The 125,638-nt window shown below is 37.1% G+C and overlaps 8 protein-coding genes and 2 pseudogenes across 11 annotated transcripts; 5 read left to right on the top strand and 5 right to left on the bottom strand.

The window, feature by feature from the left end:
* The first annotated feature begins 5,888 nt into the window (after positions 1-5,888).
* LOC125222035 (putative cysteine protease RD19C) lies at positions 5,889-8,055 on the top strand. The gene is made up of 4 exons (XM_048124429.2): positions 5,889-6,385; positions 6,719-6,838; positions 7,268-7,511; positions 7,590-8,055. The coding sequence occupies exons 1-4, from the start codon at positions 5,924-5,926 to the stop codon at positions 7,865-7,867; spliced, it is 1,104 nt and encodes a 367-aa protein (XP_047980386.1). The 5' UTR covers positions 5,889-5,923; the 3' UTR covers positions 7,868-8,055.
* Positions 8,056-9,691: 1,636 nt separating this feature from the next.
* On the bottom strand, positions 9,692-15,621 carry LOC125218824 (coatomer subunit alpha-1-like). The gene is made up of 3 exons (XM_048120603.2): positions 15,257-15,621; positions 13,598-14,092; positions 9,692-13,087 (listed from the first exon to the last, which is right to left on the bottom strand). Exons 1-3 carry the CDS (start codon positions 15,462-15,464, stop codon positions 10,134-10,136), a joined length of 3,657 nt encoding a protein of 1,218 aa, XP_047976560.1. The 5' UTR covers positions 15,465-15,621; the 3' UTR covers positions 9,692-10,133.
* A 2,600-nt stretch (positions 15,622-18,221) lies between these two features.
* On the top strand, positions 18,222-18,839 carry LOC125220510 (uncharacterized). The gene has a single exon (XM_048122673.2). The coding sequence runs from the start codon at positions 18,222-18,224 to the stop codon at positions 18,837-18,839; it is 618 nt and encodes a 205-aa protein (XP_047978630.2).
* Positions 18,840-20,112: 1,273 nt separating this feature from the next.
* On the bottom strand, positions 20,113-25,780 carry LOC125218823 (coatomer subunit alpha-1-like). 2 transcript variants are annotated; one of them, XR_007176032.2, is made up of 4 exons: positions 25,392-25,780; positions 23,977-24,471; positions 20,398-23,490; positions 20,113-20,231 (listed from the first exon to the last, which is right to left on the bottom strand). XR_007176032.2 is itself a non-coding variant. In XM_048120602.2 (3 exons), exons 1-3 carry the CDS (start codon positions 25,597-25,599, stop codon positions 20,537-20,539), a joined length of 3,657 nt encoding a protein of 1,218 aa, XP_047976559.1. In that variant the 5' UTR covers positions 25,600-25,780; the 3' UTR covers positions 20,113-20,536. The 2 variants fall into 2 exon arrangements, 1 of the variants encoding a protein (XP_047976559.1); XM_048120602.2 differs by having other exon boundaries at positions 20,113-23,490.
* An 11,826-nt stretch (positions 25,781-37,606) lies between these two features.
* Positions 37,607-39,643, top strand: LOC125219587 (floral homeotic protein DEFICIENS-like). Its single transcript, XM_048121606.1, has 7 exons — positions 37,607-37,876; positions 37,978-38,044; positions 38,125-38,186; positions 38,279-38,378; positions 38,888-38,929; positions 39,030-39,074; positions 39,170-39,643. The coding sequence occupies exons 1-7, from the start codon at positions 37,689-37,691 to the stop codon at positions 39,395-39,397; spliced, it is 732 nt and encodes a 243-aa protein (XP_047977563.1). The 5' UTR covers positions 37,607-37,688; the 3' UTR covers positions 39,398-39,643.
* Positions 39,644-47,429: 7,786 nt separating this feature from the next.
* On the top strand, positions 47,430-48,908 carry LOC125218932 (B-box zinc finger protein 20-like). Of its 2 annotated transcripts, XM_048120741.2 has the most exons (3): positions 47,438-47,869; positions 47,951-48,262; positions 48,341-48,908. In XM_048120741.2, the coding sequence occupies exons 1-3, from the start codon at positions 47,684-47,686 to the stop codon at positions 48,695-48,697; spliced, it is 855 nt and encodes a 284-aa protein (XP_047976698.2). In that variant the 5' UTR covers positions 47,438-47,683; the 3' UTR covers positions 48,698-48,908. The 2 variants fall into 2 exon arrangements, with proteins under 2 accessions (XP_088925619.1, XP_047976698.2); XM_089069493.1 differs by having other exon boundaries at positions 47,430-48,262.
* A 5,268-nt stretch (positions 48,909-54,176) lies between these two features.
* LOC125219153 (SH3 domain-containing protein 2-like) lies at positions 54,177-57,322 on the bottom strand. Of its 2 annotated transcripts, XM_089067577.1 has the most exons (11): positions 57,181-57,322; positions 56,315-56,434; positions 56,113-56,182; positions 55,880-56,031; positions 55,525-55,626; positions 55,208-55,408; positions 55,070-55,132; positions 54,829-54,981; positions 54,679-54,753; positions 54,448-54,599; positions 54,177-54,406 (listed from the first exon to the last, which is right to left on the bottom strand). In XM_089067577.1, exons 1-10 carry the CDS (start codon positions 57,238-57,240, stop codon positions 54,483-54,485), a joined length of 1,113 nt encoding a protein of 370 aa, XP_088923703.1. In that variant the 5' UTR covers positions 57,241-57,322; the 3' UTR covers positions 54,177-54,406; positions 54,448-54,482. The 2 variants fall into 2 exon arrangements, with proteins under 2 accessions (XP_088923703.1, XP_047976999.1); XM_048121042.2 differs by having other exon boundaries at positions 54,177-54,599.
* Positions 57,323-59,330: 2,008 nt separating this feature from the next.
* LOC125224479 (uncharacterized) lies at positions 59,331-60,220 on the bottom strand. Its single transcript, XM_048127883.2, has one exon. The coding sequence runs from the start codon at positions 60,177-60,179 to the stop codon at positions 59,652-59,654; it is 528 nt and encodes a 175-aa protein (XP_047983840.2). The 5' UTR covers positions 60,180-60,220; the 3' UTR covers positions 59,331-59,651.
* Positions 60,221-63,653: 3,433 nt separating this feature from the next.
* Positions 63,654-90,941, bottom strand: LOC125199624 (isoleucine N-monooxygenase 1-like; annotated as a pseudogene).
* A 10,349-nt stretch (positions 90,942-101,290) lies between these two features.
* LOC125199623 (uncharacterized) lies at positions 101,291-105,463 on the top strand (annotated as a pseudogene).
* The last annotated feature ends 20,175 nt before the right edge of the window (positions 105,464-125,638 follow it).

Genomic DNA, 125,638 nt, shown 5'->3' with positions numbered 1-125,638 from the left:
ACTCAAGAAAATGACAAGATTCACGCCAAATTTGTTTTATACTACTTTACATACTGGTTTCATATAAAAATTAGAGGGAACTTCAAAATCTGGACTATGGGTTTATCTCGAAAATGATCCCTGAATTTTAAAAATATCACCAGTAGTTCATGGACTAAGGGTTAATATCAAAAACGGTCATTTTGCATTGTTTCAAGACGAAAATGCCCTTTTGAGGGGTTTTGGGGGATTTGGGCAATTTGATCTTTTTACACTTTTAACATTTTAAATATGATATTATTTCAGTTATGTACTAAATCTAATATTATTTCAAAATTATCATTATTCTTCCATTTTGTCATCCTTCACTTTGTTTCTTTATTTCAATATTAGATTTAATTTATAAAATTAAATTTTAAATTTTGATTTTTAAATATCAATAAATTTTTTAATTAAAACTATTACTTCATGGACACCATAAATATTGATTAAAACTATTAATTTTTTTATTATTTAATATAATATTCAGCTGAATTGAAGAAGTACAGAAAATTAATATTAATTATGATGGAAAAATAAGAGCTATTCTATTTAGCCTTCGTTCGATTGTTATAATTGCTTGTGATTGAATATTATGAAGTTGACTAAAAATTTTATATAGGAGTATTTTTGTTGAAATTTTCTAGTCATTTTGATTGTTTTCAAATTAATAAACGAAAAATTATATTAGTTTTACATTAGATGCATATTTATTTCAGAATAAATTGTGTTATATGATCTATTTATGATTAAAGCTATTAAATATTAATTAAAACTAAGGCGTTGTCATATATTATTGATTAAATATTAGACACTATCAAATATTGATTATGACTATTAATTTTTGTTATTTATTAATTTTTATAATTAAAAAAAGTTATCGATATTTAAAAATTGAAATTTAAAATTTAATTTTGTAAAATTAAATCTAATATTGAAATAAAGAAACAAAGTGAAGGATGACAAAAGGGAATAAGAATGATAATTTTGAAATAATATCAGATTTAGTACATAACTGAAATAATATCAAATTTAAAATGTTAAAAGTGTAAAAAGACCAAATTGCCCAAACCCCCCAAAAACCCTCAAAAGGGCATTTTCGTCTCGAAACAGTGTAAAAAGACCGTTTTTTATATTAACCCTTAGTCCATGGACTACTGTTATATTTTTAAAGTCCATGGACTATTTTCAAGATAAACCCATAGTCCAGAGAACATTTTTTAAGTTCACTCTAAAAATTAAAATGATTCAAACTTATCATCTACTATTAAGTAGAACAAAATTATTTGACAAAGTAAATTATATTTCTATATCAAAATTCGAACAAAATTATTTGACAAAGTAAATTATATTTCTATATCAAAATTCAGACCATCTAAAGATCTCAAATGTTATAGAGTAGTGATTTAGAGTAGTGATTTAGAGACATAATGTCTCCATGACATAATACCCCTATGTCACTTTGACATAGATATACTTTATATCATGACTAATTTACCCTAATGCTATATTAAGTAAATTTAAACCATTAGATTATGATTGTTTAACATAATATAAAATTCTTAATACACATTAATACACTTCTTTGGATATATACATACAAAAAGATTGGAATATTAAAAAAATATTTAGCTAATATTAATAATTTTAACTTGTGTATAAAATAAATGCGTTATCAATTTTTGAAAGCAAAACGTTTTCTTTCAATAAAAAGTTTTTTGTCAAAAAATTTCATATTAAATTTAAATTTTATTTATCAATACCAAATTTATAACATAATTTTCGATAAACAAATATGAAATAGTTTTAATACTCCATAGAGTTTCTTTTTATAATTTTCTTATTAATCATTATCGATAATATATTATTACATCTTTTCTTCCTATTAAATTCAAATAAACTTAATAATTCTATCTTTTTGTCATTTTCAAATTTTTTATATTCCTTTTAATTCAACGATGATAAAACTTGTAAATTTTTTACAATTCTTTATATTTTAGTTATTATTATAAAAAATTGAAATTATGAATGTGCAAAAATACATTATGCATTGGAGTTATAGTGTGATTTATATAGGGTTTTGTGATTTATTCTAAAATGATTGTAGTTTTTCTTTTAAATTTGAGTTTAAGATATTGGAGTTAGATTTAAGAATGTAAAAAACCACGGTATGCATTGTAAATTGATTGTAACTTTAAAATTAAAAATTATTAAAAATTTTAAAAGTGAAATTAATCTTATGATATTCTTAAAATAAAATAGTAAACTCAATTAGTATTAATACGTCATATATCAAATTTAGCATGTTCAATCAAATAGTGGATCAAGCCTAAGAAATATTTTAGAACAAAAGAGAAAATATTAATTATATGACTTTAAAATGCTAAATACATTAGTTAAGAATATGTAACTTTTTGTCGGAGGTTTGATGCAATGTTCCAATACCAAAGGATTTAGTTATATTACAATTTTGAAAAGTAATGAATTAAAATCAAAATCATAAACTTAATTAGTATGAACAAGTAAAATATCAAATTTTTAATTTTGCAAAGTTGATCTAATATGATAAAAAGAAAATCAGAAAATATTAAATAATATTTAAAATATTAAATAACTGAGTTAAAAACACGTGATAAATTTTAAATAACTGATTTAAAATATTTAAATAACTGTTATTGGAGTATTTTTTATTGAGATTCAACATAACATACCAAATATTAATGAAAAAAATAGTGAGATAAAGAGAGAATAAGTTATGAATAAATTTCCGAAAGAATACGTTAATTTAGTTGACGGATATGTTGAACATAGTTTTAAATTTAATACTACTATTTTATAAAATTGCATAACCATTCAAAAATTAAATAAATTTTAAATTATCAGTTTTATTAGTTTTTCATTATTAATTAACGAAAAAAAGATGGTCAAAGTGATAAATTTTTCCTTATCCTTCTTTTCTTTCATTTTTCATATTTTCAAGCATACAAGTGAATTTTTAAAAAAAGGGTTAAGACTCAAGAGTGGTAATATTGAAAGTGGATCCCAACTACTTGCATTTATATCTTGTGTAATTAAGCATTGAGATCTTAATTAATACTCATATATAGATAATCATAAATGCAAGGGCAATGAAGTATATAGACACACAATAATTTTAATTAAAAATAAATTATAATGCATAATTACTACTTTAACCTCATTATGTCTTAGACATTATGTCTCCAAAACATTTTTTACTAAGGAACTATCCTTCTGATCGCATAGTTGGACTATATAGCACGCCAAAGATAGGACCCGCAATTTTCCATAAAGTCAAATAAAAGAATTGGCCTAATATATTTTATTATTGGTATGGAAACCTCCAACAAGATAGTTAATCAAACAATATATTTAATTGATATTTTAATTAATTTTGTCTTCAATTTGATTTATTCTACTACTGGATAAGATAATTTTGTTTATGGACTTTGAGTTCTATTTCTTTTTTATAATTTTCAAAATATTATCATGTACTATTGAATTTAATTTTGATAAAAATGCATTTATTAATTATGATTTTATTTTATTCATTTTATCATGTCTACTTAATTCTAAAAAATATGTTTTTAGTTATAAACAATTACACTATGTTGCAATTTTAAAACTTATGAACTATTGGATTGTTATTGTTATTCTTATTTTTTGTTTGCATTTATGAATACTTATGTTTTGTTAATCGAAACAGGTGAACTACTTATTCGTTCAAATAGTTTGCTTTTTTATTTTCTTTTTTAAATAGTAGTATTACATTTTTCTTTATTTGTATGTATTACTATTAAACTCATATCGAATATTAAAATAGTACTCCTTCCGTTTCATAGTAGTGAAGTCATTTTGCCATTTTGATACGTTCCATAGTAATAGAGTTATTTCCTTTTATAGTAAAGTCAACATATTCTTTTCTCTTACTTTATTCTCCATCCATCTCTCTACCTTTTTCATTTCTTATTTTACCCATTTAACACAATTTTTCTTAGATTGCGTGCCGAAAATAAGCACATTCATTACTATGGAACGAACAGAGTATACAATCATCTGCTAAAATATGAAATGTTTCATTGAGAGTGGGTTGAGAAATGTACAAATATCTTTATGTTGTTGTTAATAATATTTTTAATTGTTTATAATATTACAAATACTTAGTTTAATTAGTTCTTATCTCTAAATATATTTTTATACCTATATACTCTATATTCTTTATTTTAAGTTAATATATCTTCACTATTTAAAAATCTTTTGTCCTGTACATAGCACATCTATTAACACTAGTTTTAATAACAATTCACAATAAGTTCTTCTATCCTCATATCCAAGAATCAGGGTTTTTTTCATGAGTTGGTTACTCCATCCGTCTCACAATAATTGTCACTCTTTTCAATTTCAGTCCATCCCACAACAATTGTCACACTTAATTTTTACCATAAATGATAAGTAGGTCTCTAATTCCACTAACTCACTTTACTCACATTTTATTATAAAATCAATATAAAAAAATGGGTCCTACATTCCACTAACTTTTCCAACCTACTTTTCTTTACATTTCTTAAAACACGTACCCACAATAAAAGTGACAATTATTGTAGGATGGATGGAGTATTTCTACATCCATATCTACGTGTTTGATATTAGAAAGTGACATGTTAATCGGTTAAAGCAAGTAGATCGAGTGATGTTCTGCATTTTTTGTTAACTACGAGATTGGAAGTATTTCAAAACTTGTAATAACAAATCATTGCTTGTTAGATTCCTACGACAGAATATCGTTTTTTATTTAGTCTTTTGCTTGTGATTATATCCATGTTAAGCACACTCAAAGATAGTCGGGCCATGAAAAGTCTATCTAATTTTTATTGTTTTAGAACATCGGATATGCCAAACTATTTGACCGAATTGATCTGATAGTACATTGTTTTCCTCGAGATGTTTAGTTTCACCCTTCTGAATTCATATCTCTCTTCAAAGCTCCTCAAGATTGTCTCTACCAATGTTTTCAAATCGGATCGATATGAAAATCGACATAGCTACTAGTTCATGATTCAATCAATCAAATCAATAACTCAAAACTTCGTTACATTCATTAAGTTTTCATCTAGAAAGTCTAGCAAGTGATTCACATTTATTTTATTCGCATACCAATGATCATGTTAGGATTTGGCCGTGTAACTTCTAACAACAAAGGTGTCTTGCGCTTTTAGTCTCAAACATTTTTTTATTATTGTTGATAATCTAAATGTTAATACATCAATGCTTTGCTGCAAGTTTTGATATAAAACTTGGGTTCATTTTAACCTACGGAAGGTAAAGAGGAGAAGGGGAGGAGGGAAATGATTTGAGAGTGAAGGGAAAACTTAATGATTTTCAATTTTAATACATGTATGCGCTATATGATTTTCATTTTTTTAATAAAATTCATTCTAAAAATATTCTGAAAACTTGAAATTTGTCATTCAAATTTTAAAAATTACTAAAAGATTGGTCACATACGGAGTAGTTTCAGCCAAAACTTTCAATCCAATTCACATTTTATCCTAATTCGAAGCTACCAGTAGTATGTTTATTTCTTATAAGTTTTATTGAATATCAACTACAGTTTTTATCCTAAAAAAGGTACATAATAAAATCAAAGAGCTTTTTGTAATGTCCATTGTGAAAAAAAAACAAACACCAGCATCGTGTAGTTGCAAAAATGAGCCCACAAGAAGACGAGATTTTTACGAAAACCATCCAAATTAGGCACACCACGATGACACGTGTCCTTATCTAACTTGCCTATACGTGCACCAATCACAAACGTCCTTACTACTATAAATCAGCTCACCCTAAAATATCTCATCACTCTGATTCCTTCTTCTCCACTCCATTAACAATGGCTCCTTTGACTTTCTCTCTTCTCCTCACTTTGTCCATCCTATCCTCCGCGCTGGCGTCCTTCCCCGCCGCCGACGATCCTCTCATCCGCCAGGTCGTATCCGAGGGCGAGGAGGCCGTGGACCAGCTCCTCCACGCCGACCACCACTTCACCCTCTTCAAGTCCAAGTACAGCAAGGCCTACCCCACCCAGGAGGAGCACGACTACCGATTCTCCGTCTTCAAGGCTAACCTGCGCCGCGCCAAGCGCAACCAGCTCCTCGATCCCTCCGCCGTCCACGGCGTCACCAAATTCTCCGACCTCACCCCCGAGGAGTTCGAGAGGAACTACCTAGGCCTCCACAAGCAGCGCCTCAAGCTGCCGGCCGACGCGCAGCAGGCGCCCAAGCTCCCGACCACCGATCTTCCTGCTGACTTCGATTGGAGAGAGCACGGAGCTGTTGGTGCTGTTAAGGATCAGGTTTTGTTTTATCAGCTTTTCTTCGAGTATATCTTCAATTAATTGGATTTGGCGTTACCAATTGCGTTTCCCCCCCTCTATCTAGCGTTGACCTAGGGTTTGTCCTGAATTTTTTCCTGCGATACCCTGTTTTATCGATGAATCGCACTTATAAGATGTTTTTGTTTCCTTTTTCTTTAAAGCACTTGCACATATCATTACTTTTTCGGGAAAGCTGCTGTGGGCAAATAGTTGGATTGTTTAATTGCTATCAAAATTCGTATGCTACTATGATTTATGCCGCATATAATCAATTGATTGGAGTGATTCTAATGGGTGAGGGTTGTAAAACAGGGTTCTTGCGGATCGTGTTGGTCGTTTAGTACAATTGGTGCGCTGGAAGGAGCACACTATCTAGCTACAGGGGAGCTCGTGAGCCTCAGTGAGCAGCAGCTTGTGGATTGTGATCATGAGGTCCGTCTTGTTTAGTTTTCTGCATAAGTAATGAAATATGCGCATTGAGTTAGGAAGCTGGATTATCTGCTTTGATCTGTTCCTGAGCTTTTTCACTATTCACTAATTCTGTTAGTTACCGTTGTTAAGGACTGTCATCAATAAGTTTGTTGTAGTTAGTTAGACCCTACTACTTGAATTTATATGATATGATGCACATGTTAGTACTGAACTCTACCGTCCTGAGAGAGTTTTCGTCTAATAGATGACAAGCTTTGTGCCACTTGTTATCATCTTATTTTGGGATTTTGTTGAATAGGAAACTTGTAAATTGGTAGTTAATCCTTAAAGATTTGTCTTTTACATACTGCAAGATATATCATTTTAAGCACATATCCTAAACTTGCTGGTATTTGTCGAGACACCAAACCTTCTTTTCCTTCCCTGCAGTGTGATCCAGCTGAGCGTAATTCCTGCGATTCTGGCTGCAATGGCGGGCTAATGAACAATGCATTTGAATACATCCTCAAGGCTGGTGGAGTCCAAACAGAGAAGGATTATCCTTACACCGGAGTTGATGGTCAATGCAAATTTAACCAGAATGGAATTGTTGCCGGTGTATCCAACTTCAGCGTTGTCTCTCTTGACGACGATCAAATTGCAGCAAATCTGGTTAAGCATGGCCCTCTTGCAGGTACCAGTCGCAGTTATGTTCAATTTTCACCACTCTAAAATAAATAAAAGCTTATGCTGATTGTGTACCTTGTTGTAGTGGGGATCAATGCACTCTGGATGCAGACATACATAAAAGGGGTTTCGTGCCCTTACATCTGCGGAAAATCTTTGGATCACGGTGTGCTTCTAGTGGGATACGGTGCAGCTGGGTATGCACCCATCCGCCTCAAGGATAAGCCATACTGGATCATCAAGAATTCATGGGGGCAAAGCTGGGGTGAGGACGGCTACTATAAGATCTGCAGGGGCCATAATCTTTGTGGAGTGGAGTCCATGGTATCAACTGTGACTGCAGTCAGTCTCAACTCTCAGTAACTATTCCAGTATTTCCAAATATTTACATGTATATGCACATACTGTGTATTTAAGAAGTGTGCATTGCTCATGTTGTAATCTTAGGATTTAGCTGCCTGCATATGTAATGTTGTGTAGATGCTGTTAATGTTGTCCGAAACTCCAAAGAATCTTATACTATTATTATTTCAGCTGTTGAACTTGCAGAATCTCTTGCTCAATGTGATGATGCTCTATGGGCCATTATTATACTAGTATGTATCCTCCCAAATTGTTGAGAGTGCTTTCATAATCTTTGTGCTGAAAAAGGAATCAATTTTTTCTTGATGTAGGAATGAATTTGTTATTCTTGTAGAATTTCATTTGTTTAATCTTAGTAGTTATACTGCTCATTGTTGGTTTTTTATTATATAGATAAATTTTTGACTTATTTACGATAGAGTTTTTCAGGTATTATTTCATTTTTCCTTTTCTGCTTAATTTTTAAAAATTTTAAATTCGGACCTCGTGATTTCTGCTTGGTGTGAAAATTAGAAACATTTCATATCATTATTGGTATTCGGATTCATTCATTGTCCAATACTATCGATTATAGGAAAGTTAATTGGATCTACATTTAATATTTAATCGTGTAAATCTGCAAATAAGAATGCAGAGGGTAAATTACCACCAGCCGATAAGATCATTAAAAATTTGATAAATGGGTGAGGATTAAGCTCAGAAAATATTGCTTCAAGGATTTGCCTATCATATTTTATATTTTTCAGTAATGATTAAGAAATAAAATAGCAAACATTTTCATTTACTTAAATACGTGCAATGATAAAACGTGAAATAGGGCATTTCGAATGTGAAAAAGTTGGCTCGACGAATCAAAATCATACCCACCTACACTTCCTTTAACAATAAACCAACAAGAAAAATAAATTAGTAGGTGTACTAATATGGAGAAGCATCGGACGGCTCAGTCACATGGATTTCAATTTTTTTAATCAAATTAGAGTAGAACATTATTGAACATTATTTCTAAGGTAAATTGATTGTAAAATCATGAACTTTTAAAATAGTTTAGTTTGTTCCATGAATTTTTACGGTTGCATGGAAAGTGATGAACTTTACTGGACTGTATAAATTTTTCATCCAATCCGATAGATTTCCATCACAAATTTATCTTACATTGCGTGTTGGAGGCGTGACTTGACAAATTTATAGATTATTCTGCATATTTTCACAATAATGATACTAGAAATAATCATCAATTGATTCAAACCCATCTGCCATTCCCATCATACTATCATCAAATTCGCCATTTACTTAAACCAAAATAAAACGATTACTTAATCAAAATTTCCTAATGGGAATCCCTCTTCTATACACTTTCTACCAACCTTCACAAACTGATACTCTTCTAGTAAATAAATAGGGATGACACTGATCTATTAATCTCTCAAGCATGAAAATATAAGGAAGAATATATATGTTGACGAATCACCCTGAGATCAACGAGAAGGAGGCCCTACTCACTAAAAACAATAAACCACAAGATCAGATCGAACTTTGATAAATTCTGAACTGGAATATTATACCCCGACAGATACACAGACTGACAAGATCTAGAAGGAAGGTTTTTCGAAAGCTTAGCCCCCGCTGAGAAAATCGGTATCAATCAGGTTAATTTCGTTTTGAGAACAAACATAGATCCCTTTAGGAAGAATAGTCAGTGATGTCAGCTCGAAGGGGAAGAAAGCCTCCCAGGGTATCTGATCCTTGCACAAATTCATCTGTCATCTAAAACACACTAACTTTCTATGTTCAAAACAATTGAAACAAAAAAAGAATAGCCTCTAAGAGCAACCAGAATTAGTGAACAAGCAATTTGAATCCAAGAAATATATGTCTATTACATCTGCAAAAATAGCACTAACATTTAGGGTCCCCCTCGGTACTAGGTAAATGCAAGTCGAGTAACACACACTACATATCCACACTGCATAAAAATGGGCAAAGTAGAAAATACTACACAAGTTTATTACAAGGGAAATGTAAAACTGCTACCATAAAAAAAGGCAGACGATTGCAGAAGGAAACAAAATATTGAGCAGATATGTAAATCCGAGAGAAGCATCTCAATCAATCTGAAGCTCCTACCTCTTAAGTCCCTCCAGGTGCTCAGAATCTGAAGCTCCTACCTTAATCACTCCATGCGCCCCTCACGGTCATCACAGGCATAGCCACTTTCTGAAAGTGTGAAGAGGTCAGACCAGAAACAAGCAGTTGTACAATCAAATCATCTTATTTGCGAAGGAGAACAAAACAAGCCAGATGCATCAGCTCCTACTGCCGCAAGATCACAAACAGTGCATAGCTGTCCTTGCTGAGATGGAACAAAATGTGTAGTGCAGTAGGGGCAGGTTACATCTCTTTGCCCCCTATATATTGGAACATAAGTCGCTCCACACACAACAAAAGGATTTCTAAAATCATAGTTGATCTGTGTTGCATCCGTCATATTCCTTTCAGCAGCCTGGAGAACCTGGCGAGCCTGTCTCGCTTGATTCTCATTATTTGGATTACTCTCCAGAAGCCGCCTTGCAAAGTTGGCTGCAGTACTCAGATTTCTTGCCTTGAAGCAAACAGTCATTGCACTGGTCAGCGCAAGTCTCAAGTGCGGGGGCTGGAGCTTGCAATGGGTGAAATATGCTGCAAGTTCCTGCTGACGAACTGGATCGTCCTTCAGTTCCCTCCTCTTAAGCTCCATTTGCAAGCCGAGGATATATTCCTTTACTACAATAACCAATTCCTTCACTTCATCCACCTCTCTTCTTGTTTCAACCACAACCAGAGGGATTGTGTGAAGAATTGACAGGAAATGTCGAAGAGCTTCAGAAAACTTTCCAGTGGTCGTTGCTTTGTAACCAGCCTTCAGCTTCTCGTCTAGTTGAGAGAAATTGAAGATAAGAGCAGGGGGGCCTCGCACATTGGGGCTCGCTGATTCACTCCAGCCTCTCTCTACTGCAATAGATATTACAGGTGCTGACGTACAGGCACGCAAGTAACTGTGACTGCCCAACTGAAGATCAATAAATTGTGACTTTAGAGGGGCGAAATTGCATATCCCTAACTGACGGCTCAATAAACGCAGTGCCGTATCAAAGTTTCCAGCAGCTGCATGTTCAGCAGCAAGAGATGACTTCTGGACCCAAATTTGGCTTACGGGCATACCAGGTGTGGGGCAAACAAAAACAGAAGAACGGGCATTAGTAGCCGCCTTTGGTGTATCGGCATCAGGAGGCAGATCTAGATCCTCAAGATCCCATCCTCCCTCCTCATCATTCTCATTGTGCACATCTTCCACATCCAGCCCCATATTAATGTCTCCATTCTGCAGATTATCCACATCACCAATATCCAACGACTCACCCCAATCAGCATCTGCAGCCTCTTCATACTCTTCTTCTGCACCTTTACCTGCATCGTCAAGAGAACCCTCAAATATGCCTTTACTCACCATTAATAAAGGCCAATCTCCAGCGCATAGCACTGGACTTGGGGGGATCAACAGAGAAGCTTTTCTCCCTTCAGGAAGAGAAGGAACATTATCTTCCAGGTTTGCAGACAGACGCTCCACTACGTCATGGAGCCCATGAATAGAAGCTGTTATGCAAGCAAGGGGCAAGTGACCCGCATTCTCCAGAATTTTCACACGCTCTCGCACATCACCAAGATATAACGCATCATGAAATTGGCCCATAACATCATTTTTCACCTCAGCAATTTTCATCATTTTCGACAACTTGTCCAGATTGCCAGTTATGAGATAATGAAAAGAAAGCCTCTCAAAGTTCTTTGTCTTCTGGTATGCATATTCAACAATTCCTGCATTTCCCTGCCGAAGAGCCTCTACTCCTAGCCTGTACCAGTAATCCTTCTCGTCAATTTTTTTAGCAGATTCTAGGGCTTTCTCAATGTTACCGCTTTCAAGGGCTAAGTTGAAGCGAGTTCTCTCATCCTTTACAAAATAGAGAGCAACTTGTGGGAAGCCCTTCTGTTGCAAATATGCAATCATGGCTTGTCCACATAGTTCCGAATTCTTTATCATGCTCATTACATGATCATATCTCTTCTTCAGCAGGGACAGCTTAAAAATATATTCTGTGGAATCAATAATGATAGGACGGTTTTTCCCATCTCGGTCCAGGCAAAAGATTGTATTCCCATATATCTTTGTTACATACACTGGAACATCCAAGGTCTTTATAATTCCACTATCCCCATTAGGCAGGCAGTACTTAATGTGTGTCAGTGTGGTGTAGATAAAAACACCATTATCATCCCATGATCCGCTCTTGACACGAATGGTCTCATGAAGAGTGCAGCGGTGCACAAGCTTTTTATCAGCAATGACAATTGAATGCTTGCTCAGTAACGCAACACTCTCCATATCCTGAGACCAAACCACATACCTAACAAAAGAGGCTTGAAGATCTCCAAGAACAATTCTTTGTTGGAGATCAAAAATGACAACCTTGTCCTCGGCCCGGCAGAGCAGGTTCCCAGTACCAGCATAATATATAGCATCAGTAGCGATAGGCAGAACACTCTTTTTCACTACTTCATTTTTTAGGTTCTTGACCAGGACTTGGTTGCTGCTCTTCTCAAGCACAGCAAACCTATTCCGAGCCACAAAAACAGCTGAACCACCCGCACCTCTTTTTGCCTCTTGAGCTGTGTCACCTCTGCCGTAGCTATCTTTGGGTATAACATAGAGCTCATATGAACCACCATCCACATCTGAGCAAACCAAAATCGCATTCTCAGTAGGACTGTAAGAGAGAGTTCGTGGCGCTTGATTCAAACCATTAGAGCCAGGACGACGGATTGGAATCAGTTGTGTATCTTTCTGAGTGGAATACTCAAAAGAGCGCAGAAACCGGTCCTTGACATAAAACACAGAGTCCCCACTGACAGAAAAGGCAGGGCGTTCTCTCTCAAGCTTAAAAACAATCATGCCACTATCATGACCAGCAGCAAGTAGATTCATCTCGGGGTGGGCAGAGAGGATCCAGAACCTGTCATGCTCCCTGCGAAATGTCTGCAAGCCAGTTCTTTTAGTAGCATCCCAAACTCTGATGCTCTTATCTTCTGAATTTGATACAATAATGTCCTGCCTTGAATGGAACAGGACACAGGAAACATTATTCATGTGTCCTCTCAATGTGTCCACCTCCCAAGCTTTTGTATCTGAAAAATATATCATGTAGTGATATTATTGAATAACTATACATGTATACATGACTAGAGCAAAGTAGGACTTTACATAAAATGTCTGAATAACTCAATTCCTACATTCTCAATTTAGCTAATTGGAAGTGTCGCAATTAGCAGCAAACAACACCATCTTGTAATCCTAAACTAACGGCATAGAAAACCTAAAAAAAACTCACCAACTCAAAATTGAAAACATATATCTGTCATGTGATGAACTGACACAAATCATAGCTACTCTGTAAACCGAAAGAAAAAAATTCTAAAAGTTAAACATCAAGAGTGGTTTACAGCAAATCCGGACGACCAAGTCAACATAAACATTGAAGATGAGATGTATAGGTCTCCCTTTACCCAAAAGGGTAGTACCTTTCTTGATATAAAAAAAATCTCCCAGACAATAAATACACATACTTTATATTACTGTTATAAAGTAACAGTATATCTCAAGTAGTACTTCAAACATTAGTGATCAAGCTAACATACCATTCATGCGCCAGATCTTTACTTGGCGGTCATCAGCTCCAGAAACAATCAGAGGGAGAGTTGGATGAAAAGAAGCCCAGTTGACCCCTCGATCATGACCTTCCAGTACATACTTCACAACAGCATCAACACCACCAAAGAAGTCTGCATTCATTTGAGATAATCGTAGAATGTCATCAGCAGGAGATACTGTTTTCTTCCTCAAGGCACCAATATCCCAAACACGGACAGTCTGATCCAAAGAGGCTGAAACAACCAAGTCTTCTTTGGGGTGAAATGAAGCACACATGACATAGTGGTTGTGCCCCGTTAACACAGAAATGCAAGTCCGTGACTGCCAGTTCCATATTCTGATTGTCTGATCATCACTTGCACTTACTATCCAAGGATACTCATGATGGAATTGGACAGTCCGGATATAGTCAAGATGGCCAAGAAGAGTAAATAGGCACCTATGCAATTTATAATTCCACACCTTAATTTTGTAATCATCACCTGAAAAAAGAAAATATTGGTGCATGAATAAAAAATGCTCTAGTATCAATCCACCAATCATACTCCGCAAACTATTCTAATGGGACCTTGAGTTTCATCAAATTAATTCATGTACTTTTATGTAGGAGTCAGCTCGACTAAGAGTTACATATCAATCTATTGTCATGACCAACAAAGGACAATCATCAAAAGTGTTATGTAAACCTGAGGCACAAAGACCTCCTATTGATAAGAGTTGGTAGGCACAATGAAATTAGTTGCTATTTGTGGACTTTAAAATGTGTATCTGTTCTATTCACAAAGGAACATACCACAAAAATAACAAGCAAGTGGGAAAGACATAGAGCCGGAATACCTTTGACTACTATGAGAAAAAGAGTGAACGGCATGACATTCACAAAGATAGCTAATTAACTAGATTGCTAGATGCATCAGATTGAAACTCGCTAGTGTCTGTCTATACTACGCAAAAGATCATACTATAAAGGATCTTGTAAGGTGAAATTAACAAGATGAGAAAAATCTTACAGAATCAAATCCACAGCTCCAAAGGCACAATATTCCTCTAGCATTAATCAAAATAAATGAAAACCGGAGAGAAACCGCATAGGACATGAAGACCTATAGATAGGTTCACTGACTTAACAGCCCTATGTTAGAATGATAAAAAACCCACACCTTTTGGAATTACATAACGACACACTAAACATGGTACCCCCATTGATGAGATGGCCTAAATTATGGGACGTGGAAGTCAAGATCAGCACTGAACTACACACACTGTCTTCTAATTACTGGACCAGATACATGAACTAGGATGTTATTTTACTAACAGTGAACATAAAATTAAACCGGTAATCAGTCACTTAAACAGAAAACAAACGGTTTAGCATAAAAAAGCATACTGGATCTAATAATCCAGTAAATTCACTACAGTGATCACAGAACTGGAAAAACAATGATACAGTCACAAATCAACAACATGAATCAAAATTAAAAAATCAACCAACAACCATCGAAATCAACAGATCCGCAAAAAAACACTCAAGTAACTCCGAAAAGCGCAAATACACAACAGAGCAAGCATGGATCGCATTGCAATAACACAATCCCAAAAAACGTCCAGAAGGAAATAAAAAAATGAGAAGGCGACAAAATTCGGACCTCCGGAGACGAAAAGCGGCTGGGATTTGTGGAAATGGACGCCCCGAACGGGGCCGTCGTGCTCATCGAATCGGTCGATGAGGGTGCCCATGCGGTAATCCCAGAGCTGGATCACGCCGCTGTGAAGACTTGCGAGGATCCATGGGCGCTTGCTGTGAAAGCTCAAGCCTTTCACTCGATTGCTCTTAGTCTCGAATTTCGTCAGCATTTTCAGCCAATCGTCTCTCCACCGACGATCGGGGACGGTGAAGGAATGGAGAGATCTGAGGTTGGTGCCAGAATTCGGAAACCCTGATCAAGATTTAGAGTATTTCCCACCATTTACAATAAATTCAACATGCTAACTGCTCAGTACTGTGGAGTACAACTATTTACCCCACACTTAAATTCTCTTTAATCACAAATTTTGAAAAAGATTTTAGTTTTGTATTAATATAAACTTATAATACTCCTTTCGTCCCATCAACGAGGATCACCTACAACTTTTCCTACAACATCTCCTACTCCAATCCTCACACTAAAATTAAGATAAAATTGGTAAAATAAAAGAGAGGAAGAAAATGATAGTTAAAAATTTAAAATAGTGTCAGGGGGTGAAAATTTAAAATAGTGTCAGGGGGTGTTCGGTTTATAAAATTGTATCCCAAAATTAAATTAGTAATGTGTTTAGTTAATAAGATTTAGTCCCCCAACTCAATCCTAAATGGGTACTTATGGGATAATTAGTCATAGCCCTCCGATACTCTAGTCAGCCCTCTATGACTAAAATAATCTCACAACTCAATCTTAAATTAACTTAGTATTTTTTATCTAGGAAACCGAACACTACCTTAATGTATAATGAGACTTACATTATTAATTTAATATAACTTTCTAAAATGAAATGCATATATTTTTATGGGACAAAGTGAAAACTAAAAATATAATTAATTTTAAAGTACATTTAAGCTGATTGTCTAGTTTATATAATCGGAGATAGTCTTTATACTCCCTCCGTCCCCTAAATATTGTTCCATTTTGTTTTAAGAAATATAATGAAAAGTTAGTGAAATATGTGTCTTACTTTTATATATTAGTTTTATAATAAAATGTGAGTAGGAATGAGTCATTGGACTATGGATCCACTACAAAAGATGATAAAAAGTGAAATGGAACAAATTTTATGGAACGGAGGAAAATAGAAAAATGGGACAAACTTTTAGGAACGGATGGAGGACGGAGCATCCGTGAAAAAATGGGGAATGTTAACTAAATGGTTGTGGAATAAGAGAGGGGGTGTAGGCCGTAGGGTAGAGAAATTGAGTTATTGCTTTGCGTTTTGAGGTTGGATCCCTATCATCCACTGAATTTTAGAGTTATATTATTTGTTTATATTTGCAAAGGGACGAAGGAGATTTGCATAACATCCTTGCGTTGCATTTTGCCACAGGAGTTTAGATCCAAATCTCGAATATCTTAAAACGGTATTACCAATGCTTACATGCTTACCGCTTATGGTTACTACTTAGTACTCCCTATACAACATATTAATCTACTGTATTTAATCACTAAGCACCTAAATAATTTCATAAGCAATAAAAAATTAATGTCAAAATACCGGTTCTACACATGCTTCAACAAAGTTTTGGGCTAAATCACAGAAATCTATTGAACCAAAATAAGTTGACTAAATAAATTACGCTTAAAAGTTAAAACTAGTTCAAGTTTTGATTTCGGGATAAAATTGGCCAATTGAGGGTTGAACATAGTAGGCTAAGCTAGCATTGACCATTCCTCAATTCCTAAGGGCGTAGCATTTATTTTGCATAAGAGAAAGATATATAGTGTCCATAAATCTAAACTACGTTGTCCTCTATGACAATTGACATGTGCAACAATACATCATGGACTCATGGTAAAGTAAGATTTATTTTTACTTACAAAAAAGAACTATATACATGTCTCAACATGTAAAAATCAATAAGTATATTTTGACTTAGATGGAGCTTCAAGACAAACATAGGTTTGTCTTTCATCATACTGTCTTTAGATTGTCCGCCCGATGCATCGTGCGTGCTATCGTTCGCCATTGTAGCTTTGCGGATGATGCCCGATGCATCATCCGCCCCATTGCGGGTCACGCGGACGATGCAACGCGTTTTTTTTTTTATTTATTTCTTATCTGTATATACCTCACATTTCTCATTCCATTTTCCACACTTTTCTCTCTCATCTCTCATCAATTCTCTTTTCCCCCACACCAATCTTTCTCTCACTAAAAAAATGAGACATGGCAACGACTGGAGTACCTGGAGTAGCTCGGAGGGCATTACTCGGAACTTGACTTGGGCCTTATTCGATTGCGTTCACGAGGCTGAGTGTTTGGCCAAAATGGAGTGCGAGCGTGAAGCGGTGGAGTAGGTCCAAGCGGAGCAGATCCAGAGGCCGATTCGACGTCGGACATTTGTCCGCCGCGAGCACGACTTTGCTCACCAATGTCTATTCGTAGACTATTTTGCCGAGGAACCACAATGGGGCTCGACAGTTTTTCACCACCGGTTTAGAATGTGTAGGGATCTTTTTCTCCGCATTGTCCACACATTGGAGGCACGTGATCAATACTTCCAGTATTGGGAAGATGGTATCGGCAGACCCGGACTTATGCCGTTGCAGAAGTGCACAGTTGCAATCTGACAGTTGGCCTACGGCACCACGACAAACATGTTCGACGAGTACCTTCATGTCGGGGAGACAACTAGCGCGAGTGCCTGAAGAAATTTTGCAGGGGAGTTGTGGAGGCTTTCCACAACACATATTTGCAAAAGCAGACTACTGAAGATTGTCAGGCCCTGATGAACATGCACGAGATGGTGCACGGCTTTCCTAGAATGCTAGGAGCATAGATTGTATGCACTGGGAGTGGAAGAATTGTCCGACGGTGTGGAGAGGCCAATTTACTAGTGGATACAAGGGCAGCCACTCGACAATGATCCTCGAAGCCATCGCTGACCATCGACTTTGGATCTGGCATGCTTACTTCGATATGGCGGGGTCGAACAACGATATCAACGTCCTGAACTCATCGTATCTCTTCACCGAGCAATGCAACGGCAATGGCCCGACCATCGAGTTCACTGCAAACGGCCGCAAGCATCATATGGGGTACTACTTGGCCGATGACATATACCCGAGGTGGTCTGTATTTTTTAATACAATCAGCTGCCCAACGGATCGTCATCGAGCTTTATTTGCGCAACGGCAGGAGGCTGCACGGAAGGGTGTGGAACGGGTATTTGGTGTGCTCCAAGCGTGGTGGGCAACAGTGAATGGTCCGACGCGTTTCTGGTACAAGGAAGTCATCGCCGATGTCATGTATGCGTACATCATCTTGTATAACATGATAGTCGAGCACGAAGGTGGAAGTGTCACTGATTGGGGCGATGATGAAGCTGGATCTAGCACGGCGACTCCGCCCCACGTTCGAGGAAGACTGATGGGCTACAATGACGTTCTAGCGGCACAGGCCTCAATGCGCAACCAACAAGACCATGCTCGGCTCATGTCCGACATAGTTGAAGAAATTTGGGAACGTAACCGCCGCTGAATTGTAGTTTTTTATAAGTATTTTGTATTGTTCTCTTTCAACTCTCAATAAAATGACGTTTTTTTAAAAATTTTGTTGTATTACAATTTCATTATATATTCAAATACTAAATAAAAAGTAAAATAAATATAAAAGATAAATAAAATGCTATAAGCCGGAGTATAGGGCAGGCTATAGGGCATTCCACTGTAGGTGAATGGGTAGGAGGTCAAAATGCTGATGTGGTGGAGGATAGGGCACCCTATAGGGCGAAGTAATAAGGCGACCACTGTGGATCTTCCTGTATGGGGCAGCATCGGATGGCTCAGTCACATGGATTTCAACTTCACTCTTATTGATCAAATAAAAGTAAAATTGAAGACTATTTTATTAATCGAGCATTAGGGTTCTAAAGAATTGTTAGGTAATCATCTTCTTACATTGAGAAAAGCATTATTAAATCTAGAAAAAAGTACCAACTCGGAATAGTCTTGAACTCAATTATCAAAATGTGTTGAGATTTATAGATAGTTGAAATTGGTGTTTGAGAGGAAATTATTTTTCTTTATAAACTTCGAATTGGGTGTTGAAATTTCCATCATACTATCATCAAATTCACCATTTACGTAAACCAAAATCGTACGATTACTAATCATACTTTTCAAATGGGAAGGGAAGCCAAACCGTCCTATACACTTTCCACCAACCTCGACAGTCTGGTACTATTTTAGTAAGTTCAAAGGGCTGACATTAAGCTATTAAGGCCCCCAAGCATGAAAATGTAAGGAATAATATCCGTCCATTAAAAATAGACAATGTTGTAATAGTACAAGCTTTAATGTGCAATTGATAAAGTTCAGGAGAGGGAAAATGTGGTGGAAGTAATGTTAGTAGATAGTGGTATGGAAACAATGTTAGTGGATTGTCACAAACCACCGTAAAAATTCTGACCTTTCAATAGAGCAGACGCGAACTGAGATCAACGAGAAGAAGACCCTACTCACTAGAAACAATTGCATCACAAAATCAGATAACCAAACCCCACAACAGATATACTAACTAAGATCAATAGTAGAAGGAAGGTTTTTCGAAGAGTAGAATCGGTATCAATCAGGTTAATTTCATTTTGAGAACAAACATGATCCCTTAAAGAAGAATAGGCAGTGATGCCAGTTCGAAGGGGAAGAAAGCCTACCGGGTTATCTGATCCTTATACAAATTCACCTATCATCCAAACACATTAAATTTATATAAATAATTGAAACAAAAAAATAGCCTCGAAGAGCAACCAGAATAAGTGAACAAGCAATTTGAATCCAAGAAATATATGTCTATTACATCTGCAAAAATAACATTTAGGGTCCATCGGTACTAGGTATATGCACGTCGAGTAACGCACACTAAATATCCACACTGCATAAAATTGGTCAAAGTCAAAAATCTTACACAAGTTTATTACTACAAGGGAAATGTAAACTGTTACTATAAAAAAAAAGGCAGACGGATTGCAGAAGGAAACAAAATATTGAGCAGATATGTAAATCCGAGAGAAGCGTCTCAATCAATCTGAAGCTCCTACCTCTTAAGTTTCTCCACGCGCTCTCAATCTGAAGCTCCTACCTTAGTCTCTCCAGGCGCCCGTCACGGTCATCACAGGCATAGCCACTTTCTGAAAGTGTGAAAAGGTCAGAACAGAAACAAGCAGTTGTACAATCAAATCATCTTATTTGCGAAGGAGAACAAAACAAGCCAGATGCATCAGCTCCTACTGCCGCAAGATCACAAACAGTGCATAGCTGTCCTTGCTGAGATGGAACAAAATGTGTAGTGCAGTAGGGGCAGGTTACATCTCTTTGCCCCCTATATATTGGAACATAAGTCGCTCCACACACAACAAAAGGATTTCTAAAATCATAGTTGATCTGTGTTGCATCCGTCATATTCCTTTCAGCAGCCTGGAGAACCTGGCGAGCCTGTCTCGCTTGATTCTCATTATTTGGATTACTCTCCAGAAGCCGCCTTGCAAAGTTGGCTGCAGTACTCAGATTTCTTGCCTTGAAGCAAACAGTCATTGCACTGGTCAGCGCAAGTCTCAAGTGCGGGGGCTGGAGCTTGCAATGGGTGAAATATGCTGCAAGTTCCTGCTGACGAACTGGATCGTCCTTCAGTTCCCTCCTCTTAAGCTCCATTTGCAAGCCGAGGATATATTCCTTTACTACAATAACCAATTCCTTCACTTCATCCACCTCTCTTCTTGTTTCAACCACAACCAGAGGGATTGTGTGAAGAATTGACAGGAAATGTCGAAGAGCTTCAGAAAACTTTCCAGTGGTCGTTGCTTTGTAACCAGCCTTCAGCTTCTCGTCTAGTTGAGAGAAATTGAAGATAAGAGCAGGGGGGCCTCGCACATTGGGGCTCGCTGATTCACTCCAGCCTCTCTCTACTGCAATAGATATTACAGGTGCTGACGTACAGGCACGCAAGTAACTGTGACTGCCCAACTGGAGATCAATAAATTGTGACTTTAGAGGGGCGAAATTGCATATCCCTAACTGACGGCTCAATAAACGCAGTGCCGTATCAAAGTTTCCAGCAGCTGCATGTTCAGCAGCAAGAGATGACTTCTGGACCCAAATTTGGCTTACGGGCATACCAGGTGTGGGGCAAACAAAAACAGAAGAACGGGCATTAGAAGCCGCCTTTGGTGTATCGGCATCAGGAGGCAGATCTAGATCCTCAAGATCCCATCCTCCCTCCTCATCATTCTCATTGTGCACATCTTCCACATCCAGCCCCATATTAATGTCTCCATTCTGCAGATTATCCACATCACCAATATCCAACGACTCACCCCAATCAGCATCTGCAGCCTCTTCATACTCTTCTTCTGCACCTTTACCAGCATCGTCAAGAGAACCCTCAAATATGCCTTTACTCACCATTAATAAAGGCCAATCTCCAGCGCATAGCACTGGACTTGGGGGTATCAACAGAGAAGCTTTTTTCCCTTCAGGAAGAGAAGGAACATTATCTTCCAGGTTTGCAGACAGACGCTCCACTACGTCATGGAGCCCATGAATAGAAGCTGTTATGCAAGCAAGGGGCAAGTGACCCGCATTCTCCAGAATTTTCACACGCTCTCGCACATCACCAAGATATAACGCATCATGAAATTGGCCCATAACATCATTTTTCACCTCAGCAATTTTCATCATTTTCGACAACTTGTCCAGATTTCCAGTTATGAGATAATGAAAGGAAAGCCTCTCAAAGTTCTTTGTCTTCTGGTATGCATATTCAACAATTCCTGCATTTCCCTGCCGAAGAGCCTCTACTCCTAGCCTGTACCAGTAATCCTTCTCGTCAATTTTTTTAGCAGATTCTAGGGCTTTCTCAATGTTACCGCTTTCAAGGGCTAAGTTGAAGCGAGTTCTCTCATCCTTTACAAAATAGAGAGCAACTTGTGGAAAGCCCTTCTGTTGCAAATATGCAATCATGGCTTGTCCACATAGTTCCGAATTCTTTATCATGCTCATTACATGATCATATCTCTTCTTCAGCAGGGACAGCTTAAAAATATATTCTGTGGAATCAATAATGATAGGACGGTTTTTCCCATCTCGGTCCAGGCAAAAGATTGTATTCCCATATATTTTTGTTACATACACTGGAACATCCAAGGTCTTTATAATTCCACTATCCCCATTAGGCAGGCAGTACTTAATGTGTGTCAGTGTGGTGTAGATAAAAACACCATTATCATCCCATGATCCGCTCTTGACACGAATGGTCTCATGAAGAGTGCAGCGGTGCACAAGCTTTTTATCAGCAATGACAATTGAATGCTTGCTCAGTAACGCAACACTCTCCATATCCTGAGACCAAACCACATACCTAACAAAAGAGGCTTGAAGATCTCCAAGAACAATTCTTTGTTGGAGATCAAAAATGACAACCTTGTCCTCGGCCCGGCAGAGCAGGTTCCCAGTACCAGCATAATATATAGCATCAGTAGCGATAGGCAGAACACTCTTTTTCACTACTTCATTTTTTAGGTTCTTGACCAGGACTTGGTTGCTGCTCTTCTCAAGCACAGCAAACCTATTCCGAGCCACAAAAACAGCTGAACCACCCGCACCTCTTTTTGCCTCTTGAGCTGTGTCACCTCTGCCGTAGCTATCTTTGGGTATAACATAGAGCTCATATGAACCACCATCCACATCTGAGCAAACCAAAATCGCATTCTCAGTAGGACTGTAAGAGAGAGTTCGTGGTGCTTGATTCAAACCATTAGAGCCAGGACGGCGGATTGGAATCAGTTGTGTATCTTTCTGAGTGGAATACTCAAAAGAGCGCAGAAACCGGTCCTTGACATAAAACACAGAGTCCCCACTGACAGAAAAGGCAGGGCGCTCTCTCTCAAGCTTAAAAACAATCATGCCGCTATCATGACCAGCAGCGAGTAGATTCATATCGGGGTGGGCAGAGAGGATCCAGAACCTGTCATGCTCCCTGCGAAATGTTTGGAGGCCAGTTCTTTTAGTAGCATCCCAAACTCTGATGCTCTTATCTTCTGAATTTGATACAATAATGTCCTGCCTTGCATGGAACAGGACACATGAAACATTATTCATATGACCTCTCAATGTGTCCACCTCCCAAGCTTTTGTATCTGAAAATATATATCATATATTGATATTATTGAAGAAATATATATGTACACATGACTAGAGCAAAGTAGGGCTTAACTTAAAATGTGTGAATAGCAAAGCAAGATCTACCCTAAACTAATGCCATAGCAAACACCCCCCCCCCCCCCTCCAAAAAAAAAACTCACCAACTCAAAATTGAAAGCTTAAATCTGATTTTACCTTTAAATATTAACAACTACTCCACTTTGCAAACTAAAGCAAACAATTTCTAAAAGTTATATTTAAGAAACATCAAGTGTGGTTTACAGCAAATCCGGAAAAACATGTCAACATAAACATTGAAGATTGAGATGTTTAGGTCTCCCTTTTACTGATAGGGCAATACCTTTTCTCAATATCAAAGTCAAAACTGTTCAGACAATAAATACATATCCATTTTATTACTCTTATAAAATAACAGAATATCACAAATAGCATTTCAAACACCAAAGATCAAGCAGACATACCATTCATGCGCCAGATCTTTACTTGGCGGTCATCAGCTCCAGAAACAATCAGAGGGAGAGTTGGATGAAAAGAAGCCCAGTTGACCCCTCGATCATGACCTTCCAGTACATACTTCACAACAGCATCAACACCACCAAAGAAGTCTGCATTCATTTGAGATAATCGCAGAATGTCATCAGCAGGAGATACTGTTTTCTTCCTCAAGGCACCAATATCCCAAACACGGACAGTCTGATCCAAAGAGGCTGAAACAACCAAGTCTTCTTTGGGGTGAAATGAAGCACACATGACATAGTGGTTGTGCCCCGTTAACACAGAAATGCAAGTCCGTGACTGCCAGTTCCATATTCTGATTGTTTGATCATCACTTGCACTTACTATCCAAGGATACTCATGATGGAATTGGACAGTCCGGATATAGTCAAGATGGCCAAGAAGAGTAAATAGGCATCTATGCAATTTATAATTCCACACCTTAATTTTGTAATCATCACCTGCAGAAAGAAAATATTGGTGGATGAATTAAAAAATGCTCTAGTATCTATCCAAATATCATACTCTGCAAAATAATCTAATGGGACCCCGAGTTTCATCAAATTAATTCACAAACTTTCCTATAGGAGTCAGCTGGACTAGCATGCACAAACATGACTACTTAACTAGATTACTGGATGTACCAGATTGAACTCACTGGTTTTTTTGTCTGTTCTACACAAAAGATCATAGGACTATAAAGGATCCGGTAAGGTGAAAGGAACATGATGAGAAAAATCTTACAGAATAAATTCAGCTCCAAAGACACAATATTCCACTAACAATCAACCAAGATAAATGAAAACCAGAAAGAAACCGCATAGGACATTAAGACCTATATATAGGTTCACTGACTTAACAGTCCTATGTTAGAATGATACTAAAACCATACCTTTTGGAATTACATAACGACACACTAAACATGGCACCCCCATTGATGAGATGGCCTAAATTATGGGATGTGGAAATCAAGATCAGCACTGATCTACACACACTATCTTCTAATCACTGGACCAAATAGGTGAACGCAAATGTTATTTTACTAACAGTGAACATAAAATTAAACCAGTTATCAGTCACTTAAACGGAAAATAAATCGTTAAGTATCAAAAAGCATACTGGATCTAATCAACCATTAAATTCACTACAGTGATCACAGAACTGGCAAAACAATGATACACTCACAAATCAACAACATGAATCAAAATTCAAAAATCAACCAACAACCACCAAATTCAGCAGATCCGCAAAAATCACTCAAGTAACTCCGAAAAGCGCAAATAAACACCAGAGCAAGCATGGATCGCATTGCAATAACACAATCCAAATCATCGTCCAGGCAAAGGAAATAAAAAAAATGAACAGGCGACAAAATTCGGACCTCCGGAGACGAAAAGCGGCTGCGATTTGTGGAAATGGACGCCGCGAACGGGGCCGTCGTGCTCATCGAATCGGTCGATGAGGGTGCCCATGCGATAATCCCAGAGCTGGATCACGCCGCTGTGAAGACTTGCGAGGATCCATGGACGCTTGCTGTGAAAGCTCAAGCCTTTCACTCGATTGCTCTTGGTCTCGAATTTCGTCAGCATTTTTAGCCAATCGCCTCTCCACCGATGATCGGAGACGGTGAAGGAATGGAGAGATCTGAGATTGGTGCCAGAATTCGGAAACCCTGATCGAGATTTAGATCTGTGAAAAAATGGGGAATGTTAACGACATTGGTGTGGGATAAGAAAAGGGGTGTAGGTTAGAGAAATTGAGTAATTGCTTTGCGTTTACTACAACCGGTAATCGGGTTTGGATCCAAATCTCGGATCTTAAAACGGTTTTACCAATGCTCAGCTTATATTAATCTACTGCATTTAATGATTATGCACGTAAATAAAGTCATTAAGCAATAAAAGTTTAATGTCAAAATACTGACTCTACAAAAAGTTTTGGGCTAAATCTGATTTCAGGAATCTATTGAAATAGTTCTGCTTATGGGATTATTGACATTTGATTATAGAAAAATATTCTAGTACTATATAAATTAGTGAAAAATGATCGAATCAAATTGGGGGTTGAACATAGTAGGGCAGTTCCTAAAGCCGTAGCATGCATCTTTTTAGGGAATTGGTAACAGAGAATGAGGGGAACCGGACTGCGAGAATGTGTGGTGTGATTCGGTCCGGTGCATTAGACCATGTTTATCGGTGGGGGTGGTCGGCCTCCACCTCATTTTGCAATTAAAAAAAGGAAAATGTTTTAGAGACATAATGTCTCCAAGCGATAATGCTATAATGAGGTTAAAATAGTCATTTTAGATTATTTTAAATTTTTATTTAAATTTATGTTTTGTACATGTACCATACTACCCTTATGCATATGAAACATTTATTTGTATTTAAAAATTACTTGCTTAGGAAAGTTATGTGTATACTTATGGATGGCTTGATTTAAGCAAATATATATTCAAATCTTCTTATCAATCTCTCATAAATTTCCAAACAACTTGTTAGGTAATATTAGTTTATTTAAATTCATTACATAAATATGCTTTTGAAGTATTCTTTCTAACTTCACCTAATACGTATTAGTTTATTTAAAATTTAATTTAATATAATGAATTAACCTGTATTTAAATAATACTTTATACAATATTTTTTAAATTCTAAACTTATAGGTATTTAATAGATTTAATAAAATAATTATTTAATATTATTAAAATACTTTATACAAGAATGACTATTACTATTTTAATAATTATTTAGTACTAATAAAATAATTAGATGTGAATGACTATTACTATTTCGTTGGACAATAACACTAAGAAATTAAGAGCACTCCCAATGGAGGTGGCGAATTCTCGGCGATAAATCGCCGATTATCGCCGAATTATCGCCGGCCATTGTGGCGAAGTCGGCGATAATTCGGCGATAATGTTACCGTTGCTTCGCCGAGTGGCGATTTATCGCCGGATTATCGCCGAGCGATCGCCGGCCACTGTGGGCGACGCTCGGCGATAATCGGCGATTTTTAAAATTTTTTTTTTTTTTTTTGGCCGAACGGCTATTTTATCCCACCCCTATAAATATTTCATCCTCTTCCTCCATTCATCACCCACAAACTTCATTCACACAAATTTTCAATCTTTTTTCTCTCCATCTTTATTAAATGAGTTCTGATTCATCGTCTCGTGCTCAGTCCGACCATCATTCTTGAAGCCGTTGCCGACCAACGGCTTTGGATTTGGCATGCTTATTTTGGTATAGCCGGGTCGAACAACGACCTAAATGTTCTCAATTCCTCGCCCCTTTTCAACGAGCGGATCAACGGATTAGGCCCCTCCATCGAATTCACGGCCAATGGCAATGTGCATAACATGGGGTACTACCTGGCTGACGGCATCTATCCGCAATGGCCCGTGTTTCTGAAGACGATCAGATGCCCACTCGGAGATAGAAGAAGGTATTTTGCCCGAGCGCAAGAGTCTGCGCGCAAGGATGTGGAGAGGGCATTTGGGGTGCTCCAATCGCGATTTGCACTGGTAAAGGGTCCGACGCGCTTTTTCTACCAGGGGGATATTGCCGATATCATGTATGCGTGCATCATCATGCATAACATGATCATCGAAGATGAACACGAAGGCGTCCTCGACGTCACCAACGACCCAAGTGTTGCATCATCGAGTCACGGTGTCTCAACCGAGTCCGCCCGCCAGGGTGTACCGCACAACGAACATGAACGGTTCCAGGCGTTCATGGACATACACCAGAAGGAGGCCCATCAAGCACTACAACACGATATCATCGAAGAATTGTGGGCAAATAGAAACCGCGCCCACCGCCCTTGAATTTTTTTTTCTTTGAATTTTTTTTTTGATTTTTTATTTCCATTCGTGTACTTTTTTTTTTTTTAATTTTCTTCGTTGTAATGTGTACCCGTGTTTAATACAACGAACTTTATTACTATTTATTTGATTTATCTTTATAAATTAAATAAGCTAGCTTTATTATATATAAAAATAAAACAATTAAATTAGTGATGATGTAAAAATGAAATGTTGAGTTAGGGAGAAATAAGGGAGAAATAAGGGAGAAACCATTGTAGGGGTTGGCTAAAAACTGGGGATAAAATGTGATGCTGATGTGGCGCTGATGTGGCAGGAGTTAGGGAGAAATAAGGGAGAAATAAGGGAACTCCATTGGGAGTGCTCTAAGTATGTATATGCATGTAGTCATTTTTATGACTAAGAATTTTAATAGTTATTTTATAGTACAACTAATAAAACAATTTGATGTGAATGACTATTATTTCGTTAGATAATAACAATTAAAAATGAAGTGTATGCACATAGTAGTCGTTTTTATAACTTAGAATTTTAATAATGATTTAATACTCTCTTTAAAAAATAATTATTTAATAGAGTACTAATAAAATAATTTGATGCGATGACTATAACTATTCCGTTGGACGATAACACGAAGAAATTATGTATGTGCATGTCGTCATTTTTAAGACATAGAATATTAATAATTATTTAATACTAATAATATAATTTGATGCGGATGACTATTACCATATAAGTTGGATAACAAGACTAAGAAATTAAGTATGTATGTTTATGTAGTCATTTTTACGACTTAGAATTTTAATAATTATTTAATACCACTAAGAAAATAATTTGATGCGAATAATTATTACTATTTCGTTGGATGATAACAATTAAAAATTAAGTGTATATACATGTAGTCATTTTTATGACTTAGAATTTTAGTAATTATTTAATACTAATAAAATAATTTAATTCGAATGAGTATAACTATTTTGTTGGATGATAATACTAAGAAATTAAGTATGTATATGCATGTAGTCATTTTTATGATTTATGGAGTGAGAAATTAATATATTTGAGATTTCATTAGTTTTGATTGAGTATATTTAGATGATTGAGTATATTTTGATAAAAGAGTGTAATTTGATGAGTTGACTTTTGATATGAATTTGATTGATTACTTAGATAAATGATATAATAAATGAATTGTCTTTCCTTTTATAATTTAAAATAAGGATATGTTAGTCCATATAATAATTTAATTTATGGCAAAGTGACATAGGGGTATTATGGCTTGGAGACATTATGTCTCTAAATCATCACTCTTAAAAAAAAAAGAAGAATTGAAATGGTGGTTTGTCTCTCTCCTCGGCCAAGTCTGTTGGTTGCCAACCATCGACCAGGCGGTCTCCCAAATATGTTATGAATCATCCAATGAAATGGTGCCACATGGCACAATTTCATTGGTTGATATTATTATTTTTTTAAATTGATTTATCTTTTATATGTTGTATTAAAAAATTATAAAAATTATACCAAAATTTATAATTTTTCGTCCTTTACAAATAGAGACCACATTTGCTATAGTTTTACATAAAAAAAATCTTATCTTTTCTCTTCATATAATCCTTCTTCTTTTGTATAATTTATTATTTATTAGTTCTATTTGTTGTTCATCTTGGATGATGATGAGAATAACATATTCTCATACTCTCAAAATTTTTATTCGACCCAAAATTTCATTCCTTCCCAAATTTTCAATCGTTCCCAAGATTATTTCCCGAACTTCAATGTTTTTATAATTTTTAGTTTATCATTTATTATGTTCTTTTATAATTTTTATTATTCGATAATAAACGTTTCATATAATAATACTATTGTTAAAAAATAATATATAATGGAATGGTTGGGTGGTCATTGATAAACCATGAATATATATTTGGTTGGGTTAGATGAATATTAATGATGTGGAAGATGATGTGGAGGAGATAGAAATGAATTAAATATTGAAAAAGTGGATGGTTGGGTTGGGTTGAATGGTTGCTGATAAACATGGTCTTATGGGGCATGGAGCAAGGGTTGGGCGATGTTTGGGATCAATCTGATAGTGAGAGACTGCGATCGTTTTGCAGTCCGGGCTAGACATTGGCTTTGTTGTTGGCGTGCGGATCTTAATTCAATTTTTTTATATTTTATACTCTCTCTGTGTCATGGTAAGTGAGACGACACTTCTTTTAAACATTCTTTTTAGAAAAATGATACTTCTAAATAGTTAAAGTGAAAAGAGAGTAGAGTTAAAGAGATAATAAAGTAGAGAATAGTACACTTCTGATGTGCTTAAGCTAGTACTCCCTCCGTCTCATTTTAGGAGTCTCAATCACTTTTCTGCACCGGTTCAATACATAATAAATAGTTAAAGTAGAGAAATGGTAAAGTAAGAGAGAGAATAATGTTGATAAGAGTCTTCAACATTATTATTTCTCTTGCTTTACCATTTCTCCACTTTAACTATTTATCACTCCCGCATTCTCCAAAGAATATGCAATTTGGGTTCGGCACGAGTTTTAATGTAAAATCTGTAAAGTAAGAGAGAGGTAGAAAAAAGTAGTAATTAAAGTATTGTTATTGGAGAATGAGTCACACCTCATTAGAAAGAAAAGACTATTCAAAATTAGAAAGTGCATATTCTTGTGGGACGAATGAAGTATCATTTTTATAAAACGAGTGCCGAAAAGTGACCGTGACTCCTAAAGTTGGACGGAGGGGGTATTATTCAGTTGATATTGATATTCAACCGCGTGGTGGAAAGGTGTATGCATTAGAGGATTGTTCCAAGGCCTCAATAACCTAAGTCGTACGTGTCACGAGGTTGTGAACAAGTTGTTTCACATCTCGTCGATGAATATTTTTCCGACGAGCCCCAATGAGTTCCATCTGTGTTAGACGTCTGCTCCGCTTGTCTAGATTGGTGCTCCCGTGCATCGTTGACACTTTGGTTTGGTGCGATGATTATTTTCAACAATACAAACACACTTTGTCAATTAAAAATGAGATGTAAAAGCAACTTATCCACCCACTAAAATATATGTATATATATATATATATTTATTTATTTATTATTCATGATTACACCGTAATATCGGACTTAATCGGTTATTTATGTCAAACTAGACTCAAAAGAATCATTGACAGTGATACCCAACCTCAAGAAATGACAAGATAAAAAAAAAAAACTTATTTGCTTGCGATTAGATGATTACCAAACATACCCTTATAGTTATACATCCTCCGTCCGCGAATAGAAGTCCCATTTTCTATTTTAGTCTGTCCATGAATAGGAGTCCCAGTTCATTTTTCATATAAATGGTAATAGGGTCCAACATTCCATTAAGAGTGTCCACTATAGAGTGGACATGGCTGGTGGCACAGCCACAAAAAGTTGTCCACAACCACAAAAAAGTTGTCCAGTCCAATGCCCATGTCCACCACCACAAATCATAATATTTTATCAATTGTTGGTATATTTTTGTTAAATTCGAATAAAAATTATCGGACGATGATAATTAGAAAAAACACATAATTTAACATAAAAAAAATTAAAACCAAATCTTCTTTGTATTATAGATAGGGGAAAATCTCCACCTTGCATATTTGAGACAATCAAAATATAGAGAGTCGAAAAAGGGTGTAGATGTGTGTGAATGAGAGTGAAATATGGAGTATTTATAAACAAGAAATGGAAAAAAATAGAAATAAATAAATAAAAAAAATGGTGTCCACGCGATGCGGCTCACCGGGCCGTGCTATAGGCAGCAGCGGTCAGAGCCGCGGCGCCGAACCCACCGCCCCGTAAAGCTTGTGCTAAGCGGCCATTATCGTTTTTGTGAAACATATGTTCAGATTATTCAAAAAGCAAGCCTTCCTGATTCAGAAACTATGTTGGTTTAAGATGATGATTGATAGGGTTTCTCAGATGCTTTTGGCTTCCTTTGTTTTTCTCTTTCTCCTTCTCCTTCCATATGGCGCCCTTTCTGAATTTTCGTCTCAAAATGTTATCCCAGTCTTCCACGTTCTCTTCATCCCTGAGAGGATTTGCTTCCCCACGAAAAAACCTAAATCTAAATGAGAGCCAAGCCAATTGATCACGAAGCCAAGCCAGAAGATTTGGAAAACTTGTACAAATCACTCCTATCAACAACAACAAAAATAGATGATCACCGAAGACTGTTGACCTACTCATATCGGAACGTCTTCCGAGGCTTCACCGCCTGGCTATCACCTGAGGAAGTGAAAGCGATGGAGACGAAGCCACGGTTCATCTCCGTGCGCTTACAAAGAAAAATATCACTCCACACAACCCACTCCCTCAACTTCCTCGGGCTTAACCGAACCACCGGATTCTGGCAAAGCTCCGGCTACGGCAGTGCATCATTATCAGAGTCCTGGACTACGGGATCCTCCCATAGCACCCTTCGTTTAGCGACCAAGTAGGTGTACTGGGAACTCATGTAAAGGCTCAGGCAGCAGCTGGGGTTGTCGGGGAGGGCGCTGGCGGCGACCTCGGGGAGTGGCGGCGGCAGCGATGGAGATGGAGAAGGAGCGGCGGATTCTGATGATGTCACTGAGTAGGCAGTGGCGGTGTTTTTTTTGTGTTTTTATAAAATGTTCATTGTATAATATTTTTGTATCTATAATACAACAAATATTTGGTTTTAATTTAATTTTTAATTAATTTTTGTCTCTTTTTCTAATTATTTTTAGTCCTGTAATTTTTATTCAGCTTGAAATAAAATATGTCAATAATTGATAAAAATGTGATTTGTGGTTGTTGACGTGTTCACTATTGGACTGGACAACTATTATTGTGGTTGGTGGAAGAGATTTTTTTTGGCTGTCTTGGGCATGACCACCTATTGTGGACACTATAAGTGTGTCCGTTATAGAGTGGACATGGCTGGTGGCACAGCAAAAAAAGTTGTCCACAGCCACAAAAAGTTGTCTAGCCCAATAGTGGACATGTCCACAACCACAAATCACAATATTTTATCAATTGTTGACATATTTTTGTTAATTTCGAATAAAAATTATCCAGCGATAATAATTAGAAAAAACACATAATTTAACATTAAAAAAAATTAAAACCAAATCTTCGTTGTATTATAGATAGAGGAAAATCTCCACCTTGCATATTGAGACAAACAAAATATAGAAAGTGGAAAAAGGGTGTAGATGTGTTTGAATGAGAGTGAAATGGGAGTGAAATACGGAGTATTTATAAATAAAAAAATGGAAAAAATCGAAAAAAAACTGGTGTCCACGCGCTGCGGCTCACCGGGCCGTGCTATAAGCAGCTGCGGTCAGAGCCGCGGCGTTGAATCCACCGCCCCATCCCCGCCCCCTACCTGGCGCGCCCATGTCCTCTCCACCCCGCCTTGGCTGCCCATGTCCGCCACTATAGGGAGCCGCGGCGCCGCCGCCTCCTCGGTGACCGCCGGGGCTCCCTATAGTGGACACCTTAACTCATTGAACTCACATTAATTTAAAACTAATAAATATAAGTGGGACTTATATTTTACTAATTTTTTTCCCATCTATTTTTTTAATACTACTCCTACTCCCTCCGTCTGCTATTAGGAGTCTCATTTAATAATAATGCTATTAATTTGTATGTGGTATATACAATAATTTAATGTAAGTAACTCCTAATTTTCTGAATTCAAACCAATCAATCGAATTTGAAATATCTAACATTTGAAATTCTATTTAGATCAGAATGGAAAACAATTGGTACATTTTCACATGGAAGAATTTAGACCTAAAATTCATAAGTTTATGTTAATTCATTTCGAGATCTAATTGAGATATTATTCAAAGTAATTTCATATTGGATGCGGCACGAATTTTAGGAAATGTTAAGAAAAGTGGATGGAAAAAAGTTAGTGGAATAAGAGTCTCACTTGTATATATTAGTTTTAAATGAAATGTGAGTAGAATGAGTTAGTGGAAGGTGAGACCTTATTACCATTTATGGTAAAAGTGTACCGGGACTCCTATTCGCGGACAGAAGAAGGGAGTGATTCTTAAAGAAGTTATATTCACGTTAATGGAAAAGTACTGAATTATGATATACAGATAGTTTATATATAGGGGTCGGTAGAGAGGTCAAATGGGGCGGGTCGACCCGACCCGGCCCAGCCCACCAATGAAATGGAGTGGGCTTGGGCTGGGCTCAATAGATTAATCGGGCTTCAATTGGGCCTTTTTTACAAACCCAGGCCCGGCCCGAGCCCAGACCCACTCAAAGCCCGGCCCAAGCCTGGCCTAGGCCCGACAAAAGATTGAATGAAGATTGAATATGCTTTAGTTCTTGAGTGAAGATTGAATATTACACTATTAGTTCTTTTACGTATTAAGTTTTTGACTGAAGATTGAATATTATTCATACTTAATAAAATATCCAATAACTATATCTCCTAGTTAATTTATTATTAAATGCATGGTTATGGAGTATTATATTTGTATATTTGTTTTCTATAATTACAGAGATTAGTTATTTACTTTTCTATAACAATTTTGATTTGCACAATTATAGATATTAATTGTCAATGATTTATCTCTATCAAATATAGTTCCATAAATATAGTGATTGATTAGTTATTTGTATAATCATAGATTTTATTAATGAAATTATGCAAAAATAATCAATATATTCAATTACTCACCCTAAATCAAAACTTATAACAAATTTATTTCCATAATTACATTTGATTAGCATAATAGATATTAATTGTTAATTGATTTGTATAATTATAGGTACCAAATTTTTATAGATTTATATCCATTATAAATATTTCCATAGTTATAGTATTATGATTCATGAATTTGTGGGATTACTTATAAAATGTATGCTTGTGTAAGATGTATTTATAACTATAATATACAAAATTTGTGGGAATATTATAAAACTTCATGTTTGCAAAATCCTGATTCTTTATTTTGTGGGAATATGTATTTATACATCATTAGTACTATACTATATAAATCTTAGGCCATGTTTGGTTGGCGGAAAAATTATTCCTGGGAAAATGATTCCCGGGAATATGATTCCTAGTAACTTAACTTTCCTGTGTTTGGAAAATATCAAGATTTTAAATTTATATTTAATTTAAACACCAAACTAAATATATACTTATTATTTTTTTATTTATAAAAAAGAATAATATTGTAAAATTTTAAAAAATTATTAATTACAAATAATAATAGTTATATTATTATATTTATTATTACTATGGATAGTTTAAATATGAATTATCCATCATAATATGTAATAATATAATTATACTTATAGTTACATGGAGTATTATACTCATTTATTATAATAATAAATATAATAATTATTATATTATAATTATAATATTTTTGGATATTATAATTGAATAAAATTTACAAATTAAAGTTGCACTAGGACTTTATTGAATAATTATTCTTTTATAAAATATAATCATTATTATTTATTATATGATTTATATTATATAATTATATTTTAATTATTTAATAAATTATTAATTACTATCATGAATTATTATAAAACATAGTTATAGTTATGATAATTTTAATTATAGTTATTTATAATAGTGGAATAAAGTATGATTTATAATTTATATTATTTTTAAAATATTATTATTATAATAATTATTATTAATAGTAATAATAAAACTATATTATATAGTCTATATTGCTTAAATATGTAAGAATCCTAAAACTGGGAAAAAGAATACTTAAGAAAAGTTATGATTCAGAATCTTGGAAAGTTGTACTAACTTTTCTTGTTCTCGGATTCTGATTACTTTCCCAGTTAGATTAAAAAACCGAAATAAACACAGGAATTTAAAATTTAAGGAATCAGATTACTTTCCCGGATAGAATCCTGACAACCAAACATGGCCTTAGAATATTCAATCGAATTCTATCATTTTACTTGTTAAGAACAATGTCTAATAAGTCGTGAATAAGGGTGAACTAATTTCTCTAGAATTGCCAATGCATAGTATTTAAATATGTCTCGACCAATCTTTAATTTAACACCCTAAAAATATATAAAAATAAATTCATTTAAGTAAGCAAGAAATATTTAGTAATCAGATTCAACACCCATTTTTTTGGATTAATTAATGTTTAATTAGCACAATAATTTTTTTTAACTTGGCCCAGCCCAGCTCGCCCCGGTCTAGCCCAGCCCACATACCAACTGGGCCTGGGCTTGGGCTGGGCTCATTCTATAAACCAAAACCCAGGCCTGGCCCGGTCCGGCACAGATATGGGCCTGGCCGGGCTGGGCTTAAATCTCGCCGGGCATCACCGGGCCCGGTTCCGGGCTGGGCCGACCCGGCCCACTTGACATCTTAAGGGGTCGGTCGTTACCAAAAGGATCACACCTAGTTTATATGCGTTATGAGAAAGTCTCATATGTATCTCTTCACTCAAATCCAGTAATGGGATATGGTGAAGTTAATTTTTTTTTAGAGACCACAAATATCAATTTTTTTTATTTAAAGGTGAAGTTGAAGTTTATAATTTGATTTATTTTATTTAGTGTTAGATTAGTATTTATCGATTAATCCACCAGGCCCTCTATTTTAGAGTTCTTTTAACCCAGTTTGAGCCCAAAATAATTCAATGGTCCATTTCTTAGGCCCAACTTCTGGGTTATAGTTATATGGTCACGAATGGTGACTATTTTATTTATGTTTTTTATAAGTATTTAAACCGACTAATATATTTTTCGATGCCCTCAAATTTAATGATGTGCTTACTTCTGAGTTTTTTTAGGTAAGTGAATACAAATTTATAAGGTCATATGATTTGGCCTCAAGCTTGAGCATTAACCATTGATTTCTTTTTTTAAGATAAATAAATATGAATTTAAAGGTTGTGTCACGATTAACTTGAATCAGAATATTTGGCCTCAGACATTACCACTTCTCCCTGAGCCAAACAATGGGATTGGAAAATAACCACCGACTTCTTTGTTTCATAACTATCTCTATTTGTTGGTTATTATGAATTCTGTTCTCTCAAAACCACAAATTAAAAGAAAAAAGAAATTGATAATTGACAGCAATAATTTAAGACGCAGATTTGAAAGTTTGAAACCAAAAATTCAAAAGTAAATAGAAACCGGTATTAAATTCCATTCCACCTTTTGTCCATGTCTACATCCCAGTGCTTGCAACCAAGAACGATTCTTATACAACCAAAATCTTTTCCTTAAAGTTAAACCAAAACTTCACAAATCACCAACTTAGATTCTTTTAAAATTCTATCTGTGGCTCCAGGGAATCAATGCCTAATTTAAAGCCTAAAACCCTAACCTCAAAACCTAATCTTTAGCCTCAGAAAATTCATGTCACATTCACATAATTTTGTACAAAACCTAATCAATTTTCATCAACAGAGAGGGTCAAAACCGGACCCAACCCCATCCATCAATCAAGACTGAAATTTGAAGTACTACAAAACTGCGCAACACAAATCATATCATCAATGGTAGTTGGCACCCTTTTAATGGTGGAGAAATAAAAAAGTAACAAAATGAAAGTAAAATGAAATAAATTTCTCTGTAGAGTGGTGGTGACTGATAACAAGAAATGACTCATTCTTAAATTACTTTATCAACCTCTGAAACCCTTTTTCACCCATTTGGTAAATCTTTCCATTTTTGGTTAGCTCATGGTCCCTCAAGCCTCTTTAATGATACAACCCCCCTCTCTCCCTCTCTCTCTTTATCATTCATCTCTTCAGAATCTTATCTCCATTTTTCTACAAGATCTGCAGAGTTGAGAGAGAGAGAGAGAGGGAAACATGGCTCGTGGGAAGATCCAGATCAAGAAAATAGAGAACCAAACAAACAGGCAGGTGACCTACTCCAAGAGGAGAAATGGGCTTTTCAAGAAAGCTCATGAGCTCACTGTGCTTTGTGATGCCAAGATTTCCATTATCATGATTTCCAGCACTCAGAAGCTTCATGAATACATCAGCCCCACTATCACGTAATCAAATCTCTCCCCCTCTCTCTCTCTCTCTGATTTGTCAGATTTGTTAGTAATTTGGTGCTAATCTTGGAGTATGTGTGTGTGTGTTTGTGTTTTAGGACAAAGCAGATTGTTGATGAATACCAGAAGACTGTTAGGACAGATATTTGGAGCTCCCACTACGAGGTTCTTCCACTTTACTTTATTTATTTCTTCATTTTTTTTATTTTTAAGTATTAAAAATACAACCTTTTTTTATTTTGAAGAAAATGCAAGAGCACTTGAAGAAGCTGAAGGAGATCAATAGGAATCTGATGATGGAGATTCGGTATGAACTAGTATTTGATTTTAGTTTAGCCCCTCTTTTTTTTTGGTTTTTCCTTTGATTTAATTGTTATCTATTTCGATTAAATTTGTTAGACAAAGGAGGGGAGAGAGCTTGAACGATCTGGGGTATGAGCAGATGGTGAATCTCATCGAAGATATGGACAACTCTATGAAGGTGATTCGAGAGAAAAAGGTGTGAATTTTCTCTCTCTAGCTCTCCCAATAAATTTCTAGGGTTTCCTTTTTCAATTTCGATTAAAATTAAGGTGCTGTCATTTATTTGATGGAGAAAGCCTATCATAATCTTCAGTATTATAGATCTATTAATATGGATATCCAAATTGGAGGAATAAATTGAAGAAATAAAGTTCAGTTCTTGATAGACTGATGGATGAAATTGGGATTCTTGTCAACAATTTTTGCAGGAAAGCCTGCAACGAATCATGTCAAGATAAAGTTGATTGGGAAAATATAAATAAAAATCATTAATTTCTTATAGGGATACTATATATTAGTGACAATAATATTGATCAGTAATTATAGAAATTTGGGGTTGTTAATTTGGGAAGTATTATGTGTTTACTCAATGAATATTCGGATCTTTGTTATAATCCTTAGTAGAATGAGTTTCATCTTGTTTGTTTAAACTTTACCTAAGCAATTAAGCTTTGCTAATTATTGCAATAATCATAACCATGACAGTACAAAGTCATCAGCAGCCGGATTGATACCAGCAGGAAAAAGGTAAAATAAATCACTAAAATCTTTTAATTTCATTTGTTCATCTTTCAACATATTTGTTCATAGATTACTTCATTTTCCCTATATATTTTTTCATTTGCAGCTAAGGAATGTTGAAGAGATTCACAGAGGCCTTGTGCTTCAGTTTGTAAGTTTTTTTTTTTTTTTTTTGTTTTCAATTAATTCATTTACATTGCAAATAAACTTCTACAGTCTTATTCATGTGGGAGTTTTTTATGGTAGGATGCACGGCAGGAGGATCCACACTACGGTCTAGTTGAAAACGAAGGCGATTACAATTCTATGTTGGGGTTTCCACACGGCGGGCCAAGGATCATCGCGGTTCGCCTTCCGCCAAACAACCACCACCCCCACCCGCACCATCACCACCATCACCACCACCACCACCATCCTAGCCTTCACAGTGGGACCGGAGCCTCGGACCTCACTACATTTGCTTTACTTGAGTGAATGTTTTTATCACATATATCTATCTATATATATAATGTGTTTGTTTGATTGTGTATGAACGTCGTAGGTCTTGAGAAGAAAAAAGATGGGAAGATCTACATTTGTTTGTTATGTTGTCTTTATATTGTGTATGACTATTGACTATTGTGGATCTATGTTTACTAGGGTTATGTGTGTGGAAGTACTATATTGTATCCGATTTTATTATAGCTATTTCGTATTTATGGATTGATGTTTTTTGTTCAACCCTAACTAATTATAACAAAGGACATCAGATGTATACATAGAGGCTATTTATCACTTTATGCTTTCAAACTTGGTGAAATAGGTATTCTTATGTGTGTACAGTGTGGACACACCACATACTATAGAGGGTTCAATTTGGACTCAATAGTGTGTTTTTTCAAGTTTTATATTCATTCTATTCCAATTTAATTGAGTTGTACTTCTTTCGTCCCAAGGCCCAACTATACCGATGAGTTTCTTTTGAACATATGATTAAGAAATTATGTTCAATAGGTTAAGATAAAATAAAATAAAATATAATATAAGAAAAAAAATAAAGCAATTGATAAAAAAAAGTAAAGTAGGAGATAGAGTAAAGTAAAAGTAATTAAATGTTTTATTTTCTGCTAAAAAATAATAACACAACTTAGTTGGGACATCCGAAAAAAAAAGACTCAATTTAATCTCTCTCTTTATTTTCTATTCAATTATCTATTTATTTTTTTTCACTTACCTACTTTATTATTTCTTATCTTATTATATATCTAATTAAATCTTATATACAATTTTTTAGAATTATATGCGTATCTAAAATAAATGTTTCAATTAACCTGAGACCCATAGAGTTTTTCTCCATGTTTGAGTATAAAATAGAAACAATTTTTATAGTATTCTTTTAGACAATTGAGAATAAGGAAATAAATGATCTACTAATAAACCTTATTATTACATATATATAATTAATAACTAGAAAAATCAAGTTTGAGCTGTAGTTTTCTCTGTTATTTGAACATGACAAAAAAATTGTGTACAATCGCCTTTACTTACCGTGCGTCCGCGGTCCAGATCCTAACCGCACCCAATATTTGAATCTTGGCCGCCACATATATATGTGATGCGTTTCTACTAAAAATAATCGGTTTTCTTAATAAAACGATGGTGTTAATAAATAAAAATGAATTGTTTTATTAACATAAGTTAAATCGTTAGATTCGGATTATAGTGGGAAAAGATCCATGCATATTAATATATCCAATGTTTAATTTTATGATAGCCTAAAATTTTACAATTTTTTATTGGGCTTTATTTCTGTTATACTTCTATTTTTCTAGAATAGTCCAACAAGCTTATAGGCCCAGTTTACATTCGACAAGCATAAACGGTTCTAATCTTATGCCTGATATTATTACCGTCCTCCCTAAAAAGATAGACTAATAAAAATAGATGTATGATATTTAAAATCAATTTTGAACTAAACTAAGGCAAAAAAGTTGAGAGTTTCAGGGCATCCGCAACGCGGCTCGATGCTGTCTCGGTCTCGTCTCGACGAGACGAGACAGCATCGAGACAGCGTTGCGACGCTCGTCTCGTCTCGACGAGATGAAACATCTCGTCGCGCGACGCGTCCGGAAGAGGCCGGCCTCGAGCTGGCGAGACGACGCGCGCGGCCACGTGGCGTGCGCTAAGCGATGGCGTGACGCCCACTCGCCGGCCCGCGAGTGGGCGTCGGAATTATGACGTCATAAATTTATTATTTTTCAAAAAAATCGAAAATTCGAAAAAAAAAATTTAATTTTAATTTTTAATTATGTATTTTTTAATTTTTTAGGCCTTTAAATTGTAATTTTTATTTTATTTAATTATATTATTTTTTAATTATGTATTTTTTAATTACGTATTTTTAATTAATTGAATTTGCAAGAAATAAAAATAAAAAACGAAATTGAATGAATAGTTAAGAGATGGATAAGAGATGGTTTAGAGATGAAGGGATGCACGTGTTGTCTCTTAGTTAAGAGATGAGCTGAAAAGTACAGTGGGGCCCATAAATAGTTAAGAGATGAGACAATTAAGAGACGGATAAAAGATAGCGTTGCGGATGGCCTCATGACCATAATTTTCGAGCTATTTTTTTGTCACTCTCGAGTCTCAATTGCCAAAATCCATTTACTCCATATGGTAGAAAATTACTATAGAGAACTTTTCAGTGATACTTTTGATTTTTATAATTTGGACTCGTGGGTTTGATCTGATGCCAATTTCCAAAATTTAAAGTTCTTTTTTTTCTTTATCACACAGAAAATCAATATTTAGCTATACTTTTGTATACTTGCATATAATTAGTTCTTTAAATTTATATCTCAATTAATCTCCCACTAGTAGAACTAAAATTCAGGCCAAACCAACTCCAACAAAAGTCCAAATTGGGGAAGTAATGGAGGATAAATTAAAGAATACTATTAACTCGTATTCATTAATAAGGCCTTGGAATTTGCATAGTTTATAAATTAATATGGGTTTGGGGGATCAAATCTGATCATAATCTGACTGAAATATGAAGATGGCCAAAAACTCAAAACACTTTATTGTTTCCTCCGTAACGTGCAAAAGATTTGGATTTCTCTAGTCAAAATTTTGATTTAAATAATTAAACTAACTTTGTTAACAGTATAATTATGTTAATGAAATTCACATATCAAGCATTTGCTTTCTGAAAAAAACTAAAGTAAACAAGATATTAAAATATTATATATCCTTATCACTTCTCGCAAATGGCCCAATCATACACGATTATTGATTTTGTGATATTATATCTATTCAATTATTATAGGGAAAACCATAAACATTTATTGCAAGTCATGTGAATTGCGTCAAGCAAACGTATTGACATTTTGTTTCACCTATAAATGCCATACTTATAAACTAATATAATAAAACACAGCTAACACAATTGTGCAAAATAATTATTATTTAATTATGGTAGTTGTTAACTTAAAGGCATAAAACACAGCTAACACAATTGGGCAAAATAATTATATTTTTAACTAATGGAGTACAATAATTTCATACCCAATAACAGCTACATCTGAAAAAAAATTAATTTCAATAATTTATAATGTCTAATAGTGCAATGTACATTTTAATTTTAAATTCCTTCACCAGTAAAACAGCAGAAATGAAAGTGCATCTGCTCCCCGATCTGCATGAATATGACCCTAATTAATTGTTTTCGTTTTCCCAGTTTCTTTAACATGCTAAGAAATTGATATGTATCAATCTGTTTGAACTTTGAAGACAATTTTTTATAATAGATCCATAAGAGATACGAATCTATTTTTCTATGATAAAAAAAATTAAAACGAGCATTAGATTTCCATAAATAGGCAATACTTACGGAGGCATACATTCGTCCATAAATAATTACTTAAAATATAGAGAGATTTCTGATCCAACAAACAAAAAATTTATGGCATAATAAAAGGTTGTTATTTTGGTGGGTAAAGATTATTGTCTTTTACTAGCAAGCATGTGTCGTTTAACTATTCACAATGAAATTTGAATGTTGATTCCTATAAAGTCTTTAAAATGTTATTATCTACTTTATCTATCGAGATAAATTAATATAGATGCCTCCAGTTAAACAAGAATGTGTATGATCAAAGTCTTAAAATTCATTCAAAATGTTTATTGTGTATTATATTATATTATCATTTAGTCGGTTTTGATGGTATTGTTATCATCAAGAGATTGTGTGCTTGAATTTGACACCATTAACCACCGCTCGCTAACAATAACAGCAGTATTTCAGGAAAATCTTAAATAGTTCGTCACTTCCCAAATTTACATATTGATTCTGATAAGGTTCAATTCTGTCTTCATTATTTTTCACAAAAATATATAGTCGTATGAGATTAGGGTGCAAGGTAGAAAAAAATATTGATAGGAGCTTGAATAAATCTAATTTCTTATAATGAATACTAATTCTCTCTTCGTTCCATGCTACTCGTAGTTTTTATTTAGGTCGTAATTTTAGGATTGAGTAATTCATATAATTAAATTAATATTTTAAGCATAATAAGATAACACTTAATCAACTCAATATTTCACTAAAATATCCTATCTAGATTGAGATGAGATGAAATAGAAAAGGGAAAGTAGCTTTCGATGGAGGCAGTATAAGCTTGATCCCAATTTATGACCTGCCCTAACAACGTTTTATATTATAAACATAGATACCTTAAATTTCTTAACCAGATTAATCATAATAATTAATACTAGGTTGTCCTTTTGCAAGATAATGTCATGGGTGACGTAGTACAACAAATTTTATACTAGTCCGGTCCATTAACGATGCGATTAGTACAATAATCACTAATAATGTTTTAGTAGTACGATATGATTCACATGGCATCATAACTGATAACAACGTTTGACTCACTAATCCTACTCTCCATAGCCCATACATACAAAACTCAGGGTGTTATTTATTTATGTTAATAAAAAACAATTTAACACTTTTTAGGATAAAATTGTGCTGCTAATATTAATTAGTGCTGTTAATGGTTATATTCGGTTTATTAGACAAAATAATCATGTGACATTGTCTAGAATTGAGTTATGTGATTATTTTAATTGAAAGATGATAGTTATGACTAATTATCACATAATTATTCATCACAAAAATATTGAGTTCTATACTGATAGCATAATTTTAAAAATAAAAACTTTTAATTTAATAATTAATTTTCATATTTATAGAATTGACTGTATTTTATTAGTACTATTTAAATGAATATGCACAAAAATGAAATTGAGAATGAGGTGAGAACTGAGAATTGAGAAGAGTACCTTCGTATCGGCATGTGACAAGTGATTTTAGTAAGTCAATTTATTTTTCTGAGGATAAGTACGTCAAATTGTGGTCCAATTATGGAGAAGATGAAAATGAGATGTAATGTAATCCAATAAAAATTTAGCAGAGTGACATGGTTACCCATAAGAAAACATTTAGACCCATATCCTTACCCCACTCCACAAATTGCATGTTCCTTCCCCATTTTATTTCATTTTTATTTTTCCTTATTTAACTACTCTAGTATATATCGAGTATAAGTTTTAGTAAACTAGCTAGTGCCTCAATCAGTTTGTTGAGAGAGGGGAAGAGACAAGATAGAGAACATGCATTGTGACAATTATTTTTCTGACTCATGAATACAATCTCATAAATTATTTTGATTTGTTCATCGAGTTCACCAATGTCAGTAAATCAGATTTGGTTTCTGAAATATAAGTTTAAATAAAAATCAGGTCACAAGAAATTGTTTTGTTCCTTATAGTACCACGGACTTTTTAAAAAAATTTGAGCTTCTTGCACCTTATTTAGGAAATGTTGAAACTAAGGTGACAATTGGGCAACTTTGAGCACAATATAATTACTATAATCTGTCATTTATTGAATAAAAAGTTAAAATTGGAATTATAAGTTATATTTTGTGACAATACCAAAACAGTTTTAGTTATTTGTCTAAAAATGTTTGAAAGGGACTAAAGTAGATTTGTAGTATTTCAGTAAATATATACTCCTCATATTCGTTGTATGTGTGTTTAATAATCTATAAATACAGTATATAATTATTTTTGGTCAGAAGAGAAGGGAGAAGACATAGTGGGATTGAGCCCAAAGCACATCTTTCTGTATAAAAGAATCTAAAATTTTGAATGTTCACGAAAAGACAAATTATATGAAATATTAATAAATTTGTATTCTATAATCCTAATAGTCAGATACCTGAGGGGGACGTGAAGATATATTAAGTATAGCAAAGGCCAACCAAATCCCATGATGTGATATTATTTTATTGGCCCTTTCCTTTTTGGACAGATTTGAATAATTATAAATTTTTAATACTATAAACTAAAGAAAGTGGGGAAACAGCTTAAATATTTTAAGCTCGATTTAGCAGGGATATGAGGTGTTTTTTCTAGTCACTTCTATAAACTTTACAACTAACCAAGAATGTAGTATTTAATTATATAGGTCTTGGAACAGATAATATTTAATAAAACAAATCAACCTGAATGTTCCTCATATTGCCCTAAGAAAATGAATCATTTTTGCCTAGAAGTGCAAATAAACAGTAAAAAGTAAAATAAGTATTCCAGTTAAATCATTAATGTATGAACGTGTCGATGCTACTAATTAAGTTAAAAGGAGCAGATAAATGTGAATCCTTTTCCCTTGCTTTGCATGTATATTATATTTAGTTGTTTTACTTTTTCTTTCACATTCGTTTAACTTTTTCTTTAAAAAATGATTTGATTATAAACGGCAATAAATATCTCATGATATATAATAGGCTTGGGTGAACTTAACTAATAGCCGAACTAGAATCGGTCAATTATCGGTTAATTCATAATTGAGATTCACGGTGTTCGAATTGGTATCATCTTATGTTTTCAGTGTAGTTTTAATTTTAATTTTAAATTTCAATTAACGTTTATAATATTTTCAAGTATGGCAACAATGTCTAGTGCTCACAATAGGATGTCCACCTCTTAGATGACCTTTTTTGTCTTGGAAATTATGTTTTGTTCGGTGATAATCAAGCACTTGATTATTTGTTCTTTTAAAACTTTTAAGCACTTGATTATGCTCATCTCTTAGTATGAACATCATGAATTGGTTTTGCATATTACGTTTGAATTTCAATTATTAGATGAAAACTTGGTGAATTGTTTTGGTCTTAATAAGCGATTATTACTGTTTTAATTGTTGGACTTTGATTGATTTTGTTTTGATATTTAACTAGACGATTCCTCTTATTTTGTTTAATTTATAATTCTCTTCTCTAAAATATTCCCCCTCTTACTTTTCTTTTTCTCTACTTTACCTATTTTCATTATTTTTTCTAAAATGAGTGCAGAAAATGAAACGACTCTATTAAGGCGGAACAGAGGGAATACTATGATATTCGTGCGAAGGAAGGAAAAAAAGGTCAGACACTACGACATCTATGTCATAGTTTAGAATCGCCTGAAGTTTTTAGGTGATTTTGATTTGAGTGGCCCCAAGAGAATGAAAATGATGCCTCAGGGAACTACAACAACGATAGTGGCGAGACAATCAACATGAACTCTTCTACGGATGAGAGTTTTGGCACACTGCCACCCGCTATCCAAAATTCGTTCCACGGGTCATATAGTAGCAAAGAGGAAGGACAAGGGGACGGCAATAACATCGAATGCACATCTGCCCGCACAAAATGACCTTGAGTCATCAAATTTTTAGGTGAAGTGATCATGTTTAAGATGTCTGATGCCGAGCACATCCCCCATGAAAATATGATCCAGAGGTCCCACTTTGACCCGACACGGGTTTTAAAAAATGTAATGAAAAGTGAGTTGAAAAAGTTAGTGGAATGTGGATCCTACTTTTATATATTAGTTTTATAATAAAATGTGAGTAGGAATGAGTTAGTGGAATATGAGTTCCACTACAAAAAATGGTAAAAAGTGAAACAAGACAAATTTTGTGGGACGAACAAAAATGGAAAAATGAGACAAACTTTCAGGAACGGAGGGAGTATGACTTGAAATTTGATTGATGCTACTAGAGTATTACGGTTAAAATGAAAAATGTTAGTATGGAAACTGAAAAATGGAATTGTAATAAAATGATACCCCTTCCGTTTCATAAAAATAGATCACAGTTGTCAATTTGTGATATCCCTTAGAAATAGAACAATTATATTTAAGAAAACATTTTTCTCTCTAATAAGGTGAATCTCATTCCATACTATTAGAACAATCCAATCAATTTTTTCTTAAGATATTTTTCTTACTTTACAATTTTTGCATTAAAACTCGTTTGGTTTCAATTTAATGCCCTGATATTCAAGTCGCTCCCACTGAAGCACTATAAATATTCCATCATTTTCTTCCTAATCTACAAGGATTAAACTCATTCGATGTTAGAAATGGAGTCATAAATACTCTTCCAGTTCCAGACCAATAAATTGTAAACAGACTCTCCCACTAGGCACTAACCATAGCTTTTGGTATAGAAGTTATTGGCGATTATAAATTCGAACACTATATAGTGCATAAGCGTGTGCAAACCACAAATGATGTGGGATTTGCAGTAATAGCAATAGTAATAGTAGGAATGGGAGAATATATAAAATAAACCACCCTCCCCATCACTTCCCCTCTTTTAGTTATATTTTTATCTCCACACCACACCACACCCCCACTTTCCTTCCTTGTCTCTCTCTTGTCAAGATGAAGATCCTCTGCGACGTCTGCGGCAAGGGCGAGGCATCCTTGTACTGCACCGCCGACCAGGCCTCCCTCTGCGCCTCCTGCGACCACCGCGTCCACCACGCCAACAAGCTCGCCGGCAAACACCAGCGCTTCTCCCTCCTCCAGCCCTCCCCCAAACACTCCCCCCTCTGCGATATCTGCCAGGTTTCATTCCTCCTTAATTTCCCCTTTTCCATTCATGTTTTGACACTTGACTTAATTAGAAGCGCGCTTTTGTTTTTGCAGGAGAGAAGCGCGTTTCTGTTTTGCCAAGAAGATAGAGCGATTCTTTGCAGAGAGTGCGACGTCCCCATCCACAAAGCCAACCAACACACGCAGAAGCACACCAGATTCCTCCTCACCGGCGTCACCCTCTCCGCCTCTCCCGCCCTATACACGCCCCCTCCCCCAGCCAAGGGTACAAGTACAACACCGGCAGCGCAAGAGCCCTTCTCAGCAACGAGTAGCATTTCCGAGTACTTGATCGAGACGCTGCCAGGCTGGCACGTCGAGGATCTTCTAGATTCTTCAACCCCTTCCCCCTCCCCTTTCTGCAAGGTCTGCTGCAACTTCTATTCAAACACCTTCTATTTAATTTCAAGATTCGATTTTTAATTTTTCTTTTTGTTAATTCAGGGAAATGATTTGGTGCTGCCATTTTGGGACGATGATCTCCACTGCGGCAGTATTTGTACGAGTGGATTTCCAACAGAAAACATGGGAATTTGGGTCCCTCAAGTTCAAGTGCACCAAAATCAAAATCAAAATCAAAATCAAAATCAATCATTTCTAGTCAACAGTAGTAATCATAATAATGTGGGCTTTGGATTAGGGATTAATGCAAATGGGTGCAGAGATTCATTCATTGAATTTACCACAAATGGCATCAAATCCAACAGAAAAAGAAGCGACGTCGACAACTCTTTCGCTGTTCCACAGATCAGCCCTTCCGCAGCTGCTGCCTTCAACAAGAAATCCAAAACATTTTGGTGAAATTACCATAAAAATCCAATCTTTTTTATAACCCATTACCGGAAAATCATAGATCTGAATTCAGATTTTGTATTCTATAGTTTTCCTCGTTGCAATTTGTCAGATTTTTGGGCTCTAGTGTTTTGTTTTATCTTTCCCTTTGTAAATATCTTCTTGTGTTTCTTGCATTTACTAATACTATATTACATGTTACAACTCACAATTCACTTTATGTTGGCCTTCTGTTTCAATGTTACAGTTAAAAAAGTTAGTCGTTTTACTCTCTTAATAATTTCACATGAGAAAGAAAAATATGAAACTTGAATGTTCAGAATGAAAATTTCCAATTTTGGTAAATGACTTTTAAGGAGATATAATGATGAAATTAACCATTCTGGAATGGAATTATGAATGTGTGATTACTGAATCAATTACATGTTGCTAAAGATAGATTGACTTTCTACGATTCTTTCAAGTTTATTTACTTGAATTTTTTCTTTTCCACTTCGAATAATGATCCAAATTTCAGCAAAAACTGCCACATAGGAACTTGGTAAGTTGTATGTATTCTAATTGAATATTTATTTCTAACAAAATAAATAAAATTCGTCCCTATATAAGTTTATCACATATGACTCCTCGATAATGGACCATTATTTTATACTTATTGGAAAATTCATCAACTTTAAAGTAGAAAAACTGCAAGGAATATGAGGGAAATTTAAAATATGAATATCTTCTAAAATTTGTTTATAATCAATGTACAAATTACTCTTATTCAAATACACTAGTCATCAACCTCGAAGAACCAAAAATCAAAGTAGGCAGTTAGAAACTTAGAATAGGTGATTTAATATTATATTTATTTTAGTACTAATTGATAAGATTGACTTTAAAATTAAAGTGGGGAAGCTACTAGGCCAAGGATGATGCCAAGGGTATCAAGTTTATGCCCATCTCGTTGTATATTATATAGTATCGCAAGACTCACATATATATTGATAATGATTTACTACCCAAAAAGCATCAATATAATAAAAGATTCGAGTAGTGAAGAACCAACCTTGCAAGGGGGTGTTGTCTCGCACTTTATGCTCTTTCTTTACAGCAGCAAATAGTGTGCAAATACAGTGAATGTTGAGCAATTATTGGAGTGAGCAATACACACAGTGGACCTTAGCATAATCACACACAGTTAAATTAGATTAAAGATGAAGAATCCATCTAATTAAGTGAAATAGGGGATAAATCAAAAATTGAGGGACCATTTGACACCAACTTGAAATTATGGGGTGCTGTAGTAATAAGTCTCCCATTCATTAATTTCGTTTAGTCTTTGTCAATTGGATCGAATGTTGCACCAACTATATCCCTAGATTTATGTGCCGAAATTTAACATGCGAATCCATAAATTTCAATTTTCAACCTTAAAAATAACTTAAGTTAAAGCTAGTTCGATACATCTAAGATGAAATATCCCGCATATAATATTATGTAGAAAATTCAAGATTTTTAAAAAAATCATTGTATATAGTTAAAATGCGTGGAATGAATCCATGAAATTACCCTTGGTTAAACAAGCATAATGTCGTGGGTTATCTAATCAAGAAAATGGTCAAATGTTAGTATTTGTAATAAATCAAAGCGGTCAGTTTTTATGTTGATATTTAATTTGTAAATGTATTTATTTTTAATAAAAATGGTCATAAATATCATGTTACGATATTTGCCTAAGAAAAGAAGAGAATCCTTTCAATTGCTTCAAAAGCCCAAATATGAATCATGTTTAATTTAGCAAATTTAACGAGAATGTTGATGTCAAATCCCGTCTTCGAGCATCTCAGCTATATAGAAAATGTATATTATGTATTACTTTCTTAAAAGATGAAATATACTTCCTCCGTCCCAAGATAAATGACCTACTTCTTTTGGGCACGAGATTTAAAGAATGGTATTTAAATAAGTTAAAGTGGAGAGAGTAAAGTATGAGAGAGAGAAAAGTAGAGGAGAGAAGAGAGAATAAAGTAGATGGAGAATAAAGTAACAGAGATGACTTTTTGCTAAAAATAGAAATAGGTCACTTATAGTGGGACATCCCAAAAAGGAATACAAGTCACTTATCTTGGGACGGAGGGAGTACTTTTTTAAAAAGTACGTAACACATCCCAAAGAGAAAGGGTATATAAAAAGGTAAATTAGTTTTTAAAAATAAAATAATAGTACAAAATGCATTAAAAAATACTATAAAGTGTAATACATTCTCATATACCTTTCCCCTTGAAGAAGTTTTTTTCATGAAAAGAAGGCAAATATGGTAGTTATAAGATTTTACCTCTCCATTTGATGGGGAGGTAAAGATACCTCTTCAAAATAGGAAAATGTATAATACCTTTTCATATCCTCTCCCATTAGAGAATGATTTTTCATGAAAAAAATGTAAATATAGTAGTTATATTAGTTTATCTCTCCATTTACCTCTCCCCTTAGAAATGCTCTGAGCAAGTCCTAGAAACTCTATGTGGGTCCAATATTTTGGTCACAGAGTGAATTTAATTATCTTTGAAAAGGATGAATTTTGTAGTAATTGTTATCTTTTCTAATTTTGTAATAGTTAATCAATACATTATCCTTTCACGACATTTTATTAATAATTTATGCTATTGTACTACACAATATTGATGTAAAATTCACTCCCCATTAATACTACTTACAATCTTTTTATTATTTTACAAATTATACAATGATTCGTACTAAATCAAATATTTATATTTTTCAGGGACGAAGGGAATACACGAACAAAAAAGTACGATCAAGATTGTCAAATTGAACTAGTATTTGGTTACATATTGAAATTTTTTTAGTATTCGAAGTATTTATGTAATTAATGTGCGAGTCCCCTTTTTATTGGAAGCCAGCAAATCCATTTTTTATTATTTCTTTCGATGGCAAAATCATTAAATTTATTATATATTTTAAACTAATAAAATCAAATTTACATGGGTACGGTTTATACATATGTGGTGTTTTTTTTTTTTTTTAAATTTAACAAGTTATACAACAAGTGCAAAGTTTATGTATATGACGAGTGGAGTAATGAGAAAAGCCTAATACATTCACAACAAGGAGAGAATTTTTATTTGTATTTGGAGAGATCAAATAAAAGCATTTCTTGTTATAAAATCTTAGAACTATATCAATAGTTAGATATATATTTGCCATGAGTTTGATACGAATTTAAAAAAAATATGAAGAAAAATGGATAGAAAAAATAATAAAAAATAAAAATATGAATAAAATGGGTTAGTTGATTATCTGATATACTTGCCATTTATAATAAAAGTGAATTGAGACTCCTAATCGACGAACTTGGGAGCAATGGATGCATCTCTCTTGTTGGATGAAGACGTACCCGAGTTCAGCTTCTAGAGGGGGACGAAGTTTTTATATTCCTAGTGCAATTATTTTATATTCAATGCGATTTATTTATATTCAGTGCGATTTATTTCATATTCAATACACGGGTGTATTTGCTGTTTATGTTCATTGTTTAATAATAGTATCAGTGTTAAAGCATTCTCACAATAACACTTTTTTTTATCACACAAATACAATGTGATATGCATGTTTTGAAATTGTGAACCTCCTCAACAAAACGCCAATAACACACTTTTATCTTCGTCAATTGCGTGTAATTCGTCAATCAAGTGTAATTTTTCAACTACCCTTAACCGACCAACATTTTTTACTACTCCTATATAAAGAATCGAAATAATACATCAAATTCTTTTAAAAAAGTGCCCAAATAAATAGCATCGCAGACCTTCACGAATATTATAGACGAACGCATGCATTTAATTGGTAGATTGACATACCGAATCAAAAATAAAATAAAAAGATAGATTGATAAAAGAGTCAAATAGATGGTGACACGAATCTAAGTCGATTATATATTAACTGTAAATAAATTGAGATTGTACAATAATTAATTGTGTAGATTGTAATTATTTAATCCAATTCTTTAGTCAATGTTCAATTTGTCGCGTAATTCGCCTAGTTTGTTTGAAAAAGAAAACAAAATGACAAAACTACACTTTGATGATATCACCAATTTTCCAGCCTTTTACATTGGATTATAGATAGAGGCACGGAGAAAAAAAAATCATTATTAACAATTGACCAACTTAATTTCAACTATACAACAAGTAGGCGGTTCAAATGAAATCCATATTTGTTTAGAAAAATGTGCTCACCCATAAATGTAGCTAAACGATTTAATTCCTAGAGGAGAGTACATATGTTTTAATCACAGTATTTCATAGTTTGTAGTACGAATTCAAATTTGACAATTATACATTCTAAATTAACCATTGGGCCAAAGTGACCGATGATGAAATGGCGAGTATTTAAATAAACCTTAGTTTTTGACAACAAAAATATTCTTAATAAATTAAACTATCTAGAAAATAAAAACACCTGCTATTTATAAGCGGCTAGAGAACCCAAGAACCCAAAAGGAAATCATATATAAAATAAAAGAGGAGTGTTATATTGCTAACTCATAACTTAATTGCTAACTACAACTAAATAATAGTCATTAGATATTCAAATTAAGGGCTTAGATTATTAGTCCCTAAATGTCAATATGATCAACGAAAAACGTCAATAAGACCATAAGATTAATTTCAAAAAATATCAATAGGGTATTAATGTCAATTAACTACATGTTTAGTTATAACTAACTTTTAAAAGAAATCCCAAAACTTTTAAATTCATATAACATATATCAAATTAAAGATAATTTCATAAGGATTCCAACGATATCATACATGCATATGTTCCGACGTCAAAATTTGAAAAAAATTTCAAATTGTTTTTTTTCCCGTACAAGCAGAAATGTCAACATACTATATAAAATATGTCAATATAATACATGTAGAATGTCAATATAAGCAATGGGCTAACATTCTTAAAGCATTGTGTTGACATTCTCAAAGCATTGAGTTGATATTTTCGGAACATTATATTGACATTTTCATCCAAAACCCTAATTTGGAGTTTTTATTTTTTATCTTTTTCGATTTAATTAATAAAAACGAAAATTACGCGTGGCAAATTGTAGACCACACGTTTTCTAAAATCCTATGGCCTTAAATTAGTTGTAGTTAACAATTAAATGATGAGTTAACAATTGATCACTCCCCTAAAACGAAAATTAGAAAATTAAAAACAAACCTATAAAATACGTAAATTATGTTTTTCGCCCCTTAAATGATGTCAAATTCCTTAGCTCGATTTGCAAGTACTATGTGAAATCATTCCAACACAAAATGTTTTCAGCATCTAACTGTTGGAACTGGTATCATTGACCGTAAAGAAATAATTTTCTTTATTTATGTAACTAGTCTTTAACCTTTCCGTGAGACTGCATAAAGAAGTAAATCAGCTTATATATGGGCTGATACTTTCCACACCAAAAGTTCAAATCAGCAGATACAAACAATAAAAGAAAGCTCAGTATGGGTCCACACTAATTTGATTATAAAGCAAACATTTATAACATAAATTGCATACATCATACAAATAGTACATATTTTATGTTGGCAAACTAAGATCCTAACTTCAGTCAATTCTATCTTAAATTAGAGTGTCACCTGCCCTAGAAATAGAATAACACAAATCAGCTAAATATCCATCAATTTTTCCTTCTGAGTTAAGTGGTTTCATGTTAATAATGAAAGAACCATGAAGCCATGGAAGGGATTCATGTTAATGAAAGAACCATGAAGCCATGGAAGGGATTCAAAACTTAAAACACTTCAGCTACTTTGCTTGCAAGGACACGGTCCCGTCTCTCAACGAACTCGAATGGGAACCATCCGGCCTCACCTTTGCATTCACCTTCGGCCCAGCCATTATTGGTCACCTGCAAAGAAACACAAGATACTAAATTTTTCCTCCTAGGTTCGGAAAATAGGAGTAGAGTTGAATACGGTAAAACAGACCTTTCGAACGACAACATAGTCACCGAGGGCTAATGTCAACTCTACACCAGACTCAGCTTGGTAGGGTTGGATGACCTTCAATATGAAGGGTGAGTTCAACAACAACAAACATTTAAGGTTATGATGTAGCTACATAGTGGTAGATCATACCTCGCCTAAGAAATAATCCGTGCCATCAAATGACCCATCATATGGCTTAGAGGCAGATAGATTTTCACCCTCATTATATGCAGGGGCCGGATTGCTTCTTGTATCTCGAGCTGGATTTGGAGAAACTTCAGTTTGCTGACGGGCAGACAGCATCTGCACATGTCACGATCTATAAATACTGAGTCACGTATTGTTTTATGTGATTGTGTGTGAAAGAGACATTCTCTCAGTGGGACATCACCTCCTGTTCAAGCTGATCGAGTATCTGTAGTACATGCTGATGATAACTTCGCTCGGCTTCAACCTTGGTATACAAGCATTAGGTGAGAAGTAAAAAATGCTTGTTTCTAGAAGCTAGGTTTGACAGAGTTGGCATTACCATGGCTATAAGCCGCTGGAGAGTTAACCTCTGCTGTTGGTGTTCCACAGCAGCCATTGCAGATGTTGCTTCTTTACCCAAGGTAACCATATTCGACTTCAGCTCATTAAGCTTCATTTCAGCAGCTTCTAGCTTTAACGTAATATCCGAACTATTATTTGTTTCCCTCGCCCTAGCATGGCACCTGGCAACCTCAATGGCCTGGCTAGGCCAAAAGAAATAAAACGTTGAGATAGTCCCAATATTTTGCTTTGATGCATAGCTGGATCCCGGTATTCAAAACTGGGGCTATTGTATAGAACCTATAGTGATGTTACCTGAGCTTCAACCTCCTGTCTCACTCTATCATATCGCTGTGCAAGATGTCGGGCATCTTCTAGGGCAGATCCCACAACCATAGCCCTTAACGGCTCTGTAACCTGCAGCAAGGTTAATCAAATCAAAATATACAGATGGAAACAACGGAAATTACAAGAAATAGATATTGGAATAAACAAGGCAAAACATCCTTTCATCTTATGTTCTCTTCTGTGACAACTGATGTTTCATGACAAAATAACAGGATTGATATGCCGACAGGTGCTACAACAGTTTATTCAACATATTCCATCTACAAAACATTCAACGACAAACAACAACACAAAAAACGACAGGGCATTAAGAAAAAAAAACCTGTGTTCCAAGTATTCTAAGATAACAGTCATGTTCTTTTTCCATTTGAGCGCGAGCACTACTAAAACTTAGTGCCACTTTAGAGAGAGTACTCCCACTAGTACATGTGTTCTCACTAGTATATTTTTTGCTATCTTCTGACAGCTTGGTACCTGCAAGGATTAAACTCCTTAAGGAAGATTTTGCATTGCACTTAATGGAGAAACATCACTAAAGAATTCGGAGAAACCTACCAATTTCAACCTGCTTGGATCCAGTTACTATATAACCCTCTACGCCTCGAACTATGTCTCTTTGTAAATGCTGGCAAGCACCAAACAATTAGGGAGAACAAAAAACATCAATATTATTCAAATAGATGAACTACTACTAATAATTAACAGAGGCAGAGGCCATCAAATGTGACTGTGCACAGGTGACATGAAGGTTAATCACCTTGGCAGCTCGAGTGGATATGTACAGCTTCTCTAACTTGTGATGCTGCTGGAGTTCAGCTTCATCAGATGCAATGTTGTCTGAACCATTTAGTTTACCAGAGAATTGTCTGAGAACAGCCTAGTAGAAAATACACACGCCCAACCCCCAAACAACAAGAAACATCAGAAAACAGAGCAATTATTCAGAAAAAAGAGGTTTTTTAAAAATTAAACTGTATAAAGTAGTAGAACAACAACAATTGCTAGTTTTTTCCAATGCACATATCGGAAAACTTTCAAAATTCATCTCTATATGTATAACCCTATATCATTTACCAAATTAAGACAGAGTTCTTCAAGTGGCTATTGCTGGTAGTCCAAAGTAATTTAGGAAAGGGAGGTTAAAAGGCTAATGACTTATCCAGACAAGAAAAGAAACTCTATGGACAAGACTAGAATAGTACTCCTAGTAGTAAAACTTAGACCAGTCACATTACTCTAAAAATCATATACTAATTCAGAAAATTTTCGAATATATTCGAAAAAAGAGCCTGGTTGAATTATATACAGGTACAATTACAAACACATCATTCAAATTCATAGTGAAATAAAACAAGGCATTCTCCATCCAGCAAACGAAGTAATTCTCATTTGTCACCGAAATTTCTGATTCGCTCCCAAAAAAGGGAAAAGAATAAGAAAAAGATTTGAACATTTTTATACAAAATAATGTTGATAGAGATTTAAGATATTTGAAATACGTTGTTGGAGTCGAATCACACACACAATCTCAGGGTTTAAGGAGTAATAGCTAGTATATTTGTATAACAGATTTAACACACTAATGAGAATGTAAATTTTCCAGAGTAAGAGAGGAATGTGTGCCTGTTGCTGCTTGGCAACTTGTTCTCTGAGCTTCGTCGCCTGTTTTCTGATGGCTTCCATTTCATTATTCGAGTAGAGAGAGAGAGAGAGTTTATGGCTGCAGTGTTGGAGGGGTTTTGAAATTAGTATTTGAAAGTGTGTCTACTCTGTCGACTTTAAAGTACTGAGTTGCAAATTTCAAGCTCTGTTATTTGATTCAAATTGTCAGTTTCAAATTGGAGCTTATTTTGTACTCCTGGTCCAAAGAGGAGTTTCTTGGCAAGTACTTTAAAAAAGTTAAATTTGTTACTTAAGTGGTCAGAAAATAAGAAAATAAAGTAGAAGAGAATAAAATAAGAAAAAGAAATGATTCACTTACCTTAAAACGTCTTAAAAGGAATATGACTCACCTAACAAGAGACGAATGTGATAATTAATATTAAATATTGAGTTTGAATAGATTAGTTTGAAACCAGATTTTCAAGTCGGGTATTTGGGGTACCCTAAAGCTTATCGAGTTCAGCTATCGAATAGTATAACTTCTCAATTTCGGGTTTGGATACCCAAAAATTTCGAATCTAATAACACGTATACCCAAATTGACAGGCTTACTAAAAATATGCTAATACAGAGTACCAATTATGTAATAGGAGTAATTCTTATTCTTATCCTTTTTATAGTACTATTAGTATTTTAGATTATGATGGTGGCAACAACCACAAAGACGACGAAAATAGTGATGAAGGTGGTCGTGATGAGGAAAAGTAGTATTCTTCATCGTCATCATTATCATCATTACCATCATCGTCACTATCATCGTCATCACCAACATTATCATTAGAACATCTAGATCATTATCTTCTTTAATAAGATGATGATCAAGTTCATAGGATTAATCATCTTGATCAAGTTCATTTATAGGAAATAGGATTAATAAATTTTTCTCTCTTTTTATATCTTAAATTTACTTTTTATTATCGAATATCTCTAGCTAATAGAATGTTGTTTGTCTTTGTTGTCCACCTATATATAACTTTGATTTATTCTAGTACTTTTGGCTATATATATATAAAGTTTATTTAAATTAATGGTCAAAATATTTGTTCTAAAACTATAAGCCTAGATTATTCTATTCATTGGATTACTATGAGAAACTATCTAGACTGTTCTATAAAATTCTAAAACGAGAAGATATTTTATTTAGAAGTCGGGACCTCAAGTCCTAATTCAAACAGTTTCTTACAAACCAATTCAAAATAGACATGCATGCCCATTGTATGGTCAGGATCCGCTTTTAAATTTCAAAACCATTACCAGCTTTTGAAAATGATAAAAATTGAATACTAGTTGAGAAAAATTGGAAAAATCATTGAAATAAAATATACTCCATAAACTTTGGCAAAACCCCCCAAATCATCAATGGGTTTCAACCGGAAATGGATTCCATTTCTTTTGTCGAGTCGATTATGATCCCATTTTTTAAACCGCATTTCTTGAACCGGAGTCATCCATACCCCCAATTTCAAGGTGTTGCTTTCTTACTTGCCATATTCAATTAGTCAATTCCACCATTTCTGAAATTACAATAATTCTAGGCTAAGATTTTTCAGGAGCTTTTTTTCTGAAATTATAAAAAATAAATCCTAAAGAAAAGAACTCTTTTTTTCTTTGACGCCTTTTTTTCATTTCATTTCCAAAAACCTTGTAGTTTTGGGCATGCACCTAAAATATGTAAAACTTTATATTAGCCATCATGGGCAAAAGAGGTTGAGGAAAAAAAAAACATAATAATTGGGATTTTGCATATGGATCCTCCCTTCTTGCCCCATTCATCATTACTCATAATGGAAGTATGCCTTGGCCACATGAGAGCTTAATCCAACAACATAATTTCTCACCCAATCATACACTTGGTCGCCATCATAATATTAACTACCACTACCATTCTATTGTTTTAATATTATTATCTTGGCTTCTATTTTTTCCCCCTAAACTATACTACATCACAACTAATTGAATTGTTGAGAACACTCACTTCACATGCCATTGTATGCAATGATGTCATAGATGTCTTGACAAATCATGCTTAGTAATTGCTAATTAACAATGTATAATAAGACTGAAAAAAAAAGAAAAGAAAAGAAAAGTAGAGAAAAGGAAGAATGTACAACTAGGAGAATAAAGTACTACTATCATATATTGCGGCCGAATCATTGAGGAAAAGAAAGTAAAGACTTCATGGTTCTTCCCTTCTACAAATCACATTACAAAGAAGAAAACATCAAAAATTAAAGTTGGTAACTGCCCAAGTCCCAACTGTCTCTTAACAAATTGATTACAATAAAATTGGTTTCACAATCCTTTTGATCACAAAAGACATGCATCCACTAATAACGACACATTACATGCAAATACATGAAAACAAACAAACATCTACCCAAGTTAAAGTAACACAACCAATATCTTGTAAATAGTTGAAATAATGCAGTGGGCTATTTTTGGCAATGAGCCTTGCACATATTCCTACAATCATAAACACAAGGCCCTCCGCAATGCAATGGACAATCCAACCTCATTCCCCTACACCTTCCCTTCACCATGCATTGTGCAAACTCCCCCATTGCATAGTCCCCCTTCGGGAACACTCTCGTCTTGCCAGAACGATGATGCTTCCCACCGTTGCAGCCCCACCGCCAAAAAACACCACCACCTCCTCCATTTCCCCATCCCCAGCCTCCATTACGGTTCCCACCACCTCCACCACCACCCCAGCCCCATCCAACTCCGCCGCCACCTCCTCCTCCTCCTCCATTGTTCTTCTTCTTGTCTTTCACCACTACATCATTGTAGGTCTTGTCACTTTTACCTCCATTATGTTCGTTGTTCCTTTGTGGAAGATCAGAACCTTTTAACGACGAGGTGGTGGTGGTGGTGGTGGCGGAGGCGCCTCCTCCTTCTTCGGCTCTCAATCCAACTATCACCATAGATAAAAACAGAGCCAGACACAAAAGTCTCCCCATTGTTTCTTGGTGATCACTGCATGGTATTTCCACTACAGTTGGTCAATTTATACCACTCTTTCCACCAATGGCAGTTGCGGAAATAGTAATTAAATATTGCATGCATACGGTTAGATTATTCAGTAATATGGAAGCTAACAAACTAACAAGAAATACTAGAAAAATATAAGAGTGGAATGAGGGACACAGATTTCTTGGATGTCACTTTTGTCCCCACTCAAAAATCTCAACAGTTCATGCTTGTAATAAAAGATGGATTTCTAAGTACTGAGATAGGCACCAAATCTACCACTTGCAAATAAAATATATTGTGATGATCTATTTCTTCATTTTTCAACATCAAGTTTCATTCCTAAGTAGTCAAATAATGCTTAGTCTTTAGTTATTTGTTCTGTTATTGTTGTGAAAAAATAGTAAATAATCATAGGCAAAGATGGATACCTTTATTCATGTTATTGGTAGATTGTTATGTTGAAAAGCTATAAACAATCAAATCTTTATTTAATTGACATTAAACAATGCACAGAAAACATACTACATAAAAACAATCTTGCATCAACCAGCAATAAGGGATTAAATAATACTAATGAATGTAAATCATAAGCACCAAAAGGAGTATTGAAGAAGAGTGATTGGTTGAATTCACAACAAACAAGTATGGATATATTAAGAAAAGAGTTTTTCAGTTTAGCAGGACCGTTGTAGCTAGCTAGATTCAGCCTTCAAGCAACAAACAGTGCTCTCTCTACACACCACTAATACCAAACTAATAAAAGTAGGTATAACTGAATTATATTTAATCAAATAAACAAAATTTCACTGTCACTCAACAAACTCATATGTATATCTCTCTACAAGTATTTTGACTATGAGCAAAATTCTTTATCTTGAAACCAAGCATGATGGACAGAACATGATTCAAAACCCTTCCGTCTCTGGAGATGGCCGAAGCCATCGTGTTACATTGTTGTTTTGGTACATTTTTGGTAAAGTGCATGCATAACTCAATTACTTATTAATGAAATCACAGTTACCATAATCCTTTCTTTCGATGCTACCCATGACATCTTCTTGGCTCGACGTTGATTTCGGGGATAATATGAACTCAATTCTGGTGTTGACACTACTACTCTACTCAATTGTCTCGTTTCTCTCTTTTAACACATCTAACATCTTTACCATACAATATACATACAAATACAATACCTAGTCACCTTGAAATTTAAATTTTCGTGTATTTATATATTTGAATATTTAATTATAAGACCATATATGAAACAATATCTGTTCCTTTACAAATACTCCGTAACATAATTTTCATTAATAGACTTTCAACTTTTAAGTCAAATTTATTTTATTTTACATCAGATAGTAAATCACAATGATATCCCAATAAAACGTCAAGTTACACACTGAAAGTTTTAGTACTAACAAACAAAAAATGGATGTAACACAAAAACAGAGAGATAATTCTTTATTAGTACAAGCATTTGGAGCTATGGAATACTCCACATCCAACTTTTCCTCAATCAATGGCGTGCATGGCAATGTGATTTATTCCACTTGAGTCAAAGTCACAATTGTATAAAGCACGCTGAAGAAGTCACCATAAGCCATCCTTGTGCAGAAGTGGCATCGCAACTTAGTTAACCATAAGCCTTCCCATTTAAAACCCGGCTTCCTTAGATAGAAATTACGTGCACGATGTTTTATCACAACTTAACGTCTCCAATCATAAATGACTAGAATTTGAATTGTTGAATCCACCAGATAGATTGAGCCAGTAAAATATTTGTCAATGTATGTGACGAAATTATTACTACAATACTCAAATTTCTCACTGTATAACTCTCTAATTTATTATCACTCTATATTTCCTCACACCTCTAGTCCTCTATGTGGATGTGACGCAGAATACAAACCACTTACTAACTCTATACTCAAAGAGTTAATTATATCTATGCTCTTCTCTTGGTTTTGCTTATTTTTAGGGTGCTAGCTCTCTCTTGGTTATCTGGTAATGAACAAATGATGCCTCTTTATAGGAAAAAGTTTCTTCCCCTTCCACCTACAAATTGTCAGCCGTAAATGGTAATAAAGGTTGCTGCAAAAGTCTTTATACAACCACCCTAAAGTAGCCATCTCTACAATTGCTATGGTTGATGGTGGCTGGACCTATCAATATTTGCATACATACGGTCATACGGTTAGATTATTCAGTAATTTAGAAGCCAACAAACTGACAAGAAATACTAGAAAAATATAAGAGTGGAATGAGGACAGAGGTTTCAACTGATCAAATATACCAGAACATCATGAAAATTATAAAATCTTGATCTGAGCTAACAAATAATGCTTGGTTTTTTGTTAATTTGTTCCATTATTGTGGTGATGAAGTAGTAAATAATCATTTGACTTGATTCAAGAAACAAGAAAAGGGTTGGCTTTCTGAAATGATATACTCCCTCCGTCCCAAGGAAGATAACCCCTTTCTTGGGCGGCACGAGATTTTATGCAAATTTATTTTGTGTGTTGAGAGGAGAGAGTAAAGTAAGAGAAAAAGAATAAAGTAGAGATAAAGATGTTTCCATTTTAAGTAATTGGCCATCTTAATTGGGCAAACTAAAAAGGAGAGTGGGTTATCTTCAAAGGGACGGAGGGAATAATATTCATAACTATTTAATTTCAAACATGAATTAATACCCTTTCTTATCATGGTTATTGATTTGAAAGGCTATAAAACAATTAAGTCTCTATCGAATTGACATCACATGGAACTTACTAATTAATGGAGTAGTACTGTATTACAATTACAATGATGCTTCTGTTTATACTATAACTTTTCTTTATGATATTGCGTATTTTCTTTAACGGTAATATTAATACTCCCTCTGTCTATGAAAGATTGTCTCATTTTTCTATTTTCGTCCGTCCCATAAAATTTGTTTCATTTCACTTTTTATCATTTTTGGTAATGGACCACATATTCCACTAACTCATTCCTACTTACATTTTATTATAAAACTAATACTCCCTCATCCCATTAAATATACAAAGTTTGTTTTTGCACACTTGTTTTGGAAAAATTATAGTAATAAATAATTAGTGGTGAAAAAATAACGTAGAAGAGAGAATAACTTAGAGGAGTCCCCTTTACATATTATTCTCTTATTTACTTTATTTTTTCTTTATTTATTATTTTTTCAAAATATGTGTGAAAAAACAAACGTTTCATATTTAACGGGACAGATGGAGTATATAAAAGTAGGACTCACATTTCACTAACTTTTTCAATTCACTTTTCATTACATTTCTTAAAATCTGTGTGTCGGGTCAAAGTGGGACAATATTTGGGAGACAGAGGGAGTAGTACAGACAGGTACCTATTTCTTGCACTATAAATTATTTACTTATAATTATATTCCTAAAATATGTACTAGGTTAAGCCTCACAGATTCTCTTTGGGAGTTTACATTAGTTTGACATGAGTTGCTTATAAATTTGTGATTCCAATCGTAGCGTTGCATGAGCAAGCAAAGGTTTTGCCATTCCCAAATCATGCCACAAACTCAGCCAAATCAATGAAAACAGCATCAAGGGGTGGCTTCCACCTGAAAGCCTGAATAAGTCTAGCCAAAAGCATAGTGGTTATGGTCGGACCAAGTAGATAGCTAGGACATCCTCTATTGTTTGTATTGAACTGAGATTGCATATTTGATTGTGATGAAAAAAGATACGTTTTACACTCCTGTTTATAGGACTATAACATTAAATATGCCTAGGAAAATATGAACTTGGAACTATATCATAATAATGATATATTCCCTTGAGACTCCAAAAGCATCCTTTCCCATAATCTTGATCCTCCCATATTCCCTTTCCAACACTTCCCCTCAAGTTAAGTAACGGGATTTCCGATACTTAACTTGCCAAGCACATTCACAAAGTTCTTCGTGCCCACTGCCTTGGTTAAGATATCTGCCAGCTGATCTCCAGATCGAACGAATGGAAATGCAACTATCCCAGACCACTTCCATGTGTTTAGTCCTGTCATGTTGGACCGGGTTATCAGAGATACTAATTGCAGCTTTGTTATCACAAAAGAGTTGGCAAGTTTTGGAAGATAACATGCCTAATTCGTTCATAACCCTTCTTAACCACAGAATCTCAGTCAGACCACTTCTAATTCCCCTGAATTCAGCTTCTGCACTTGATAATGCCATGACTTTTTGTTTCTTGCTCCTCCACGATACTAGGTTTCCTCCAACAAATGTAAAGTATCCAGCGGTAGATCTTCTGTCAACCGGATTTCCTGCACAGTCTGCATCTGTGTAGCCATGAATTTCCAAGTGATCATTCTTCTTGAATGTAATTCCATGATCAAAGGTACCCTTTAGATACCTCACAATTCTTACTGCTGCTTCCATGTGATCGGTCTGGGGATGATGCATAAACTGGCTGACTACGCTTACATCATAGGCTATATCGGGTCTCGTATGTGACAAATATATCAATTTCCCCACTAATCGTTGATATTTTCCACGATCTGCCAATGTTGATCCTTCAACTATTTTCAAGCCGTGGTTCAGAGCTATGCGAGTTTCCGCAGGTTTGCAGTCCACCATCCCTGTTTCTGCCAAAAGATCTAAATGTACTTCTTTTGATTTATGAATATGCCGTGTGGTGACCTCATCACTTCAACTCCCAAAAAATACTTTAGATGCCCCAAGTCCTTCATTTCAAATTCAAAAGCCAAGTTCCCTTTTAAAGCCTCTATTTCCTCCAAGTCATTCCCAGTAATAATCATATCATCAACATAAATTATCAAGCATGTGATCTTTTCTCCCTTCTTTTTTGTGAATAGCGTATGATCAGCATTGCTCTGACAGTAGTCATATTTTTTCATTGCTTCAGTGAATCTCCCAAACCATGCCTTCGGAGATTGCTTTAACCCATATAGAGTTTTCTTTGACTTGCATACTTCTCCATTTCCAAATTCATCAGAGAATCCCGAGGGAACTTCCATATATACTTCCTTCGTCAGTTCCCCATGGAGGAAGGCGTTGGTCACGTCAAGTTGATGTAGAGGCCAATCCTTGTTTGCTGCAATCGAAAAAGTACTCGAACAATGTTCATCTTGGCTACTGGTGAGAATGTCTCTGAGTAGTCTACTCCGTAGGTCTGAGTGTGTCCCTTAGCCACTAGGCGAGCTTTATGCCGTTCGATTGTGCCACCAGGTCTTCTTTTAATTGTAAACACCCATCTACTGATGGGGTTTGGTGCCCCTTGCACAGCGGAAGACTTGTACAAAACAAATAAATCAGATACGGATCTATTTGACTGATTATGCGATTAATCAATTCACATGTTAAACAGATAATTGCATGCTAGAACGCAAATAATTCATGCTCTAAGAAAGTAAATCCTAAAACATGAATTCTACGGTTTAGGGTTACCGATTTGATTCTCCAAAGAATCGTCGATTGCTCGCGCCTTCTCCACGTGATGATCTTCAATACTAGACCACGGATCTTCTCTCTGGTTCCCGAACTGTATCTCGATATCAGGGTGGGCTGATCTTATCAAAACACTAGGACTCGAATAAAGAAGACAGAAGAAATCCTTTTGGGAAAAGGAGTGGAATTCGAAAATTCCTACAGCTGATGGGGCTGATATTTTCGAAAATTTCAGTAATGAAAATTGTGATTATTCTGTCTCCTTTATTCTCCTATTTATATTAAGTTCCTTTTGGGCCCAGACAGGGATCTATGGAAGGTTTTGGATATGGGCTCGCCCAATTAGCTTTTTACTAATTAAATTGAACCCACAATTTAATACAAGCTTATATTGGAATATTACGAGCAGCCACTACAGAAGTAATATTGAACTCTCCCCATCCAAATCCGAAATTACAAGTAATCCGGGTTTCCACTTTTATTATTTATTTCCCGCGCTTAAGATATAAATGTCCATTAATTAATTAATGTCTGCTATGGACTTAATTAATTAATATCTTATTAATTCCAAGAGTGGACTTAGCAAGAATCATTTATTTATTATTCATAGAGTAATAAAACTCCAACTGGCCAGTTTTCCGAATAATAAAACCTTGTTCGAGCTCCTCTTGAGGACATTATCAAACGAGACTCACCTCGTGCACGTTTCAACATAATAGCAATCCTAGCACCGCTAGATATTAATCACCACTACCCAATATATCAGGATTATTGGGTTGCGAAAAACCCGCACCATTTGATAAGTCAAAGTAGTGCATAATCAATACCGTATGCTCAATGCTAACATATGTAGATTAAGAAATAATATTTTATCAAGACCTAGTCTTTCAGTAGATAGCATAAAGACACGTCTTGCTGTTAGATCCGTTCAGTGCTATACCACACCAATGTCAAATTATTTCAGTAAGGCTTAGAAATATGCGGACTGACATTGCAACCTTTCACGATAGGTAGCCAAAGCCTATCTAGGTTGTGAAATTCTTCTTTTTCTTTTGCAAAGCATTGCATAGATCTGACCGTGTTACCTTAAAGTGGACGACGCCCACAACCGGTCTACTAAGCAAAAGACTTAGACTTTGTTTACTTCTTATGCATTTAAATGTTTGTAAAACATCTTATAAATGCACAAGCAAACACAATGTAATAATAATAGTGATTCTATTCGTGCGAGACTGCTCGAATAATACTGAATCAGGTTAAAAGTGGATTATAGAGTTTTACGTATACAAGCAAGATTCTATTCGAGCGAAACTTGCTCGAAACATGCTTTTCAGTATACCAAACCTAACAATCTCCCACTTATACTCAAAACATGCTTTCGAGTATACCCACTGCCAAAAACTCTCCCACTTATACACAAAGCAGGTATTGATTTTAGATATATCGAACTACCATTCATTTCACCAAGTGAAAGAAAAATCTGCTTGGTTGTTCTCTGATAATATCTTTTTCACCATAATGTCTTTGCTGCGTACTTGATCTTTAATTAATTTCATCCCCATATGTGATTGTTTAGCTTAATAAACTCGTGTGTCCCTTGAGTTAGCCTTCACTAGAGTAATCAAAAAATAATACTCATAGGCATACTCAAACTTACGATTAAAGCTATTAGGAAGATATTCCTAAGGTAAACACATATTCAGAGGATGACTTACTCGATCACTGATTAGTCATAAAACTAAGACAGTGTAACCCCAAGGACATTACATGAATGACTGGTAAACTAGAATATAGTTACTAGTCTTTCTCAAGCACTAGGGTATATTCATTACCTCAATCAAAATCCTTTGCCATGGTTAATATGATATATACTTGCTATGTATAAGAACAACTAATATCAAACTTAGTACACATTATAGCATATATGAGACAACTATCTCCGAACTAGTCTCATAATTCTTGATCTCACTAAGTGTCAAACGACACTTGACTAGAAACAAGACAATTCCATCTTGAGAGGTATAAACCTTTTCATGGAATTTCTAATGCTTAAATGTTCCAAGCAATGTGTAGATATAGGATTCCTAAGAGAATCTCAACATTCTTTCTAGCGATCTTAAAAGGACTTAGATGCTAAGAATGTAATTAGTTTCTCTTAAATCATTTATCTTAAACTGGGTAGACAACCAGTTTCCTACGCCAGATGCCAGTCTTAGTTGTTTGCAACTTTTGTAGATTTCATCATCGTAGAGTACCAATAATACCATACATAATGCACTTTCAACTTCCTTGTGCTTACAACACTGTTAAGGACATAAGTCAAATTCCAAATATTTGATAATTTTGATAAAACACATATACTCTGATTTAGATGCTTGCCTAAGACCACGAAGGTCTATATAAGCTTCCAATCATGCGTTTCTTGCCCTTAATTACATATCCCATTAGAATGTTCTAGTAGATGATTTCCTCAAGACTTCTATTTATAGAAGGCTGTCTTGACAATCATAATACATACATTCTAATTTATGTAAGTTCTAATAGACAATAGGATCAAATAAATCCTGGCACAACGATAGCGAGAAGATAATTCTCTTTGGGCATAACCCATTGTCATTGTCTAGCCATTTGAGATCCACATTTACACTTGCAAAGATACTTGCTCCCACTGATTGACACAGCCTGTAGGTAATATTGCAAGTCTTGTAAAACATGTTGTCTATCTTAGATTGTAATATGGAATCTATCACCTGTTCAAAGATGATTATCCAAATTAACCAATACTACATTGTAGTTAAAGGGATTATGTTCAAGTTAATCTAAGACCGAGTCTTACGACACTCTTAGACCCAAGAACTTGTTGTGTTCCAGTGGAACGCTCCCACTACGATATGGTTCTTACAATCTTAGGTACTGAAGTTGATTTTATTAGTGCAAAAGTTTCTAATGGTATGACTTCTTGGTAATGTGGAATATCTGATATCTCTCTCTTTATTTTGAGAGTTATCACGTTGTTAGGCTTTTGTAGTTCATATCTTGATCTTCATACAAGAATTATATCTTTGAAGATTACAGAACTTATAACAATACATCATTTGGGACAAACCTTAAAACATGCCTCAGTACTCAACTCCAATTTCTTGGACACTTTTCCAACACGTGTTGGAACAACATTACACCTTGAGATGTGCTAGACTAGAGTCGCTCTAGTCCACAACTCGTGTTTTGTAGAAGGTACTGATGTTGGTAGTTTCTTTAATGTTTATCCCATCAATGATAAGATTTTAATGAGTACAACTCATCACTTAATCAAACTTGTCTTAGAAAGACTTTGATTCCTTCTTACATAACTATCCCATTCATTAGGTGAATGCTTGGATTCGTTAATGGAGATTAGACTCCCACTACTGATCATAACCCTTTGCTCGTCTTCTTATGGTGTAAACCATTAAGACTCGCTAGTCTTTCTATATTGCACTTCTATAAGTATTCTGAATCAAACGATTCTAACTCATAGTGCATCAAACAGACTTTCTCAACTGTCAAGCTATTTAACGAAATGTTAAAATCTTGATAGTCTAGATCAGTTCAAACAATTTCTAAGTATTTTCTTGGCCTTAAGGCTAAGAGCCATAAATACTTTATCATTCAATGATTAAGAAGTTGATGTGTTGTTGAATACTCAACCTTGTCGCACTTATATTATTTTAATACTATGATGCCCTAAGCATCAACCATAAAATAATAGTTGAGCATTAATAGCTCCCACTGCAACAAAAACCTAACTGGATCAAGATCTCTTATTTAGAAGTTGCATTGTCATGTAAGTCATTGTCCTTCTATAAAATAGGTCAATCCAACTCACAAAACATCTTTACTCGCTTTAAACAAACTTCGATGACAATCCAGGCTCTCCCATTTCCATATCTAGTCTTTTGTTCAAATGAACTAGGACTTAAGAAAAATGCAGCCTTTATGAATTCGTCATCTATCATGTTACTTTCCTCTAACAGTAATATAACGACTATTATTCTGAAGATTTTCTACTTTTTAGCTAAACCTTCTTATAGTCATTCTTTATTACTTTAGGCGATGACTTGTGTCAGAAACTATTTGAGGATCTGTTGATCACTCAAAACATTCTGTCACTCTAGGATATTCCAATCGAATCATCTTGACAGATTCTATTGATATCCATCTTTCATCGTCATTAACCAAGACTTGTCGAGCTACTTAAAGGAAAATAGCTTGACCTTATTCCTCAAAGAGCTTGTCAAGTACATGTATAATGCATTCTTGAACATTCTTCGTGGAATTATGTCGAGGAAATGGAGGACATGAATCATTGAGTATAAACTCCAAGCTTTCAGCGATGAGAATCTTATCCATTTTCGTTTCCGGTCTACATAATTTAGGCATTCAAGTTTTCTTTCTTTAAGGATCGCAGACAAATATTAAATGATATAATGAAGATTTGGCAAATAAACTTATTATCACATACTCATGCTCAATACATAATCACAAATAACCACAAAACAATTATGTATCTTACAACTGCAAAATTAATAAATTGTATCCTCCTCTGGAGGTTAATACACATTAAAATTTTGACAATTTTACTGGTCACAACACCGACGCATCAATAGCTTCCTCCTCTGGAGGTTGACACGCCTAATGCTGCCTAAGCACGACCATCAGATTTAGCATTACAGAATTTTATTTCTACAACACACTCCCATAACAATGTTCATGTGTTGATAACAAAATCAAGCTATCTCATAAATTCTGATTGAACCCTGAAACTCGCAGTTCCTTAGGATTATTGTCCCCACTCTGCAGGTGGCAATAATATTGGGAACCACTTTCTAGTTCATTCTATTTATTATGTGAGAAGTCCGCCCTTATGAACTTACTGTTTTCGTAGGATTATTGTCCCTACTCTGTAGGTGGCGATAATATTAGAAAATCAGCTTCACAAAATTTGGCAGTCCAACCGATGGAGACCATATACAACGCACTTGTTGTAATTGAAGAGTTGATTTTCTTGCTTGCTGTATCCTATCAATTTCTAATTACACACTTCCTAGATCCAGTAAATCAACTAGATCACAAGGTCTAGAGACTCACAAGACTGGAAGTCTGGTCGTTGGTACGCAAGCAAACCTTCAAAACCCTCAACCACAGATACTAAACTAGCACAGGGAAGTAGGGATCGATCCCACAGAGATGGACTCGTAAAATACATGCGTAGAGAATTGGAAACTATTTTTTGGTTGGCTGCTGCCACGCATATTTTTGGGTTGAGGAGTTTAACTAAGTGAAATTGGAAAATAAAGTACGCTATGCTAACTGCTAGATCTAGGCGAAAATGAATTTTGCATAAGAACTAAGTCAGTACAACTACTAGATCTGGGACTTCTACGAACATATCTAGACCAAGGAGATTAAATCAAGTGGGGACCAGACTCTGAAAACGGCAGTACGGACAGAATCAAATCTGCAGCCTAACTAACTAAAGCATCAACTGAATTGACTTCATCTTCTTCAACGAACACAAATAAATGCAGAGATCAAGAAAAACAAACTCAGATGTAGATCGGAGGCATAATCTTAACAGAAAACTAAACAACGACGGAAATTAAACTGCTAGACGAAGCAAACCAGGCAGAACAAAATTTCCCATAATTTCATGCAGAAATTCACCTCCCCTGTTCAGATCCATACTTCGGATGCTAAATCCACTCCGGATCCAAGCATCAGAACAACAAACCAACCAAACACAACTCCATAGCCATGATTCTCAAATCTATTAAGATATTCAGCAACAAATTCAAGATAGCATCTCAAATAAACACTCCGAAATAGCAAGCATCATAATAATCAACACGAAATCTAACTTCATCAAAGCAAATCAAATGTAAACAGAACGGATAAACTGATTCAGCAACAAAACAACAAGCTCGACTTCCAAACGTGAAGTTCGAGACTGAACTGAGTACCAAACAGAAATTTTAAAAGAACAATTGTTTCTTCGCCCTCAAGGGACGGTGATGCACTGATACGAGACTCCTGAAAACGAAAACCACCCCAAATTTCCCATATCCCTAGTGTGTGTGCTAAGAGCGTGACTGTGTGTGGAGTGTAACCGATCTGCCATTCTTGTTGCGCACTCCTTTATTTATAAGCTTCGAGGTGGGGCCCAGCGAGGTATTGATTGACTTGATTGCCCTCAGCTTTTGGCTTCCTTCCTCTAGCTTTTCCTCGTGATTCCGTTCCTGCTCCTCGCTAGATATCCTCCTCCAGCATCTCCTGGATCTAGCGCTACACACACACCTGGCTTAACAAAACTTGTTAGATCCAGCAGAAATGTGATGTTTTTCACTACATAACCAATGCATGAAATTAGCCTTATCAAACTGCTCACACTTAAACCATACTTGTCCTCAAGTATAAAGACAAGAAGAAAAGAAGAATAAGGCGAATTTCAAGCATGGTTATCCCCTTGACCGACTCTACAGACTCTAGACAAAACTCCTACACCTAGACACAACTGAGGCAAAGCTAGACACTAAAACAAAGAGTACATAATCACATAGGATGAAAACATATAAACACATATGCATGAACTGGTTTCAACTTTTAGGCAACCGTCCCCACAAGATTAAGATCAATCCAACAGGCTGCACTCCTCCAAATAGGCCTTTTTCTCCCCTCTACCTAGCCAACCTGTCAGCTCGTCAAGATAGCCTGTTACTTCCCCAATTGTTAGATTCACTCGATCGCTCATTCCTTACCAGGGATGTTAGGACCGATTCTCTCTTAAGTTATTGCCAAACCACTGAAGCCTCGGGTTATGAGAATTTCCTCCTTCTATCCTCCCCTTTTTTTTTTTTTTTCTTTTTCTGGACTTCGTCCAGCTTATACCTCCTTGATTTCCTGGACTTCGTCCAGCTTATACCTCCTTGATTTTTTCCCTTTTTTTTTTTTTTTTTTTTTTTTTTTTTTTTTTTTTTTTTATTTCCTCCTCTGGACTTCGTCCAGCTTATACCTCCAAATTTTTGCGATTATATATTTTCTCCTTTCCCTTTTTTTTATTATTTTTTTCTTTTCTCTTTTCCTTCAGCATTCAGTGGCAGACTTTTGACATGTGTTAGCTCTAAGTGTTATCACAGGCTTATAACTCACCTCTAGAGTAGGGCTTCACAACTAGGCAAGTAAAGGCATTTACTATCGTTCTTGCTTCATTCAGATTGGTTCGGCTTACTAAAGAATCAGGCTTCTAAGTTGGAATACCTCCTATTTTCAATTACTCTCCCTAAGGGAATCTGCCGTATTATATCCACTAGTTCATGCGATACAATCCTAGACCTACAACTCCTCAAAGCATAATAACACTGCATTGATTCCTCTCCCCCTCCCACTTCACTCAAGCTTGTCCTCAAGCCATCGTCGTGAAGGGGGGAAAACAGAGAATTCAATGCAGAATTAAACAACAATTTCACTTCTCACACTTAGACCGAGCAACGGGCTAAGTGGGAGAAGAATAAACCAACAGAAAACATAGAACTTCTCACACTTAGACCAAGCATTGGGCTAAGTGGGAGAAGATAGCATAAAACACAGCAACGCATGGAAATAAAACACAGAAAAAGAAACACAAAAACTAAAATTTACTTGGTCTGGGGAAATTGCTCATTTCTGGGGCTGGCTCCCGCGAGAGCCAGACGGTGGTGGAACACTGGGGCGGTTTGTTTTCACTTTCTTCTTCGCTGGTTGCTCCAGCTCTTCCTTTCCTTCTGCAGCTTGATTTAGTGTCTTGGACGCATAGAAAATTACGTAGTTTTTCCCATCTATCTTCTGCCCTAGGACGGCTCCCACAGCGAAATCGCTCGCGTCGCACATTATCTCAAAAGGGTGATTCCAGTCCGGTGCCCTGATAATTGGTGCGGACACTAGTCTCTCCTTGAGCAATTGAAATGCCCTCTTGCATCCCTCATCAAACTCGAACTCCACATCGTTGTGCAGCAAATGAGTGAGTGGTTGCGCAATTTTTGCAAAGTCCTTGATAAACCTTCGATAAAACCCTGCGTGACCGAGGAATCCTCTAACTTCCTTTTGATTTGTAGGGTAAGGTAGCTTTGCAATCACTTCCACCTTTGCCTTGTCCACTTGTATTCCTCTTTCAGAGACCACATGACCTAAAACAATCCCCTCAGTTACCATGAAGTGACATTTTTCAAAATTCAGAACTAGATGTTTCTCTTGACATCTTTGCAGCACTAGGTCAAGGCTGGCTAAACAAGTGTCAAATGAGCCTCCATATACAGTGAAATCATCCATGAATATCTCGATGCACACCTCTAGTAGATCCGAAAAAATACTCATCATACAACGTTGGAATGTCCCTGGTGCATTACATAGACCAAATGGCATCCTTCGGTAGGCATAAGTTCCAAAAGGGCATGTAAATGTGGTCTTTTCCTGGTCCTCTGGGTTCACGAAAATCTGGAAATAACCGCTATATCCGTCGAGGAAACAGAAATACTGTTTGCCAGCCAGCCTCTCTAGCATCTGGTCAATGAATGGTAAAGGAAAATGATCCTTTTTGGTGGCTTCATTTAGTTTCCTATAGTCGATGCACATCCTCCATCCAGTGACCAGTCGAGTAGGCACCAACTCGTTCTTGTCATTCTTCACCACTTGTATTCCAGATTTCTTCGGTACCATGTGAACCGGACTGACCCACTCGCTATCTGGAATAGAGTATATGATTCCAAGGGACAGTAGTTTCAGAACTTCCTTGAGCACTTCCTCCCTCATGTTTGGATTCAGTTTCCTTTGTGGATCACGCCGAGCCTTTGCCCCTTCCTCTAGTCTGATGTGGTGCATGCAAAGATCAGGGCTAATTCCAACTAGGTCAGAAAGTGTCCACCCTATGGCCTTCTTGTTCCTCCTTATTACTTCCAGCAGCGCACTCTCTTGGTCTTCAGTCAAGCGGCTGTTAATTATCACTGGACAAGTTTCTCCTTCCTCCAGGTATGCATACTTTAAATTTTCAGGCAAAGTTTTCAACTCCTTCTTCGGTGTGATGGCTTCCTGAGGTAAAGGGTTCTCCGCCTTACTTCTTGGCGCCATTTCCTCTAGATTCGCTCCCTCGTCTGGGCTCTTCTCCTGAACAGATCTGGCTGATTGGAATGATAGTGGCTGGTGGCAGAATGCCATGATCGCTTCATTGATCTGATCATCTGTCAAGTCCTGTGTGAAAAAAGTTTCACACCATCCTGTCACCTCCTTTTCTACAGTCTGGCTCAGCTCCGAATTGTCAAACTGTTCCTGCATTAGTTCAGTCTCAAGATATTCTTGGACTAGGGGGTTAATTACATCTACAACATGCAAGTTTTCAACATCAAGCGGTTTTTTCATAGCTTCTTCAATGTTGAAGGTGTATTTCTCCCCATGATAGTCCAGGCATATGGTTCCATCAAACACATCAATAACAGTCTTCGCGGTGCGAAGGAAGGGTCTCCCCAGTAACACCCCACTAGACTCAGCAGATTCATTACCCCTCATTTTTATCACATGAAAATCAGCTGGGTATAGGAAATCATGCACTCTGACTATGACATTTTCCAATACTCCCTCAGGCGATATGCATGTTCTATCGGCCAACTGAATCACTACTTTAGTATCGACCAAACTGACTCCCACCAATTTTTTATATATTGACAGCGGTAGGACATTTATCGAAGCACCTAGATCACACATGGCATGCTCAATTTTAATATCACCTATAGAAATAGGAAGAGTGAACATACCTGGATCTGTACACTTTGACGGCATCCTCCTCTTTTGTATCACGACGGATACATTTTCTCCTATAACAATCTTCCCATCAGGTTTGGTTTTTCCTGCTATGAATTCCTTGATGAACTTGCTGAAGGTGGGTATTTTCAGAGCCTGCAAAAAGGGTAGGTTAATCTCCAGCTTACTAAATATTTCCACAAGGTCCTCAGTATCATCTTTCTTTTTCTTGGCTTCTCCTCGATATGGGAATGGTTTGGGTCGCTTTACTGCATTCGTGGAACTCCCTGCTGGGGCTGCACCTGTCTCCCTGCTTCCCTCTTTAAGTTCCAACTCAGGTTCTGGATCAAGGAAAAATGGGTCACTTAGTCGAGGCATAGATCCCCTTAAATCTCCCTCCTGGAGGTCATCCTGTATAGGAATTTCTCTGAGTCCAGGATCATCTCCTCGAGACTTCTGATTCCCCTTTTCTCCGTTCATCTGTGAGGGTGTCTCCTCGTTTATCACTTGCTTCGGTCCTTCATAGCCTTTCCCCGATCTCAAGGTAATTTGACTAATATTTGCTCGGTCTGGTGGTTTGACAGTGGCAGGCAATTTCCCTTCATTTCCCCGCATTTCGTTCAGCGACGTGGCCAACTGGGACATCTGCTTTGCCAACATGTCCATGGCAGACTTCTGCTCCTGCTGGGCATCTTGAATTTTGTGCACCACGTCATTGTTAGCCTGCATGTTATTCTGCATGTGTTGTTGGAAATTTACCAGGTCATGCACCATGTCATCAAGATTCCGCTGTGGTCGGAAACCTTGAATTGAACTGGGATTAAATCCTTGATTTTGATTGGTTCCAACCACCTGGTTCTGGCGAAAATTTCCCTGACCTCCTTGATTATTGTTGTACTGGGTTGCTGGACCTGGGTGACTCTGTTGGAAATTTTGATTGTTTCCTGAATTGTTCCTCTGATGCGGTGGCACATAAGAATTCCCTTGGTTGCTCTGGTTCCTGTTGTTCCAGTTATGCTGATCCCCTTGGTTACGGAAATTCCAGTTGTTCAGCCCCTCTTGCTGCTTCCCTGCCCAGTTAGAATTATGCTGTGGTCCTTCCTGATTCCGGCTGGGCCATGTCTGCTGGTTCTCCGCTGGACCTGGGTGTTGTGACTGTGGTTGTTGGTTCCCTTCAGCCCATCTGAAACAAGGATTGTCCCTCCATGGTGCCTCCTTAATCTTCCACTGGTTCCAGTTGGTATTTTGATTACTTTGATTCCAATTCCCCATTGCATTCACTTGAGCTTGGAAATCTCCATCGAGTGAGGGATTATTGTAAAATTGAAGCTGATGTTCCTCTTGACCTGGGTTTTTTTCCTTATCAGTCGACCCAGGGGTATTTTTCTTTTCAATGGCATTTAGCAGTGCCTTCTCCAGTCGATCTATTCTGTCTCTAACCTCTTCTCCTTCTCGTTCCTTAACTGTGTTCGCGGAGCTTCTCCTCATGATAGCACGCGGGCAGTCATACGCCTTCTTCGCGTCGATTAATCTTCCCAGAATCTCGCGTGCCTCGCTTGCCTTATTCTTGGTGAAATTCCCCCCGCTCGAGGAATTCATTAAGTCCTTGGACTCAGGATTTGCCCCTTCGTAGAATAGATAAAATGTTTCAGCCTCCGTCATCCTGTGATTTGGGCAAGCGTCAAGCAGGCCTTTAAACCGAGACCAATATTGGCTTAAAGATTCATCGTAGTCCTGCTTACACTCTTGAATTTCTTTTTTCAAAGCGTTTGTCTTATTGGACGGAAAGAAATAGTCCAGGAACTCCAATTTGAAATCCCTCCATGTGGTGATCGAGTCAGGTGGAAGCCTCAGCAACCAAGTGTTTGCCTCTCCTTTCAATGCAAATGGAATCGCTCGCAGGCGATAGTCCTCCTCGGTAGTTTCGTTAGGCCTTTTCTGGATGCTACATAGCTTACTAAACTCGTTCAAAAACTCATAAGGACACTCATTCCTCCGTCCAGAGAATGTAGGTAAAACGCCCAGCACATTCGTCTTGATCTCAATAGACCGCTGACGTTGATTTGACACTATGGCATGAGCTGGCTCTCCGTCGAGATGTGCAGTTAGCGAACCAATCTCTGGGTCTAGGTCCACTAAGTTTGCCATTACAGACTCCTCTTCCTCCCTTTCCGAATGCTCAGTTTCTGACGACGACCGTGAATCCTCTTTCCCCGATGAATTCCACTCTTCTTCACTCCCTGATTCAAACGGAAATGGATCTACAGTTGACAACCCCGATCTGGTAGTTATGGCGGATGTTGATTCCTTAACTTGCCACTTCAACTGCACGTTCCTTGACCAAGATGGGTTGCTCCAGATTCCTGACCTTGAGCCCTTGCTCATAAACTGCCAAAAGCGAAATTCAAAAGATTAAAACTATTTACACCAAATCTCTAAACACATAAACAAACTACGCCATCCATCCCCGGCAACGGCGCCATTTGAAGAGTTGATTTTCTTGCTTGCTGTATCCTATCAATTTCTAATTACACACTTCCTAGATCCAGTAAATCAACTAGATCACAAGGTCTAGAGACTCACAAGACTGGAAGTCTGGTCGTTGGTACGCAAGCAAACCTTCAAAACCCTCAACCACAGATACTAAACTAGCACAGGGAAGTAGGGATCGATCCCACAGAGATGGACTCGTAAAATACATGCGTAGAGAATTGGAAACTATTTTTTGGTTGGCTGCTGCCACGCATATTTTTGGGTTGAGGAGTTTAACTAAGTGAAATTGGAAAATAAAGTACGCTATGCTAACTGCTAGATCTAGGCGAAAATGAATTTTGCATAAGAACTAAGTCAGTACAACTACTAGATCTGGGACTTCTACGAACATATCTAGACCAAGGAGATTAAATCAAGTGGGGACCAGACTCTGAAAACGGCAGTACGGACAGAATCAAATCTGCAGCCTAACTAACTAAAGCATCAACTGAATTGACTTCATCTTCTTCAACGAACACAAATAAATGCAGAGATCAAGAAAAACAAACTCAGATGTAGATCGGAGGCATAATCTTAACAGAAAACTAAACAACGACGGAAATTAAACTGCTAGACGAAGCAAACCAGGCAGAACAAAATTTCCCATAATTTCATGCAGAAATTCACCTCCCCTGTTCAGATCCATACTTCGGATGCTAAATCCACTCCGGATCCAAGCATCAGAACAACAAACCAACCAAACACAACTCCATAGCCATGATTCTCAAATCTATTAAGATATTCAGCAACAAATTCAAGATAGCATCTCAAATAAACACTCCGAAATAGCAAGCATCATAATAATCAACACGAAATCTAACTTCATCAAAGCAAATCAAATGTAAACAGAACGGATAAACTGATTCAGCAACAAAACAACAAGCTCGACTTCCAAACGTGAAGTTCGAGACTGAACTGAGTACCAAACAGAAATTTTAAAAGAACAATTGTTTCTTCGCCCTCAAGGGACGGTGATGCACTGATACGAGACTCCTGAAAACGAAAACCACCCCAAATTTCCCATATCCCTAGTGTGTGTGCTAAGAGCGTGACTGTGTGTGGAGTGTAACCGATCTGCCATTCTTGTTGCGCACTCCTTTATTTATAAGCTTCGAGGTGGGGCCCAGCGAGGTATTGATTGACTTGATTGCCCTCAGCTTTTGGCTTCCTTCCTCTAGCTTTTCCTCGTGATTCCGTTCCTGCTCCTCGCTAGATATCCTCCTCCAGCATCTCCTGGATCTAGCGCTACACACACACCTGGCTTAACAAAACTTGTTAGATCCAGCAGAAATGTGATGTTTTTCACTACATAACCAATGCATGAAATTAGCCTTATCAGTAATCATCACTTAGATATTTTTATATGGTTTTTGCATAATTATCACATAAGCAGATAAAACAGATAATCCACTTAAAATAGATAAACACCAAATAAACAGATAAATCCATTTAATGCATGGCATTTAAACACAGGATAATTATCGACAATTATTTAATCTAGTCAAGGGAAAATCAATTAAATAATTAAGTTTTATATTGGATCATAATTATCCAATTACTGATACGATTTATCAAGATAGAGTTAACTATCTAAATCCATTTAGGATTATTCTAGATTTTATTTCGATAAAATCAAATCCTACAATTCAAGATAACGTTGATCTAGGATTATCATTATTTAAATCGTACTAGGATATTACTAGATAGAAACAATTCCACCATCATCCATAAGATAAAAATAAAATCCTATCAACCAAGATTTATACAAATCTTAATTCTATTTAGAATAGACATCTAGAATATATCAAACATTTCTTAGGATTTCTTAGATAAATAAATTCATTTAAATCCAATTAAATAAGGATTTTCTTATATATCATCTTTATCCTAATCTATCTAGGATATAAATCCAAAAGGTGAGGATAACTTGGATTAATACTTATTTTAATCCATCTAAGATTGTCTTAATAGAATTAAATCTATTCAAATCTATAGGATAAAATAAATTAATATAAATATTTATCCTAATACATCTAGGATTTATCTTAGAATAAATCTATATAAATCCATAGAATAAGATAATATTATATTATAATTATTCAAATCTATCCAAGATCTATCTAGGAACAAATCCATATAAATCTATAAGATAAGAATAAAATATTATATTATCACTATCCAAATCCATCTAGAATTTATCTATGAATAAATTCATATAAATTCATAGGACAAGAATAAAATAATAATATTATTATTATCTAAATCCAACTAGGATTTGTCTAAGGATAAATCCACATTAATCCATAGGATATAGATAATATTAGATTGTCATTATCCAAATTTAACTAGGACTTTCGTCTAGGAATTAAATCCCTACAAATCCATAAAGTAAGGATAAAATCTAATTAATCCATGATTTAATTCATAATTAAATCTCATATAATATATAAAATCCACAAAAGATATATTCAAATCTTATTTTCAAATTAATCTTTAATTATTTCCAAAATTGAATCCAAGGATTTGAAATCCTAATCAAATTTGGAAACCGAAGTCACGGGACTAGACATCGCGACGTCACGCGGCTGCTCACGGAGGGACGCTGCTGCTTCGTTTCCGACGCTGCTCCGCGTCACCTCAGACAGCCTGCTGCTGCTGCGTCGACTCGCTACTGCGACGTCGCCTTCGCAGTGCTGCAACTCGCTGCGCGCGGAGCTCCCACTGCTCCGCAGGCGCTGCATGTTCACCGCAGCTGCTGTCTCAACAGCCCGCCATCGCTGCTGCCAGCATCCGGTCACCGTCATCAACGTGCAGCTGCATCTCTGGCCCTGCTGCGCTGAGTCGTCGTCGCTGCTGCGACGTCGACTTCGCCGCCGCCTCGCTGCTGCGTTGCTGTCCGTCTGCTCGCGAGGACGCACCTGACGCTGCGTCGTCTCTGTGTTGACAATGCTGCTGCGTCATCGCCTCCGAGCCGGATCACCGGTGGTCTCCGCTTCCATTCCTGTCGTATCTGCAGCCGCCGGCGATGCACATGTGCAAACCACCGTCCTCGGCCACACGACTCGAATTGATTCATCAATTCATATTTCCAATTCAAGAGAATAACACGGAAGGCAACAATAAAAATAAAGAAGCCATCACCATGTTCACGCCATGAATAAATCCTTTCACACGATTTGCATGAAAATTGCACTCCAGGTAATCACAAATTAAACTCATGTAATCATTACATGCAAATAAATGATCACGTATTATGAATTAATTGATAAAGAAGGTCAAAGCTTATAATTGATTCTCGCCGGCGCAGCGGACAAAAACGCAATTAGTCATACTTCAATTAATTCACAAAAACACAGCGACATGGCGAATAAAAACATGCATTCAAGCAATTCACATAACATGAAATTAATCCACATAATCAGAGCCAAAAATTGGCTCTGATACCAATTGATGGGGTTTGGTGCCCCTTGCACAGCGGAAGACTTGTACAAAACAAATAAATCAGATACGGATCTATTTGACTGATTATGCGATTAATCAATTCACATGTTAAACAGATAATTGCATGCTAGAACGCAAATAATTCATGCTCTAAGAAAGTAAATCCTAAAACATGAATTCTACGGTTTAGGGTTACCGATTTGATTCTCCAAAGAATCGTCGATTGCTCGCGCCTTCTCCACGTGATGATCTTCAATACTAGACCACGGATCTTCTCTCTGGTTCCCGAACTGTATCTCGATATCAGGGTGGGCTGATCTTATCAAAACACTAGGACTCGAATAAAGAAGACAGAAGAAATCCTTTTGGGAAAAGGAGTGGAATTCGAAAATTCCTACAGCTGATGGGGCTGATATTTTCGAAAATTTCAGTAATGAAAATTGTGATTATTCTGTCTCCTTTATTCTCCTATTTATATTAAGTTCCTTTTGGGCCCAGACAGGGATCTATGGAAGGTTTTGGATATGGGCTCGCCCAATTAGCTTTTTACTAATTAAATTGAACCCACAATTTAATACAAGCTTATATTGGAATATTACGAGCAGCCACTACAGAAGTAATATTGAACTCTCCCCATCCAAATCCGAAATTACAAGTAATCCGGGTTTCCACTTTTATTATTTATTTCCCGCGCTTAAGATATAAATGTCCATTAATTAATTAATGTCTGCTATGGACTTAATTAATTAATATCTTATTAATTCCAAGAGTGGACTTAGCAAGAATCATTTATTTATTATTCATAGAGTAATAAAACTCCAACTGGCCAGTTTTCCGAATAATAAAACCTTGTTCGAGCTCCTCTTGAGGACATTATCAAACGAGACTCACCTCGTGCACGTTTCAACATAATAGCAATCCTAGCACCGCTAGATATTAATCACCACTACCCAATATATCAGGATTATTGGGTTGCGAAAAACCCGCACCATTTGATAAGTCAAAGTAGTGCATAATCAATACCGTATGCTCAATGCTAACATATGTAGATTAAGAAATAATATTTTATCAAGACCTAGTCTTTCAGTAGATAGCATAAAGACACGTCTTGCTGTTAGATCCGTTCAGTGCTATACCACACCAATGTCAAATTATTTCAGTAAGGCTTAGAAATATGCGGACTGACATTGCAACCTTTCACGATAGGTAGCCAAAGCCTATCTAGGTTGTGAAATTCTTCTTTTTCTTTTGCAAAGCATTGCATAGATCTGACCGTGTTACCTTAAAGTGGACGACGCCCACAACCGGTCTACTAAGCAAAAGACTTAGACTTTGTTTACTTCTTATGCATTTAAATGTTTGTAAAACATCTTATAAATGCACAAGCAAACACAATGTAATAATAATAGTGATTCTATTCGTGCGAGACTGCTCGAATAATACTGAATCAGGTTAAAAGTGGATTATAGAGTTTTACGTATACAAGCAAGATTCTATTCGAGCGAAACTTGCTCGAAACATGCTTTTCAGTATACCAAACCTAACATCTACACCCCACCGGCCTATTTCATTCGGGAAGTTGGCACTTTTCCCACATATTATTCTGTGCCAGTGCCTTCATCTCCAACTTCATTGCCTCTCTCCAGTGTTTGATTTTCCATGCTTGTTCAACTGTTTTGGGAATCTCCTCTTCTTCGTACAAAGCTTCTTCAAATGCTCGGGCCATTTTGGAGAGATTAACCCTGGAAAAATTTTCAATTGAGTATCTTGATCGAGATCTACCCTTCTCCGGGGAGTATCGTTTGGGTGGAATTCCCCGGTTGATTCGGTTCGGCAAGATATATCTTCCAGTGTCTCCATCTATAGCATTTGTCTCTGTATCATCATTGTTAGAAGAACATGAACCCTCTTGAGGATTAGTAATGTTTACCTTAAATATCGGAGGGCAATGGGCGTGTTACTTAGCTCCACGGGTTGCTTTGTTGTGTGCGAGACTTGCTCGGCAGCAGGAGCGGCTGACTCGGGTGGATCTTCAGTAGGGGTATTGATGTGTGACATAGGAAACCAACTTAGCGGATCACTAGACTCAATGGATTCCTCCCCTTGACTGGTAAGTTGGGTATGGTAAAAGAATTCGGACTCCAAAAAATCACAATTCATCATCGTGAAAACTTGTCTATTTTTTGGATCAAAACACATGTATCCCTTTTGATTTATCCCATATCCTATGAAGACACACTTAACTACACAAGGGGAAAGTTTGGAACGTTCATGCTTGGGAATGTGTACAAAGACCGAACTTCCAAAGACACGAGGTGGAAGGGATAGGGCAGCAGGAACAGAGGTTAAATTTGAAAATTCGAAGATTGGGGCTTTGAGTTTCAAAATTTTTGTGGAAAGCCTATTCAAGAGGTAGACTGATGTGGCGACATCTTCGGGCCAAAAATATTTTGGTACTTTAGAGTCGAGCATAATAGATCGAGTCATTTCTAGAATAATCCTATTTTTTCTTTCAGCTACACAATATTGTTCTGGGGTATAAGTACACGAGGTTTGGTGGATAAGGCCTTTCTCAACAAAAAAAATGTTTCATCTGAGTGTTGACATATTACCCCCCATTGTCAAATCTGAGGATCCTAATATTTTTTTCAAACTGTGTTTGGATCATGTTATAAAATTCTGTGAATTTTGAAAAGACATCAGACTTATTTTTAAGAAAATATACCCATGTCATCCTCATGCAATCATCAACGAACAACACAAAATATCTAATCCCATTCCCCCCAATAACCGGAGAAGGACCCCACACATCAGACTGAATTAAAAAAAAAAACAGAATCAACTCTAGTATTGCTGGATTTAAAAGAATGTCTGTGACTCAAAACACAAGTTCACAATTTAGAGAATGAAGTTTAGCAAAATGGGAAAATAAAATTTGCAAATATCCAAACGATGGATGCCCTAACCGCCTATGCCACAGCCATGCCTCCCGTTCTGTAGTTCCATGAGCCAACATTGCCCTGCCAGTTTGAGCTATCTCATCCACATAGTACAACCCACGACGTTCAGTGCCACGCCCAATAATCGTCCCTGTCCGAATATCCTGGAGAAAACAGAAATTAAGATGCATTAGAAGAGTACAGTTCAGTTCTTGTGTAACTTGACTGATAGACATTTACTTTTGAGTCAAAGATGAGACATATAAACAATTCGAAACTTTCAAGGTTGGGGATATTTGAACAGTGCCAGCTCCTTCTACCCTCGAAATTTCACCACTAGCAGTTTCAACATGTGTTCTTCTAGATTTATGAAGCATTTCAAAATCAGATCTATCATATGTCATAGTGTCGGTAGCTCCACAATCAAAAATCCATCTCCTATTTTTTTCCTTACTTATTTCCCGTATTTGACACGATATTGCAATATTAGGATTATTTTCTAGTATGGAAAAACGGTTTTGGCAAACAATATTATCATGCTTTTTCATGAAGTGTATTTTGCAAGGAATAAGTGTTATGGGGGGTATTTTGAGAAGGATCAAAATTTTGGGGTTCACTATGTAGTTTTAGAAAAAAAGAAGGGTTTCCAAACCCTTTACCTTCATTTACGATTCCTTCCGCCGCCCCACCAAAATTTGCCTTAGCTACTGTCTCTCCTTGATTCTCCGTCGATGGCGCTTGAGTAGCCCACCATCCAGGGATGGTCTCCGATCGTCCACTTAGTCCTCCGGCGTTGGCAACCTCTCGGTTTCCCGTCGGAGTTTTTTCGCCTTGCGCCGTTTCCTGTCCTCCGATTACCATTTTTACTTTTGCGGTGGTGGAACGATTTCCCTTGTGGCCGTCTTCCCACCACTCCGGGAAACCGATGAGGTGGAAGCATGTCTCCCGATGAGGTGGAAGCTTCGATTTGTCAATTTTTGGGTATTGGGACGATCCGCTCCGGTTCTGTGGTGGTGGTGCTCCCTTGTGCGGCGGCGGCGGTGGTCCTCTGTTCGCTCGAGAAAATTGAGCTGGCGGTGGTGGTCCGTTGTACCGGGCTCCAAAGCCTGACCCTATTTCAGAGAAGCCCGGCTCTTGAGCTGCTGGCTTCCAGATGCTTGTTCGATTTTCTTCTTGCTTGATGGCGGCGAATGCCATTTCGGCAGTTGGCTCCGGGGACTCTTTGAGCAAATCCCGTCGAAGTCGATCATATTTCTCATCTAATCCGGACAGAAATTGGTATAATTTCTTTGTCTCGTTCTCCCTTTGGTATGTTAAAACTCCCTTGTCACAGCATGTATATGGGTAAGGTTTTCTGGTTTCAATGCTTACCCATAGGCTCTGTAATTCGCTCCAATATTCCTCAAGGGTTTGATTCCCTGTGAATATCTGCTTACTTTTGTGTCGAGATCGTAGACTTGAAGTGGGTCTGCTCTTACTCGGAAGGTTGTTGTGAGGCTTTTCCATACGCCCTTTGCCGTTTGGTGTTGAGCAAACTGTATTACTAGCTTTGGCTCCATGTTTTGGATAAGCCACGAGTATACTGTGTAATCGGCTGCTTGCCATATATTGAACTTGGGGTCGTCGGGTAATGGTGGTGTTGACTCGCCTTCAAGGTGCTCCAGTTTTTCCCGACTGCCTATTGCAGCCTTCATCAATCTGGACCAAACTAGGAAGTTTTTCCCATCTAGCTTGATTCCTACAGTTACTGTTTCAATGGTTTTGGACATTTTTGCTGCTCACTTGATATTTTTGGCTATTTTGGCTGTAGGGCTGAGGATGGACAGATCGGACGTTTGCCGGATCTTGGTTGAGGGTTTGAGAAGGGTAGAACGATGATGATTTGTGAATCTGAGTTCAAAAGAAATCTGAAAGTTTTTGGATCGAAAAAACTGCTCTTGATACCATATTGTTTGTATTGAACTGAGATTGCATATTTGATTGTGATGAAAAAAGATACATTTTACACTCCTATTTATAGGACTATAACATTAAATATGCCTAGGAAAATATGAACTTGGAACTATATCATAATAATGATATATTCCCTTGAGACTCCAAAAGCATCCTTTCCCATAATCTTGATCCTCCCATATTCCCTTTCCAACATCTTCTTCTCCCGCTATTGAATGACAACATGCGCAGTTCTTGATCCACAAGCGTCACTTCTGATGATTCATCAACAATGTGACGCTCTGGTTTGAACCTGAGAGGCTCATCCCAAACCCTAGGGTTTCGCCCTAGGCCGGGACGACAGTGCAACACATGGCTCCCCTTTGGAATGAAGTAGCCACCCACCTTAACATCCTTGCTCGAAACATGAGGAACATTAAAAGGTGATAACAGATGTATCCTAAATGACTCCTTCAGACAAGCCTTCACATAATCTAGGTTAGGTATATCCGATTCTTCCACGAGCCTGTCCTTACCTACAATTCGGTCCAATTCTTGACATGCCTTTGCAAGAATATCTGGTTGATTGATCATCTCCGCCAAAGCCCACTCAGTTGCATTTGATGGATTATCAATAGTAGCAATCATTATTTCCTGTAAAACCAAAATTAGTTTATGGTTAAATTACTTTTCTATAAGATTCGAATCCAAGACCTTTAGTTGTTACTAAACACTTACAATAATTTGTGCTTTAATATCTGGAACAGACAAAAGGGGCTTAGTTTGGTCAGGGCTCTTGAGATTAATCAAAAGATCGAATATCATCTTCTTCGCTCTTTAGCCCTAGCCGCCACATCTCCACTCTCTTATCGATAGCTGGATCATGGTATTTTCTCACATTCGTAATCGCATTCTTTACAATCCTTCTATGTCCATCGAAATTAGAAACCTCCAACCATGGTATAAAATCAGCTATGGAGAATCCATAGAGAAACGAAATAATCACGAACCATCCATCCACGTGTTTTCTCTCTTCAGTTCCCGGGCTGCCATCCTCTTCTCCCCGCCCGAAAAACCTCTCTCCAAACACCATCTTCCTCATCAAATTAGCGCAGTAGTGTCGAGCTGCATCTCTGACGTTCACAACCCCATTTTGGAGTGGATTGTTGCACTGGTTGTATACATATCGCACGAGGTGATCAGCTTCCTCGCATCTCTTTGTGTGGAGGTGAAGAGTCGAAAAGTGTGGTGAGTGTGTTGTTTTGTAAAATGAAATTTCCCCGATCCAGAGAATCCACTAGACACTGGGTCTAGGAACTCAGAGAATCCTCGGGTTACCTGTCGTTGGGCACACAATCACTTCCTTCTCCCTTCAAAACCCTCAACCCGCTATGCTAAAAAGATTAGTACAGGGAAGCAGAGATCGAATCCACAGAGACAGATGCGTAAGTAAACATGCTAAAAGACCTGAAAACTATTTTTGGCTGCTGCCACACAATTTTCTCGGGGTTGGTATTTAATTCCTAGACTCTGGAAATGAAATGTCCTATCTAACAGCTAGATCTAGGCAGAGATAACAGGACATGCATAATGGTGACCAAACGAGTTGGAAATTACTACTAGACGGGGTAAATGGCTTCCTAAACTAACCTAGACACAGGAAAGAACAACATGTGGGGACCATTTCCCTAAACGGCATAGTACGATGGAAAAGGCTGTAGATTAACCAACTAAAGGACTAACTAACAGCGACATCATCTTCTCTAACTTTTATCACAGAATAACAGATGAAAAACAGAGCAAAACAAGGATCGAAACATGGCAAACGAAATTAAACCAATTAACACAAAGAACTACTGAAACTAAAGCAGATCTACGATTATTAATTATTAATTATATTTTTTTATACTTTAAGTCCTCGGCATTTTCCCAGCACATATATAGTGCTCAGAATGATTGTTTAAAAATATTTATATTATATGTTCAAAATAAATTTTAATATTTGTGGTGATTGATCCCCAAATTTTTATATATACAAATTTTCTGAGATATTTCTATGTACTAATAAAAAATATTGACATGTTTTAAATTATTATTGTAGTTAAATAATTATTAATTATATATATATATATATATATATATATATTTTTACTTTCCGAGCACTTATAGAGTGCTCGGAATTATTGCTTAAAAATATTTTTATTATATGTTCAAAATAAATTTTAATATTTATGGTGATTGATCCCCAAATATTTATATATAAAAACTTTCCGAGATATTTCTATGCACTAATAAAAAATATTGACATGTTTTAAATTATTATTGTTGTTAAATAACGCCATTTTTGCAATTATAACATCAATTAATATTATATTACTTGCTCAAGACCAAAATATTCTCATTGTCTATTATATATTCTAATTTAATTAATGCTACATGTTGATGTTGGCAATTGCACTCTCGTCTTTGTCACGCCCGCCCTTTCTAAGGATAGAAAGGGCAGTTTATCGCGACTGGGGTGGGATTTAAGAAGCGGGGAAGAAAGGGGAATACAAAGGGACAATTGGACTTTGCTCGAAATAATGGAAATAACTTGAATATAATCAGAGTATCATCTCGACCGTTGCATAAACTCGATCAATAATATGCGATCTCAATAGGAAAAAACTGTTTTAGCGGAAGCGTTCAAGAGCGAATGACATCATGTATGGAGACACGATGTATCGAATCACCATTCTATCAAAGAACATACTCCGTCTTTGCTCAACACCGCTAATCGTCATCATTGCTCAACCTGCACATTTTTAAAACACATGCAGGGCTGAGTACTTGATGTACTCTGTGAACACAAGCCAAAACATTTTCATAAAACATTGTCAAGCCATTACTGAGTGAGCTTGGGTTTTTTTTTTAAAAAGGCTCGAGTACACTAAAATCCTTTCATTTCGTAAAACATGATCAACTAATCTTTAAGTTTTTCCATAAAGTACCATCTCATTTAATCAAAATCATAAACCTTTGACTGATCCTTGAGTTCTTTGAAAAACAGTCATATCTGTTATTTCTGGTGCCGTGAAGGTGGCCACCTCCCACGGTCACAATAACCGGCCAACCCGCTCGATAACTCATGGTCTCTGGTGTACACTAGTCAAAGTAGGGACGCTACCCCCGAATTCGATTAACCATCTGTGGAACAACCACTTCAGATAGGTCCCATAGACCACATCAGAACTATACATGAACTGGGAATGTGGCCACATTCCGAATCCACTGGACTGGCCAACTCAGAGGACGGCTCTCGATCCACATGTTGTGTACACTAGCCGGGGTGGACACACTCTCCACACCTAGACACCTAGACCCGAATTCGATTATAAAATAATTGGTCTAGTAGGGACGCTCCCCTTGCTAGACAAACAGATAGACATTTCTCAAAATAAAATATGGCATGACAAAGCATTTGTATCCTCCTTTCCTCATAACACTCATTTGAAACTTAACTCATATTTATCGGTCAAAGCCGAACATCGTATAACATCATATCAACAGAGTCGAGAATCGTATAACATCATGTCGGCAAAGCCGAGCAATTTACAATTCACTCAATAAAGCAACACATAGTAAGATCACTTTCACTTTAACATATACTTGAAACATATATTGCATTTAAACCGAAAGCTCAATCATATCATGACCAGAAAATCTCACAAGTAACATCAATTTCAAAATAAAAGACTTGGCACATAAGATCGCATGTAAATCGAATGTCCACAGTAAAACTTTAGTTCGAAAGCCCACCTCGTTCGTTTAAAACGACATCGCACTTGAGTATTTCCTCATTCCAAACTTAGAGTCTCACGGAACAACTCCCTCTAGATCACAAAGTAATAACACAACAATTAGCGAGAGAAAACTACTAATTAGAATGCATGCACCCTGATTAAAGTCTTTTAACTCGTTATCGATTTTCGTGTATTTTTTATTATTTGGCAGGCGTCCAAGGCGTCGCGTGCGACGCCGGTCGGCCGCTCACGCCCATATTTCCTCTGTTGACTCCTCGTATTTTCCACCATGATGTCGGAATAAATTTCCAAAAATTATTTAAGCGCATAATTAAATTATCGTAACTAATTCGCACTTCGATATTGTTCTGGGATTTAATTAAATAATTCCCCCACAATTAAATTAATTACAGCCCAAGGATTAAATTAATTAAACCAAACTAATTAATTACTTAGCTCACCTTATTCCTCCAATTAAACTAGGAAGGCCCAAAAGAATTTTAAAAAAAAGGAGCCAAATATACAAAGTCAACCCACTTACTCCCTTCCACCACCACCGGGTACTCCCTTTCTCTCACTCTTCTTCCTCAAATGAGAAAAGGAAATCCCTAAATCGAGAACCCCAAATTCCGTCGCCCCTTTCCTCTCTCTTTGTCGGAGATGGAGCAAACTCCCGTCGATCACCACCGTTTGCTGCCGTGAATTCGCGAGCTTCGTCCGCCTGTTGTCTCCTCGGCGGAAATCGCCGTTGCAGCGAGAGGGGTGGTCGTCGTTCAGCCGCTGCTGCTGTCCGTCGCACTTACACACCGGCCACCGCCATTGGTCAGCCCCTGCTGCGATTCGCACAGCTGTCGACGCTCGAACAGCCCCGAAAAACATTCGAACAGGCCCACTGCTGTCCGAACTCGCCCCGAACAGTCCCCGAAACAGCCCCGACTAACCCCGAAGATAAGTTTCTCTTACAAAGTTACCATCTTTTTTGCGCTTCAATTCAGTTACAGCGGGGTTTAAATTGGTGACTGTTCGATCGAGTGTGTTCGTCAAAAATATTGATTGTGTGATTGGTGATTCTTGTTGAGTTAGTTACTTGTGTGGGAGATTGCATTTGGCAGAATGTAATATGTAATATGCACTGATGGTTTCGCAATTAGCCTTGGGATGGAGTATACCTTCAACCGATTAGAGATTGTGTTGCAAAACTGTAGAGCCGAGAAGGGATTAGTCTCCTTGGCTTGGCAAATTCGGTTTCTGTAAAAGAATTAGTGTATGTTGAATTGGGAGAAGTTGTGGAAACTGATATACAACTGTGAATGAATTTTTGGATGTGATCGAAACAAGAAAAAAGTGAGATGAAGATTGTGAAAAGTGAGAGTGATGGTGAGGAGCCGTGAATATGAGGGAGGAATAATCTGGAATTGATTAGGATTCATTCCTAATTAATAGGGTGGTTTAATGGCAATTAGTGGCTGATTTAATTGAGTTTAATCCTCATGATTAGGATTTAATCCGTGGGTTAATTCTTGCAGGTAACGGCTACTGCTGCGGAGGGGAGTAGGAATTCTGAAGATTTCTGCTGAAGATGCTCATACTGGAAAGAGGAGCAGATTTTGTTTTTCTGACCAAAAAAAAACGTGTAGCACTCTTTAGTTATAAGCCCAACTCGTATAATTATTTATTTTCCTTGGAATTTTTATTCACATGGCCCAAGCCAAATTGTAAAATAAACATTGGACTCTATTTAATTGAGAAGTACAAATGTGTACTTTACTTTTCGCATCTATTTTTATTAATTAAAGTTGATGGGAAACTTTAATTAATTTCATCGTTCCATTTCCAACAAAGATTAAAATCGCCCCACCCAACGATTAATATTTAGTGTTGTTCTAAAATATTAATTCTTCAAAATGATTCTTGATTTTTAACCACGCTAGAAATTAAATATTGTTTTCTTTAGAAATTCCATTTTAATCATCATATCGTATTCAAAAACAAAAAATTTTATTATTCGAAATTTGCGGGTGTTACAGTCTTAAACCATAAACCCTAATATCCAAATTTCAATTTTATGTATTCGTCCACTCTTGGCAGTCATGATTCTCAATGTTCCGGTTAACCACAAGACAACGCCGTCTTCTACCCCTTCGATTCTTGACCTCATCTACGTCGTTCTGCTCGATTAGCTCCGCAGCCGCCGTCAAGGATTTTCCGCATAACGATGTTGTCTCACAAATTATCCGGCATTTCATATCTTCTCCGCCTTGTTACAGTCATAAGCTCTTATTAAATTCCCTCAAAAACAACAATTGGTTCAGGAAGGAAGTTCCCTAGTTGGAACCTTCCTAAATTTGACTCTATCATTGAGAAAACTAGTTTTACCATCCGTGCTATGCACGGGCCAAAAGATTTTTAAAAAATAAGAAAATATATTTAAAACGAATTAGATAAAAATAAGGAATACAAATAAAATATGTAAAATTTTAAAAAATAAGAAAATATATTTAAAATGAATTAAATAAAAATAAGGAATATAAAGAAAATATGTAAAAATTATTGTAAATCAAGAACAGAAACTATTTAAATTTTGTATTCAATCCACAATAACGAAAGCATATGAGGAAAAAAAATAGAAATTAAATACGACGTAGAAACAAATAATTAAGAAATACTAAATACATAGCAAATAAATAAAATAATTTGGAAAAGTAAATAATTCATAATAAATTCGATCAAGAAAATAAATTAATCATTTCATATTTAGCATATGATTTATATAATTATAAATCAAATACTGCTACTTAAAGAAAATACTGCTACTATTAACGTTCCTCGAATCGTGAAATATAGTGTAATGAAAGGACATGAGGGAGGAGAGCCAGCGGAGAAACAAAATGCCCTTTTCCAAATGCGGCTTCAAATTCAGAGTCTACGCCTTGGAAATAGTCGAGATGGTGGAAAATCAGCTCCACTTCTCCGGAAATCAGCCTGCAACACGAGTAGAGAAAGAGAGAGAGATAAGCCAAAGGGGTTATAGTGAGAAGTGGTGAGACTCGCTTCTGCATGTAGTAGAGAGAAAAAAGCTGAACGGGGTTGTTTTGCTTTGGAGATCCCGGTATTTTCTTCTTATAATTTATTTCTCACCCCTATTCTTTTCTAGAGAATTTTTATTTGCTCTTAGCTGATTTTGGTGTGTGCCTACAATTGTTTTATTTGAAAATTTGAAATGGAAATTCATTTTCTAATGTTGGGAGGAGTGAGAGTACTGTCAGTAAGGGAAATTCATTATCTCTCATCCGCATTAAATGTTTCATTTTTTTATCAATACGGATTTTTAAAAAATTGTTTGATATTGTAAAGGAAAGTGGATTAAAAAAAAGTTTACGAAAAATTAATTCATAATTTGTTTCTATTAAGTACATACAATAAAACAAAATATTAATAGATAAAGATAACGAAAAATTAATTCATAATTTTAATACATAAACTATTACATAAATAAATAAAAAAATATAATTAACAAAATTTTTAAAACTTATTAAATATACCTTATACACAATTAGATGGCCCAACACATTAAAATTTTTCATACTTATTAAATATACATAATACACAATTAAATGCCCAAACACATTAAAAAGAATTTCATACTTATTAAAAAAAAAAATTCAAACATAATTTTAGTTACATTGTACATGATATTACTAATTACATGAAATTATGAACAAAATAAATACAACAAAATTTATAATTAACCTATAAAAAACTTTAAAAAAATATAATACAAAAATAATTTTGATATATATATATATATATATAAATATTAAACAAAATTATTATATAATAATTATAAAGAGTAATACACAATTAGATGGCCCAATACATTAAAAAAACATACCCAAATAGAAAAAATATATAAGCCCAAACCGATTTATAAATTAGGCCCATACATTAAAAAATGCCGCCCCAATTCGTATAAGTCCAAACTTATACAATAGATTAATGGGGAATTAATTGATTTAATTAGACTGTGGTCTTAATTTTAATTAACACACTTGAGGAACAAAAAATACTTTATACAACGTATATAAGCCATTTTCTAATTATTTGATGTCGGCGCCGATTGTTGAAAACCCTAGCTACACGGTCATCTCCTCCGCCGGAAAACCGCGTCTTCTGCTCTGAATCGCCACCGCATCGGACACCACTACACCTTATCGACTCCTTACCACGACTAATCTCCAGATTTGCAACTACAATACTGATAGGGTATGAGCTAACTCCGCCGTAAGAACACACGCACTCACACCCAGAAAACAGAGTAATGCGAGTAAATGTACGTAACTTGAGAATTTAAGGGGAATGAGCAGTATATTAATAAGAACTCAGAAATTAACAACGATACAAATGGAAGACGAAAGCTAAATCCCTTGGATCATAATCCTTAGGCCAATAACAATCACACAGCTAGCATGCTTAACAAAACGGTGGTCCCCTCTATTTATAGATCATCTTGCCGTCTGCTCCCCATCCTCTCTCCGTCCATAACGATCAACGCCGTCACCTTTCATCACAGCACACGCCTTACTCCTTCTCAGCACACGCCTCCCTCACTTTTCAGGCCCACACGTCCTTCTAGAATGCCAGCTCGGATGCTCCTTGTACCTATTATTCTCTTCACTTATTTTCCACGTACTCCTATAATCAAGATGCATGCGATCACACGTCCCCCTTCAGCAATGCATGCATCAATACTCCTCCCTTTAAGGTTCCTTGTCCTCAAGGAACCAAGGGAAGCGAGCTTTGATATCATCGGCAAATTCCCACGAGGCGTCCGCCGGAGAATGACCGACCCAATGGATGAGCCACTTTGTAGCTGCATGATTACGACGCTTAACCATTTTGCGCTCAAGTATTGCCTGCGGAACGCTCTCCTGAATCTGAGATGCTGGCGGGAGGTCGGAGCTGGGACCTGCAGGTGGCGCCGCCTCCTTCAATAAAGACACGTGGAAGACGTTATGGATGGTGGCAGTATCCGGCAGCTGCAGTTTGTAGGCTACCTTTCCTATCCTCTCCAAAACTTGATATGGCCCGTAGAATTTAGGCTCAAACTTCTGATGGTTCCCCTTAATTGATTTCTGTCTATAAGCCCTTAATTTCAACCAGACCCATTCTCCCACCTCAAACTCCTTGTCCACCCTGTGTTTGTCCGCCTCTCTTTTCATTCGATCCGCTGCCTTGTGCAAGTTTCGTTTGAGTACAGCGATCATTTCCTCCCTATCCCTCAGCGCAACATCAACCGCCTCCACCCGCGAATCTCCAGGTAGGTATGGAACGTGGAGAGGCGGGGGAAACCCATACAACGCCTCAAATGGCGTCATCCGAATCGAGGAGTGATACGATGTGTTGTACCAGAATTCTGCCAGCCCAAGCCAATGTACCCACGAATGAGGCCTCTCTCCAATCATACAACGAAGGTAGCACTGCAAACACCTATTAACCACTTCCGACTGTCCGTCGGTCTCGGGATGATAGGCCGTTGAGTAGAGTAACTCAATGCCCAAGAGTCCAAAGAAGTCCTTCCAAAAGGCGCCCACAAAAATAGACCCTCTGTCACTGATTATCCTGATCGGCATCCCATGAAGCTTAAAAACAGAGTTTAGAAAGACATCAGCGACTTGCTTGGCCGAAAAAGGATGAGCTAGAGCCATGAAGTGGGCGTATTTGCTCATACGATCCACAACCACCAATATTGCATTTTTCCCTTGCGAAGTAGGTAAGGCTTCGATGAAATCCATTGTCAAATCAGTGAACAATGCCGTTGGTATCGGCAATGGTTGGAGCAGTCCGGACGGAGGAGAGTTTCCCGACTTATATTTCTGACATACTACACATACCCTCACAAATTCTCGCACGTCCCTCAACATCTTCGGCCAATAAAGCAGCGAGGAAAGGCGTTTGTAAGTGGCTAACCCTCCAGAATGCCCTCCTATTGCTGACGCATGAAACAAAGAAAGTACTTGAGCCCTTAGCTCCAAGTCATTTCCCACTACTAACCTTCCCGACCTCCTCAGTTCATTCTTCCGCCACTCGAATTTAGGATGAGATGTGGGATCCTTCTTTTTGTCCTCGATGACCTGCATAACCTGAGCGTCCCTAGACCACGAGGCACGAACCTTTGCAACGAGCTCAAGGGGAATAACGTAAGATGTGAGCGCATACAACTCTGTTTCTGGTACCCGAGATAATGCATCAGCCGCAGAGTTTTCAGCTCCCCTTTTGTAACAGATCTCATAGTCAAACTGCATAAGTTTCGTCATCCATGCCTGCTGCGTGGGGGTGGTTAACCTCTGCTCCAAAAGATACTTAAGACTCTGATGGTCAGTTAGAATCACGAACTTCCGACATTGGAGGTAATGGCACCATTTCTTCACCGCGAGCAATATGGCCAATAACTCCTTCTCATAAACCGAGAGAGCTTGATACCTTGGAGACAACACCTTGCTAATATACGCAATGGGGTGTTTCTCTTGCATAAGGACAGCCCCAATCCCTACTCCGGAGGCGTCAGTTTCAACTATAAAATCACGTGAAAAATCGGGTAATGCCAAAACAGGGGCTGTGGTTAGAGCCACCTTGAGCCTCTCAAAGGCTTCCTGAGCCGTTGGAGTCCACTTGAACTCACTGCCCTTGACAACATCGATCAACGGTCTAGCTATCACACTGTACCCCTGCACAAAACGTCTATAGTACCCTGTTAGACCGAGGAAACTACGCACATGTTTCACGGTACGAGGCTGAGGCCATGCCAAAACCGCTTCAATCTTTCCTTGATCAGTAGCCACCCCTGCCTTGGAGATCACATGGCCGAGGTACTCCACCTCACTACACCCGAACGAACACTTGGAGCGTTTAGCTAGAAGGTTGTGCTTCCTCATCAGTTCCAGCACAAGCCTTAGGTGCTGCACATGTTCCTCTCGGCTGTCACTATACACCAATATGTCATCAAAGAAGACCAAGATAAACTTCCTCAAAAATTCGCGAAACACCGAATTCATAAGATTTTGAAACGTGGCCGGGGCGTTTGTCAATCCGAATGGCATGACTAGAAAGTCGTAATGACCTGCGTGAGATTTGAAGGCCGTCTTGTGAATGTCCTCTGGAGCCATACGGACCTGCCAGTAGCCGGATCGGAGGTCGATCTTGGAGAAACAAGCCGCTGATCCCAATTCTTCCAAGAGTTCCTCAATCACCGGAATCGGGTACTTATCCTTGATGGTGATAGCATTGAGGGCGCGGTAGTCCACACACATACGCCACGTTTCGTCCTTCTTCTTTACTAGGACAATGGGACTTGCGAACGGGCTTTGGCTAGGGCGGATCACTCCTGTCTGCAGCATCTCTGCTATCATAGCTTCAATTGCATCCTTTTGTTGACTCGCGTATCTGTAGGGCCTTATATTCACTGCCTCAGCTCCACTTCTGAGGGTGATACGATGATCATGTTCCCGTTGAGGTGGCAGGCCTTGGGGCTCCTCAAAAACTTCCTTAAACTCCAGCAAGACATCGCTTAAAGCCGGCCAAAGATCCTCCTGACTTACACTGAAACAGGACATCTTTTCCCCTTCAACCGCAGTCATTATCTTACTGATCTTAACCTCCTCCTCCTCTAACATTTGCTCACTCCACACCTGCAAACACTGTAATTGATTTTCCGGAGTAGTCCCCTTTTCCCCTGTCAATCGCACCTCCACACCGCCCAGCATAAAGACCATACTCATGTCACTAAAATCCCACCATATGCGACCCAAAGTTGCCAACCATTGAACTCCTAAAATCAAATCGTAAGTCTCAAGCCCAATGATAAAAACCTCCGTCGCAAACCGTGTCCCCTGCATCTCCCATGAAAACTCCACGCACCTGCGATTACACCTCAACACCTGACTATTCGCCACCTCTACAGCCTTGGGAGGGACTTCCTCGGTTTCGCATTGAAGTTTTTCTGACATCTGAGAGCTCAAGAAATTATGAGTGCTCCCGGTATCGACCAACACCTTCAAGGATTTTCCACGACTTGCTTCCCGAAGCGCATGATCTGTGGCGCCTTCGTCCCCCACATAGCATGGAGAGAGAGTTGTATTTCCTCCAGACTTGGCACCTCCTCTGGTTCCTCAACGAACGGCTCCTCCTTCTCTTCAATCTCCACCTCCCCTGCCATCTGCATTACAAACGCCCCTCTCCTAGAGCATACATGATTAGAAGTGAATTTCTCCGGGCACCAATAACACAACCCCTTCGCCCTCTTCTCGTCCATCTCTTTTGGGGTTAAACGGGGCCGCATACTCCCTCCACGACCCTGTTCTCGTGGTGCCGAATTTCTAGAAAACCCTCCCTGTTTTGAAGTCGTGGCCGTCACTGCCAGTGACTTAGTACCAGAGTATGTCGCAGCTCCCGATGGTCCCCCAATCGAGCTCACCCTCGACTTTCCTCCCAATGCTCGCACCGTGAGTTCCTGAAGTTTGGCTAAGGAGAACGCCTCTGCCAGCCGCGCCGGTTTGAACATTCGAACGGGCATCTGCAGCTCATCAATCAGTCCGGATAAAAAGAAACTTAAGGCCTGATCTTCTCGAATACCGGTACGTGGATACAGCTCGTCGAACGCCTCCATATAGTCTTGGAGTGATCCTGATTGCCTCAAATTTCTCAGATCAGCCAGCGGATCTGCGTAGGCTTGTGCACCGAAACGAGCTCCCAACGCAGACACGTAACACTCCTAGTTGGTATACGCCGCCTCACCCTGCAAATTCATAAACCCCCTATGCCATTGCAAGGCTTTGCCCTCCATGTGGATCGCCGCTACACGAACTCTTCCCTTCTCCGGCACTTTCGCCACCTCAAAAAAGAACTCCGCACGCATCAGCCACCCCTCGAATCCGTCGCCGTCGAATTTGGGAAACTCGTAGCGGGTTGATCTTCCCCACTCCTCCTGTGGATCCTCCTTTCCCATACCACCCGGCCCCTCTCCTTCCTCCGCCTTCAACGGCAGCTTCCGGAACTGGCTGCTCATCACCGTGAATGCCTGCATCATCTCCGCGAACTGGCCATCCAGCTTGTCCTGCCGTTCAATCAAGCGATCCATCACCTCATGCACCACCTCGGTCACCCTCCTATCCACCACGTCCATCAGCTTCCTCTCCGCTTCCGTCACAGATCTCGTGCTTGGCGTAGCCATGTCCGGAGACCGACAGCTCTGGATACCACTTGATAGGGTATGAGCTAACTCCGCCGTAAGAACACACGCACTCACACCCAGAAAACAGAGTAATGCGAGTAAATGTACGTAACTTGAGAATTTAAGGGGAATGAGCAGTATATTAATAAGAACTCAGAAATTAACAACGATACAAATGGAAGACGAAAGCTAAATCCCTTGGATCATAATCCTTAGGCCAATAACAATCACACAGCTAGCATGCTTAACAAAACGGTGGTCCCCTCTATTTATAGATCATCTTGCCGTCTGCTCCCCATCCTCTCTCCGTCCATAACGATCAACGCCGTCACCTTTCATCATAGCACACGCCTTACTCCTTCTCAGCACACGCCTCCCTCACTTTTCAGGCCCACACGTCCTTCTAGAATGCCAGCTCGGATGCTCCTTGTACCTATTATTCTCTTCACTTATTTTCCACGTACTCCTATAATCAAGATGCATGCGATCACACGTCCCCCTTCAGCAATGCATGCATCAAATACTACCAAAACAACCCCAAACCCTACAAATTCGACACTGAAAAAAACCGACGAAAATTTCTTCGTCAACTGCTAAACAATGCCTCCTTCATCGGTTCAACGAAGACGACGGAGAGTGGCGTCAAACCCGTAGACCACAGCAAAACGCCATTGTTTAGCTCCTAAATGAGATCAAAATCGGTTTCTATTACAGGCATATTCCAACAAAATTTTACTAATCTATCAAAAACGTCGAAGATTAGGTCTATTCTAACTTTGTTCATTTGTTTATTTTCCAGAATCAGAGAAGAAGTGGATGACTTTCGATGATTCAAGAATAGATCGAAAGTATTGGAAAACAGACCACAAATATTTGATAAACCCCATTTTAATCTACCAGATGAGATAAGTTACCTCAAGCAAAGTTCATTTATTTAATATTTTCGTCAATTTCATTCTGGAATGTTGATAATAGACTATCTTCAATTAGATCTATAATTCTGACAATTGAAAAAAAGGAATATCACTATTAGGTTTCAATTTAGCAAAATAATTGAATAAATGAGGATTTTAATGTATGATTGTGTATAAGGCTTGTTGTATATATTGCTGTGAAATGGAGATTACATAACCTTCTACTTCAAATTGAAAGTTATTGGAGCATAAACTGTTATGCATTTCTGGATTCTAAATCAATGGTCAATGGACTGAAAATTAAGGTCTGCAACACATAATATACAAAAAGACTTATACCAAAAAAGGGTGTCTGGTCATCAATCTCATTGTTGTTTGCTAAATCACCAAATGGTTTAAATGAATACAACGTGGGTGGAGTATCTTCATCTCTAACTTCATACATCTCAGTCCTGTAATTCATAAAGAGTCTATATGGATGATTAGTAGCTTTGTTTCTAAGGGTGTTGTCTAACAAAGAAGTTTTTTTATATAATAGATGCCTCCTCTAAGCATGTGTTCCAGATCCTGTAGAACCTTTTTTGGGAATGTGGCTTGTATGCAAGTCCCCTGATAATAAAATGAATAAGATCTTACATATAAGAAATATATCAGACATTAGAAATGGAAGAATATATTAGATAATAGATTTTAAACATATGTCAGAAATATATCAGACATTGTAGGTGCAGAATATTACAATTCAAAGCAGATTCCATATATGATAAAGGATAATGACATGAAGGATCAAATGGAAAACTTATACATGACAGAGAGTGGTAAATATTTCTTAACCTATTCAGTTATAAAGAATGTTATAAATGATAACTTCATAATCTATTTTATAAAGTTCAGCATTTAAACTGTTCTCAAGATAAATGGCAAAGTAGATTCAAGGAATTGTAAAAACATAATGAAACTGCAGAGATCAGTTACATGGTGATCAATTACACTCCATTAAAAAGAAAAATAAAACAACTACAGATATGAGATATAAGTTTAGATGTCACAGCTTTAACATGATGAAAGATTGAATATACCTTAGAATCATGAAAGACAGATTCTGTGTTGATATCTCTATTTTCACCAGGAAGACCTTGAAAGACACGAACACAACGGACCTTGATAATAGAGTTAGTAATGGCAGTTTGAAGATTCTTGAGCAAGGTAACGTAGGGCAGATGCAAATACTATGAGAACAAACTACACCAATCATTTCATTATTTATCTTTATTCTTTTCAGTTGCATAAAATCAGAATTCACAATTCTATTATAGACAAAAAGAAGCTGACAATGATGATCAACAACAAAAAGGTTGTGATAAAAAAAAAGAGAAGAAGAGAAGACAGAAAGACAACACAGGTGAGATATACTCAACTAAATTGGTGAAACTTCATTATAGTATATGAAGATTGAAGTAGTAAAGTAGAAGAAAATAGAGTTGCAATAAAAAGAACACCATAAATAGTTACACACACTGCATATATGATTAGGGAGAATAGTTAAGAAGTAGGAGAAATAGACAGGAAGTAAAATATACCAAAAGAACAATGGAATTCTATGGTAGTGAAGGAGATTTTACAGGATGAGTAAAAGAGAAGTAGAAGAGGGTATTTATAGATGTTTGGTGATGTTATTTTGCAAACACAACTGAATAAAAACAAACTTACTTGGGGAAACGGACATAATCATAGCTAAGACCTTTCAAATAACACAAATATATTATAATAAAAGAAAATAAGGTATAAAAACTTAATTTCGAATAAAATACATGCTGAAAATATAATATAAGTTTGTTAATAGAACTACTAAATATATATTCAATAAATGTGGATTTTTATGCATTCTATATTGATTATTGTGCGCATTTATTGGGTCAGCTGTCAACCGTAATTAATGCCTATTAGTTAATGTTCCCCTATTAATATTAAGTCTATTTTGCAGGGATACCAAAACAAACAAATAAACTCTAATCACAGGAGAGCCGCCCCTATTTTTCAAGAAGGAAGAGAGAGAGAGAATGATACAACCAAATAAAAAAGAAAAAGATAGAGGAGGCACGCCTATAAGGCTCTTCATATCTGTGGCTTTGTGAAGGAGAAAGAGAGAGAATAATAGAGACAATGATTACACAAAATATAGGTAACTTCTTCTATTTATTAGCTTAAATAAATAAATTTTTGATAGATAATCAAACTAATTCATACTTTATATTGATTGCAGATTGCAAAATAGATTAAAATAGATTAAGAAAATTATCATACTAAAGTATGATAATTTTTATCATACTTTAAATTTTTTAAGATGAAAAGATGTCTTTCCCCATAATCAATATGTAATCTAAAACAGTATGAATTTATAACAGGAAAAATTATGACAGCTTTCACTCTTTCCCATTTTCCTTTGAAAAGATGAATTTCAAAAATATTTTTAAGTTTATATCAGGCACAAGAAATAAAAGCTAGCCTATGCAAACCTATATAAATAGGTTGCACCCTACAACACAATTCTCGGGGTTCAAGGTCCCAAAACGATGTCAGAAAGAGCACCACAATCGTCAGAAATGAAATTATTTTTAACATCTTTATCATATTAACATAAAAGGCTACAAAAAGGATTAAACAATAAAAAAGAGAACCAACTTCATTTTTCCCGCCAAAACAGTGACACGTGACAGTCAAAAAAACTGCCACTTTATATATTGATAGATTAGCTCGCAAAGTGCAATAGAGTTCTTCTTGTTGTTGCAAAATGAGTTTGGGTTCAAGCACTCAAAGAACTCGCGGTTCTTCATTGCACATTTATTGGCGGTACCGTGCGCTGTTCTGTCATATGCGGGTGGTTATTGAAGAACAAGGTAGCCCGCATTTTCATTTCTTAAATTCAGTTTAGGGTATCCCGCGGTGGATATTTGAGTTTGTATGTCACACTTATAAAAGTTCTACAACCATCAATTTTGTTTAAATGACTGACTTTAATGTAAATGAATTTGAACAAGATGAAGTTGGCACTTGGTTGCAAGCTATGGCCATCATAATATGCATAATTTAGTCTCGTTCCATGAATCAAAAAGGTTATTTGAGAGAAAGGAATGCATGGAATCTCATCTAGTTGTAAGGAAGAATTATTTATGGTTGCTCTTAAGATCGCTAATTTTTCATTTTATAGACTTTTTTTGTTATTTTTCAGGCTCTGGATATGCACCCTTGCTTTGTGAGCTGCTTTTGAAAAGCTTTGGTGGCTGGGACTCAAACCATGTGGTGTGGGATATGCTCGCATTTGTTTACTCCAGAACTGATATGGTTCACGATAATCTGGTTGTGCCGACAAAGATGAAAGACTTAAACATCCGGCCGTCAATTATGACATACAATAGTTTGTTGCACAACTTGAGGAAAACTGATAGAGTGTGGGATTTTTGTAGTGAACTTGAAGACAATGGACTACAACCAACTGATTATACATACTCAATTTTCCTTGATGGTCTTTGCAGGCAGTCCTTGGTTCTCGAAGCTATTAATTTCCTTAGGGAGATAAACAAGGAAGTGGCCGAGCCTTGTGTTGTTTGTTTCAACACTTTGATGTCAGGATTCTGTAGGAAGGGTTTAATAGGTATTGCTAAATCTTTATTCTGTATGATGTTCAAGTATGGATTAACTCCTGATAGATACAATTACAACATACTCATTCATGGGTTATGTGTTAGTGGTCCACTGGAAGAAGCCTTAGCCTTTCAGTTGACATGGAAAAGCGTGGATTACATCCCGATCAGGTGACTTATAACATTCTCTCCAAGGGATTTCGTTTACTTGGTACAATGAATGGAGTTTGGAAGGTTTATGAGAAAATGCTACAGACTGAAGCAGACTCTGGCCTGCTTACATACACAATACTTATTTGTGGGAATTTCCAAACAGGTAACATTTAAGAGGGTTGTAGGCTGCGAGAGGAGATGATTTCTAAGGGTCTAAAGTTAAATGATATCTCATATCGTGCGTTACTAAGTGGCTTGTGTAGAAACGTATAGATAAATGAGGCTCTGAGTTTACTTTCCGAGTTGAGTAATGATGGCTTAAAGCCAAATCTTTTTATGTGCTCTATGGTCATCCATGGTCTCTGCAAGCTGGGGGAAGTAGCCATCCAACTGTATAGGGATATGTTTTTAAATGGAGTTTACCAGAATTCTTTCCTTCACAAGTCTATTTTGATTGGATTGTGTGATTAGAGAACTATGTTTGAGGTTAGAAGTTACTTTAATGCATTGGCAAAAGGTGGATTTATGCATGATATTGTACTGTATAATATTATGATTGATGGATATGTTAACGTTGGTAATGTGGCAGAGGCTGTAGGATTGTACGAAAGTTTATTGGAGAAAGGGATTCCTCCAACTGTAGTTACTTTCAACACCGTGATAAATGGATTGTGCAAAGCCAGAAAAGATAGTGGCTAGATGACATGAAGATGCACAATGTAGAACCAACTATCGTTTCGTATACTACAATTATGAATGCCTTTTCTGAATTGGGAAAATTAGAAGATACCTTTGAGCTATTTGAGGAAATGAAAAAAAATGGTATCGAGCCAAATCAAGTAACTTATACAGTGCTTATGAAAGGACTTGTAAGTGAGGGAAGCTGGAAGAATCTGTTGCAATTCTCCGGATATGTTAGCTAAGGGTATTTCTCCAGATCAAACTTTATATAATGCTTTGATCCAATGTTTTTGTAAAGCTCAAGACTTTAAAAGAGCATTTCAATTACATGCCGAGATGGTACAACTTGATATTAAGCCACATGTTGTGACTTGTAATATTTTTATCAATGGTTTATGTGTATATGGAGATCTAATTGTTGCTGTAAAGCTATTTTATGATCTCCAATGTCAAAACTTCAAATTGCCGAAAGTTGCGTTCACTATTCTTATAAAAGCAAATTATGCAAAGGGAGATGTTAAAAAGGCTATTGTACTCTTCCATCAAATGGCTGAAACTGGCTTTGAGATTTCACTCAATGATTACAGTGCAGTAAATAATAGACTCTGCAAAAGATATTTGCTGAATGATGCTATGGATTTTTTTCGAATGATGCTAGTTGGCGGTATAGCTCCTGATCAGAAAATTTGTTCAGTTACACACTACTCTTTACACCAAGCTGGTTTTGTCATTGCAGAGTTTCAAGTTTATGTTTTACTGATCAAATTTGGCTTTGCTCCTAGTTGAACTGTATGGAATGTGTTTGGTTTTATTCATCACCAAGCATCCTCTAGTGATCAAATACTTCGATAAGGTATGAATCTTTTTAAAGTTATGCAAATTACTAAAAGAAAAGAGAAGAGAAAGGAAAACTATGTTAACTTGTAAAAGACCTTCACTTTAGGTTAACCTTTTTTTTTTTTTGAGAAAATGAATGCTTCTAATGGAATTTGACTACCACCCATAAATTTTTCCTTTACGAAGAAATGGAGATAAGATGGCGATAAATCTTGTGCATTTTTTTAATTTTCAGTCACTCTTGGCATTTATTTATTTAATTTTTTCTTTTAGGGAGAACAATGTAAATTACTATTATTACTAGTTCCATTTCATGATTTCATGGAGGACCTTATTATCCCTAAGATTTTCTGCTGAAGAGAACAACATCGGGATGTGCAAAGATTGTAATATTAGTGTAAGATGAAGTACTGCCAAAAGGATAAACAATTTTAAAGGTATATGCTAATTTTTTTCTCTTCTGAGATGGAGCGCTGCCAAAAGGATAAACAGTTTTAAAGGTATATGCTGATTTTTTTCTTTTCTGGGAAACATACTCTTATGGTTGTGATAGGGCCCTCGATCTAGCAAATCTCGCTAAAGATCTTCCTCAATATTCCTTTCTTTATTTTAGCATATCTCTTATTTTAGTTATTTATCTTTAATTATTTTGCATATCTTCTGTAATCTTTTATTTTAATTATCTTGCTTGATTAGCAAGATAGGTCTAGGATTTAGAATTCTATAAATAATAGAATTCTATAGTATTTTGCTCTATTGAGAATTAAGAAATAAAAAAACTTCTTTTCTCATTCTTGTTCCAAAACCCTAGAACTTCAACTAGGTGTGTTTATCATATTTTCCGATCAATCTCTATCGTACGCGTGCTCTTTTTGCATCGATAGAACCTCACGTTCTATCAATTGGTGCTTTCCATTGATTACTTTTCCTCCATCAAAATTGATCTCTCAAAATACCTCGACTCACGCCAGTTCACAAAAATCTTTCTCCAATCTGTCAAAAACTCAATGCACCTAGGATTTTCTCTACATACCATGCCTCTTCTCGAGGAATCACAACAGCATGCACTCCAGGATGTCAAGGATTTGCTCGTGGAATTACAGCAGCAACTCAATGCTCACGGAAAATTTTTAGCAAAGTTTGGGCAGCACTCGCTGACCGAGGAAGCACTGATCAGCCTCGACGCGTGCTCGCCTCAACTTTCGACGTGGCATACTCGGCCACCCGATGTGAACCGTCAACTTCGCGCACTTCCCTCTGGCAGTAGCAACTCATCAGTCCAACCGCCGCAGCCAAAGGTCGCTTCATCAACTCGGACTTGGAGACCTCCGCCGTCACGCACCATTGGAGAATTTGTCCCCACCCGTGTTCGAATTGAAGCACCTCTCTTCAACGGGGATGACCCGTTAGGTTGGATTTTTGGTATTCAAGACTATTTCAATTATTTTGTTACTGATGAATCGGTTCGCTTGGCCGTGGTTGAAAACATTATTGAACAACCGGCGTTGGATTGGTTTCATAATTATCAAAAGTCTGACATGAAGGGTTCGTGGGAGGATTTCTTGGTGGCAGTTCGTTACCATTTTGCTCCGGAAGTAGACGACGAAGAGCGATTAGGTGGCAGTTCATTGTGTGCTGGCATTCCCAATGAGGTGTTGGACGTCGTTAAGCCCACAGAGACTGGAGACGGGGTATCCGATGATTGCCATACTTTGGATGGAAAATTAGAGGATGCACGCGTGCTTCCGATGTGCAACAAGCATCTTCATGGCGCCACTCCTGTTGAGAACTCAGAGGGCCGTGAGAATTTTATGGAGGTGGCTTTGTCTAATGGACTAGCTGCTTCTATGATTTTTGAGGAATCTGCAGCTATGTTAAAAGAGGATGTGGCTGCCCTTGTTCCATTTGAATCTGAGCAACCAACCGGATCTTTTGAAATTAAGGAGTTAAATGAGCTCAATTCATTCCTTTGCACAGATAGATCAAAGTCATACTCTGTATTGGAATTTTTGGGCATCAATACTGAGTTGCAACCCCAAAATTGCAATGTGATTAATGGTAAATTGCGTGTTTTGTCAGGAGATATACAAGGTGATTTCGGAGATGCAACAGGACTTCTTGATCGATATGGTGATGCTCGCACTATACCACCGAGCAAGATTCCCGATGATGTAGTTGTTCTTTCTGTTGCATCGAAACTTGTAAACGTTGTCTCCCATGGAAGTGATGCCAGAATTTACATAGATGGAGCAACTCCCACACTATCTTATAGTGATGATATGAAGGCGTCCTTTTGTGGAGATGCCAAATGGAGCCGAGCATCCCTTCAGTTTGGTGCAAACAACGGCGTTCTTATATTTGATCCGGGAGCTTTTGTGCCAAATGATAGTCGTAATCCGGCGTCATCCAATTTCTTAGTGATAATTTGTCATAGCTTGACACAGGAATTAACTCTGGAGGAGGTGGTCGATGTTTCAATATTACCTCGAGCAAGGATTTTCAGTGAGTACGCCAACCGGCCTTTCAACCACAACTCTGCTGACCACCATTTTGGCAGCGCCCCAGCCCGTCGTAGATTCTATGACAACCTACCAGCTGTTCGGCACCATTTCCATGCAGGAATGCGAATCCCCGCACAGCAGATCAGCAAGCTGCTGGTTAGGCCTCAGAAGAGATGGTCTCGCCCCTCTTTTAAGGGGCATACAGAGAAGAAGCAGTTCTCCATCACTCAAGATCTCGAACCCGGCAACGTAGGCAATGGAGATGATTACTCACCGGAGACCACAGATGATAAAGTAGGAACGGAGATGAGAATGGCTGTTGATTTGGCCACCACTCTTGTACGTGTAGAGAACAAAAAGGTTATCACTTCTCTAAGCCTTCTTGGTAATCATATTGTTTTTTATTCTACTAGTTTCCTGGAGTTGACAGAAGATAGTAGAGAAGAGTTCTTGGGTAGAAATTGCAGAGTAATGCAAGGTCCGACAACTGATCCGTCAAGAGTTCGAATGGCGAGAGAATCCTTTGAGAACAACCATTGGAACTCATTTAATCTACATCCTACGTGTGATCTAATTGGGAGAAATGCTTTGGAAAGTGTGTCTGTTATTGGCTGTCTTGAAGACACTAATGTGGACCGGGTACTGCAAATTTTGAAGGAAAGAAAGATCTTCTCCTGCTACATTGAATCTATGAAGGCAGGATACGAGTTTGGTTGTTCTTATTTTGCCTTCCACCTTGAGGGCAAGGTGGTTTTCAACGGTGGGAGAGTTGATAGGGCCCTCGATCTAGCAAATCTCGCTAAAGATCTTCCTCATTATTCCTTTCTTTATTTTAGCATATCTCTTATTTTAGTTATTTATCTTTAGTTATTTTGCATATCTTCTGTAATCTTTTATTTTAATTATCTTGCTTGATTAGCAAGATAGATCTAGGATTTAAAATTCTATAAATAATAAAATTCTATAGTATTTTGCTCTATTGAGAATTAAGAAATAAAAAAACTTCTTTTCTCATTCTTGTTCCAAAACCCTAGAACTTCAACTAGGTGTGTTTATCATACTTTCCGATCAATCTCTATCGTACGCGTGCTCTTTTTGCATCGATAGAACCTCACCTATCAGGTTGTCATGTGTAAACTGGCACCTTTTAGTGTATCTAAAAATGCAAAGTATGTGGAATGGCTGTTATTCATGCTTCTATTTATGAAAATAGTGTTTTTTTAATTGTCGTACATGGAAACTAAAAAGAAGAGTTTCATGATTGTTTAGGGGTGATGGTGTGTTATACCTAATGTCAAAAGTTTTTGGAAAATTATCTGACATGCATGGTTTAGGTATTCCTTACCAAGTCCAAGGTTTCGAAATGGATTGTTTCTTTTTTTTTTAGCATCAAACTATATCTGTCAACAGTCCTACTGCATTGCTGAAAATTTCTTTTACTTTAAATCGTAATGAAACTTTTAGCACTCAATTTGTCAGTTACTATGTAGGAGTGGTATTGATATTATTGCTCTTTTGTGTTTTGGCTATTGCTTCATATTTTGATCAATGTCAGTCTTGCAGGTGCTGAATTTTACTTCTACCGTTGAGAAGTTGGAGATCCTTGCTGCAAAAGTGCCTGTCTTGTTGTTGAACATATTTGAAGAAAGTAAGCTCTTGAGAAGATTTGACAATACTTCTTGGGAATATTATCTGTTACACCTCAACCCTCATGACGTATGCACTTACTATAAATAAATTCAAGTATTTTAAAAAAATAACCACATTTCGAGTATATAAAGCGCACATATTATATAATTTCAAAAACCACTATTTATCAAGTACATATTTCAAAAATTCGAAATTATAGTGGCACCCTCTCACCACTCTATATACTATTTGTTTATCTACATGCAAAAATGACGAGGAGGAGAAGGTTTCCAAAACGCGTCAGCCGCCGAACCTGATGATACGTGCAGTTTCTACGACCCACGTCAACCAAAAGCTTTACTGATATCTTATTTCTGAAAAATAATAGTGGTTTATATGAACCACAACTCAGTGTATATAAACCTCACCTTTAATTCCACATCCCAAAAATCAAACATTTTCTTTAACCACTATTGATAACAATAATCAACAAATATAAAAAAAAATAATTTCATACAGGTATGCTTATGCCACTCTGTTCAGTTTATTATTCTGTGATAGTTCAAGTCTGGTATCCACCCGGGATTTCCAATATGCCAATATGATTTGACCCGAAGGTCCCACTATGATTTGACCCGTAGGTCCCTGAAGAGTTGATTTTCTTGCTTGCTGTATCCTATCAATTTCTAATTACACACTTCCTAGATCCAGTAAATCAACTAGATCACAAGGTCTAGAGACTCACAAGTCTGGAAGTCTGGTCGTTGGTACGCAAGCAAACCTTCAAAACCCTCAACCACAGATACTAAACTAGCACAGGGAAGTAGGGATCGATCCCACAGAGATGGACTCGTAAAATACATGCGTAGAGAATTGGAAACTATTTTTGGGTTGGCTGCTGCCACGCATATTTTGGGTTGAGGAATTTAACTAAGTGAATTTGGAAATAAAGTATGCTATGCTAACTGCTAGATCTAGGCAAAAAAATGAATTATGTATAAGAACTAAATCAAATCAACTACTAGATCTGGGACTTCTACGAACATCTCTAGACCAAGGAGATTAAAACAAGTGGGGACCAAACTCTGAAAAAGGTAAGTACGGACAGAATCGAATCTGCAGCCTAACTAACTAAAGCATCAACTGAATTGACTTCATCTTCTTCAACGAACACAAATAAATGCAGAGATCGAGAAAAACAAACTCAGATGTAGATTGGAAACATAATTTTAACGGTAAACGAAACAACGACGGAAATCACACTACTAGACGAAGCAAACCAAGCAGAACAAAATCCCCATAATGCACAAATTTCACCTCCCCTGTTCAGATCCACACTTCGGATGCTAAATCCACTCCGGATCCAAGCATCCGAACAAAAATCCAACCGAACACAACTTCAATACCACGATTCTCGAATCTCCTAAAATATTCAGCAACAAATTCAAGAGAACATCTCAAATAAACAAACCAAAATAGCAAGCATCATAATAATCAACACGAAATCTAACTTCATCAAAGCAAATCAAATGTAAATAGAACGGATAAACTGATTCAGCAACAAAACAACAAGCTCGACTTCCAAACGTGAAGTTCGAGACTGAACTGAGTACCAAACAGAAATTTTAAAAGAACAATTGTTTCTTCGCCCTCAAGGGACGGTGATGCACTGATACGAGACTCCTGAAAACGAAAACCACCCCAAATTTCCCATATCCCTAGTGTGTGTGCTAAGAGCGTGACTGTGTGTGGAGTGTAACCGATCTGCCATTCTTGTTGCGCACTCCTTTATTTATAAGCTTCGAGGTGGGGCCCAGCGAGGTATTGATTGACTTGATTGCCCTCAGCTTTTGGCTTCCTTCCTCTAGCTTTTCCTCGTGATTCCGTTCCTGCTCCTCGCTAGATATCCTCCTCCAGCATCTCCTGGATCTAGCGCTACACACACACCTGGCTTAACAAAACTTGTTAGATCCAGCAGAAATGTGATGTTTTTCACTACATAACCAATGCATGAAATTAGCCTTATCAAACTGCTCACACTTAAACCATACTTGTCCTCAAGTATAAAGACAAGAAGAAAAGAAGAATAAGGCGAATTTCAAGCATGGTTATCCCCTTGACCGACTCTACAGACTCTAGACAAAACTCCTACACCTAGACACAACTGAGGCAAAGCTAGACACTAAAACAAAGAGTACATAATCACATAGGATGAAAACATATAAACACATATGCATGAACTGGTTTCAACTTTTAGGCAACCGTCCCCACAAGATTAAGATCAATCCAACAGGCTGCACTCCTCCAAATAGGCCTTTTTCTCCCCTCTACCTAGCCAACCTGTCAGCTCGTCAAGATAGCCTGTTACTTCCCCAATTGTTAGATTCACTCGATCGCTCATTCCTTACCAGGGATGTTAGGACCGATTCTCTCTTAAGTTATTGCCAAACCACTGAAGCCTCGGGTTATGAGAATTTCCTCCTTCTATCCTCCGTCACTATCCCCCCCTTTTTTTTTTTCTTTTTCTGGACTTCGTCCAGCTTATACCTCCTTGATTTCCTGGACTTCGTCCAGCTTATACCTCCTTGATTTTTTCCCTTTTTTTTTTTTTTTTTTTTTTTTTTTTTATTTCCTCCTCTGGACTTCGTCCAGCTTATACCTCCAAATTTTTGCGATTATATATTTTCTCCTTTCCCTTTTTTTTATTATTTTTTTCTTTTCTCTTTTCCTTCAGCATTCAGTGGCAGACTTTTGACATGTGTTAGCTCTAAGTGTTATCACAGGCTTATAACTCACCTCTAGAGTAGGGCTTCACAACTAGGCAAGTAAAGGCATTTACTATCGTTCTTGCTTCATTCAGATTGGTTCGGCTTACTAAAGAATCAGGCTTCTAAGTTGGAATACCTCCTATTTTCAATTACTCTCCCTAAGGGAATCTGCCGTATTATATCCACTAGTTCATGCGATACAATCCTAGACCTACAACTCCTCAAAGCATAATAACACTGCATTGATTCCTCTCCCCCTCCCACTTCACTCAAGCTTGTCCTCAAGCCATCGTCGTGAAGGGGGGAAAACAGAGAATTCAATGCAGAATTAAACAACAATTTCACTTCTCACACTTAGACCGAGCAACGGGCTAAGTGGGAGAAGAATAAACCAACAGAAAACATAGAACTTCTCACACTTAGACCAAGGATTGGGCTAAGTGGGAGAAGGTAGCATAAAACACAGCAAAAACATGAAAATAAGACACAGAAAAGAAAAAAAACACAAAAACTAAAATTTACTTGGTCTGGGGAAATTGTTCATTTCTGGGGCTGGCTCCCGCGAGAGCCAGACGGTGGTGGAACACTGGGGCGGTTTGTTTTCACTTTCTTCTTCGCTGGTTGCTCCAGCTCTTCCTTTCCTTCTGCAGCTTGATCGAGTCCTGGTTTCCTCATTAGCATTTTCGTCCTCGGTGGATTTGGAACTTTCTCGGGAATAGTCGGGGTGGTCAACTGCTGGAATGGCTTGATCGAGGGACTGCTGTGGATGATCTTCTGTGCCTCGCCACTTCGGCCGATTTGGTTAGGGTTTGTAAGCTTAGAGAGAGAATGACAGTAGAGAGAGGGAGGAGCAAGTTGTGAAATTATTATGTGGAGAGAGAAGGTCGGTTCGCATCTTTTACACAGAAGAGAGAGACGGTTGCAGGCATGACATCAGCGACCGTACTCCTCCATAATTGTCGGCATTTTGAATTTCAAATTATAACTTCCCTCCTCAACTGCTCCTTCATGCACTCTTCCTCTAATTGATTCCCTTGACCGCGACCTAAAAAAATATGAAGACCCCAGACTCCTGGGTCAAGGTTAAAGTACGAGACATAAATCCCCTTTGAGTTTGGGTCTTCGAAAATATTTTTGGAAATTTTTGAATTTTTATTTTGTTTGGATTTTCTTTGTCTTCTAAAGCAATTAAACTATGTACAATTACCTTTGAATATTCTCGAATCCCCTGGATCAGTGTGTAAAAACATAACATTTCCCTTGACCCAGGAGTTCATCGAGAATATTCCTTTGTCTGGCTAAGTGATAACTGAGAGCGCACGTAGTGGTATTTCCTCCACTACGCATAGCTCAGAATTATCCCTATAGACTTTCAATCTATGGCCATTAACAAGAAAAGGGACCGAGTTAGGAGCACTTCCCTGGATTTCCACTGCTCCGTGTGCGCGGAGGCCAACGATGGTATATGGACCTACCCACTTTGACTTCAACTTCCCTGGCATTAGCTTGAGTCTGGACTGAAATAGAAGTACTTTCTGCCCCACCTGAAGTTCCTTGACCCGGAGGTTCTTGTCGTGCCAGAGCTTCGTTCTTTCCTTGTACCACATTGCTGAATCGAATGCCTCTAGCCGTAGTTCCTCCAGCTCCTGTAATTGCAGCTTCCTTTCTTCTTCACATGCCACAGACTTCATATTCATTTCCTTAATGGCCCAGTATGCCTTGTGCTCCACTTCCACGGGTAAGTGACACATTTTCCCAAACACCAACCTATAAGGTGACATCCCGATTGGTGTCTTGTAAGCAGTTCTATACGCCCACAAAGCATCGTCAAGGCGTTTACTCCAATCCTTCCTTGTGGTGTTAACTGATTTTTCCAAAATACTCTTTATCTCCCTATTAGAGACTTCAGCTTGCCCATTCGATTGGGGGTGATATGGTGTAGACAATCTATGATGCACGCCGTATTTCCTCATGAGCGCTTCTATAGTGCGGTTGCAGAAGTGTGTTCCTTGATCTGAGATAATCGCTCTAGGAACTCCATATCTGCTGAAAATGTTTGACTTCAGAAACTTGGCCACCTCTTTAGACTCACAAGTGGGCGTAGCCTTCGCCTCTATCCATTTGGAAACGTAGTCTACAGCGACCAATATGTAAGCATTTCCGTACGACGACGGAAATGGGCCCATAAAATCCATCCCCCAAACATCGAAAATTTCGCAGATCACTATGGGCACTTGGGGCATCTCATCTCGTCTCGAGATTCCCCCTGTCTGTTGACACCTTTCGCAGCATTGACAGTATTCAAAGGCATCCTTGTTCAATGTAGGCCAGTAGAATCCACTGTCTAGAACTTTCCTTGCGGTTCTCCTTGGTCCGAAATGCCCTCCACACGCCAAGGAGTGACAATGATGGAGTACATCTCTTTGTTCCCATTCAGGAATGCAACGTCGAATTATCTGATCTGCACACATCTTCCAAAGATAAGGATCATCCCAGAAGTAATATTTGGCTTCGCTTTTAAGCTTCATCTTCTGGGCCCGGGAGGCTTCCTCTGAACTTGGCACCTCTCCCGTGACCAAGTAATTTGCCAGGTCTGCGTACCATGGTTCTGCGTTACGTACGCGCTTTCCTCGATCAGATTCTCCTGGACCGGTTAAAACTAAGACAGATTCCCAGCTTATCGGTCTAGGTGGTTCGTCCATATAGTACAAATGCTCTTCGGGAAAAACATCGGGAATAGCCTCGTCCGTATCTCCTTGATGAATTCTACTCAAGTGGTCAGCCACTCGATTCTCTGTTCCTCTTTTGTCTCTTACTTCCCAATCAAACTCCTTTGACCCAAGAAGATAAGGGCGGAATTTTTCGAACGAGTAGACGACAGCCAACATTTCCTTCTCCGTAGTATCGTAATTCTTCTGAGCTTGATTTAGTGTCTTGGACGCATAGAAAATTACGTAGTTTTTCCCATCTATCTTCTGCCCTAGGACGGCTCCCACAGCGAAATCGCTCGCGTCGCACATTATCTCAAAAGGGTGATTCCAGTCCGGTGCCCTGATAATTGGTGCGGACACTAGTCTCTCCTTGAGCAATTGAAATGCCCTCTTGCATCCCTCATCAAACTCGAACTCCACATCGTTGTGCAGCAAATGAGTGAGTGGTTGCGCAATTTTTGCAAAGTCCTTGATAAACCTTCGATAAAACCCTGCGTGACCGAGGAATCCTCTAACTTCCTTTTGATTTGTAGGGTAAGGTAGCTTTGCAATCACTTCCACCTTTGCCTTGTCCACTTGTATTCCTCTTTCAGAGACCACATGACCTAAAACAATCCCCTCAGTTACCATGAAGTGACATTTTTCAAAATTCAGAACTAGATGTTTCTCTTGACATCTTTGCAGCACTAGGTCAAGGCTGGCTAAACAAGTGTCAAATGAGCCTCCATATACAGTGAAATCATCCATGAATATCTCGATGCACACCTCTAGTAGATCCGAAAAAATACTCATCATACAACGTTGGAATGTCCCTGGTGCATTACATAGACCAAATGGCATCCTTCGGTAGGCATAAGTTCCAAAAGGGCATGTAAATGTGGTCTTTTCCTGGTCCTCTGGGTTCACGAAAATCTGGAAATAACCGCTATATCCGTCGAGGAAACAGAAATACTGTTTGCCAGCCAGCCTCTCTAGCATCTGGTCAATGAATGGTAAAGGAAAATGATCCTTTTTGGTGGCTTCATTTAGTTTCCTATAGTCGATGCACATCCTCCATCCAGTGACCAGTCGAGTAGGCACCAACTCATTCTTGTCATTCTTCACCACTTGTATTCCAGATTTCTTCGGTACCATGTGAACCGGACTGACCCACTCGCTATCTGGAATAGAGTATATGATTCCAAGGGACAGTAGTTTCAGAACTTCCTTGAGCACTTCCTCCCTCATGTTTGGATTCAGTTTCCTTTGTGGATCACGCCGAGCCTTTGCCCCTTCCTCTAGTCTGATGTGGTGCATGCAAAGATCAGGGCTAATTCCAACTAGGTCAGAAAGTGTCCACCCTATGGCCTTCTTGTTCCTCCTTATTACTTCCAGCAGCGCACTCTCTTGGTCTTCAGTCAAGCGGCTGTTAATTATCACTGGACAAGTTTCTCCTTCCTCCAGGTATGCATACTTTAAATTTTCAGGCAAAGTTTTCAACTCCTTCTTCGGTGTGATGGCTTCCTGAGGTAAAGGGTTCTCCGCCTTACTTCTTGGCGCCATTTCCTCTAGATTCGCTCCCTCGTCTGGGCTCTTCTCCTGAACAGATCTGGCTGATTGGAATGATAGTGGCTGGTGGCAGAATGCCATGATCGCTTCATTGATCTGATCATCTGTCAAGTCCTGTGTGAAAAAAGTTTCACACCATCCTGTCACCTCCTTTTCTACAGTCTGGCTCAGCTCCGAATTGTCAAACTGTTCCTGCATTAGTTCAGTCTCAAGATATTCTTGGACTAGGGGGTTAATTACATCTACAACATGCAAGTTTTCAACATCAAGCGGTTTTTTCATAGCTTCTTCAATGTTGAAGGTGTATTTCTCCCCATGATAGTCCAGGCATATGGTTCCATCAAACACATCAATAACAGTCTTCGCGGTGCGAAGGAAGGGTCTCCCCAGTAACACCCCACTAGACTCAGCAGATTCATTACCCCTCATTTTTATCACATGAAAATCAGCTGGGTATAGGAAATCATGCACTCTGACTATGACATTTTCCAATACTCCCTCAGGCGATATGCATGTTCTATCGGCCAACTGAATCACTACTTTAGTATCGACCAAACTGACTCCCACCAATTTTTTATATATTGACAGCGGTAGGACATTTATCGAAGCACCTAGATCACACATGGCATGCTCAATTTTAATATCACCTATAGAAATAGGAAGAGTGAACATACCTGGATCTGTACACTTTGACGGCATCCTCCTCTTTTGTATCACGGCGGATACATTTTCTCCTATAACAATCTTCCCATCAGGTTTGGTTTTTCCTGCTATGAATTCCTTGATGAACTTGCTGAAGGTGGGTATTTTCAGAGCCTGCAAAAAGGGTAGGTTAATCTCCAGCTTACTAAATATTTCCACAAGGTCCTCAGTATCATCTTTCTTTTTCTTGGCTTCTCCTCGATATGGGAATGGTTTGGGTCGCTTTACTGCATTCGTGGAACTCCCTGCTGGGGCTGCACCTGTCTCCCTGCTTCCCTCTTTAAGTTCCAACTCAGGTTCTGGATCAAGGAAAAATGGGTCACTTAGTCGAGGCATAGATCCCCTTAAATCTCCCTCCTGGAGGTCATCCTGTATAGGAATTTCTCTGAGTCCAGGATCATCTCCTCGAGACTTCTGATTCCCCTTTTCTCCGTTCATCTGTGAGGGTGTCTCCTCGTTTATCACTTGCTTCGGTCCTTCATAGCCTTTCCCCGATCTCAAGGTAATTTGACTAATATTTGCTCGGTCTGGTGGTTTGACAGTGGCAGGCAATTTCCCTTCATTTCCCCGCATTTCGTTCAGCGACGTGGCCAACTGGGACATCTGCTTTGCCAACATGTCCATGGCAGACTTCTGCTCCTGCTGGGCATCTTGAATTTTGTGCACCACGTCATTATTAGCCTGCATGTTATTCTGCATGTGTTGTTGGAAATTTACCAGGTCATGCACCATGTCATCAAGATTCCGCTGTGGTCGGAAACCTTGAATTGAACTGGGATTAAATCCTTGATTTTGATTGGTTCCAACCACCTGGTTCTGGCGAAAATTTCCCTGACCTCCTTGATTATTGTTGTACTGGGTTGCTGGACCTGGGTGACTCTGTTGGAAATTTTGATTGTTTCCTGAATTGTTCCTCTGATGCGGTGGCACATAAGAATTCCCTTGGTTGCTCTGGTTCCTGTTGTTCCAGTTATGCTGATCCCCTTGGTTACGGAAATTCCAGTTGTTCAACCCCTCTTGCTGCTTCCCTGCCCAGTTAGAATTATGCTGTGGTCCTTCCTGATTCCGGCTGGGCCATGTCTGCTGGTTCTCCGCTGGACCTGGGTGTTGTGACTGTGGTTGTTGGTTCCCTTCAGCCCATCTGAAACAAGGATTGTCCCTCCATGGTGCCTCCTTAATCTTCCACTGGTTCCAGTTGGTATTTTGATTACTTTGATTCCAATTCCCCATTGCATTCACTTGAGCTTGGAAATCTCCATCGAGTGAGGGATTATTGTAAAATTGAAGCTGATGTTCTTCTTGACCTGGGTTTTTTTCCTTATCAGTCGACCCAGGGGTATTTTTCTTTTCAATGGCATTTAGCAGTGCCTTCTCCAGTCGATCTATTCTGTCTCTAACCTCTTCTCCTTCTCGTTCCTTAACTGTGTTCGCGGAGCTTCTCCTCATGATAGCACGCGGGCAGTCATACGCCTTCTTCGCGTCGATTAATCTTCCCAGAATCTCGCGTGCCTCGCTTGCCTTATTCTTGGTGAAATTCCCCCCGCTCGAGGAATTCATTAAGTCCTTGGACTCAGGATTTGCCCCTTCGTAGAATAGATAAAATGTTTCAGCCTCCGTCATCCTGTGATTTGGGCAAGCGTCAAGCAGGCCTTTAAACCGAGACCAATATTGGCTTAAAGATTCATCGTAGTCCTGCTTACACTCTTGAATTTCTTTTTTCAAAGCGTTTGTCTTATTGGACGGAAAGAAATAGTCCAGGAACTCCAATTTGAAATCCCTCCATGTGGTGATCGAGTCAGGTGGAAGCCTCAGCAACCAAGTGTTTGCCTCTCCTTTCAATGCAAATGGAATCGCTCGCAGGCGATAGTCCTCCTCGGTAGTTTCGTTAGGCCTTTTCTGGATGCTACATAGCTTACTAAACTCGTTCAAAAACTCATAAGGACACTCATTCCTCCGTCCAGAGAATGTAGGTAAAACGCCCAGCACATTCGTCTTGATCTCAATAGACCGCTGACGTTGATTTGACACTATGGCATGAGCTGGCTCTCCGTCGAGATGTGCAGTTAGCGAACCAATCTCTGGGTCTAGGTCCACTAAGTTTGCCATTACAGACTCCTCTTCCTCCCTTTCCGAATGCTCAGTTTCTGACGACGACCGTGAATCCTCTTTCCCCGATGAATTCCACTCTTCTTCACTCCCTGATTCAAACGGAAATGGATCTACAGTTGACAACCCCGATCTGGTAGTTATGGCGGATGTTGATTCCTTAACTTGCCACTTCAACTGCACGTTCCTTGACCAAGATGGGTTGCTCCAGATTCCTGACCTTGAGCCCTTGCTCATAAACTGCCAAAAGCGAAATTCAAAAGATTAAAACTATTTACACCAAATCTCTAAACACATAAACAAACTACGCCATCCATCCCCGGCAACGGCGCCATTTGAAGAGTTGATTTTCTTGCTTGCTGTATCCTATCAATTTCTAATTACACACTTCCTAGATCCAGTAAATCAACTAGATCACAAGGTCTAGAGACTCACAAGTCTGGAAGTCTGGTCGTTGGTACGCAAGCAAACCTTCAAAACCCTCAACCACAGATACTAAACTAGCACAGGGAAGTAGGGATCGATCCCACAGAGATGGACTCGTAAAATACATGCGTAGAGAATTGGAAACTATTTTTGGGTTGGCTGCTGCCACGCATATTTTGGGTTGAGGAATTTAACTAAGTGAATTTGGAAATAAAGTATGCTATGCTAACTGCTAGATCTAGGCAAAAAAATGAATTATGTATAAGAACTAAATCAAATCAACTACTAGATCTGGGACTTCTACGAACATCTCTAGACCAAGGAGATTAAAACAAGTGGGGACCAAACTCTGAAAAAGGTAAGTACGGACAGAATCGAATCTGCAGCCTAACTAACTAAAGCATCAACTGAATTGACTTCATCTTCTTCAACGAACACAAATAAATGCAGAGATCGAGAAAAACAAACTCAGATGTAGATTGGAAACATAATTTTAACGGTAAACGAAACAACGACGGAAATCACACTACTAGACGAAGCAAACCAAGCAGAACAAAATCCCCATAATGCACAAATTTCACCTCCCCTGTTCAGATCCACACTTCGGATGCTAAATCCACTCCGGATCCAAGCATCCGAACAAAAATCCAACCGAACACAACTTCAATACCACGATTCTCGAATCTCCTAAAATATTCAGCAACAAATTCAAGAGAACATCTCAAATAAACAAACCAAAATAGCAAGCATCATAATAATCAACACGAAATCTAACTTCATCAAAGCAAATCAAATGTAAATAGAACGGATAAACTGATTCAGCAACAAAACAACAAGCTCGACTTCCAAACGTGAAGTTCGAGACTGAACTGAGTACCAAACAGAAATTTTAAAAGAACAATTGTTTCTTCGCCCTCAAGGGACGGTGATGCACTGATACGAGACTCCTGAAAACGAAAACCACCCCAAATTTCCCATATCCCTAGTGTGTGTGCTAAGAGCGTGACTGTGTGTGGAGTGTAACCGATCTGCCATTCTTGTTGCGCACTCCTTTATTTATAAGCTTCGAGGTGGGGCCCAGCGAGGTATTGATTGACTTGATTGCCCTCAGCTTTTGGCTTCCTTCCTCTAGCTTTTCCTCGTGATTCCGTTCCTGCTCCTCGCTAGATATCCTCCTCCAGCATCTCCTGGATCTAGCGCTACACACACACCTGGCTTAACAAAACTTGTTAGATCCAGCAGAAATGTGATGTTTTTCACTACATAACCAATGCATGAAATTAGCCTTATCAGTCCCACTGTGAATTGACCCGTAGGTCCCAATATGATTTGACCCGAAGGTCCCACTATGATTGACCCGAAGGTCCCAATACGTCCACTGTGATTTCAGATCCAGGACAAGACTATCACAGATCCTCTTTAATCAAATGATTCATGTAATTCCAATATCATATGCAAAACATATCTATTGCATCAATCACATATCCATATCATATTCCACCACATAATTCCAATATAATATAATATTAATATATTTATTGCGCCAAACATATTTCTCCATCATCACCACTAAAGACATATCATATCAATATCACATCGTATAATCTAATTATTCACTTCAACTCAACACATAGCAATTAACCACATAAAGCATGTAAAATTAAAAGTGTGATTTATACACACCTGATTATGACGAAGTCTAACTGGATCTCTTATTTCGTCTCCTAATTCACAACCCTCGGTCCTATATAAATTGAAATCTTTTGATCGGTAAAATATATTAATATACAGGGATGTAATCAATTGCTAACTAATTACCAATCCCAAATTGAGACCAATTTTCAACCATTAGATTAGAAGATCTTGTGGTTAATATAATGCCAAGTGTAATATATTTTAAATTTAAATAATTATTAATTAAATTAAAAGGGTATTAATGTCAAATACTATATGTAGTAATTATAACTAACTACTTTCTCTCTCCTCAAAATCATCTCAAATCTTTAAATTTACGTAACTCTCTCAATTTAAATTATTTTTTCACAAAAAATATATCAAATTAAAGATAATTTAATAAGGATTTCAACGAGATCTCAATTGCATATGTTCCGACGATGTTCGGGTGATGAAATTTGATAAATTATATTTCAATTTTCGTACATGTTGATAAGCAGCTATTTTCAACAAATGCAACAAAAATTCTCAATATATTGTAGGCAAAATCTCAATATTATGCATGTTCAATCTCAATAAAAATGTGTTGATATTCTAATGTCATATTGTTGATATTTGTAATACACAATGTTGATATAAAAAAACACTCACGAAAATTATCATATGATAACATAATGACGATATTACCCTTTTGTTGATATTTTGTCTACTATTTATTGAAATTTGTGAGCTTTAATCTCATCCACACATTTTAAAATCCAAAGATAGAGATTTAGTCTTGATTTTGGATTAAGGTGCTAGAAGCATTAGAATAGGACCCTATATATCTATAGATATATGTAATTCTCAAAAATAAAACACACATATACATAAGCTCAAACCATGAATCATTTTCTTTGAATTCGATAATCCCTTCTGTCCGTCACCTTCCCTTTTCTTTTCTTATTATTATTTTTATTTGGTCAACTATACTCTCTCTCATATATAGATCTAATGTCGGCTTAGGCTTAGTCATGATTCTAAATTAATACACCTAATCAAAAGACATGCATACCTTGCATATCTTGATCCCACGTGTATAGTTATATATTCACACATAAAAATTATTTTTTTCAAATATTATAGTAGTAAAGTTTGATCAATGTAAAGAGGTCACGTAGCCATCCACTATATACTATATGTACCAATACTCTATAAAAATTAAATCCCATTTATAACTACTTAAAAATCGCTACACCAAGATACACGTAAATCAAAAATTTCGTCAACATACACGTATGCTTTTATAATTACTATAGTTTGCATATTTAAAATATTATCATACACACACGTAATAACTATACATTCACACACTTAAATTAAAGCAATATAATTATATATATATATATATATATATATTATATAATATTTATTGTGCAATTAATAATATAAAAATGTATTTAAAAAAATGTATAAATATATAAAACGATGCATGTTTCGGGTTAGGGATGTCACATTATGAATGGAGATTAAAGGTATGATGTAGAAATGAAAATGAAGAGATGATAAGTAACAGTGCATGCTGTCAACTTTATGTTTATTTAAGGATGACTTGATCATTAGGTAATTTTTTCTCGACCCGTTTTACTCCAAGTATGATGAAGTTATATAATGCAGCAAATGTCCTCTGGATTCCAATGCTGCAATCTCATCTGCAGAGCTTCGACATCCATAGTCGCAGTTTCAGTCGTTCGTAAAATGTGACAGACAGTTATGAGCTTTTGTGACATGACGATTCCTCTCAAATAATTCATATAAGAAATTCATCGAGATTTGGGCCTACAATTTTTTTGCTAACCACAAAAGAGAAATCCTCGCAACATGTTTTACTCATTTTTTTTGAACTTGTGTTCAAAGTATTGCCGCTGCAGAGAGCTCAATCAACAAACCCTACCGACAGGAAACTCTGATCATCGATGATCTCTGCAGTACAAAGGTTCGTTCCCCTGCTCCATTATTGCCTTGTCTGGGGATGGAGAAAAATGCAAAGAAAATGACCTTACACTTTAGATGTTTGTACATATTTACATTGATATTTTTAGTGGAGAGGCATATTTGATGTTTCTTTGGGGAGGATTATTTGTGATAACGACTAAGAGCACATCACTTCTCTCAACATAATAGAAAATTAGAAATAGTTGTACAATTTAACACCTACCGGTATTTCGGTTCAAATAATCATGGGTACAATTTAAAGTCGACATAATTGTTGAGCAAGCTTATCCAAATCTGTGATGGAACTACCACCAATTTGAACTGCTTCCAGGGCTTGTTTGCACAAATCTTTGGCTCTACCTGTAACACCCACTATTAGATCGAAAAATCGATTAAATTTGAGAAGTCACAATTTTGATACCATCAAAAGTGGTCGATTAAAATTCTTTTTACAAATATTTAAAATCAGCATTTACAATATATTCTAACATTATTTACCAATATAACCGAAGCTACTAATCGTAATTTTGCGCATCGTATAACGTATCTCTATCCAAATCCAACTAAATCCAACCAATTTCAACGACTAAAGAGCCCTTACATTTGGTCATTTCATAATCATCAAGCCAAGGTTTCTAAGCTTTCAAAATAGCAATCAAAACATGTTTATCGACATCTAAACATAACGTATTCGACAAATTATCAAACATAAATTCACATACTAAATCGGTCTCATCTTAACCAACAGTTTCAGATTGTATAACTTCACAAAATAATGAATTTCAATATGTAAAAATAGTATAGATAGACTGGGCTTACTCAATTTATTAGAATTAACGTGATCGGATTGAGCTTTCGACGTAAAAATTAAAGATGTTGCTCATATTGAAACTTCACAGTTTCTCCGTCCATGGAAAAGCCGAGCACCCTCTCTCCCCCCTTGGGTATATAGGTTGGGGATGGTGTTTTAAATATATATAAATATAAATAGCATTCACTATGGTTTAAAATTGTACAATGGCATAATTTCAAATAAACACATGTAGCATATTTTGTGTAACAGTAGTCTTTTGATCATTCAGTCTTTTGACCAATGATGATGTTAATTTGCCCCTGCCTTTTTGTGATACATGTGTTAAGGGAGAGCAACATAAAGTGTCTTTTCCCATATCTGTGCCTACCTGTTCTAGCAATGATATTCTTGAATATTTGCATGCTGATGTTTGGGGGCCTGCTTCTGTTACTTCACATGGTGGATGCTCATATTTTTTGTCTATTGTTGATGACTTTTCAAGGAAAGTCTGGGTGTTTTTATTGAAAAATAAATCTGATGTCTTTGAAAAGTGTAATGATTGGAAATGCCTGATTGAGAACCAAACAAGGAAGAAGATTAGAACCCTTAGGACTTGATGCACTTTTTATTTGCACTATAAATACCTGCAAGTATACAGAGTAGGTATAGTATAGCAAAAGGTTAGTACCGGGTATCGAACACGGGGAAGATGTACACAAAGTGTCTATCTTCTACTAGAACTCAATTACTATATGGAGAAACAAGAATTTTTGGAAACTTTTGAAAACAGTAAATATTAAAAACAGTAAACAACTAAATGCAAGCAAATCACGGAGAGAAAAGTATAGAGATAAGGGGAATTCCAGGGATGTGTTTTCACTTTTATGGTTATACAAATTCCAAACTACAATACCCTAGCACAGTTAATACTTTGAAAGGACGAGTCACCTAGCTTATGCTCATGCGATACAAACGTTGATTACTAACATTAGGGTTGTCAATCCTAACACGTAACTCCAAAAAGCTCCTAAGACCCTTGAAAAGTCCTCACTCTCAATTAACAGTGCCGTTTTAAAGGAAGCTAACTGTAGTGTCTACTAAGTGGATCTAACTCGCTAGAACTCTGTCACAGTTATGAAGCAAGTTGTATTGAATCATACATAATTGTATCACTCAATTATGAAGCATCGTGATTAACTTAGGGAAGAAACAAAGTAAAAACAAAACGGATATTAAATAGAAAACGGAATTGTATAACCAAAGTTGCTACTAACACATCCCTAGAATCCTAT

The sequence above is a fragment of the Salvia hispanica genome, chromosome 1, assembly GCF_029641045.1.
Source record: "Salvia hispanica isolate PSC_SH4W2 chromosome 1, Shi_PSC_v1, whole genome shotgun sequence".
NCBI classification, from domain to species: domain Eukaryota; kingdom Viridiplantae; phylum Streptophyta; class Magnoliopsida; order Lamiales; family Lamiaceae; genus Salvia; species Salvia hispanica.
This window is presented reverse-complemented; position numbering and strand designations above follow the sequence as displayed.

Excerpts from the sequence above, each read along its gene's own strand:
- LOC125224479 (XM_048127883.2), bottom strand. The coding sequence starts at position 60,179 with ATGGGGAGACTTTTGTGTCTGGCTCTGTTTTTATCTATGGTGATAGTT.
- LOC125218932 (XM_089069493.1), top strand. The coding sequence starts at position 47,684 with ATGAAGATCCTCTGCGACGTCTGCGGCAAGGGCGAGGCATCCTTGTAC. Across the intron at positions 48,263-48,340 it reads CCCCCTCCCCTTTCTGCAAG|GGAAATGATTTGGTGCTGCC; the intron begins GTCTGCTGCAAC and ends TTGTTAATTCAG.
- LOC125222035 (XM_048124429.2), top strand. The coding sequence starts at position 5,924 with ATGGCTCCTTTGACTTTCTCTCTTCTCCTCACTTTGTCCATCCTATCC. Across the intron at positions 6,386-6,718 it reads TTGGTGCTGTTAAGGATCAG|GGTTCTTGCGGATCGTGTTG; the intron begins GTTTTGTTTTAT and ends GTTGTAAAACAG. Across the intron at positions 6,839-7,267 it reads TTGTGGATTGTGATCATGAG|TGTGATCCAGCTGAGCGTAA; the intron begins GTCCGTCTTGTT and ends CCTTCCCTGCAG.
- LOC125218824 (XM_048120603.2), bottom strand. The coding sequence starts at position 15,464 with ATGCTGACGAAATTCGAGACTAAGAGCAATCGAGTGAAAGGCTTGAGC. Across the intron at positions 14,093-15,256 it reads GCCGCTTTTCGTCTCCGGAG|GTGATGATTACAAAATTAAG; the intron begins GTCCGAATTTTG and ends TTCTTTTTTCAG. Across the intron at positions 13,088-13,597 it reads AAAGATCTGGCGCATGAATG|ATACAAAAGCTTGGGAGGTG; the intron begins GTATGTTAGCTT and ends TATATTTTTCAG.
- LOC125219153 (XM_048121042.2), bottom strand. The coding sequence starts at position 57,240 with ATGGAAGCCATCAGAAAACAGGCGACGAAGCTCAGAGAACAAGTTGCC. Across the intron at positions 56,435-57,180 it reads AAGTTGCCAAGCAGCAACAG|GCTGTTCTCAGACAATTCTC; the intron begins GCACACATTCCT and ends ATTTTCTACTAG. Across the intron at positions 54,754-54,828 it reads CGGATTATTTCTTAGGCGAG|GTCATCCAACCCTACCAAGC; the intron begins GTATGATCTACC and ends TTCATATTGAAG.
- LOC125218823 (XM_048120602.2), bottom strand. The coding sequence starts at position 25,599 with ATGCTGACGAAATTCGAGACCAAGAGCAATCGAGTGAAAGGCTTGAGC. Across the intron at positions 24,472-25,391 it reads GCCGCTTTTCGTCTCCGGAG|GTGATGATTACAAAATTAAG; the intron begins GTCCGAATTTTG and ends TTCTTTCTGCAG. Across the intron at positions 23,491-23,976 it reads AAAGATCTGGCGCATGAATG|ATACAAAAGCTTGGGAGGTG; the intron begins GTATGTCTGCTT and ends ATATATTTTCAG.
- LOC125220510 (XM_048122673.2), top strand. The coding sequence starts at position 18,222 with ATGATCCTCGAAGCCATCGCTGACCATCGACTTTGGATCTGGCATGCT.
- LOC125219587 (XM_048121606.1), top strand. The coding sequence starts at position 37,689 with ATGGCTCGTGGGAAGATCCAGATCAAGAAAATAGAGAACCAAACAAAC. Across the intron at positions 37,877-37,977 it reads TACATCAGCCCCACTATCAC|GACAAAGCAGATTGTTGATG; the intron begins GTAATCAAATCT and ends TTTGTGTTTTAG. Across the intron at positions 38,187-38,278 it reads AATCTGATGATGGAGATTCG|ACAAAGGAGGGGAGAGAGCT; the intron begins GTATGAACTAGT and ends TAAATTTGTTAG.